The sequence below is a fragment of the Leptodactylus fuscus genome, chromosome 4 (genome assembly GCF_031893055.1).
Source record: "Leptodactylus fuscus isolate aLepFus1 chromosome 4, aLepFus1.hap2, whole genome shotgun sequence".
NCBI classification, from domain to species: Eukaryota; Metazoa; Chordata; class Amphibia; order Anura; family Leptodactylidae; genus Leptodactylus; species Leptodactylus fuscus.
The window spans coordinates 185,359,148-185,503,326 of NC_134268.1; the positions used below are offsets into that span (position 1 = coordinate 185,359,148).

General features: G+C 43.3%; 2 protein-coding genes across 3 annotated transcripts; one reads left to right on the forward strand and one right to left on the reverse strand.

Moving 5' to 3' along the window:
* The first annotated feature begins 9,378 nt into the window (after positions 1-9,378).
* LOC142200849 (solute carrier family 22 member 13-like) lies at positions 9,379-47,714 on the forward strand. The gene is made up of 9 exons (XM_075271493.1): positions 9,379-9,759; positions 19,272-19,375; positions 29,009-29,163; positions 30,542-30,710; positions 32,200-32,320; positions 34,513-34,607; positions 45,297-45,511; positions 46,772-46,880; positions 47,501-47,714. Exons 1-9 carry the CDS (start codon positions 9,379-9,381, stop codon positions 47,712-47,714), a joined length of 1,563 nt encoding a protein of 520 aa, XP_075127594.1.
* A 2,695-nt stretch (positions 47,715-50,409) lies between these two features.
* On the reverse strand, positions 50,410-71,569 carry XIRP1 (xin actin binding repeat containing 1). Of its 2 annotated transcripts, none has more exons than XM_075271481.1 (4): positions 71,482-71,569; positions 62,954-63,103; positions 61,070-61,119; positions 50,410-58,401 (listed from the first exon to the last, which is right to left on the reverse strand). In XM_075271481.1, the coding sequence occupies exon 4, from the start codon at positions 58,399-58,401 to the stop codon at positions 51,367-51,369; it is 7,035 nt and encodes a 2,344-aa protein (XP_075127582.1). In that variant the 5' UTR covers positions 61,070-61,119; positions 62,954-63,103; positions 71,482-71,569; the 3' UTR covers positions 50,410-51,366. The 2 variants fall into 2 exon arrangements, with proteins under 2 accessions (XP_075127582.1, XP_075127583.1); XM_075271482.1 differs by lacking the exon at positions 71,482-71,569 and adding an exon at positions 66,607-66,634.
* Positions 71,570-144,179: the final 72,610 nt, after the last annotated feature.

Consider the following 144,179-nt stretch of genomic DNA (forward strand, 5'->3'; position numbering starts at 1 on the left):
AATTAATGTTCACTATTTACATCGCACAGGATCTGTTTTATAGTTTCCGTGCAATGTTATTATGACCTGTACTAATACTATGTCTGCTATAAAACAGATACTGTGTGATATAAATGGTGAGGGGACCCCACACAGTACAATCTACCCCGCAGTGCCCCCGACACACAGTACAATCTGCCCCGCAATGGCCCCCACACAGTACAATCTGCCCCGCACTGTCCCCCACACACAGTACAATCTGCCCCGCAATGGCCCCCACACAGTACAATCTACCCCGCAGTGGCCCCCACACACAGTACAATCTGCCCCACAGTGGCCCCCACACAGTACAATGTGCCCTGCAGTGACCCTCACACACAGTACAATCTGCCCCGCAGTGGCCCCCACACACAGTACAATCTGCCTCGCAATGGCCCCCACACACAGTACAATCTGCCCTGCAGTGACCCCCACACACAGTCCAATCTGCCCCGCAGTGGCCCCCACACACAGTATAATCTGCCTCGCAGTGGCCCCCACACACAGTACAATCTGCCCTGCAATGGCCCCCACACACAGTACAATCTGCCCCGCAGTGGCCCACACACACAGTACAATCTGCCCCGCAGTGGCCCCCACACACAGTACAATCAGCCTTGCAGTGGCCCCCACACACATTATAATCTGGCCTGCAGTGGCCCCCACACACAGTACAATCTGTCCCGCAGTGGCCCCCACACACAGTACAATCTGCCTTGCAGTGCCCCCCCACACATTATAATCTGGCCTGCAGTGGCCCCCACACAAGATTATACCTGTATACTACATAGTATCCCCCTCCCACACAGCATGAAAGGTCCACAGTAGCCCCCTCCCACACAGCATAAAATGGTCCACAGTAGCCCCCGCCCACACAGCATGAAAGGTCCACCGTAGCCCCCTCCCACACAGCATAAAATGGTCCACAGTAGCCTCCTCCCACACAGCATGAAAGGTCCACAGTAGCCCCCTCCCACACAACATGAAAGTTCCACAGTAGCCCCCTCCCACACAACATGAAAGGTCCACAGTAGCCCCCTCCCACACAACATGAAAGTTCCACAGTAACCCCCCCCCCACACACAACATGAAAGGTCCACCGTAGCCCCCTCCCACACAACATGAAAGGTCCACAGTAGCCCCCTCCCACACAACATGAAAGTTCCACAGTAACCCCCACACACACAACATGAAAGGTCCACAGTAGCCCCCTCCCACACAACATGAAAGTTCCACAGTAACCCCCACACACACAACATGAAAGGTCCACAGTAGCCCCCTCCCCGGACAGTACACATACACAATATACTTACCTGAAGAGCTGCCGGGGTCCTCTCTTCTGTTCACTGCGCATGCTGATGACCTAAGTCATCACGCCCGTGCTGGTTCAGAGGTCACACTCTGTAGTCAGTGTAGGCTGCGTGGTACGCGGGGCCCACACTGAGCTACACTGACAGCTTTCAGCTGGATGTGCATTTGCACAACCAGCTGAAGGCAGCGATCGCTCACTAACGGGGAATCCTGCACCGGGCGACTGCACGCGTGCCAGCAGAGGGGGCTCTGCGTGCCCTCTCTGGCACGTGTGCCATAGGTTCGCCATCACTGGTCTAGACCAATGGGTTTTTCTCTGTTTTCTGTGATCTTTCTATTATTAGTTGTCTTGGTCCTTGGATACCTGTTGGGACTGACTGTAGGAAAATAGAGAAGAATAACAGAAAGACTAAAATACTTTTCTCCCATGTAGCGCAGCACAGGCTTACATCACGCACAAGTCATAGTATATTTGGTACATGTGATTTCATTTACAAGGAAGTAGTTTTTTTTTCCCCAAAAGAAGGACCTCCTAATGATTTGAGGTTCTCATTTGATATCTTTCAAAGCAAGACTCTTGTTTTATCTTATCACAAGCCATCAGCCTCACCCCTGTGAGTATACTCTTGCAGATTTATGATAAGATGTTTTTGGTATTGGTATACATCCCAGATAGGAGTGCAGGTGATAGCGCCCCCTGGGGTATGATGACATTTTTAAACAGTTTACCCAGGTCCACATCCTGATACATTGACAGCGGTAAGTGATGGGGTAAGATTTGGTGACTGCACCAGGCTTCGTACCCTGGCAAGAGCAAGATCTCCGTAGTCAAATCCTCCATCACAGCAGCCAGGAATACTGGAGCATTAGCACTGAAGTGTTTGCCATAATTCCCTTTCGTCAGAAAGCGATGAATACGGCCAACTGGAAACTTCAGGCCAGCTCTGGATGTTCCCCTCTCCCTGCTTATTCTGCTGCGTTCTCTCTGAGACATGTTCATAAGGAACAGAATGGCTACTATGCAAGACAATAACCAAGAATGAGGGGAATAGGTGGCGGGAGCTGCTATTTATACCCAGTGCTGCTGTCTGATTGGTGGAAATATGGGCGGGGCCCTTCTCTGATTGGTGGAGAGGCAAACCAGCTGACAGCTCATAATGGCTATTACCTCATAGGTGGTTCTATTTGTTTGTGGGCGGGGCCCTTTTCTGCTCGGTGGAGAGCCAGGCCAGCTGCTTTTCAGTTCACTGGCCATTAATGCTGCCCTCTGGTGGAAAGTCAAGAAAGAATAAGTATCATTATCATCATTTAAAACCTATTGCAAAGTTGCTTTATTTTTTAAAAAATTTGATACTCTAGTAAAGATTAAAAAGATTAACCGGTTAAGGACCGCTGGCCGTAAATTTACGGCCAGCAGTCCTGGTCTCTAAGACCAGCCGATTGTAAATTTACGGCCGGTCTTCAGAGACTCACTAGGCAGGGGGTGGGGCGGGGGGAGGGCAGGTATTAGGTGTTACTAACACCTAACCACCCCCTCAACAACATTCAGTCGGACTCAGTTCCGACTGAACGTTTTAACCCTTTCGATCGTGCCGTGAAACATCACGGCGCGATCGAAAGGGATCCGCCGCATATTGAAGCTGATCGGCACCCCCCGCGGCGAGATCGGGGGGTGCCGATGTCAGTAAAAGGTAGTCTGGGGTCTGGCCAGTGACCCCAGACTACCGGAGCCCCCACATACCTGGTTGATCCTGCCGACCGATGGAGGAAGTGAGCGATGTGTCTCACTTCCTCTACTGCTTGCAGGACACGAGCAGGCTCATGTCCTGCTCGTGTCCTGCAAGCTACTATACAAAATCAGTTGATGCTTTCATGAAAGCATCAACTGATTCAAGTGTCCTAAAGGGACACATGAAAAAGTTAAAAAAAAAAAGTTAAAAAAAAGTAGTGTATGAAAAAAGTAATAAAGTTATAAAGCCCAAAAATCCCTTTTTCTCTATACAAAATGAACTATATAAAAAAGTACTAAAAATTAATAAAAACAATGCATATTTGGTATCACCGCGTCCGTAACAACCTGTACAATAAAACTGAAATAATATTTAATGTATACGGTGTACATCTGAAAAAAAAAAAACGGAAAAAACCCGCCAGAAGTAGTGATTTTTCACCATATCACCTTACAAAATATGCTATAAAAAGTGATCAAAAAATCATATGCACCCCACAACAGTACCAATAAAAAGCGCAGGTTGTCCCGCAAAAAATAAGCCCTCAACCAACACTGTCAACCGAAAAATAAAAATGTTACGCCTCTCATAAGATGGCGATGCAAAAATCCCTGATTTATGTCCCCAAATGTGTTTTTGTTCTGCAGAATTAGTATCGCATAAAAAAATAGTATAAATGAGGTATCGCCGTAACCGTACCGACCCGCAGAATAAAGGTCACATGTTACTTTTACTGTGCGCTGCATGGCGAAAAATTTAAAGGGTACAACTCAATGCCAGGATTTTATTTTTTTTTAAATCCAGCAAGAAAGAGTTAATAAAATGTATTCAGTATGTTGTAGGCACCCAAAAATGGTGTCATTACAAAATATATCACATCCCGCAAACAACAAGCCCTTATATGGCCGCGTCACCAAAAGAATAAAGAAAATATAGCATCTACCAATGTGAAGACAAAAAAACCCAAAATCGCCAAATTATTAGAATACAACTGGCGGCGTCAGGAAGGGAATGTATAAGCTGTGTCAGTGTACTTCAGGAGACACCCCAGATTTACAGTTTACAAGGGAAAGATACCAGAAGTGACCCCCAAAATGAGCCCCAGAGTGACTCCCCCAATCATAGGAGCTACTGGGACATAGTAGGGAATTTGGTGTCTGCAATGTACTCCGCACCGCTTACACATTCCCTCTTCGCCATCCGCTGTGCAGTCATGTCCGGGATACTAATACTCACTACACCCCCTGAGAAATTCTTTGAGGGGTGCAGTTTTCAAAATGGGGTCACTCCTTTGGGGAATCCACTTTTCTGGTACCTTACAGGCTCTACAAACATGGCATGGCGTCCAGATACCAAACATCTGAATCTGTACTCCAAAAGCCTCATCGCGCTCCTTCCCTTCTGCGCCCTGCTGTGCGCCCAAACTGCAGTTTATGCCACATGTATGACACATGTATGACACTGGTGTACCCGGGATAACGGACGTAATGTCATATGTGGGTATAAACTGATATTAGGGCACAGCCGGACACAGAAGGGAAGAAGGGTTATTGGGTTTTTGGAGCGCAGATGGTTTGGTTTTTGGATGCCATGACACTTTTGCAGAGACCCTAAACTTGCCCCTACAAAATGGGGTTTACAGTTACCTCCAGGTCTCTCCAAAAGGAACATGGCCCCCAGAAAGTCCCTCTAAATCTGTACCCCAAAAGCTAAAAAGCGCAGTGCTCCTTCCCTTCTGAGCCCTCCTGTGTGCCCAAGCAGCAGTTTACACCCACATATATATATTTTTTGCCCCTCGGGATGGCCCCTTAATAGTTTTAGGAGTGCAGGTCTCTGACAACACAAAGTGGGTGCAATGTATGGGGCACCGAAATGGCATATTTCTTTCAAAATTTAAATTTTCATTTTGGACATTCATTTTTTGGAAGCATTTTAGGCACAAAATGATAATACCCCTTGATTCATTCCTTGACAGGTGTAGTTTCTAAAATGGGGTCACAATGGGGGGTTTCCATTGTATTGATACTTTAGGGGCTCAGCAAATGCGACATGGCACCTGAAAACTATTCCAGCCACATCTGCCCTCCAAAATCCAAATAGCTCTCTTTCCATTCTGAGCCCCACCATGTACCCATACAGCAGATTATGGCCACATATGGGGTATTGCCGTGTTCAGGAGAAATTTTGTAACAAACTGTGGGGGGCTTTTAATTCTTTAACTACTTGCAAAATTAAAAATATGGCGCTAAATGGACGATTCATTGGGAAAAAAAGTAAATTTTCATTTTTACATCCCAATGTTAATAAAATCTGTGAAACAGCTGTGAGGCCAAAATGCTCAGTATACCCCTAGATAAATTCTATGAGTGGTGTAGTTTCCAAAATGGGGTCACTTTTAGGGGGTTTCCACTGTATTGGTACTCTAGGGGCTCTGCAAATGAGACATGGCACCTAAAATTATTCCAGCAAAATCTGCCATCCAAAAGCCAAATAGCGCTCTTTCCATTCCAAGCCCCGCCATGTACCCATACAGCAGAATATGGCCACACATGGGGTATTGCCGTGTTCAGGAGAAATTGTGTAACAAACTGTGGGGGGCTTTTAGTCCTTTATCCCCTTGTGAAAATTAAAACTTTGGGGATAAAGTGACATTTTAGTAATTTTTCATTTACACATCCCAATGTTAGTAAAATCTGTGAAACAACTGTAGGGTCTAAATGCTGACTATACCCCTTGATGAATTCTGTGAGGGGTGTAGATTCTAAAATGGGGTCACTTTTGGGGGGTTTCCATTGTTTTGGTACTCTAGGGGCTCTGCAAATGAGGCATGGTGCCTGAAAATTATTCCAGCAAAATCTGCTGTTCACACACCCAGTGTCGCTCCTTCCCTTCCATGCACTGCTGTGTACCCAAAAATCAGTTTACGCCCACATGTGGGGTATTTCTGTGCACGGGAGAAATTGCATAACAAAATGTGAGATGCATTTTCTCCTTTAACCCTTTGTGAATGTGTTAATTTTAGGTCTAAATGAATGTATTAATGAAAAAAAATAAAATGTCTAAATTTCACTGCCATATTATTTTTATTCTTATGAAAAACTTAAAGGGTTAACAAACATCCCAAATGCTGTTTTGAATAATTTGAGGGGTGTAGTTTTGAAAATGGGGTGATTTATGGGGGTTTCTATTATACAGGCCTTTATAATTCCTTACAGAACTGAAGCGGTCCCTAAAAAATTGGTTTGGGGAATTTTCTTGCAAATCTAGAAAATCGCTGTTACACTTGTAAGCCTTGTAACGTCCAAAATAAATTAAAAGACAATCAAAAGATGATGCCGATATAAAGCAGAGATATGGGAGATAATATTTATTTATGTATTTGGGTGGTATGACTATCTGCCTGAAAAGCAGAGAATTTCACATTTTGAAAATTGCAATTTTTTCCAAATTTCCATCAAATTTCCTAGTTTTTTTTATAAATAAATACACAAATATTGATTAATATTTACCACTAACATGAAGTATAATGTGTTACGAAAAAAACAGTCTCAAAACCACTTGTGTAAGTTAAACCGTCTCAAAGTTATTGCCATTTAAAGTGACACATGTCAGTTTTGAAAAAAAAAGGCCTGGTCTTTAACATACTTTTGGGCCTGGTCCTTAACCGGTTAAATCTCTGAAGATTTACATAGTAAAATCAGGCCATTAAATCAAGCCTTCCTCATATAGGTCAGGGTTTGCTATAGTGTATCAGTGTAGACTATTATAGCAATACACATTGAAGAAGAAATTCTTCTTTAACCCTTTCACTGCCAAGGGTCTCTGGAAATGTTGCACCTCCAGTAGCCAGAGCAATTTTCACAGTTTTGAGATGGACAAATCAAACCTAAATGGCAACATTAAAAAAGCATCCAACCCCCGTACCTATATATTTTCTTAAAGTAGACACCTGCAGCATTGTCAGAATGCCATTTAGTACTGTATACGAACAGGCACCTTCATGCAATGTTGATTTAAAGTGACTCAGACTCCCAAAAACACGAATACAGAAGACAGGCAGGATTTTGCTGTTAATCACTAATATGTTAAAAATCTATACTGCACCTACCAAACTGTGACTGTGAAACCAAAATCTAACTTTTTTGAGATTGCACAGCATACCGTATATAAAAACACAATTTAATAGTTCATATATACAACCACCTTCATGCAGCGTTGCCGCAAACAGAGATTGCAAGCAAAAATTGCACAAAAATTCAAATTTGACACTAGTGCGGATTAAGCAATCCCTTTCTGCAAACAAAATGTACTTTCCAAAAAACGGCAAGATATGAGGAGTTCATACATACCACACATGTATATATTTACAGGGGCGGGTGTTAAAGAAACGCCAAAATTGCAGAAATGCGCCATCACATTTTGTGCAAATTAAATAGGACTTTACATAAAAATGTTATTTTCCATCCCCCTATAATAATTTTCGCAATCTATACGTTCATCTCTAGTGATAATCGTTATTGCTATTATTTTAGTGTGTAACGGACATCACTAGAGACGTATTTTACTGTAGAAAGCTCAGGTATAGACAGGACGGGCATTGGGTGAAATGTAAACTTTATTCACGACTTTGTGTATTTGTTGTGAAAGTGTTTGGTGCAACTTTTTTTGGCGCTGCGACCTAGACAATGGTAAACGTCTGGGTCACAGCGCCAATAGACTTCCTGGTTATGTTAAGTGGGTATTACATAAGAATACCCACTAGTAAAGCTCAGGGGGAATTGTATTGTACGTGCATGTGACAATCAGAGATCAAATGTATAATATGCTCTCTGATTGGCAGGATAAGGGTTAATAGGGACAGAAGAGTCCCTGCCACCCCCCCTCCTGGTGTCACATACAAGTAATGCAGAGTCAGATTATTTCTCTGTCCTTGGGCACGCAGCTGGGCTGCTCGTGTCCCCTTCCCTTTCCTGTTACATTTCGCAAATTGCTTGCTTAGACAGGAGGGGGAGACACTTTAGAGCCCTATATCTTTGAACTGCATGAACATATCTTGATGCTTTAAAATGCATTTTAAAGAGGAGAATCTAATCTTTAAAGTTATATAAAGAACTTGATGATAGATCTTATAGTTTTGGAACAATTGCGGAGGCAGCTGCCACAGGGCCCAGGACATTAGGGGGCCTGGTGACAGCCGCTACAGCTGCGTTTTTTTTTTTTTTTTTTAATAGGCCATTACAGGCCCTATTTACTTGCCGATCCTGGCTGGGCCGGGATCGGTAAGTGACACCGCGGGCCCCACAAATACTATCATTATACTCGGGGGTCTTTGCAGACCCCCGAGTATACTGATTGGAGGCCCGGGAGAGGTAAAGGAACGTAAAAAACAGTGTTACTTACCTCTCCACGATCCTGCCAGGCCTCCTTCCTACTTGTCTGATGTCACATGAACCCAGCCTGCTTCCCGGGTCATGTGATGTCCGACGTCATAGAAGAAGGTCGACAGCGGACAAGACAGCGTAGGAGCCGGGGGACAGGTAAGAAACAGTAATTTTTATGTTTTTATTCCCCCGGGTCTCCGATTATTATACTCTGGGGTCTGAAAAGAATTGTTTATGGGTGTCCACTATGTGCTATAATACTGTGTGCAGGGGCCACTATGGGGCATAATACTGTGTGCAGGGGACACTATGTGCTATAATACTGTGTGCAGGGACCACTATGGGGGATAATACTGTGTGTAGGGGCCACTATGGGCTATAATACTGTGTGCAGGGGCCACTATGGGCTATAATACTGTGTGCAGGGGCCACTATGGGCTATAATACTGTATACAGGGGCCACTAAGGGACATAATACTGTGTGCAGGACTTTCTAAGGGACATAATACTGTGTGCAGGGCTTTCTAAGGGACATAATAGAGTATGGAGGAGGGGGTCGGTTGAGGTCTTCGGCGTCGCTGTCGGTTGGGGGGGGGGGCCCATGTCCTGTGGATAAGGGATAAAAGTCTATAACAACATAACCCCATCAATTTACACCACGAAGATGTTCTATTACTGATTATTGATGACTTGTACCTATACATGGGGAGATCATAAACCAGTAAAAGTGATTATCTATAGAACGTAATGCTATACCGTATACAGGTAAACTAATAGAAGTGAATATTTGTAAACTGTAATGATACTCTGTATACAGGTAAATACAGTATGTACAAGCCATATAAATAGGAGACTTTGCCTTTTTACAGGTGTTTCTAGGATGCGGTTAACCATTAATTTCTACCTGCTTGTCCCGTGCGTTCATTACTTTGAATCAGATGACAATGACGGACTTTGGGGAAATCTTAAAACATGTTGGAGAATTTGGTCGCTTTCAGAAATGTTTGGTCTTCATGTTGAGTTTCCTTAGTTTTTTCAATGCCTTCCATATGTTTGGACAGGTGTTTATGGGAATCTCTGTGCCTCACCACTGCAATACCAACTGGATCCTAGAGAAAAACCCAAATCTTACTGAGGATGTGCAGCTGAATTTAACCATTCCACGCAATGAACATGGAGGCCACGAGCAATGCATTATGTACAGTCCAGTGGATTGGGATATAGAATCTATTCATATGTATGGCCTGAATGACACGGTGGTCTGTCAGGATGGTTGGGTGTACGACACATCACAGCAGAAGTCAACACTGGTCACTGAGGTCTGTAAATAAGTAATTAATTGATTAATGTTTATTAATGTCTAATCAATAATGCATTTTGCATCAATAATGACCAAGAAGGCACAACGCCTGTACAGACAACCTTTGTCACTGTGTTAGCTGTGACTGAAGTCTAACATCAAGGTGCAAAGCAACAGCTGAGACATTACAGTAATACAAATACACCATGTAAGGCCTCATGTACAGTACATGGTCGTGTGCATTGTCAACGTGCTAGATGTGGTTTTCACACTGACCCATTTATTTCTACGGCCACATGTGTATTTTCATGGTCCATTGAATGGGACAGTGTGCCTTGGGTGAAACTCAGGACAGGTCCTGTTCCTATCCCTTTTGCAGCCTGTGCTCACTGACATCAGTGAATGGGGCCGTGGAGACATGGGTGACACATGAATGTCATCCATGTACCATCTGTGCAGTTTAATCATGGCACAATGCAAAAGACAAAAGAGAATCTGACAGAACCTTCATAGTAAAAGAAGGCACTAAAACTTGTGCAAACATTAAGGTTAAGGCCCCACTTTGTGAGTTTTTTTTTTTTAATTCAAAGAATTTTTATTGTTTTTTTTTTCAATATGGGAGGGGGGTGAAGGGACATGGGGAGGGGGGAGGAGAGGGAGGGGGGTAAAGGGAAGGGTAAAACAAGGGTAAAACATGGGTAAAACAAGGTACATACAATAAAAGTAAATGCAAGCGATGCAGAGCAACCAAATGTAGCACTGAAATGTGCAATACAAATAGAAAACAGCGTTCAATTAGACCGCCAAAAAGAGGCAGAAGAATAACAGTGCGTAACTTATTACAAAACACGCATAATATCAGAAACATTCCTGTTGATTCAAAAAAAAAATGCAGTGGAGCAGAGTAGAAAGGAAAAGGGTTATAGGTGGGTAAGAGGCGGTCTGAAAAACAGAGAGACTGTAGACAATATAAGTCAGAGAGTGTCTTCAGTAGGGGTGTGTTCGCCTCCAATAGTTGTGCCATGAGCTCCAAACCTTTTCATATCGATCATGCGTTCTCCTCGCCCAGCTAAGCAATTCTTCGAGTCTTGCAATATCATGAACCGTGTTCTCCCAGAGACACAGAGGGGGGGCAACTGGTTGTAGCCAGTAGCGCGGGACTAACAGCTTCGCAGCTGCCAGTAGGCTCGTAACAAGTCTGTCTCTAGTCGGTTTATAGGTGTGATTCGGTCGCGCCAGGAACAGCACTTCAGGGGTTAGGTCAATAGCGGAGCTGGTGATTCCTTCTATCCGCTCGGCGATCGTGTCCCAGAAGGTTTTAATGACTGGACAGGTCTACCAGATGTGCAGATAAGTGCCATCTCGGGCTTTGCATCTCCAGCACTCTGAATCACTTCTTAAGCCGTGTCTAGCTAGCCACTCAGGCGTCCGGTACCACCTGGATAAGATTTTATAACTGTTCTCTTGCAGGCGGATGCACGTGGAAAAACCATGTGAATGATTTAGGGTATTGTCCACTTCATCTTGTGTGAGTTGAATTCCCAGGTCTTTCTCCCAGGAGGTGATATATGCAGGTTTATAGCTAGTCGGAGGGGTGACAAAGCGGTGCAATATGGAGGAGGTTTTCCCGGAGCATCCTTGTCTGTGATAACAGCATCTTTTCGAAAGGTGTCAGTTGGATTCTCAGATCAGATGAGTCATTTAGCTTGTTCAAGAAATAACGGACGTGCTCAGCATGCAAAAAAGACAATTTTGGAAAAGTTGGCGACTGTGAGAGGTCCAAATTCACCTTATTCTGGTCCATGTCCCACACATCTTGTAATCTCAATTGTCTAAAGGAAGACCACACTGAATCATACTTGCGCTGTCGCTCGCCCAAGGTGTCAGGTACTAAGGCGACCGGGAGCAACGGCGATGGGTTAGGCGCTAATTCCGGTCCGTAAGCTCGCCAGGTCTCGAGTGCACCTCGAAAGAGGGGGTTCTTGGCATCTGGATGTAGCGTTGTCTTGCGTGCCAACCACAAGTCCCTTAGTAGGGCAGAAGATAACTGGACGGTGCTGACCTTGATCGGAAATAAGAGGTGAGACCACCAGCTAAGCTGTATAGCCTGGTAGTAAAGATGTGTGTCGGGGAGCCCGATTCCACCCTGCGATCTGTGCTTGACCAAGAGAGACCACGGGAGTCTGGGTACTTTATGTCTCCAGATGAATTTTGTAAACATTGACCTTAATGAGGTAAAGAAGACCCTTGGGATATATATGGGTAACATAGCCAATTTATAGAGTATTTTGGGAATGAGGTACGTTTGAATAAGGCTCTTCCTACCGAACCAGGACAAAGGGAGATGCTGGTAGGAGTCCAAATCTTTCTGCAAGGATCCAAGCAGAGTATGGAAATTTCTATCGTATAGATCCTCAATCTTCTGTGTGAGGTGTATGCCCAGATATTTGATAGATGAAACAGCCCATTGGAATGGAGAATTCGTCTGTAGGGCAGTCACTCTCTGCCTATTTAAGGAGATGTTAAGGATCTCGGATTTCTCCAGATTTGCTTTATACCCGGAAACCTGACCATAATCCGTCAATATGACAGTGATCCGAGGGAGAGCAACTTCAGGATTGGTGATCACAAACAAAACATCGTCTGCAAAAGCGGTAGCAGAGGTGTGGACTTGTCCGGACTGCATGCCTTGAATCTCTGGATCTTGTCGGACTTTCTGTAGTAATGTCTCAAGTACAAGGACGAAGAGCGTGGGTGAGAGCAGGCATCCCTGTCTGGTCCCATTCCGGATTTGGAACGCCGTTGACAATGTACCATTGACCTTCACTCTGGCATAGGGTGCTGCATATAACGAAAAAATAGCTTCTACAAAAGGGGGAGGGAAGTTGAATCTTAAGAGAGTAGCCTTCATGAAGTCCCAAGAAACTCTATCGAATGCCTTCTCGGCGTCCACCCCTAACAAGACAAGTGGGAGATTATCCTTCCTAGCTTTGTGAATTAAAGATAACAAACGAGCCGAGTTATCCCGTCCCTCACGGCCTACCACAAAGCCTGATTGTTCCGGATCTACAATTTCGGGGATTAACAGCTTCATCCTGGTGGCGAGAAGTTTGGCCCAGATCTTCAGGTCTAAATTCAATAGAGAAATGGGTCTATAATTACTGCAGGAGGTCGGATCTCTTCCCTCTTTAGGGATGAGCGCGATGTGAGCCTCTAGGGTCTGGGTCGGTAGACGTCCACCTTGGAGTAGCTCATTGCACATTTTTGCAACTGGAGGTATCAAGGTCGAACGGAATTTCTTGTAATAGAGAAGGGGGAGGCCATCCGGGCCTGGGCTCTTCCCGGTCGGAAAGCTATCAAGCACATCCTTCAGCTCTTCGTGGGATATGGGGTCCATCAGAGATTCAGTCTTGTCAGGAGATAGCGTGGGCAGAGTAAGATCCTTTAGAAAGCTCTCAATCATCACTCCTCTGTCCGAACCATCAGTGTCTGTGTCAAGGGAGTCTAGGTTGTATAGACCAGAATAGTACTTCACAAATTCTTGTGCTATCTCCGAAGTATCGCTAGCTAGAGAACTAGTCCCAGTTCTAATGTTTGATACGAACGTCTTTTGTTTGGCTTTACGTATCAACGAGGACATGAGTCGACCCCCCTTATTGCCATGTGCGTAAAGTAATTGGCAAAAGTTCAAATGGTGTTTTGCTGCTCTCATATTAAGCCGATCTAAGAGTTCTTCCCTCAGTGTCGTAAGATCTCTCGGCGTGGCTTCAGCTTTAGTCCGTTTGTGCACCCTCTCAAGTCTCGCGATGTCACTGAGAATAGTGTCAAGTTCAGCCTGTTTCGACTTCTTCACTTTCGTTGCCAATGATATCAGAACTCCTCTAATGTAGGCTTTGTGCGCCTCCCAGACTACCGGAGAGGCGACATCAGGAGTAGTATTATATGCAAAGTAGTCCTTTAGATGTCGGTCTATGAAGTCTTGATTGTTCTGAGAGTCCAGTAAAGACTCGTTCAATCGCTACGACCACTGACCCTTCGGAACTTTTCGGAGTTGCACATTAAGCAAACGGGGGAGTGGTCAGAGACTGTGATGGAACCAATTTTTGCATGCGAGACTAGAGGTAAGAGTTCACGGGAAACAAATAAATAATCAAGCCGGTGGTATGTCCCAGCCGTGGGGGAATAGAAAGTAAAGTCTTTGCCCTTAGGGTTCAAGAATCTCCAAGAGTCGACAAGATGCAGGTCCTGAAGAGCTCTGTTGATCGCGCCTACCGATCTCTGGGATAGCAGTGCTTTGGGTGCAGAAGAATCAATCAAATGATTGAGGGCCACATTGAGATCCCCTCCCAGTATCAGATGGCCTTCAGCGAAAAGGCTTAGCGAGTTTAAGGTCTGGATGATCCAAGAGGTCTGATTCTTGTTGGGTGTATAGAGAGACGCCAAAGTATAAGGGACTGATGCAATATGACCCTTAACAAATATTGCGCGGCCATCTGGATCTGCAAGCATAGCTGCACATGTAAACGGTACATTGGTTCCTATGAAGATTGATACGCCTTTCGATGCCGAATTAGGGTGGGTGCTGTGGTAACTGGTTGGGTAGAATGTCCCTGGCAATTTCGGAATCTTCGAACCTTTGAAGTGGGTCTCTTGTATGAAGGCAATATCAGCTTTCCACTTGTGGAGAAGATGCATCACATGGTGTCTTTTGTTCGGAGTATTGAGTCCATTTGCATTTAGCGTCACAAGATGCAAGACGGCTTCTGATTCAGAGGACATTGCCAGTGTCGAAGACTGGAGCTCGGCACACCTAAAATAAGAGGAGAAAGAGTCCCAAGGAGGGGAGAAACAACTAAGAGTGGAATGGGTGGGGGGTGTGCAGAAAAGAGGAGGAGCAGAGACAAGAGAACAATAAACAATAATTATCCTCAAATCAATGCATCAATGAAGGGTATAACACTGCTCTAAGAATATACTTCTGTTGAAGCAATAGCAAATGACGACTAGAACTATTGCTATATAAGGGTCTATAACAGTCAAATATCAATTAGACAGTAGAAAGGCATCAATACAGTAACTACCAAGGTAGTAAAATACAAAAAACAAAACTGAGATGAAGACAAATAAAGGACGCTGTCACGCCCAAACTTCTCTTATATACTATGCACAAGAAATACAATTTGCGAACAAACCATAGTGGGATGACACATTAGAGCAATTGAAGTAGCAACCAATGGAGGGAAGAAAAACACTAGCTGATAATAAATTGTCTCAATAAACAGAAAAAATAGCTATAACGACTCAACGTCCATTGGAACATAAGCGGGGCAAGAATCTCTTCAGACATCTAGAACTATCCCACTAAAACACTTATCAGGTAAGATCTCTATGTTAGGGCAAGGAAAGAATTAACGATCTCCCTGTCTCGTATCCAGCCCACGGAGGAGCTGTTTCTTAGCTTTAGGTGACCGAAAACGCCCCGGAGTATGCAAAAGTCCGGACATGTTGGAGGTGGGTTCTGCAGTGGCAGGCTCTCCGGGCATTGGCAGCCAAGATGGAACAGAAACGGGGGGGATGCCCAGCGGTTCCCAGAGGTGATCCAAGTCTCTAGGGGTGAAGACATTAAACCGTCTCCCATTCTTTATTATCGACAAGCCAAAGGGAAACAACCATGCATATTGAATGTTATGAGACTTCAGAACTTCCAATAGTGGACGCATCGTACGCCTCTTCTGGAGGGTGGCTGGGGCTAGATCCTGGAATATTTGTATGTGTGCATTCTCGTAAATTAAATCTTTCTTATCTCGTGCTGCCTTCAGTATTGCAGACGTATGAGCAGAAGAAATGAGTCCACAAATTATATCTCTAGGGGGATCATTATCTCCAGGTCTCGGTCTGACCGCCCTATGCACTCTTTCGATCTCCACCCTCCCGGCCTCCTCCTCACCAAGCAGCGATTTAAAAATTTCACAAGAGATCTCTGGCAAAGACTCAGATGAGAACTTCTCCGGCAGACCACGGATGCGCACGTTTCAACGCCTATTCCTATTTTCTAAGTCTTCAAGCAAGAGATACGTCTTATTAAAGTGTTCTGAGTGAGAGTCTACTTTACTAGCTAAAGCGGAGGCGACTTTCTGGGATTTCACTTGTTTAGATTCCAGCGTGGCAACTCTTTTGCCCAGGGCCTTCATATCGGAGCGGAGTTCAGCTATTTCAGTAATGAGCGGGAGAAGGGCCTGAGACAGGGCTTCTTTCAAGAAGCCTTGGGTGATAACGGTAGAATCAGAGTCCACATTGGAAATGTCCTCATCAGAGTCAGGGGTGCAAGTTTCAAAAGTGCCACACTCTTCAGCCTGGGCCTTGTGTGCCGAGGCGGAGCGGTGTGAGCTTTGCTTTTTCAGGAATTTTTGCATGTCGGCCTGAGAGTTAGAATGCTTTTGCTGCGACTTAAAGTTTGGGGTTCTGTCCCTCCCTGTCCTGACCATATCCGTGCGTGTCAGCTTATTGGGCGTAAGACAGCGTCCACGTGAGGAATTCAAATAGACATGTTACTTAGGACCAGTGTCACGGGAAAGAAAATGAACAAATATACGTTGCAAACACGACCCCCTCAACTCGGATATACCAAAAAATAGAAAGGAAGATGTCCAGGAGAGGGTAGGGAAATGGACAGGCACTGAGACTTTGCAGCTGGAGGAGCTTCCCTGGTCTTTGCGTAGAGGCTCAACACTCCACTGCCTGTCTATTAACAAATACTTGGGCTAGGTAAAGGTCTCCAGTGAATGAGTAAGTCCGGGTAGGCAAGCACAAGATGGTGGGGGATAGCTGTAGCGTGTTTGTGGTGGAACTATGGTGGAACTATCTCCTCCTAACTACCAACAGTCCAGAACAAAATGAAAGCAATGGAGAGGGTCAGATGAGGAGTAGGCACAATGCAGAGGGAAGGTGGGAGGGATGGGGACCCAGGCAGCAAGAGGAGCCTCCCTGGTCTATGTGTAAAGGCTCTGCACTCTGCTTCCCGGGTACAGCGTGCTGATGGCTACAACTGTCTCTTAAAGATGGAGGGTAGGGAGAAGAAGAAGGGCGAGACCAGAGTACAAAGGAGAGAAGGGATGACCGCAGTCTGTGTACTTAGCTGATAGCAGCTGGTAATGGCGACGGTCCTCACAGTCTAGCCGCGGCTTCCACGATGTCTGTAGGCAGGAGCTGTTTGGTCCCTCCCTCCGCAATGCGATCGCAGTCGTCTCCGGCCGCTACTTCACCCGCCGGTCTCAGCCGCCCCAGCCGCGAGTCCGCTCCAGAAGTGCGCCACAATGAGGGAGACGTTGTCCAGAGCGGGCAGGACACTTCGGAACAGCAGAGGAGGAGAGGAGAGTGCCGACCGCCATCGTCAGCCGCAGCTCCCGGTCCGGGATCAGCGCCCTGTGCTTCCGGTGTAGGCCTCAAGATGGCGGGCGGCTCCAGCCAGCAAGGTAGGCCGCAGGTCCCAGAATGGAGTAGCGACTCCGAAATTCAGCAGGTAGCTCCAGAATCAGGTGCACGGAGACTGGGGGTAGTCCCTTGGAGCAAGGTCTTGAGAATGGTGGCTGTGTCGAGGCCGATGGAAAAAGATACAGGCCAGCGATGGCGGAGCTCAGCAAGAGCACGTCTGTTCGCCTCGGTAGGTAAGCCCCCACTTTGTGAGTTTTTCCCGCAGTGCTTTTCACAGAAAGTCCACAAAGTTTTCCTCTGCTGACTTTCTGCATCAATTATACCTAGACAGAAATGCTAGCATCTCCATAGGTGTCATTTAGTAGTGTGTGAGGGCAGATTCATACTATTGTTATTATAGACTACTGGTCCTATCCATCATAGGATGAGACCAATGAACTTTAATGGCAATTGAGTGACTGATGTAGAAGAAGCCCCATCCACCTGCATTCACTTTAATGTATATAAGATATGACAGAAGCCGTCTTCCATATTTATTTACTTTTCAGATGGAAGAAAAAATTGGACCTTCAGGACTTTTTGTTCCCTTTCATCATATTTTTACATGACAACAGACAAAAATGAGGGCAGGGCCGTTTTAACACATTGGAGGGCCCAGTGCAAAGGTTTCATACGTGCCCCCTCATCACCACCTGCCACAAGTGACCATCCAGACATTTTATATTATGATGTCCCTCTCCAGTTGCCCCCACAGTATGCATTGTCCTCCTTCAGTTGCCCCAGTTTCTTGTCCCCCTCTGTACATTTTTTACAACTGTACCTGCCCCCACAGTTTCTTGTCCCCCTCATGAGTACATAGTCCCTAGAGTATATATTGACCCTCCTATTACCTTCACTACAATGGATAACAAAATTAAAGAAAAAAAAACCCTATACTTACCTTTCATGGTTCCCCTGTTCTCTTCTGTCCCTGATCCATCTTGGAGTCTACAGGGAAAATCATGCACAAAGTAAGTGACGTTATGATATTGAGCATATTGCTTCCAAGACACTGGGAACAAAGACAGTGGTCCAATGGTGAAGCAGAAAGTGGATGGATGCAGATGAGTTGTAGTCGGACCTGCATTCGAAATGTAGGGTTGTCCCATGGGGGCCCATGCAGCCATAGGGCCTGGTACAAGTACACTGTTGGCTGTATGGTTAAAGCGGCACTGGATGCAGGAGGTTTCTTCTCCATCAGTCACTCTATTGTCATTAAAGGGGTATTCCCACGTTGCATACTCACCAATCTTCACTGCTGTAAAATCTTCTTTCTTCCTGGTTTCTTGGTGGGTGGGGTTTCACATGCAACCTGCCGTTTCGCTCCGCCCCCAAATTAGCATGTATCTCCGCCCACCCATATTGGACTATGAAGTACAGGCAGCAGCAGCTCTGCCATAATGAACACAATTATATTAGCTAGCCTGATAACTGGGAGAACAGAAGACAGTTCAGAAATGAAAGCAGCTCCTCTCCTCTATCTGATAGCAGGAAGCTAGGTCACGTGGTGTAGACACAGGAATAGCTAGAAACACAGGCTCGCTCCCGTGTACTTAGCCCCTCCTCCCTCCCCCCTGAGAGCAGCAGATACATCACTTGACTCATGAGCAGCTAAGTCAGGGATGTGGCCACAAAGAATTGAATAAAGTAAGATAGTGCACAAACAAAGCAGTTTTGCTGAAACAATGTATTTAGGAAAAGTCTTACATTCACATTAACAAGCAGTATAGATAGGATCCTTGTGATGGGACAACCCCTTTAATGTCTGTTGCTCTGATCCTATGATGGATGAGAACAAAGAACTATCATAACAGCCCCTTACTATCCTCCATATTACTGTGACCTGGGGAACCACATTGTTCCCTTCTGAAGACATTTTGAGGCTCAGGAAAGCAGTATTTGACTGACTAGCTGCCTCTCCGTGCCCTGCACATATCAGATAATTCATTATAAAGGTTTTTCACACTAACTTATATTAATATAGATAATACTAAAATATTTAATCATGCTTAGATATTATTACCACTGTAATAGCCATTTCTGCCTTTGCTTTGTTTCAAGTTTGACCTGGTATGTCTCAGAAGAGAACAGGTAGACATATGTCAGTCCATTTATATGCTTGGATTCCTCATCGGATCTGTTATTTTTGGTCCCTTAGGAGACAGGTAAGAAGGAATATTTAATAATTTATATGCATGAAATAGAAGGTTGGTCAAACTCAATTTCACAAGAGAAAATAGGCCACGAGACTGAACAAGTGTCTCGCAGGACATGTTACCACTAAATCATTAATGGGAATTTCTTAAGATATGGCCTGCTAGGGTTTCTGGTTTGGGAAACACTGGTCTAGACCAGAGCCGTAACTAGGAGTGGCAGGGCCCCGTGGTGAACTTTTGACATGGACCGACGCTGGCCCCTGCACACATTATTATGCCCCTTTATGGACACCCTACTCTAGGGGTTTTTTAGATATAGTTTTTGTATAATAATCGGAGACCGAGAGGGGATACAAACATAAAAAACACCGTTACTTACCTATCCCCAGCTCCGCTGCATTCCCTACTGATGGCGACCAACTTCAATGACGTCCGGGACGTCACGTGACCCAGGAGGCCTGTGTCACACGCATACGGACGCAGGCTCCGATCGTGTGACGTAAGAGACGTAACAGAAGTAGGCCCAAAGCCTACCTAGAGCCCGGAGAGGTAAGTAACACTGTGATTTATGATCCCTTACCTCTCCCGGGCCTCCGATCATTATACTCCGGGGTCTAACCCCCCCGAGTGTAATAATAGTGTTTGTGTTAATAGTGTCCACTTACCGGCCCCTGCCATGATTGGTAAGTAAATAGGGCCCGTTACCGGCTGGAGTAGCGGTAGAGGCTATCGCCGGGCCCCTAATGTCCTAGGCCCTGTGGCGGCCGCTACCACTGCTACCCCAGTAGTTACGCCCCTGGGCTTTAGATCGGGCCCCACGGGATGGAAATGTCACGATTTGACCGTGGCAGAGATGCCTCAGGAAAAATCGTAGTGTTTTATAGTCAGTGCAAAGAGGATGGGATTCTAGAGAATCCCATGTCCACTTTGCTGTAAATACTGCAGAGTGGACACACCGCGATTTCCCGTTGGGGCCTTAGCCTTATATAGTTTTACAATTTTACACATACATTAGATTTTAGAATTATTTGCGATAAAAGTTAAGTAACTGTGTAAATACATTGCATTAGTTATCTTTTACGCTAAGTCCACATCTGCGTTCAGACCATAATGGGGTCCGCCGGGTTTCCACCTGAACAGGGTGGAAAAATGCAGAGAGAAAAACGCTGCTTGCAGGACTTTTCTCTCCGCATTTTTAAAGCAGGCTGGGGAAAGGAATACTCCAGCGTAGACCCAGCACAGGTGTGAACACAGCCTTAGTGATAATAGTTATAGTCTACATTACATCTCAAATGCAGTCAAACTGATGGCCTTTCTGGACAACCTACTTCTTTTCATATCTTGACCACAGATTAACTTGGCTACCATTGTACAAGACATCGAAGATTGAGGAGCATTGATAAATTTTACCTTACTCCTGACAGGCCTAGCCATGTCACATACGTTGGTATTCTCAGACTTTGGTGGCGATCTTTTTCGCTGACTTATTTTGGGGTACAAATCATTAGAAACCCAGCAAATCTTTACATAATGAACCTTCACATCTTTATGAGGTCTCTTAAAGAGGACTTAGCCACATGGAATGGCTTCACACTCTCATGATTGGAATGAGCTAATCTTCTAAAGATGATCTTTTCCTTGATTACTTTACTTATTCAACGTTCTCCTTCTTGATCTACGGCCTCAGGCTATTATGACCCTTTGAGATCCTTCACATGGTAGGGCAAGAGACACGTGTGCGGTTCTCCAGCTCTTAGTGCGGCCTAGAATTACTGGGAAGATAAGCTTTCTGGATATCCGGTTATATAATCTAGTGGACAACTTGTGAATTATGTTAGACTGGTTTAAGACTAGAACGCATTGGAGACAGTGTCCTTTGGGCAACTGCGGTCAACTGCAATCTGAATATCTGATCCTGCAGGAGTCTCTAGTGTGTAAGGAAATGAAGAAGATTAGAGCGAACAAAGCGGGAGGACCTGATGGTATAAGCGCAAGAGTTCTTAAAATGTTCAGTGACCAGCTGTGTGGAATTATTACGCACATGTACAATATGAGTCTAAAGCTGGGAGTGGTACCTCAACTGTGGAAAACATCTTGCGTGGTACCAGTCCCAAATAAACCTAACCCGATGGGCTACAATGACTACCGACCAGTAGCACTGACATCTCACCTGATGAAGGTCCTAGAGAGACTGGTCCTGACACACCTACGCCCCCTAGTGAGCTCCGCTCTGGACCCCCTCCAGTTTTCCTATCGGCCGGGCATTGGGGTAGATGACGCCATCATCCACCTTCTTCATAGAGCTCTCTCTCACCTGGAGAAACCCGGGAACAGTGTGAGAATAATGTTCTTTGATTTCTCCAGTGCGTTCAACACCATTCAGCCAGGACTACTGAAGGAGAAGCTGAACCTTGGTGGTGTGGACCATCACCTGTCCAACTGAATACTAGACTACCTGACAAACCGCCCTCAGTATGTGAGAGCCCAAGACGGTGTGTCTGACACTGTGATCTGTAGTACGGGGGCACCACAAGGTACAGTTCTTGCCCTATTTCTCTTCACACTGTACACTGCTGACTTTAGGCACAACTCATCCAGCTGTTACTTACAGAAGTACTCCGATGACTCTGCTATAGTCGGCCTCATCACTGATGGTGACGATAGGGAATACAGAGACTTAAACTGGAATTTTGTTGAATTGTGCCAGCAGAACCAGCTCAGGATTAATGCTGGGAAGACCAAGGAGATCGTGGTGGACTTTAGTAAACGGAGAGGTGCTCCGACCCCGGTGGAGATCCAAGGAACATGTATTGAGATAGTCAGGACCTATAAGTACCTGGGTGTACTCCTCAACAATAAACTAGACTGGGCTGATCACCTGGAGGCGCTGCACAGAAAGGGCCACAGCAGACTCTACCTGCTCAGGAGGCTGAGTGTTAGGAGTATTTTGTGTCGTGGGTATTGGTGCACACCTTCTGACTTGCTCGCACGCACTGTTGGTAGGCAGCTTGATTTCCTGGTTCATTAGTCTGTCCTCCCATTTGCACCTGGGAGGAGTGGTCTCTACTCTGTATATAAACCCATGCCTCCCATGGTTCTGTGCTGAGTGTCGCTTTTACAGAGCTAGGCCTTAGCAGGAGGAGTAGGTGGTTATCTTGGATAGAGGAAGTTCCGTGGTTGGTTTTTGGGAGGCTTTGGGTGAACTAGCTGGTTTGTGTGTTTTCCCTTCTGTGTTCACCAATCCTCCCTCTGTGTATAATTGACTGTGTGAGTGAATTGCCTTATCCTTTGATTTCTACTCAGTTTCCCTGTGTTTGTTTCCTAGTGTACGGTTCCTTCCCATATTGGTTTGGGGAATTCCTTTCCTACATGTTTCCTGTGTGCTGCTTGTGTTGTTAGTCAGCGCACACCCTTGTCAGTCCCTGTCAGTAGCAGCTTCACTTGTTCGTTAGGGGTGACCCCCTTTAGTCTCCAGTCCCTAGAGATCTTATAGGGCATTCCTTCTCCCACTTCCCTCTAGGCCTACGGTGTCAGTGAGAGAGGAGCTGTCGGGGTCAGGTTTAGCCTGAGAACAGCCGACCTACACCTGTGAGGCAGGGACCGGGTTAGCTAGTGGGAGTAGTGCAGGGCGAGATTCCCTACTGCAATCCCTTAGCCCCGTTGCAGCTACCTGGACTGACATAACAGTACACTCAGCCGGTAAAAAAAAAAAAAAAAAAAAAAAAAAAAAAGGTTCGTTTGCATTATGACGGACCTGAAACAGTTGTACCAGGCGGTGCAGCAGATCTCCACTGAGATGGAGGGGATCAAGCTACGAATGGATGCCATCCAAGCTTCTGGCGTATCTCAAGTACAGCAGTTGGCTCAACACACAGCCTCTCAGGTGGAGGGCATACAGAGGCAGGTGAGTAGCGCCCCTGTGGGTCGGCCTCTGGAGCCAAAAGTCAGCTTACCTGAACCCTTCCGAGGTAAGAGGTCAGATTTTTTCTGATTTCAAAAGGACTGTCTTTTGTATTTCCGGCTACGGCCGTTTTCCTCCGGTTCTGAGGTACAGAGAGTTGGGATTATTATTACTTTATTGAGAGATGATCCCCTCATCTGGGCACATTCGTTACCAGCCGACTCAGCTTGCTTACTAACTGTAGAGGCGTTTTTCTCCACAATGGGGTTACTGTATGACGACCCAGACAGGGTACGCACGGCTGAGTATAACCTACGACGTGTGGTGCAAGGGGATCACGCTATAGAGAAATATTGCACAGAGTTTCGTAGGTGGGCAGCAGAAGTACACTGGAATGACCCCGCTCTACTTAGTCAGTTTGAGACAGGGCTCTCGGACCAGGTTAAAGATCATCTAGTTTCTCACCCTGTTCCTGGAGATCTAGATGAGGCCATGCAGCTGGCAATTAGAGTTGGACGGCGCCTCCGGGAGCGTGGAGACAAGAGTCCTGGGGGGGTTAGCCCTCCTCAATTCTCTGTTTTTGGAGAGGACCCGGGGGACCAACCCATGCAGATTGGGGCCACTGTGCGAAGTGCTAGACCCAAGAGTGAAGGGTCCCGCACAGTACGCTGTTTTGTGTGTGGAGGAATGGGACATTTAGCAAGGGTATGCCCCTCCAGAGAATGGTTCGCCAAGGAGGGTAATAACCCCAGGTCTATTGAGAGTAAGGGGAGAAAACCTACTAAGGAGGGAGGTGTGCATATTTCCTGTACTCAGACTGCCGGGTTGACCCTTGATGGATGGGTAAATGGGCAGAAGTGCCGGATTTTGGTTGATTGTGGTTCGGCAGTCAACCTTATTGACTCAGAGTTTTGCGAGCAACTAAGGGTGAGTCCTTTGGTCTTGAAGTCTCAGATACCGGTGTGGGCTATTGATAAGACCCCTCTACAGCAATCTGTCATCTCCAAACAGGTGGAGGGTCTGGAGTTTATTGTGGGTGGCCACAGGGAAGAGATTGACTTGTTCTTGTTGTCTAAATTACCAGCACAAGTAGTGTTGGGGTGGCCCTGGCTGAAGCAGCATAACCCTATTATCAACTGGGAGACCGAGACAGTAGTTTCTTGGGGGCAGGGGTGTAATGGTCGATGTCTGCCCATATCCGTGATGTCTTTGTCTATAGATAATTTGCCTCAAGAAATATGTGAGTTCAGGGAGGTCTTTGAGGAAAGGGCAGCCAAGACATTACCACCACATCGCACCTATGATTGCTCGATTAAATTTATACCAAATGCTGTGCTACCCAAGACAAGGTTGTACAATCTCACTATTCCGGAGAGGGAGGCGCTCAAAGAGTATATTGAGGGGAGTCTAGAGGTGGGGCATATTCGCCCATCTAAGTCCCCAGTAGCAGTGGGGTTTTTCTTTGTTAAGAAGAAAGATGGAGGGTTGCGCCCTTGTTTGGATTTTAGGGAGATTAATAAAATCACGGTGCGGAATCCCTATCCCATTCCGTTGATCTCGGATCTATTCAGCCAGATTACGGGAGCCCGCTGGTTTAGTAAAATAGATTTACGTGGGGCGTATAACTTGCTGAGAATCAAGAAGGGGGATGAGTGGAAAACAGCGTTTAACACACCCCTAGGACACTTTGAGAATCTTGTGATGCCTTTCGGTCTAACCAATGCGCCCGCGTTTTTTCAGAATTTTATTAATGATGTACTAAGTGCCGTCATAGGGAGGGGGGTTGTGGTCTATCTGGACGATATACTCATTTACACCCCGGATTTGGAGACTCATTGGGAGAGAGTGAGAGAGGTTTTAAATCTCCTGAGGGTTAACCAATTAAGTGCTAAGCTGGAGAAATGTGTGTTCGCGGTCAATAAATTATGTTTCCTTGGCTATATCCTATCGGACAAGGGGTTCGAGATGGATCCTGAGAAGGTCAGGGCAGTCTTGGAGTGGCCGCGACCTGAGAACCTAAAGGCGGTCCAACGGTTCTTGGGATTCTCCAACTATTATCGCCAGTTTATTAAGGGATTTTCTGAGGTTGTGAAACCCATCTCGGACTTGACTAAGAAGGGGGCTGACTGTGCTAAGTGGTCGCCAGAGGCGCTAGCCGCGTTTGAAGAATTGAAGAAGCGATTCTCCTCCGCTCCCATTTTGAGACAGCCGGATGAGAGGTTGGCCTTCCGAGTGGAGGTGGATGCCTCCTCGGTGGGGGTGGGTGCAGTACTTTCTCAGGAGTTCGAGGAGGGTACGCATCCCTGTGCCTTCTTTTCTAAGAAATTCTCTGCCTCTGAACGGAATTATGACATCGGAGATAGAGAACTACTGGCAATAAAACTAGCGTTCGAACATTGGCGTCATTTCCTGGAGGGGGCCAGAAGGCCAGTCCAGGTATTTACCGATCACAAGAATTTGGTTTATCTTGGGTCGGCGAAGAGATTAAATGCACGGCAGGCCAGATGGGCTCTATTTTTTGCGCGGTTCCATTTTACCGTGACTTATGTGCCGGGTTCAAAGAATGTTAAGGCTGATGCTTTATCCCGGTATATGTCGACTGAGGAGGAACGAGAGGCGCCGGCCACTATTCTTGGGGATGGAGTGGTGGTAGCAGTATTGGGCACGAAATTGGAGAAAGCCTTGATCGAAGCGCAACACGCTGCACCTTCCAAGATACCTAGAAACAAGCTGTTTGTCCCAACTACTCTCCGACAAAGTCTACTGAGGGAGTGTCACGAGTCGGTTCTTGCTGGTCACCCGGGGGTTTCAGAGACCATGAGATTGGTGTCTAGGAATTTTTGGTGGCCAGGGTGGAGTAAGGATGTCTTGCAGTTTGTTCAAAATTGTTCGGTCTGTGCAAGAGCCAAGGCGTCGCATACCCGTCCCCACGGTCTTCTACATCCGTTAGAACCTCCTAAGGCACCTTGGACTCATCTGTCTATGGATTTCATCACGGGCCTTCCAGTGTCTAAGGGTTTCACGGTCATTTGGGTAGTCGTTGACCGCTTCACGAAAATGTGCCATTTGATCCCGTTTTCCAGGCTGCCATGTGCCAAGACACTATCAGGGTCATTTATTAAAGAAATTGTAAGGTTGCATGGTCTTCCTGAGGAGATCGTTTCGGACAGGGGTCCGCAATTTGTGGCTAAATTCTGGCGGGCTTTTTGCAGCAGGTTGGGAGTTACACTGTCGTTTTCCTCCGGGTTTCACCCGGAGTCTAACGGGCAAACAGAGAGGAAGAATCAGGATGTGGAACAGTTTTTGAGGTGTTTTGTTCGAGAGAATCAGAATAATTGGGCTGACTTTCTTCCCCTGGCAGAATTTTCCTTAAACAACCATGATTCCAACGCCACAGGTACCACACCTTTTTTTTGCTCCGGTGGTAGACATCCTGTTTTCGGAGTATTTTCTTCCATTTCGTCCCCAGTTCCGGAGGAGGAGCTATTTTCTAAAAAGCTGCAAGGGGTATGGTCCCGGATCCGAGAGAATCTGGTGCGGGCGTCGCACCAGGCTAAGGTCCAGGCGGATAGGAAGAGAGGGGAGTTGCAGTTCTTCCCTGGTGAGATGGTTTGGTTGTCCGCCAAGAATATCAGGTTGAAGGTTCCTAGCAAGAAGCTGAGTCCCAGGTTTGTGGGTCCTTTTAAGATCATCAAGATGGTAAATGAAGTGGCGGCGCAGCTGCAACTACCTAAAAGGTGGAAGATAAACCGGGTGTTTCATGTCTCCTTGTTAAAGAAGGCCAAGAAGGGAACGTCTCCAGTTAAAGTTCCACCAGTTTCTGAGTCCGGGGAGTATGAGATATCCCGAGTTCTGGATAGCAAATATGTTCGGGGGAAGCTACGGTATCTGGTGGCATGGAAGGGATACGGTCCTGAAGATAATTCTTGGGTTCTGGAGTCGGATATGTCAGCCCCCAGACTCGTGGAGAAATTCCACAAGGAGTTCCCGAAGAAGGATGCTCCTAGAGAATCCGGAGTCTTCTCCTTGAGGGGAGGATCCTGTTAGGAGTATTTTGTGTCGTGGGTATTGGTGCACACCTTCTGACTTGCTCGCACGCACTGTTGGTAGGCAGCTTGATTTCCTGGTTCATTAGTCTGTCCTCCCATTTGCACCTGGGAGGAGTGGTCTCTACTCTGTATATAAACCCATGCCTCCCATGGTTCTGTGCTGAGTGTCGCTTTTACAGAGCTAGGCCTTAGCAGGAGGAGTAGGTGGTTATCTTGGATAGAGGAAGTTCCGTGGTTGGTTTTTGGGAGGCTTTGGGTGAACTAGCTGGTTTGTGTGTTTTCCCTTCTGTGTTCACCAATCCTCCCTCTGTGTATAATTGACTGTGTGAGTGAATTGCCTTATCCTTTGATTTCTACTCAGTTTCCCTGTGTTTGTTTCCTAGTGTACGGTTCCTTCCCATATTGGTTTGGGGAATTCCTTTCCTACATGTTTCCTGTGTGCTGCTTGTGTTGTTAGTCAGCGCACACCCTTGTCAGTCCCTGTCAGTAGCAGCTTCACTTGTTCGTTAGGGGTGACCCCCTTTAGTCTCCAGTCCCTAGAGATCTTATAGGGCATTCCTTCTCCCACTTCCCTCTAGGCCTACGGTGTCAGTGAGAGAGGAGCTGTCGGGGTCAGGTTTAGCCTGAGAACAGCCGACCTACACCTGTGAGGCAGGGACCGGGTTAGCTAGTGGGAGTAGTGCAGGGCGAGATTCCCTACTGCAATCCCTTAGCCCCGTTGCAGCTACCTGGACTGACATAACACTGAGGGCCTTCGGAGTCCAGGGGACACTTCTTATGGCCTTCTTCAACTCTGTGGTTGCCTCAGCCATCTTTTTCGGTGTGGCCTGCTGGGGAAGCAGTATATCAACCAGGGACAGAAATAGACTTGACAGGCTGATCAGGAGGGCCAGCTCTGTCCTGGGGAGCCCCTTGGACCCAGTACAGGTGGTGGGTGACAGAAGGATACTGTCTGTGGTGACCTCCATGCGGGAGAACAAATCCCACCCCATGTATGGGACCCTGATGGGACTTGGCAGCACTGTAAATGACCGTCTGCTTCATCCCAAGTGTGAGAAGGAGCGCTATCGCAGGTCCTTCCTTCCAACCGCGACCAGGCTGTATAATCTACATCAGACCAAACGAAGATCACTCCACACAGAGAACTAATGATTATGATGATGACCATGAGGTCTTCCTCTTTCTCTTCTGTTCCTTAGCTGCCATGGACTCCTAGTATATCTTCTCTTCTCAGCTTATGTGTGTCTACGTCTGTAATATATTACTCTGTATTATCCTGTACCTGTATTACTATGCTGCTGTAACATGCTGAAATTTCCCCAATGTGGGACTATTAAAGGATTATCTTATCTTATCTTATTTCTCTTCCTCCAATCACGGAGAGTTGAGTTAATGCCAATGAGCATGATATTTGTCTCATCTGACCACAGCACCTTCTCCCAATCACTCTCAGAATCATCCAGATTGGTCAGATGAGACAAAAATTGAGCTCTTTGGCATTAACTCAACTTTCTGTGTTTAGAGGAGGAGAAATGCTGCCTATGACCCAAAGAACACCGTCCCCACAGTCAAGCATGGAGGTGGAAACATTACGTTTCATGTATATGATATGTAAGTGAACAAATGTTTAGATCACTGATCTTAAATTTTACAAATTAAATATTTGCTCCTTTTTTTTTTTACTGTTTTAAGGCTTGGAAGGCGTCCGATTATATTAATCTCCGTCTCTATGACGTTCGCTTTTAGTCTTGGAGCTGCATTTGTTACACATTTTTATGTTTTTATTGTGCTGAGATGTATTGTGGGAATCGCTATGGCCGGCATCCTGATAAACAATCTGGTACTAGGTAATATATTATTAAGAATTTTAGACCCTTTTCAAATAAAGCATCCTATCCACACTTCTACACCATACTGTCCCTTCAGACCCAATTAAATACCTACTGAATGTATCTCTTAAGGACATGGGCAAATAGTTTCAGCATGTAATCCCCTCCACCCAGACTCTTATTGCTAGGCAATGGAAACAAACTTCACCCCTCAATTTCTATGACCTACTGGTCTGAATGAGAGACATACACATAATGGAGCACCTCTCAATAATTCCCTAGAACAGTTCCACTTGATTTAGGACCACTATGATACATATTGGTGGTATCTTAATGTATATTGCAATGATACTTGATTAGTGGGAATTCATGTCCTCATGCATATGTGGTTTTATATACTGATAGAAAGTTGACTTTCCCAGTATATGCCTCGGTGCTGGAGATATCAACGCTATTAATTTTTGGCACCAATATCTTCCCACTATCAGAAGGGCGTTTCTGACAGTCTAGGGCAGGGGTGCTCACACTTTTTGAGCATGTGAGCTACTTTAGAAACTGACCAAGGGATAAGATCTACTACCCACTTCTTGTGGGCTGGGGCCTGTAGGCGGGTTGGAGCGTGAGAGCAGGAGACAGCTCTCTGGTGTCTGCTTGTTCACAAAGCAGGCTGAGAATCATCTCCAGACACTGGCAGGCGGGGCCGCCGCAGCCCTGACTGTGAACGTGTGTAAGGCCCCGGCCTGCCAGTGTCCGGAGATGATTCTCAGCCTGCGCTGTCAACAAGCAGACACCGATCCCGCGATCGACCGGTAGATCGCGATCGACGTATTGGGCACTCCTGGTCTAGGGTCATTGCTGTGTTGAGAGGAATGCCCCCTTCCCCATTACTGTACTCTTCCATAGCCTTATTCCTTACCGCTCAGCTCAGATTAGTGAAAGAGTTGCAGGACAACATGAAATCTTTGGTCGTGCAATGGGAGTCGTGGTAGGAGACAACATAATTAACAACCGCCTCTATATACAGTAAAAAAGTTTGGACAAAGCCCAATTCACATAGTCTGTTAATATCCAGAATCCGGGGTCCTATTCCATTGCATGGATATCCACCCTTTAGCATCATACAAAGGAAAAAAGAGCCAAAAATTGGTTAAAACTTAACTTTTATTGTTCCCATACAAAAAATAGGCACATGGCTCAAAAATCAGAGGAGTACATCTCTTATCTAACGTGTTTGAGAACATTGTGTGCCTTACTCTTTACATTGTGTTCCTTGCTATGAGTAAGGAACACAATGTTCCGAAACGCGTGAGATAAACAGATGTACTCCTCTGATTTTTGAGCCATGTGCCTAATTTTGTATGGGAACAATAAATGTGTAAATATTCCTTTCTTTCAGTTGCTGAATGGGTGGGACCCTCACAACGTGCCCGTGCCACTATTATTGGCCATGTATGCTTTGCAGTGGGACTAATGGCGCTAGCTGGAGTTGGATACGCTATACGTAACTGGAGATTGCTACAAATTGCTTGTTCTGCACCAACAGCTTTATTGGTCTTATATTTTTGGTGAGTAAAACAGCATCTTGGAAATGTCAAAATGCTGAATATTAAGTTTAAGGACTAGGGAAATCTCTTTTAACAAATAAAAAACATAGCAGGGTAATGTCAAAAACGTAGTTATTCATTAGAGACTGTTGTGAAGATTGGTCTTGAAGGTCCTGAAGACTAAAGTATTTTTCGTATTTTTCGGACTATAAGACGCACTTTTTTCCCCCCAAATTTGGGGGGAAAAGAAGGGTGCGTCTTATAGTCCGAATGTGGCCGCCCAGCATCCGCTGTAATAGAGTGCCGGGGCCTGAGACATCGCTGCCCTGCCCTGCATGAAGCCAGCAGCGGGAGGAGTGATGCTGCTATTCCCGGCGGGGGGACAGAGGAGCGGAATGTCAGCATCGTTCCTGCCGCTGCTGGCTTCATGCAGGGCAGGAACAAACAAGCGATGTCTCAGGCTCCGGCACCTGTGCCGGCATCCATTCCTTGCCGGCATCCGCTTCTCTAGTACAGCAGATGCCGGGTCTGTATTGGCGGCCCCTTCTCCCCCAGGGCCGGTCCCCACCGGCCCCGTACCTGTAAAGTTGCAGGCCGGCTCCTGCGCAGCGATATCGCAGGAGCCGACCTGTTCGAGTGACAGCCGGGAGCCTAATGAAGGTCTGTGACCATCCGTAATACTAATATACAGAATGTCCCATAGATGGCAATACAGGGACTTGCAATCAAATGACTGCAGGTTCAAGTAAAAGAAAAAAAAAAAAAAAGCTTTAAAAATATATAATAAAAAAATGAAATAAAAGTTCTAAATCCCTCCTTTCCCTAGAATATATATAACAGTAGAAAATCATATGTCAAACACATACACATTAGGTATCCCTGTGTCCGAAAATGCCCGGTCTACTAAAAAAAAAAACACTCTATGCGTCCCCGTACAGCTGCAGGGTCACCTGTCAATGTGGCCTTGCAGCCGTTGCAAAACTACAGCTCCCATATATTAAATATTTTACCATTTTTTGCTTCAAAATTTTTTTTCCCTATTTTCCTCCTCTAAAACCGTGCGTCTTATAGTCCAGTGCGTCTTACAGTCCGAAAAATACGGTATATCTTCTGATCTAGATTTATATGCTCCCGTTCGTATTAGCTTCTATTGGATGGTGTACTATAAAGTCATGTAGGGTACAAACAACATTGCCCATTCAGGGACTATAGTATGAAGCTGCATCCATTCTAAATGTGCAGGCACAAGTGTGAGATCTTGTAGGCAAATGCCAGATACCAAAGGGCATCATGGCTAGTAGCATACCCTTCAGTTATCACAAACAATATACCTTATGTGACTACACAGGTTACATATTCCTAGAGTTTGTCCCTGAATTCTGCCCTTACAACAGTCTTTCCATCTTGAAGAAAACATGAAAGGTTCTTCTTGTCATCTATGTCTACTTTGCTTGGTTTGCCTAAAGTTTTCTTTAACCCGTGACACCAACTATGCTATAATATCACATAGGTTTCTTCCAGAATCTCCCCGGTGGCTTCTCACTAAAGGCAAAAATGAAAAAGCAAAAATTCTGCTCCAGAAAGCAGCACGCATGAACAAACGGGAGATATCTGACGATATACTGCAACAGGTAAGCATTCAATGTGGTGTACATGGACACCATGAGGCCGGATAGCAAAAGACAGAATTGGGGCCACCTTCAAGGAAGAAAATGCAGCGTAAAGAAGGACAGTAGTTGTAGAAATTTTCTCTGGATAATGGAAAACTCTCAGCAAGAATTACAACAATAATGTGCTGACCACTGAGTCCACTAGTCCATCTGACTTCATAGCCTCCCATGTTTGACTATATTCTGACCTACTGTCACTTTTTAATTTAAAGATTAATTATCTCCTTAATTTGGGTACATGTCTAGCAGAGATTGAGATGTTGTGAGAGGAACTTGTGGCCCCCTTTCTCCATGGGCCCCATAGCACTTGCCTGCCTTGCCCCAATGGTAGTTATATGCAAAAAGAGAAAGACATGGCCCACACATCCCAGTCTTATACATTGATCTAGTGCTTCTCAGCAAATTCTACAATACTGAGCATGAGGTTCTTAGTACAAATTGATCAAGGTGTATAAGCTAATATATACCCTATAATGGTTAAATACACAGAGCTTGATGAATGATTACATAACCAGACCCCAGTGAGGCACTAATAGCCACAGTGAATACCCCCTCCAGTGATGTACCATACCATCTGAGGAGAACGCCCGACGCGTGTTTCGTCCGAGAAGCTGGACTTTGTCCCTTGTATCATAGAGAAAACCTATCAAGGCTCAGTGGGATCCTTGAATATGGGGGCCACATTATCCTTCTTAGCCAGTAATGTCAACCTGCTTAGGCTTTTCCCTCTTCACAAACACTACAGGACTGGAAAACCAATTTAGCATCTTCCCTAGTACAACACTATAATAACTGGACACTCCTTCCAAGGGTAGGTGAGATGATTTGATATAAAATCATGGAGGAGGCAGAGGGTTAAAAGGTTGTCTTATTACAGAAATGTATTCCCTATACACAGGATAAGAATTAAGCTCTCTTGGAGACGTATGTCTGGTCAGTGTGTTGTCAAGAAGGTTTTTCCGACATTGTGTGCTACCCAAGCGCACCGATGCTGTTCATTCACGGCTTCCAGTTAGCGGTCATGTGCAGCCGGCTTTAGTGTAACATCACCGGGGCTACGACTCTTAGGTACCCCAATACCGTAACCTTGGCAGCCACATAGATGTAGACGGAGTGTCCTTCTCTTTCATTCACATAGAGTTTTCATTTTCAACAATGACACAATAGAACTAACCAGGTTCTCTCTGTAGGAGAAATAGCACAGAAAGGGGGGCACTACAAAGACAAAGACCAACTTCGGACTGCAGCCTGTACTAATGCTTTTATCTTGGTGGTGCTCTACAGTTGGAAACAGTGTAAATAAAGTCCAAGAAGAGTAGCAAAAAACCGGGCACTCACCACAAGAGCACTTGATAAAAACGATTCAGTCTTTATTTCAACATTCCATAAAAGTAGGGAGGAGTCATGCCCGAACAGAGGAACGTCTGAACGGAGGAACGCCTGAGCGGAGGAACGTCTGAACGGAGAAATGTCTGAACGGAGGAACGCCTGAACGGAGGAACGTCTGAACGGAGGAATGCCTGAACGGTCACTCGGGTCCATTCAGGCGTGCCTCCTCCCTACTTTTATGGAATGTTGAAATAAAGACTGAATCGTTTTTATCAAGCGCTCTTGTTGTGAGTGCCCGCTTTTTTGCTACTCTTTTTGGACTCTCTCTGGAGGAGACTCTGTCCCAGATTCCACTTAAAATTGGCAGAGGGTAAAGGAGGACTTTTATCTTCGCAGGTTCCAGTATAAAATCGGCAGAAACCCAGTGAACCCCATTATAATCTATGGGATGCGCGGGGTTCTGTGTGTAGCTGTTTTTAGACATTCGTCACTGTTTTTATTATTTATCTTTTATTAGATCGAATAAAAGCTTAGTTTATTGTGTCATTAGTAGAAAATGGGCAAATATTACCTATAGGCGATGGAGGGGGAAGGGGGGGAATGTATTAGTTGCCTATCCGCCACCTGTCAGGGCCCTTCTTTTGTATATATATCATTCCTATGGAGGAGGCATGGGTTATTTTAAGTCAGACCCCCAGTGATGTGAGACATATTCCCTATTTAAGTATCTGTAATGGGATAACCTCTTTAGTAAAATAATTGTAAAGGTTATTGATACGTATTACAGCAGATTTACAGTATTTTTACTGTTCTTATTTCTGAAGTTACAAGAAGAAAAACAGACTAAATCCGGCAACATGATAGATCTGTTTAGGATCCCAGATCTGAGAACAAAGACACTTATTATGTGTTTGGTATGGTAAGTTCCAATAGTAAAGTGCTAGATAAATTTTTAAAAAAAAAAAACCCTTGTAAATTGAAGTATACCCCCATAAACTACCCGAACTGTACTGGGTCTGATGGCATGGCAAGATGGGGTCAAAGTTGTTACATGATGGACACCAATGGCATCTGACAAATCCCATTGACTATTACAGGGTCTGTCAGATTTAGGTTATGAAGACAAATTTCCTGCATTTTACCCAATAGCACAGAGTCTCATGGCGGAAACCCCGAAAGATGTCAACACAACCAAAACTGTGGATATGCCGTAAATGTCAACCCTTAAAGTTGATATCTCATGGAGTCTATAGAGTAATACTTGTGAAAGCCAAAAAGTCCTTGTAATTCCCTGTCTTCTCAATAAGCAACTAAATATATCCATTAGAGATGAGCGAACAGTGTTCTATCGAACTCATGTTCGATCGGATATTAGGCTGTTCGGCATGTTCGAATCGAATCGAACACCGCGTGGTAAAGTGCGCCATTACTCGATTCCCCTCCCACCTTCCCTGGCGCCTTTTTTGTTCCAATAACAGCGCAGGGTAGGTGGGACAGGAACTACGACACCGGTGACGTTGAGAAAAGTAGGCAAAACCCATTGGCTGCCGAAAACATGTGACCTCTAATTTAAAAGAACAGCGCCGCCCAGGTTCGCGTCATTCTGAGCTTGCAATTCACCGAGGACGGAGGTTTCCGTCCAGCTAGCTAGGGCTTAGATTCTGGGTAGGCAGGGACAGGCTAGGATAGGAAGGAGAAGACAACCAACAGCTCTTATAAGAGCTAAATTCCAGGGAGAAGCTTGTCAGTGTAACGTGGCACTGACGGGCTCAATCGCCGCAACCCAGCTTTCCCAGGATCCTGAATGGAATACACTGTCAGTGTATTCCCGTATACCCGATATATACCCCCGATACCCGTTCCAACGGTGTGCCCCCCCACCTTCACCCCAGAAATACCCTGCAAGTCCCCTAGCAATAGAATTGGGGCTATATACACCCACTATTTTTGCTACTGCCATATAGTGCCAGTTTCTGACTGGTAATTCAAAGAATATATTGTGGTTACGTGCACCCACAATTTTTAATACTGGTATACAGTGCCATTGTCTGACTGGGAATTCAAAGAATATATTGGGGTTACGTGCACCCACAATTTTTACTACTGGTATACAGTGCCATTGTCTGACTGGGAATTCAAAGAATATATTGGGAATACAAATACCCTCATTTCTTGCTACTGCCATATAGTGCCAGTGTCTGACTGGGAATTCAAAGAATATATTGGGGTTACGTGCACCCACAATTTTTACTACTGGTATACAGTGCCATTGTCTGACTGGGAATTCAAAGAATATATTGGGGTTATAAATACCCTCATTTCTTGCTACTGCCATATAGTGCCAGTTTCTGACTGGTAATTCAAAGAATATATTGTGGTTACGTGCACCCACAATTTTTACTACTGGTATACAGTGCCATTGTCTGACTGGGAATTCAAAGAATATATTGGGAATACAAATACCCTCATTTCTTGCTACTGCCATATAGTGCCAGTGTCTGACTGGGAATTCAAAGAATATATTGGGGTTACGTGCACCCACAATTTTTACTACTGGTATACAGTGCCATTGTCTGACTGGGAATTCAAAGAATATATTGGGAATACAAATACCCTCATTTCTTGCTACTGCCATATAGTGCCAGTTTCTGACTGGTAATTCAAAGAATATATTGTGGTTACGTGCACCCACAATTTTTACTACTGGTATACAGTGCCATTGTCTGACTGGGAATTCAAAGAATATATTGGGAATACAAATACCCTCATTTCTTGCTACTGCCATATAGTGCCAGTGTCTGACTGGGAATTCAAAGAATATATTGGGGTTACGTGCACCCACAATTTTTACTACTGGTATACAGTGCCATTGTCTGACTGGGAATTCAAAGAATATATTGGGAATACAAATACCCTCATTTCTTGCTACTGCCATATAGTGCCAGTTTCTGACTGGTAATTCAAAGAATATATTGGGGTTACGTGCACCCACAATTTTTACTACTGGTATACAGTGCCATTGTCTGACTGGGAATTCAAAGAATATATTGGGAATACAAATACCCTCATTTCTTGCTACTGCCATATAGTGCCAGTTTCTGACTGGTAATTCAAAGAATATATTGTGGTTACGTGCACCCACAATTTTTACTACTGGTATACAGTGCCATTGTCTGACTGGGAATTCAAAGAATATATTGGGAATACAAATACCCTCATTTCTTGCTACTGCCATATAGTGCCAGTTTCTGACTGGTAATTCAAAGAATATATTGTGGTTACGTGCACCCACAATTTTTACTACTGGTATACAGTGCCATTGTCTGACTGGGAATTCAAAGAATATATTGGGAATACAAATACCCTCATTTCTTGCTACTGCCATATAGTGCCAGTGTCTGACTGGGAATTCAAAGAATATATTGGGGTTACGTGCACCCACAATTTTTACTACTGGTATACAGTGCCATTGTCTGACTGGGAATTCAAAGAATATATTGGGGTTATAAATACCCTCATTTCTTGCTACTGCCATATAGTGCCAGTTTCTGACTGGTAATTCAAAGAATATATTGTGGTTACGTGCACCCACAATTTTTACTACTGGTATACAGTGCCATTGTCTGACTGGGAATTCAAAGAATATATTGGGAATACAAATACCCTCATTTCTTGCTACTGCCATATAGTGCCAGTTTCTGACTGGTAATTCAAAGAATATATTGTGGTTACGTGCACCCACAATTTTTACTACTGGTATACAGTGCCATTGTCTGACTGGGAATTCAAAGAATATATTGGGAATACAAATACCCTCATTTCTTGCTACTGCCATATAGTGCCAGTGTCTGACTGGGAATTCAAAGAATATATTGGGGTTACGTGCACCCACAATTTTTACTACTGGTATACAGTGCCATTGTCTGACTGGGAATTCAAAGAATATATTGGGAATACAAATACCCTCATTTCTTGCTACTGCCATATAGTGCCAGTTTCTGACTGGTAATTCAAAGAATATATTGGGGTTACGTGCACCCACAATTTTTACTACTGGTATACAGTGCCATTGTCTGACTGGGAATTCAAAGAATATATTGGGGTTATAAATACCCTCATTTCTTGCTACTGCCATATAGTGCCAGTTTCTGACTGGTAATTCAAAGAATATATTGTGGTTACGTGCACCCACAATTTTTACTACTGGTATACAGTGCCATTGTCTGACTGGGAATTCAAAGAATATATTGGGAATACAAATACCCTCATTTCTTGCTACTGCCATATAGTGCCAGTGTCTGACTGGGAATTCAAAGAATATATTGGGGTTACGTGCACCCACAATTTTTACTACTGGTATACAGTGCCATTGTCTGACTGGGAATTCAAAGAATATATTGGGAATACAAATACCCTCATTTCTTGCTACTGCCATATAGTGCCAGTTTCTGACTGGTAATTCAAAGAATATATTGGGGTTACGTGCACCCACAATTTTTACTACTGGTATACAGTGCCAATTTCTAACTAGGAATTCAAAATGCGCAAGGCTCCCGGAAAGGGACGTGGACGAGGCCGTGGGCGAGGTCGGGGGAATGGTTCTGGGGAGCAAGGTAGCAGTGAAGCCACAGGGCGTCCCGTGCCTACTCCTGTGGGGCAGCAGGCATTGCGCCACTCCACAGTGCCAGGGTTGCTTGCCACATTAACTAAACTGCAGGGTACAAACCTTAGTAGGCCCGAGAACCAGGAACAGGTCTTGCAATGGCTGTCAGAGAACGCTTACAGCACATTGTCCAGCAGCCAGTCAGACTCTGCCTCCTCTCCTCCTATTACCCAACAGTCTTGTCTTCCTTCCTCCCAAAATTCCGAAGCTTTACAGAACAATAACCCAAACTGTCCCTGCTCCCCAGAGCTGTTCTCCGCTCCTTTCATTGTCCCTCAACCTGCCTCTCCACGTCACGATTCCATGAACCTAACAGAGGAGCATCTGTGTCCAGATGCTCAAACACTAGAGTCTCCTCCATCTCCGTTCGATTTGGTGGTGGATGACCAGCAACCCACCCTCATCGACGATGATGTGACGCAGTTGCCGTCAGGGCATCCAGTTGACCGGCGCATTGTGCGGGAGGAGGAGATGAGACAGGAGTTGGAAGAGGAAGTGGTGGATGATGAGGACACTGACCCGACCTGGACAGGGGGGATGTCAAGCGGGGAAAGTAGTGTGGATGTTGAGGCAGGTGCAGCACCAAAAAGGGTAGCTAGAGGCAGAGGCAGAGGTCAGCAGCTTAGGCGAAGCCAGGCCACACCCGGAATCTCCCAAGATGTTCCAGTTCGTACCCAGCCCCGAAAAACTCCCACCTCGAGGGCACGTTTCTCGAAGGTGTGGAGTTTTTTCAAGGAATGCGCCGAGGACAGATATAGTGTTGTCTGCACAATTTGCCTCTCGAAATTTATTAGGGGCTCTGAGAAGAGCAACCTGTCCACCACTTCAATGCGCCGTCATTTGGAATCCAAGCACTGGAATCAGTGGCAGGCAGCAACGGCAGGACAAAGGCCGCCTGCCGTTCACGCCACTGCCACTGCCTCTGCCACTGCCTCTGCCTCTGCCACTGCCACTGCTGACTGTGCTGGCGATGCACTCCAGAGGACGAGCCAGGACACCACTTCATCTGCCTCCGCCACTTTGTTGACTTCTACCTCATCCTCCCCTGGTCCTGTCTTATCTCCTTCTCCTGCACCATCAAAGGCACCATCAGGCGTTTCTTTACAACAACCCACCATCTCTCAGACATTGGAGCGGCGGCAGAAATACACTGCTAACCACCCACACGCGCAAGCCTTGAACGCCAACATCGCTAAACTGCTGGCCCAGGAGATGTTGGCGTTCCGGCTTGTTGAAACTCCCGCCTTCCTGGACCTGATGGCAACTGCGGCACCTCGCTATGCCGTCCCTAGCCGTCACTACTTCTCCCGGTGTGCCGTCCCCGCCTTGCACCAGCACGTGTCACTCAACATCAGGCGGGCCCTTAGTTCCGCGCTTTGCACAAAGGTCCACTTGACCACCGACGCGTGGACAAGTGCATGCGGACAGGGACGCTACATTTCACTGACGGCACACTGGGTGAATGTAGTTGAGGCTGGGACTGCTTCCCAAACTGGCCCGGTGTACCTCGTCTCCCCGCCTAACATTCCTGGCAGGGACACGAGAAGAACACCCCCCTCCTCCTCCTCCTCTACCGCCTCCTCCTCCGCCACCGCCTCCTCCTCCGCCACCGCCTCCTCCTCCGCTGTTAGATTGACCCCAGCTACGAGTTGGAAACGTTGCAGCACTGGCGTTGGTAGACGTCAGCAGGCTGTGCTGAAGCTGATCAGCTTGGGGGACAGACAGCACACTGCCTCCGAGGTGAGGGATGCCCTCCTCGATGAGACGGCAATATGGTTTGAGCCGCTGCACCTGGGCCCAGGCATGGTCGTTTGTGATAACGGCCGGAACCTGGTAGCAGCTCTGGAGCTTGCCGGACTCCAACATGTTCCATGCCTGGCCCACGTCTTCAACCTAGTGGTGCAACGTTTCCTAAAGAGCTACCCCAATGTTCCAGAGCTACTGGTGAAAGTGCGGCGCATGTGCGCCCACTTTCGCAAGTCGACAGTAGCCGCTGCTAGCTTAAAATCTCTCCAGCAACGCCTGCATGTGCCACAACACCGGCTTTTGTGCGACGTCCCCACACGCTGGAACTCAACGTTTCAGATGTTGAATAGAGTGGTTGAGCAGCAGAGACCTTTGATGGAATACCAGCTACAAAACCCTAGGGTGCCACAAAGTCAGCTGCCTCAGTTTCACATCCATGAGTGGCCATGGATGAGAGACCTTTGTGACATCCTACGGGTCTTTGAGGAGTCCACAAGGAGGGTGAGCTCTGAGGATGCGATGGTGAGCCTTACAATCCCGCTCTTGTGTGTTCTGAGAGAATCCCTGATTGACATCAGGGATAACTCAGATCACACAGAGGAGTTAGGGATAGCATCCGATCCGTCACAGCTGGAGAGTAGGTCCACACATCTGTCCGCTTCACTGCGTTTAATGGAGGAGGAGGAGGAGGAGGAGGAGGAAGAAGAGTTGTCCGATGATGTGATGGTGATACAGGAGGCTTCCGGGCAACTTCGAATCGTCCCATTGTTGCAGCGCGGATGGGTAGACATGGAGGATGAGGAGGAAATGGAGATTGAACTTTCCGGTGGGGCCAGAGGAGTCATGCCAACTAACACTGTGGCAGACATGGCTGAGTTCATGTTGGGGTGCTTTACAACCGACAAGCGTATTGTCAAAATCATGGAGGACAACCAGTACTGGATCTTTGCTATCCTTGACCCCCGGTATAAAAACAACATCTCGTCTTTTATTCCGGTAGAGGGGAGGGCCAATCGCATCAATGCTTGCCACAGGCAATTGGTGCAGAATATGATGGAGATGTTTCCAGCATGTGACGTTGGCGGCAGGGAGGGCAGTTCCTCCAGTAGGCAACCAAGTTCTCACCGGTCCACACAAACGAGGGGCACACTGTCTAAGGTCTGGGACACCTTGATGGCACCCCCTCGCCAAAGTGCCGCCACGGAGGGTCCTAGTGTCACCAGGCGTGAGAAGTATAGGCGCATGTTGCGGGAATACCTTTCCGACCACAGCCCTGTCCTCTCCGACCCCTCTGCGCCCTACACGTATTGGGTGTCGAAGTTGGACCTGTGGCTTGAACTTGCCCTATATGCCTTGGAGGTGCTGTCCTGTCCTGCCGCCAGCGTCCTATCTGAGAGGGTGTTCAGTGCAGCCGGTGGCATCATCACTGACAAGCGCACCCGTCTGTCAGCTGAGAGTGCCGACCGGCTCACTTTGATAAAAATGAACCACCACTGGGTAGAGCCGTCATTTTTGTGCCCACCTGTGTAAAGCACCCCAACATGAAACTCCATGTCTGTACTCAACCTCTCCAATTCCTCCGCATCCTCATACTCATCCACCATAAGCGTTGCACAATTCTGCTAATACTAGGCTCCCTCCACCCTGATTTCCCCCAACTCTGCTGGTTAGAGGCTCCCTCCACCCTGATTTCCACCAACTCTGCTGGTTAGAGGCTCCCTCCACCATGAATTTGCCCAAACTGGGCTGTTTAGAGGCTCCCTCCACCATGAATTGGTCCAAACTGGGGTTTTTAGAGGCTCCCTCCACCATTAATTGGTCCAAACTGGGCTGTTTAGCGGCTCCCTCCACCATTAATTGGTCCAAACTTGGCTGTTTAGAGGCTCCCTCCACCATTAATTGGTCCAAACTGGGCTGGTTAGAGGCTCCCTCCACCATTAATTGGTCCAAACTTGGCTGTTTAGAGGCTCCGGCTCCCTCCACCATTAATTGGTCCAAACTTGGCTGTTTAGAGGCTCCCTCCACCATTAATTGGTCCAAACTTGGCTGTTTAGAGGCTCCCTCCACCATGAATTGGTCCAAACTGGGCTGTTTAGCGGCTCCCTCCACCATTAATTGGTCCAAACTGGGCTGGTTAGAGGCTCCCTCCACCATTAATTGGTCCAAACTGGGCTGGTTAGAGGCTCCCTCCACCATGAATTGGTCCAAACTGGGGTTTTTAGAGGCTCCCTCCACCATGAATTGGTCCAAACTGGGCTGTTTAGCGGCTCCCTCCACCATTAATTGGTCCAAACTGGGCTGGTTAGAGGCTCCCTCCACCATGAATGTGCCCAAACTGGGCTGTTTAGAGGCTCCCTCCACCATTAATTGGTCCAAACTGGGCTGGTTAGAGGCTCCCTCCACCATGAATTGGTCCAAACTGGGCTGTTTAGCGGCTCCCTCCACCATTAATTGGTCCAAACTTGGCTGTTTAGAGGCTCCCTCCACCATTAATTGGTCCAAACTGGGCTGGTTAGAGGCTCCCTCCACCATGAATTGGTCCAAACTGGGTTTTTTAGAGGCTCCCTCCACCATGAATTTGTCCAAACTGGGGTTTTTAGAGGCTCCCTCCACCATGAATTGGTCCAAACTGGGCTGTTTAGCGGCTCCCTCCACCATTAATTGGTCCAAACTGGGCTGGTTAGAGGCTCCCTCCACCATGAATGTGCCCAAACTGGGCTGTTTAGAGGCTCCCTCCACCATGAATTTGCCCAAACTGGGCTGGTTAGAGGCTCCCTCCACCATGAATTGGTCCAAACTGGGGTTTTTAGAGGCTCCCTCCACCATGAATTGGTCCAAACTTGGCTGTTTAGAGGCTCCCTCCACCATTAATTGGTCCAAACTGGGCTGGTTAGAGGCTCCCTCCACCATGAATTTGCCCAAACTGGGCTGGTTAGAGGCTCCCTCCACCATGAATTTGCCCAAACTGGGCTGTTTAGAGGCTCCCTCCACCATGAATTGGTCCAAACTGGGCTGGTTAGAGGCTCCCTCCACCATGAATTTCCCAAAACTTGGCTGTTTAGAGGCTCCCTCCACCATTAATTGGTCCAAACTGGGCTGGTTAGAGGCTCCCTCCACCATGAATGTGCCCAAACTGGGCTGTTTAGAGGCTCCCTCCACCATGAATTTGCCCAAACTGGGCTGGTTAGAGGCTCCCTCCACCATGAATTGGTCCAAACTGGGCTGTTTAGCGGCTCCCTCCACCATTAATTGGTCCAAACTTGGCTGTTTAGAGGCTCCCTCCACCATTAATTGGTCCAAACTGGGCTGGTTAGAGGCTCCCTCCACCATGAATTGGTCCAAACTGGGTTTTTTAGAGGCTCCCTCCACCATGAATTGGTCCAAACTGGGGTTTTTAGAGGCTCCCTCCACCATGAATTGGTCCAAACTGGGCTGTTTAGCGGCTCCCTCCACCATTAATTGGTCCAAACTGGGCTGGTTAGAGGCTCCCTCCACCATGAATGTGCCCAAACTGGGCTGTTTAGAGGCTCCCTCCACCATGAATTTGCCCAAACTGGGCTGGTTAGAGGCTCCCTCCACCATGAATTGGTCCAAACTGGGGTTTTTAGAGGCTCCCTCCACCATGAATTGGTCCAAACTTGGCTGTTTAGAGGCTCCCTCCACCATTAATTGGTCCAAACTGGGCTGGTTAGAGGCTCCCTCCACCATGAATTTGCCCAAACTGGGCTGGTTAGAGGCTCCCTCCACCATGAATTTGCCCAAACTGGGCTGTTTAGAGGCTCCCTCCACCATGAATTGGTCCAAACTGGGCTGGTTAGAGGCTCCCTCCACCATGAATTTCCCAAAACTTGGCTGTTTAGAGGCTCCCTCCACCATTAATTGGTCCAAACTGGGCTGGTTAGAGGCTCCCTCCACCATGAATTTGCCCAAACTGGGCTGTTTAGAGGCTCCCTCCACCATGAATTGGTCCAAACTGGGTTTTTTAGAGGCTCCCTCCACCATGAATTGGTCCAAACTGGGCTGTTTAGAGGCTCCCTCCACCATGAATTTGCCCAAACTGGGCTGTTTAGAGGCTCCCTCCACCATGAATTGGTCCAAACTGGGCTGGTTAGAGGCTCCCTCCACCATGAATTTGCCCAAACTGGGCTGTTTAGAGGCTCCCTCCACCATGAATTGGTCCAAACTGGGTTTTTTAGAGGCTCCCTCCACCATGAATTGGTCCAAACTGGGCTGTTTAGAGGCTCCCTCCACCATGAATTTGCCCAAACTGGGCTGGTTAGAGGCTCCCTCCACCATTAATTGGTCCAAACTGGGCTGGTTAGAGGCTCCCTCCACCATGAATTTGCCCAAACTGGGCTGTTTAGAGGCTCCCTCCACCATGAATTTGCCCAAACTGGGCTGGTTAGAGGCTCCCTCCACCATGAATTGGTCCAAACTGGGTTTTTTAGAGGCTCCCTCCACCATGAATTTGCCCAAACTGGGCTGGTTAGAGGCTCCCTCCACCATGAATTGGTCCAAACTGGGTTTTTTAGAGGCTCCCTCCACCATGAATTTGCCCAAACTGGGCTGGTTAGAGGCTCCCTCCACCATGAATTGGTCCAAACTGGGTTTTTTAGAGGCTCCCTCCACCATGAATTTGCCCAAACTCTGCTGGTTAGAGGCTCAATCCACCCTGATTTTCAAAACAAATGTTGGTGCCAACCTCAACTTACTACAAGGGCCAAATTCACTGCTGGTGACAAGCTCTCCTCACTGCAAGTGCCAAATACACATGTTTCAAGGTGTTTTCCTACTGTCAGAGAGGTGGTATTGAGTGTGTAAAGTGTGTAGTTGTTAGGCTGTGATGTTGGGGTAATAGAGGGTCTTTGGTGTGTTAGATGCCCCCAGACATGCTTCCCCTGCTGTCCCAGTGTCATTCCAGAGGTGTTGGCATCATTTCCTGGGGTGTCATAGTGGACTTGGTGACCCTCCAGACACGGATTTGGGTTTCCCCCTTAACGAGTATCTGTTCCCCATAGACTATAATGGGGTTCGAAACCCGTTCGAACACACGAACATTGAGCGGCTGTTCGAATCGAATTTCGAACCTCGAACATTTTAGTGTTCGCTCATCTCTAATATCCATGTTTTTTTATTTTTATTTTATAAAAACAAGTATTGAAAGAAAAACATTTTTTGTGTTTACAAATCTGTTTCTAGGTTTATGAATGCTCTGGTGTATTATGGCCTAAGTCTGAAGGTGGGAAGTTTTGGGCTCGACATTTATCTTACTCAGCTCATATTTGGAGCAGTTGAAGTACCGGCTCGTATTGGCTCCATGTTCACAGTACAATTTTTTGGAAGAAGGTTGAGTCAATCATTATACCTATTACTGGGAGGAACTGCTTGCCTTATCATCACTGCAATACCAAAAAGTAAGCAAAGTATAGAATCATATCCTGATGTTATTTCATAAACGGATTTCTACCTAAGTATGTACCAGAATATATGAGTCAGGTTATAACTCAGAACAAAATATGGTTGGCTGCCATATTGGGATTTTTTTTTCTACTGTCCAGTCTCATAGAAAGGGTGACTGGGGGCTTATGTCATATGACATGGTAACAAAGCTAAGCAGTATTTTTGTAGGATTGTGGGGACATTTAGGGCCAAGGACAATCTTATTAAATTTTAAAATTTAATGTACACAAAAAATACAGTGTATACAGAAAAGATAAGTAACAAAAAGACATAAATACAAGCAAATAGTATATGATATCAAAGGGAATGTACATGGATGTTAAAAACAAAAAAAAAACCACCATGAATTACACCATACATGCCTTTGATGCTATATTTTTCCTTTGTTGAATATCAGAGTTTTGGCCTGACATGCTTCTGGGTCTTGACTGCACCCAAACAAAGCCATTTGACCTCTTGGTATGTAAATTGGCCATTAACTGAACTGTCACAATTCAATTAACTTCCTGGCTTAATGAATGGCCAGCATCATGTCCTGTGTATTGTGGATTGAGTTACAATAGAGAAGAACCAGACTCAGGCTCTTCCAGATATACCAGAACAACTACTATGAATGAAAACCATAACTAGACACATGACTCATAAGATAGATACAAGTACATAGTAGATGTAATTGTAAACTGTGAACTGCAGAATCCTGTACAGTGTGCAGAAAAGCTGAGTGCAGACATGTATAGGCTGGGAAGAGAAGCCAGCCCCTCCTCTCTCCATTCACTTTCCTACTTGCACCCATCTTGATCATGAAGGTAACTAAGGGCAAAACTTCATTAGTAACAGCAAGTGAATGGTAAATTAACTAGAAGACAGACACCTATTATTGGGGTTGACATCCATGACAGAAGGGTCTGGTGTTTTGTTGGCATTCTATCTCTTTCCATGATCCTTGGGCCAACTTTTTTCCTTCTGCTGTACTTACGAAGAGAGGAGTTACAGATTCTCAACACTCAGTAGCAAAAGGATGGCAGTCATAGTCTGTCTTTATATGTATTGCCTTGTCCATAGAGAAACCTTGTCGCATTGAGCTAATAATAATAACATTAATGTGAATACACCAGGTAAAGATATTTCTCCCAGATTAACTGGAAAATTAAGTTTATCTTGAGTGAACTCTCAATATAAATCCAATATATAACATTATACTCTGTTATTTTCAGACTTATCTATTGTGATCACAGTACTGGCAGTCATTGGAAAATTTGCTACGGCGTCTTCCTATTCAGTTTGTTATATATATGCAACTGAGTTATTCCCGACAGTCATCAGGTGAGTCTATAGGCAGACATGAATTCTGAAGTTTTAGGCTTCATGTACAAGATGGCGCTTCACAGATTCTTAATATCAATATATAATATATACAAAAATCACTGCATGCTACATTACATGGAGTATTATGAAGATCTTCTTCTTGAAACCTTTCTACTCAATGGAACCTCATTGGAGGCTTCATACAATGTTACATGGAGTGCCAATGGCAACATTGTACAAGCCAATAACAGTACACAGTCTATGAATACCATAATGTCTTGTGTTTGGACCCTTGGGTTTTAATTCAACTGGGCTCTTCGTTTCACGATGGTCTAACACTGCACAGAGTGAGGCAATAAATCAATCCACAGTTACCTCCTCCCTTTTCCCCTTACCATAGAGTTCTACATGTGGTCTGACTACAGATACAGACTCTATGTAAACAAGTAGACTGAATGAACATAAGGAGCAGAAGAGCAGCTTAATAAGTGGAGATGGAAATAAACTTCCTTAATAAGATACATTGCACATTTTCTTATAGTTACATGCACTATTCATTTATGAAATGCTGTTTTATAATGGGAGCTAAGCTTTAAGTTTACAGGTATGATGTATTGGATGCTTTTTCTACATTTCAGGCAGAATGGCGTAGGACTCTGCTCTATGACAGCCCGAGTAGCTGGGATCATAGCTCCACTCATTGGTCTTCTGGAAAAATATCACCCGGCTATACCAATGGCCATTTATGGAAGTGGCCCCATTATCGGAGGTCTTCTTTGCTACTTCTTACCAGAGACAAAAGGCATGGATCTTCAGGATCATACAGTTGAAACCGCTGATATTCCAAGGTAAGGCAATGTCTCTTATGGGTTTAAATGATTTTAACTATATTAAAAATCAGTTTTGATGGACCTTAAATATGGACCCTTTGACTTGTATTGAGTTTCTCATGCCAAAATACATAATACATGTCCTATTTATTGTTGGATGTTCTCCGCTGTGTATTAAAAACTAACATATAAATACACCCCTAGACCTTCATTGTTTGGAAAAAGGCTGTGTGGTGGCTGTAAAAAAACAACGGCCATTACATGGCTTCTTTTCAATGTTGTGTTCATGAGTAGAGATGAGCGAACACTCTTCGGATCAGCTGTTCCGAACAGCACGCTCCCATAGAAAAGAATGGAAGCAGCTGGCACGGCGACCGGCCGCCGGCAAAGTGTACGTGCCAGGTGCTTCCATTCATTTCTATGGGAGCATGCTGTTCGGACCGGCTGATCCAAACAGTGTTCGCTCATCTCTATTCATGAGGCCTAAGGCTTTGGTCATTTAGCACAGATGCGCTCTTTTTAGGTTTTCTGACTATGCAAAAATAATTAGATTCTTATTTCCTAATTTTCTTATTTTCATCAATGTAAGAAAATGTTTTCCTTTAATTCAAACAGTTTGCCAAAGGACGGCGTGTCGAGCGATTCACAGACACTACCTAGAGAAATGGATGGAAAGAGCACCCGGTTATAAAGGACAAGTATCTCCTGATAGTTAGATTGTGAGAAGTATTATTTCATCTACTGATTCTTGTTCAATAAACTCACTCCTAAAACAATGGAGGAAGATATAAAAAGATCCTTATAAGTATATCCTATACAAATGCCCACTCCATGGTGTTAAATGACAAGTTCAGCTCAGCCACACTTGGAGGACATTTGTGAAGAATCAAAAAGACTACATGAACCTTATATACTGCCTACGTGGAATTAAACAATATGTGAAGCTTGTGAAGACCTCTTGTCTGTTCAGTCCAGATTGGTTCTTATACAACTACTGTGTATCAGCAGATTTAGCTGTTTTTAGTAGGACATGGATGTTTACTCTATTCATAATGCAGTATGTTGAATGGGGTCTAATGTTGGGATTATGGCTCCGGAGAGGTCCATAGCCATTCAGATAAAGAGGCGTCAACACTGTATGATGTGTATTGATGTAATAGTGAGGTGGAAGAATGAATCCTCACACTCGAATGGCCATATATGATTGTAAATAAGGCCAGCCAAGAAGGGTTACATTATGAAAGAATAGACATCATTGTGAGATACCCAATATATACACATACACACGTGGACAAAATTGTTGTTCCCCTCATTTAATGAAAGAAAAACCCACAATGGTCACAGAAATAACTTGAATCTGACAAAAGTAATAATAAATAAAAATTCTATGAAAATGAACAAATGAAACAAATGAAAATCAGACATTGCTTTTCGCTTCAACAGAATTAAAAAATAAATAAATAAAACTCATGAAACAGACCTGGAGAGAAATGATGGTTCAGTAACTTAATATTTTTTTGCACAACCTTTTCAGGCAATCGCTGCAATCACACGATTCCTGTAACTGTCAATGAGACTTCTGCACCTCCCAGCAGGTATTTTGGCCCCTCCTCATGTGCAAACTGCTCCGGTTATCTCAGGTTTGAAGGGTGCCTTTTCCAGACGACAAGTTTCAGCTCCTTCCAAAGGTGCTCAATAGGATTTAGGTCAGGGCTCATAGAAGGCCACTTCAGAATAGTCCAGTGTTTTCCTCTTAGCCACTCTTCTGTGTTTTTAGCTGTGTGTTTCGGTTGAAAGGCCCATGACCTATGACAGATACCAAGCTTTCTGACACTGGGCAGCACATTTCTCTCTAGAATCCCTTGATAGTCTTGTGATTTCATTGTACCCTGCACAGATTCAAGACACCCTGTGCCAGATGCAGCAAAGCAGCCCCGGACATAACAGAGCCTCCTCCATGTGTCACAGTAGGGACATTTTTCTGTCTGTGAACATAGAGCTGATGTGCCTTGCCAAAAAGTTCGCTTTTTGTCTCATCTGTCCATAGGACATTCTCTCAGAAGCTTTGTGGCTTGTCTACAATTTCTATTTATTACTACTTTTGTCAGATTCAAGTTATTTCTGTGACCATTGTGAGTTTTTCTTTCATTAAATGAGGGGTACCAAAATTTTTGTTCATGTGTGTATATATATGATGAATAGCTAAATTCTATTTTTGTAATTTAAAGTTTTATTGTTGTAGTGGAAAATGAGTATTTTTTTTTTTATCCTAGTGGGAGATTGTGTAAATATGTGGTACCCTTAAATTGGTTATAAACCTAAATCCCAATACCTTGCAGATGTGATTCTACAGTTTCCGAATATGCATCTGTTATACCACTTTGGAGTCCCATTTTTATGTAAATTGTTGTTTTAGTCATATGCAAATGAGAGGAAAAGTGTTTGCCCAGAAAGCTAGAGCTAATCCCAGACAAACTACAATACCACCCCGAACATTTGTTCCCTCATTTTCATAGGAATACAATGGTGATTTACATGAAAATGGGGCATCAAGGCTGAATAACAGAGAAATATTTATATACTTATATACAATATACCATATACACTAACTCTTTTATATTCACTCTGGTTGGGCAGAAACACAAAAACATGTTTAATGCAAATACAATTTTTATTATGCAACATGAAAAACAAAGGACTTGTCACAGACAGTGGTGTATAAGATTTATAAAAGAACTTCATGAGAAAAGAATTGCTATACAAAGGTTTCTATAAATGCCAAATTTATGCATAAACTCTAAAAAAAACAATTTTATAAATAATAAATTAGGATCTCCAGTTTAGACTCTGAAATCTAATGATGTTAAGAAAAGCATATGAAATCTATTCGCTATGGAAGATTTAACAAAGAACGATAATCCTTGTCGTATAGAGAATTGTCTTCAAGATTTATTAGTTATTTATAAGACACCATTATATGCTCTGACCAAGTTCTATGGGCAAATTCCAACAAATGTACAATCTGGATGTTGGGAGGCCATAAATATTTGGCTAGCGGTATCCAATATATAAAATTTAGGTTGCACAAAAAACAAAATCCATAGACAATGGCCCATCTTGCTAAAGTTGAAGAAAATAAGGAGCCATAATACAAAAAGTGTGAGTAACCTAGCCGTAAAAGATAAAAATTGTCTCAACTTGCCAATCTCGGTGGGAGTTGCCAATGATCTCATGTGTATAAATGGCCTCCTGACAGTCCGTCAAACTTCAAAGGATTCCACCATGGGTGATATAGATATCCACTGCCAGAGGGACTCTTCCCTATTGTAATGTACAAGTGTAAGTGGTCAAGCAAGCATGTTTGTGGTGGAGGCCAGTTTCATACCATATACAAAATTGAACATCCCACCCTAAAGTCCCACTTTCTGCTTAGTTATTGGGACCATAATAGGTAAATTGTAACTTCAGGAAATTCTTTTTATTCATTCACTTGTGCTTTTTCCAAGAGGAATATAATAACAAAGCTCCGACCAAGAAACATTCATGGAATAGTACGTTGAGAAGAACTGGGATGCATTTTTGCTATTATCTTTGCACTTTGAGATTAAAATGAACCATGGTCTATATCATGGTTCCTGATATAGTCAACTGACAGAGGACCACAATTTATGAATTCATTTCTGAGCTGGTTTTGAGTTACCAAAAGTGACGAAGACCACACCAGTCTCGTTGCCTTTGTTACTGGAGTTGTCTACTGATGAGGTTACATGTCTTCGAAGCCGAGGAGAAGCAGTCACCTCATAGCGAGGAGGAGAAGATACAAACTCAAACGTTGAAGAACTGTGAGTATCTGACTGTTTTGTAACTGTTGTAGATGTCTTAGACCTTATGATTTTGTTGCCAAACTGATCAGATTCTTCATATTTTTCTGTAACTATTGTTGTTCCAATTACTTTGGGACCTTCTGCCCCAGTTTTCAATTCTAAGACGCTTTTTTGCCTCTGTGAATTGGGACTTGATGGTGAGTTGGTATTTTGTTCATGAACTGGTGGAATGCCGAGTGATCCAGATGACGATGGTTGTCCTTTGTCACAGACACTCCACTGATGAAAAGGATCTAAGCACTCTAGAGAGTTTATCTCATGTTGGTCATGTTTGTGCATGTCTTGGGACATGCTTCCGTTTTGGTTTGAAGTTACAGCTGACGATAGAGAACTATTGATCTGCTGGGAGGTCTTTCTTGCAGCAGACTCTATGGTAATGAAAGATGGAGATGTAGGAGAAAGTCGACTGGAGACACTAGTAGTTACCTCCAGTTCTGATTTCTTATTCTCTATTTTGGTTTGTGGTGAAGGTTCTATATCTTTTTGATCAAAAAGTTGTGTTGGTTTTTCATATTTTGCCTTACTAGAAACAATACTAATTTTTCTAATGTTGTTTGAAGTATTGGCAGATGACCCTAAAGATTCTCGGAAAAGACTTGAAAGACTTGAAATGTCCGAATCTGATTTTAAGTTGGAAACAGCATAAAGTGCTTTCTTAACAGTTTCTTCAATGTCTAAAATTTTGGCCAAGGTCTGCTCCTTTAAATGTTTGATTTCAGTACTTGCCCTTTCAAGGTCCTCAAAGGCAAGTTCTACTGAAGACACACTTTCAGAATCTTCTCTTTGCATCTCAAATCTTTCATCTTTCTGAGTGTCCTCTTGCTTAGGAAGAGGGGAAGCTTTTTCTTTTGAGGATATCACCCAATCTGGAACAGTCTCAAATAAACCTTTCATGGACTTTACATCAACACTATTTCTATTTTCTTCTAACTCTTCGACCTTTTTCAAAATCTTCTCCAACTCATCCTGTTTTCTCAAATTTTCAAAAATATCTGTTGCTGTCTTAATATTGTCCTTCATTATTTCATCCATATGAATTGATAATCGTTGGCGTCTTGCATCCTCTGATTCCTTGGATCGTTTGACCCTCATGACTACATTCTTATTGGCATGGCTAGCATTGGTATTTGATTGTTTCCTATCCACAGCGGTCAAATTTACTTTTTCACCTTTTATATTTTCAGGCAGTTTCTGTATATTTGTGTCTTGTTCCAAAACTGGTCTTGTATGGGATGTTAGCTTAGTGTCTGAAGACGCACTGTATTCATTTGATATGTCTTCTTTGTATTGGTCAGATTGGATCACTCTTTCTTCCTGATGGGTCTGATTTTTACTGGAAATTTCATGGTTTTGGTTGCACAAGTTGTGTTCTTTTTGAAGAATCATCTCCTTCTCCGATTCAGGATGTATGTTTGTAGACAGACGTATGGAAGCACTTGGGACATTAGTTGGCGATTGGACTTGCATTGTCGTATTGTCTGGTTCTGTTATAGCTTTAAAGCTACATTCATTCAATGGTGTTGAAGGGTTCGAAGCTGGAGGTGATGGTGTAGTTACGGAAGGCTTGTTTTTGTGTCTTGGGGGCGGACGTACTCCTGGTGTCAAATGTTTTGGTTTTGGTGGTATGGCTGGCTTTTTTCTTTGTCCCATTTGGCTAGTTTGGGAGGTATTAGTCTTTTCGTCTCCTATATTTCTACAAGCAGTGGAATCTTGAGTATTTGGCACAGGTTTGTTCACCTTTTCAGAGCCATCTTTTGTTGCTTCTATATTACATGGGTTGATAACTTGGCACTTTTCTTGTTCGGTCACAGGAGCTGGAGAAGGAGGAGAATTATTATCAGATGGTTGCATTGACTTTGCCATAGCCTGATCTTTCATGTGCTGTACATCAGAATTCCTTTTACCTGCAGCATAAGACTGCCCTGCGTTTCTGTATATCATAGCTGCTTTAAAGTCACCCTTTGATACATTAACATTAGACTTTTGAAGAGATTCAAGGGTGGATGTTAAATTACCTTTTACAACTTCTTCCTTTTCTATTTCTCTCTGCTCTTTTGAAGCATTCTGCAATGCTCTGATGGCTGCCTTTACATCTCCCCTGACAATATCTTGATCCCTTTCTTCTTGTTCTATTTGTGCCATATAGTCACAATCACTAAAGGGATTTACATATTGCTTTGCTTGTTTGGGGGGCTCAGCATCGTCTTTAATGTTGCTAGTTTCTGCTCTAGTATTTTCTTTATTCTCACATGAAGTTTTCTCCTCCTCAGAAACACTGACCTTTTTGGTGGACGAAGTCTGAAGACTTGCATAGGATGTTCTTGTATCTTTAACCGTGGTCACAACACTTGCGGTTTGCTTTACTGTTGCATGTTCTTGGTGTAATGCTGCTTGAACTGGTTGGGTTATAGCTCTTTTTGCTTCCTTGTTGGTAACTTGGATTTCTTGAGCATCGCTCTGTATCTTGCATTGCACCTGTTTTTGGATGGTTCTAGCTTCAGCCGTCGCCTGTCTTAGATCCAGCATTGCAGCTTGTAGATCGGTGCTAGAGGTGCTATTGTTTTGTAACGTGTTGGCGTTGGAACCTACAAGACAAACCTTTTTGTCCATTGTGGAGACATTTTGTTCTCCAGATGTTTGCTTGCTGTTTGTGCTTTTCTGTGCCGTGGTATTACTTTCTGCTGTATTGCTCAGACAGATGTTCCTTTTTTCTATTTTGCATCCAGATGAAGCTTTCTGAGCATCTTTGTCTTTCATCGTTCCATCTCCGGTGCATTCTATCACGGCCTTATGAGGTTGTACAGGGTGGAACACTGGTGTAGATGTAACAAACACACATCCTGACCCTGCTTTGCTTTGATCAGTTGACTGGTTACATTGCTGAGCATTGACCTCTTGCTGCACAGATTCATTCTGAGAACATGCGAGAGCATCTAATTCTGATTCCGCCTGAAGACTTTTCAAGTATCCAAGATCACCTTTCTCAATGCAGCTTGTAAACAACTGGACATTTCCTTTCTCTGTTTGATCCCGAGTCACTGAGTTTCTTGACTTGTTTTCTTGACTGCATGAAAGGAGATTCCCAATTGTAGACTTGACATTTCCTTTCAGAATATCCCCTTGAGCCATATTAAATTTACAGTATAATGATAAAGAATAGATGATAATTTTTACCGAGCCACTTTCTGACTCCTCCATGATGATACCAGTTTTGGTAGATGCATCTTCATTGAGCAATATTTTAAGGGCTTTGGCTACATCGTCTGTGACATTTTCTGCCTCCTGTTTAATTGACTGGACTGGATTCAGAAGATTCAATTTGGTTGCAATGATTTGTCTGCTGTTGTTTTCCTCTACTAATAGACCATGAGCTTCTACATCAGTTCTGTGGAGCAGCTGTAATAGTATCCTTTGTAGGTTTCCTCCAAGAATTTCTTCCTTTTGTATATCAGTTGATGTCTGTGTTGATAACTGATATTTTATCATCTTCACATATCCACCATTATTGTTTTCAATGACAATTCCTTTATGTTGAATTATATTATGGGAAAGGAAGGCATCAAGCGTGTCTTTTACATTTATTTCTTTCTGTTCAGTGCTCGTTGAGTATTTATGGTCAAATTCATCTAGCGGTGTTCTCTCAAACAACCAGGTCGTACTCTTCACATTGGCTTTGGGAATTCCTTCTGTAGATTGAGGAGCTTCTGTGTTTTCAGTGTCTTTCAAGCTGTCTAAGGGTTGTGACTCAAATAACCACGTGCATCGCTTAACATCACCTTTTTGGTTGTCTTCTCTTTGTACTTTGATGATACCACAATGTTCTTGATCTTCTCCTTTTAAGCAATCGATAGGTTGGTTTTCAAAGAGCCATGTAGAAGTCCTAACATTTCCCTTCTGTACGTCGCTGACACTAACCAATCTAACATACTTCTTCTGGTTGACTTGTTGGGTTTCAAACAATTGCTTATTTAATCGGACATCGCCCTTCTGTACATCTTCAACTGTTCTAGTCGTTCGCTTTTCAGACTCGGTTATGGAATCCAATGGCTCAGTCTCAAATCTCCATCGGGCAGCCTTGACACAACCTTTTTCAATATCTTCCTGTGTCACTGCCCTAATGACAAAAACTTCATCATCCTTATTGATCATATCAAGAGGTTTTGTTTCAAACAGCCATTTTGCACCCCTCACATCCCCCTTTTGAATTTCTTCTTTCTTCACAGATGTGACCTCATGGTATCTCCCTCCTTTATCCTGAATTGCATATAATGGCTTGGTTTCAAAGAGCATAGTACAAGACTTTACATCTCCAGAAACAGCTTCTTGAATTTTGTTTATCTCTTTCTCATCAGAATCCTCGTGGATCTGATCTAAAGAATACGTTTCAAAGATAAATTTTTTTCCTCCAACATCTCCACCTGCTATATCTTTTTCAGGAGGTAATTCTTGAATTCCATCTTCTTGAATTGTCATAGAGTCTATTGGGCAATTTTCAAAAAGCCAAGTGAATTTATTTACTGAGCCAGCAGGTATATTTCCTTCTACAGGGATGTCTGTCCTTTGTAACGGGGCATACTCATTTGGCTTTGACTCAAAAATTTCCTTCACCCTGGACACTTCACCTGACTGGATTTCAACCCGACTAGAATAACGTATCATTTTTTTCTGTTCTCTTGAAGAAGAAAGACTGTCTAAAGGTTCAGTCTCAAATAGATGTTTGGTTGTTTTTACATTAACACCTTCTGATTTTTCTGGAGAAACAATGCAAACTTTTATATATCGCTCTTCGGAATCCTTGATGGAATCAAGTGGTTGAGTTTCAAACATCCAAGTGTATGATTTAACATCACCTTGAACGGGAAGTTCCTTCTCCTGCTTTTTCTCTGCTTTATCATACAACACGTCAATTGGTTGGGTCTCAAAGAGCCATCGACATTTAGTAACATCACCTTTTTGTAAGACGTCTTTCTGGGATGGGTTCTCTTCGTCTTTAACATTCTTATCGGGATGAATGACATCAACAGGTTGTGTTTCAAACATCCATTTGGCTGTTCTCACATCACCCGACATAATTTCTTGCTTTGTGATCCCTTTAATGATATCTACCTTTTGGATACTTTCATTAAATTGATCCAATGGTTTTGTTTCAAACATCCACTTGTAATTTTTAACGTCACCACTTATTACTTGTTCCCGACTGACAGATGTGACTTCATGGTAATTGCCCAAGCTATCTTCTATGGCATAAAGTGGCGTGCTTTCAAACAAAGCTTGATTTGCTTTCACATTTCCCAACTTAATTTCATCTTGGCTGGAGACTTGAACACTTTTTCGGTTTCTTTCATGTGGAAGTGTTTCGAATAGGTTTTTGAAGGACTTCACATCTCCCTTTATGATTTCTTCTGTGCCAGTTACATATTGTTCCATGGATTCATCCTCTTTGCTGGTAATTTTATCTAGAGAACATGTCTCAAAGACATGTTTCCTTTGTTGAACATCTCCTCGTTCCTCATTCAGTAGCTCCACCTTTTTTAGTTGTCCTACTTCTAAGCTGCCTTTCAGTGTTTCCATTGGTTGTGTTTCAAAGAGCCACAAGGTGGACTTCACATCTCCAGGCAAAATTTCTTCTGTGGCTGCAAATTTACTGTCGGTGTTATCATTTATGGAGTCAAAAGTTTGTTTTTCAAAGATATTGCACTGCTTGCTCACATTTACTCCTTGAACGTCATCTACAGAGGGTTGAAACACTCCTTCTTCTATGTTCTCCTTTATCGTGTCTAAGGGTTGAGTTTCGAATATCCATTTAGTCGCATTTACACCTCCTTTTGCTATCTCTTCCAATGAAATTCCTCTAATAATCTGAACTTTAGATGTATCCTTATGAATGGTGTCCAAAGGTTGAGTTTCAAATAGCCATCTGGCTGTTTTTACATCATTGCTCTCTGTTTCTTCTCTACAGATAGATTTTATCTCATGAACATTTCCAGTTTTATCTCGAATAGCACATAATGGCTCAGTCTGAAAATATTTGATAGTTTTATTCACATCTCCTTTAAGTTCTTGTATTTCAGATTTAAGCTGAAGAATGTTATTTTCTTCTACAGAGTTGCACCGGCCAACTTCATCTAGTGATTGAGTCTCGAAAAGAATCTTGGTTCCTTTAACATCACCTTTTTCAATTGGGTCTTTTAGAACTGCTTGCTGGACATCAACATCTTCAGGATAGATTTTATTTAAAGAGTCAAGTGGTTGTGTTTCGAATAACCACAAAGCAGTCTTGACGTCTCCCTTTGTCTGATCTTCTCTATGTTCTGCAGATGATAACATGTCACCACTATTAAATTTTTGACCTTGAAATTTCAAAGAAGTATTTTTGACATTACCACCAAGTACAGCTTCTTCTTCAGTCAATTTTCGGTTACCCTGGTGTTCTCCAATGGTATCTAAATTCCAATTTTCAAAGATCCAACGCATGGACTGTACCTCTCCAGGCAAAACTGTATCTAGGCTGACGGAAGCCTGTTGGCTTGGCTCATCAGTGCTTAACAGTTCTGAAATGTCTCTGGACACAGCATGCTCCAAGTTCTTTCTTAGCTCTGGATGCATATGGCGGTAAAGTCTTTTTAGTTCATTTACTTGTCTCTGCTCATAGAACTTGGAAAATGACTCTTTTGGTGGTGGCGGAGGCATAAAACATTGCTCTGGTACTCCAGTTACTGTAACGGAAGGTTGGACTGTGTCAGGAGGAGGTGGTAAAGGTAGTTCAGCTTCATGTTTCTTCTCAGTAATACCATCCTTTGATATCTTCTTGGTGTTATCTGCCATCTTAAGAAGTAAATAAGAGTATGAAATTCATGCAAAGATATGAATATAATTTTCTATTTTTTTTCTTTTACCAGATTGAAGTAATCCTCCGCACAAAAGTAAAATGTCCACCTATAACCCAAAGTGGAATCCACACCAGCTCCAGAGGCTTAATTTCCAAATTGTTGTTGCAGGGACTCCCCTTCCCACCAAACATAACCATATTTAACCATATTTAAATTTGCTCAACTTTAAAGATTTCCTCTAGGCATCTTAGTGATGAAATATTTTGTCTTGGTTAATTGCCAATGGGTTCAACCATGAATGCGGCAACTTTCTATGGTCTGGCAGTGGTCAGGAACTCAGCCATGATTTCCTTATTGTGGTCAAGTTGTCTTCTTGTGCGAGTATTGTCCCGCATGAGAAGATGAACTGTCCACAAGGAGATCATGACTGGGTTTCATAGTCATATGTATTATAGTTATATCCATTGGTAACCTACAAAGACAAAAGAGTGTCACCACTGAGATGGTTACAGAAAATCTTTCAAACTTTGCAAATTTTTTTAAATTATTTATATTTGCAAAAATGTTTACTTTGAATATAGTTATGTTTATGGGGAAAACGCCTTTAATCTGGAGGCCCGTGAGGGGTTTCCTCAGGTTGCTTTTGTTGTCTGACTTCATGTTTAGGTCCCAGAAAATAGAAGACAACAGAAGCTTAGATGTGCCATGACAGCTGGCGCCTTTTACTTGAGCACTTTAGAAGGCTGCAGGGATACAATAAGACCCCAGGGGATCTCCACATCAAATTGGATTAGGTATATGTAACTTTGGTTGACTCGGGGTCATGTAGGAGTTTTAGCTTTTGTTTGGAGGGTCACTTTAAAGGGATTTTCCAGACTAAAAATATTCATGACTATCCTAAGAAGAAGTGATCAATGTCAAATGAGTGAGGTTTTGACTCATGACACCACCATTGATGTACATAGAATTGAGCAGGAGGCAGATAGCTCCATTCTCTGTGTAGTGGCCAGACCAGGTTACTGCAGATAAGCTCACTAACTTGAATGGGAGTTAAGTGGCAGTGACTTAGCTCAACCACTATATAGATCAGAGCTGTCTGCTTCCTGCTCCGTTCTGTGTATATTAGCTATTGACAACAGCTTATTGATGGGGGTGCCCAGTGTCAGACCTTCACCGATAACTTATCCTTAGAATATTTTTAGATGAGAAAACCCCTTTTAATAATATAGGTAAGACAAGTAGGTTAATTCATAATATCCTATAGAAATATAAAATGAAAGCACTAGGAAGAAAAATAACATTGGTTATTCATATTACGAGTGTTATCCCACAGGCTTGCTACAAATGCAACTCAAACAAGGAAACAGTAAGTAAATAAGTATTATATATTTTTATATTACAGTCAAGACAATGAGATGGAAGTCCTCACACAACTAATTAGATAGGAAAATAGAAACATTGTATATGTTAGAATAAAACAGAATAGACAGGTCCTTAGACAGGACCTTTCACCACCTCAACCAACTACCAACAGCAACTCATTGTAGCTTTCAACTTTACTGAGTTCAGCCCAGTTGGAATTGTTTTCTCTAGCACCCACTGTTCCCGAGCAAATGTTTCTGTTGGTTTCAGAACTGTTAGTCTCCCACTGTCAGATGGGCGGTCCTGAAGCAGTGCGACAGGGACCTCCCACTTGACAGTAGAGAGCATAACTGTGCTGAAAACTAACAGCAATGATTTCTCTGGAACAGTGGGGGCTAGAGACAAAATTGCAACTGTGCCAGAATCAGTTGAGCGGAGTCTATTGAACGATGCAAAGAGTTGGTTGAGTTGATAAAAGCTCCTCTTTAAGGGGATCAAGAGAAATCATGCTTTCTGACTACAGCTGCTGCTAAAGGGGACATGGTTGTAACAGATTAGGCGGATGTCCATGTTAGGGTCTCTTCACACTGAGTTTTTTGGCAGTGGATTTTGATGCTGAATCTGTAGCAGAATCTAGTAGCAGAAAAAAGAAGCGAGATGACTCTTTGGGCCTAATCCAGAGCGGAATGCCGCAACGGGATGCTGGTGCACTGCATTGGCATCCCGTTTCGGCTAGCCACGCCTAAAGTTGCAAATTCCGCTGTGTGAACATACCCTTAAGGTGCACATTCATTTTAAGCATCGGACTAAAGATTATTTTTAATATAGGTTAGATTTACTATGTCTGTATTAGCCAAAAATCCAGTGGACTAAAATTCTCCAAATTGCCTATTGCATATGCCTCTTAATATAGTTGCATCTTTAAATAGTCCATGGATCAGAAGATCAAACCTATGCCCTCTAAAGCAGCCTATATAACAGTGAACTATAGTGACCATAGCTTGCCCTGTTTCCTCCCAACAAGCACAAATCTAATTTTTGGAAAAAACATGAGCATCAAAAAATAGAATTGGATTGAATTTCTTTGTGCAAAATAAAGCTTGGGCTAAAATCTGCGACTTTTTGGCGCTGATATATTCACCTACTATTGTACTTCACTGTACTATTGTTTCTTGATTTGAAGCATTTCTTCCAGTGAACAAAGTCTACCATTTGGGATCTAAACTTATTTCTCATTTTGGTACTTGGTTACATCAGAGAAGAATATGATCTGAAATTGAAAAATGAAAAGTGAATCTTACCTTTTTGTGTATATCGGGTTGACGTCTCTTTTCTGACTTCTATTCAGCGCCTGTGAACACAGAAGTATTAACTAATAGGGGATTTTGATTCCTTAGGTTAAGAGGTCACTGATATGAATATAAATGTGCTAGCACTAGCAAATCCTATAGGTGGAACTCCTTTCTCTACTTATAGACAAACCTTTCAGTTTGAAGGGTGCAACAGTGGCAGGCACAGTGTCTGGCTAGTCAAGTAGACTATCAATGCCTTACATATCAATGAGATTTCTTTATGTGATTGGTGATTGTCCAACATTGGCACCCCCACAGATCAGCTGCTTGACAAAGCTGCAGAATTCAGGTAAGCACTATGGCCTCTTCACTGAATATCAAAAACATCACCATACATTGTGTAAGAGCTGTGCCTGCTATTCCAGATTGCCCCCCTTCATTTCAATGGGTCTGAGCTGATGTTGTACCATTATGACCAATGAATGTGACATCATCAGAAGAGGAAAAAGGCAGCCCCTCCACTTGTGTGCCCCACAAGATGTTGTCAGGGGCAGCACTTTTCCTACTTCAGGCTGGGGCACCACGGGGCATAAATGCCTTGACAAAACCACATCATTTTACAGTCCCATAAGTCTACAGTGTAGCAAATTCTATTCTCACACTGCAGAAAATGTATGTGCAGCGGAAATGTTGTGATTTCCAAAACTGTTGCGTTTTTGGAAATTGCAGCAGGTCAGTTATACCTACGGAAATGCTGATGGTTTCCCTATAGATATAACTGAAGCAGAAAGTCCACATAGGAAAACTCTATGGACTTTCTTTGAAATGCACTGCGGGAAAAACCACAATGTGTTTCCAATGTCTTTCCTTAATAGCTCTTTACTTTGTGTTACTGACCTCTGACCTTTGGATTTCAGGATTTTTGTTATTTTTCTATCCTCTCATCTTGTCCCTTGGAGCTTTTATAGATGAATGCTTCCTACCAACTATTCTAAGGGCTCGTTCACATCTGCGCCCAGTCTCCGTTCTGCAGGTTTACGTTTCCTGCACAAAACAGGCAGGAGATGGAAAGCTGCAGGACTCTTTCATAACTATTCATTTGAATGGGGTTGAAAGCTGTCCGGCCGTGAGCGGCGGTGAGCGTTTTATGCACTCCGCTGCGAAACCGTTTTTTTTTTAAAATCGGACACAGAGTCAGATATGCAGTACTCTGTGTCCGGTTTTAAAAAAATGGTTCCACGGCGGAGAGCATAAAACGCTCACTGGCACACACGGCTGGACCCGCTCTGACAGCTTTCCGTCTTCTGCTGAGAACGGAGACCCGAACGCTAGTGTGAACCTAGCGTAACTTTGATAATCTTCACCTCTTAATCTGGTGCCGCGTTTCCTGCAGTTTCTTAAATTTGCCAATGTCTAGAGGTAAGGGCTCCAACCACCTGCAAGTGCAGGAGCTCATCCTCAGGTATAATACAACAACTATGTGAACGTCTCAGTTTAGAGGTACAAACGTGTCCTTCATGGATGAAGTTTATGTGGGCTACAAGTACAAGCTACGGAACGTGGATGCATATAATACAATAATAAATGTATTTTATGCAGATATTAATATAAAATAATAAGATACTATCATGAAAACATTTAGAGGGCTTACCATTGGAGCTAGTGCTGTAGCAGCAGAATATGTTTACAGTATGTGACTGAGGGTAAGCGAGCACCATGGATTGGATGGGTAAAAATCTTTAATCCTGAGATCATCTATTGTCTAAGGATAACCTACACATACATACATGACCCTGACTATACGGCATCCTCTATGTCTTCTCATTGGTGGATGAGAATAGTAATAGATAAAAATATATCATGAAGCAGGAATTTTGAGAATGTGATACGTACTGCTCTGTATTCCTGGTATTGTCTGCCGCAGGCTGCAGCTGTCTTCACAATGTGTAGTTCCCTCACGGAGGGTAAGATCTACTTGTCCTTGATGAAACTTTCCAGTGACGTTCTGTATTCTTCGGGTATATCAATTACAGCTTTTTTCATCTGAAATGAGACATTCACATTGATTATTAGAAATAGCATATGAGGCATAACTTGGATATACAGTAGTACATTATACATTATGTACAATCTGTCACTTGTTTTTGCTTGGCCACTTTAGTCCTTAAAAGGAACCTTTAAGGTTGATTTGGGACACAACACCACCCACAGGGCCTTATAGACTAGGGGGTTTAATGTCCCAAATTGCCCAATTTTAAAACCATCCGTACCTGCAATTCACAAATAAGTTCAATGAGATTCATCAGACTCATCTCTGGTGAACTCCGGCACCTGCGCAGTTCTTCATTGCTTTGGGCATCTTACATTTATTGTTAGAAATTATCCCCAGACAACTAGGGATTTTATAAGAAATACTATCACCATCTCCCGAGGCGCTCTATGTAAAAATATATGATGTATTACACGTGGAAAAGTGGCGATGTGTATTAAACACTTACGTTATTTGTAGTCTCTGACATGGGAACCAACAAATTGGAAGTCCTGTTATTAAATTGTATTTACCTCTTTTGTGGTTTGGGAAAAAAAACATGTTTTTTTTTTGCTGTTTTTTCAGATTATGCTATGGGGCCCTGTGACTTCTAGCTATATCCATGCATATCCATCTATTGCTAGCTGAAGGAGAATGTTCCTTCTTATACTAGGCCTACTCCTAAAGAAGAGCGAGGGCTTCCCTATTTCAATAGCTGTTCTTAAAGGGGTGGTCCAGGATTGGAAACATGGCAGCTTTCTTATTTTCAGGAAGTGACATACTCGCACAGGTATAGAAAGCTCAGTTATAGGTTGGTGTCCTACTAAGGCTGGTCTTACACGACCGTAATTTAAGACTGCAAATGGTCCGCAATGGAGGGTTTTCAATTGCGGACCATTTGCAGACACATTATACTCAATGCGGCCTCTTACACCACCGGATATTTTATCCGTGGTGTGCCGGGCCGCAACCGAGGTCCGCGCTTTTTAGAACATGTCTGTAATGGCCACAATTCACGGCACTGCACGGACTCGCCCATAGAACTCTAAGGGGGACTGTGGCAGTTTACAGGCATCTGCGGAGTCTATGTTGATGATCAGCAACTAGTGTTGCTGATCAGCAGCATGAAGACCGTAAAAGCATTACGGTCATGTAAGACCAGCCTAAGTTGTTCCATCTACCTACTAACTGTCCCTTTGTCTGCCTGTGACATGCTGGACAAAAGTAGATATTAAGAATGCTCATGTATCATTTGTTTTCCATGGACTAAAAAGTGGATCAAGATGGTCAAAAGTACCTTAATGTCTTAGCCTTAGAGGCCACTATTTTATTACCCAGAGACTGCTGTCTTTCCATCCATTCCACATGGAGATGACAGCTAAGGCAGAGTCAAACATCAGTTTTAGAACTTTGTACAACTATAACACTACTATATATACTCTTCTAGACGTATGTGCTAAAATATAACTTTGTAAGAACAGCCCCCACCTTTTCCAAAATCTGTTCCAATTGTTAATTGTTACTTAATTGGTTTGTCTCATTGTGTTATTGTTGGGCAGTCTTTCTTTGTCTTTCTTTTGGCTTATCAGCTTGTCTTACACACATTCCAACTGGAAAATACATTTACAAAGTCTCCTTATCACTATTCACAAGATAAGGATGCCTAAAATAAGTACCATGTGTCTTTAAAATATTCTAAATATGCATTACCCCGGCCAGGATAGCTACAGGAAGCTCTAAAAAACCAAATTAACTCAAGTGAATTGTAATGAACTGGACATCTGCTCCTTTACTACGGCCTTAAAATACTAATCTCCCTACATGGACTGTGCTATTGTCCGGCCAAATATGCCTGCATTCAATAACATGGACCACAGACACTAAAAGAGAGGGCTCACACTGAAATGTGAATTACGGAGCCAATCGAGCCTGCAGGAATGTAGTTACTGATGTCCAATGATGTCTACACATCTGCTGGTACGTGTAGACTATTAGATCAGCACTTGGCAATGCCCTTGTACATCACTGGCATTAGAAGTTTACATTAGATCTGGGCAACATCTGCACAGAGTGTCAGAAGAACATAAAAACCTTTACACACAAGGCTCAAAAAACATAAAAAACATGGCTATGTGTCTGAGCTAAAGATATTTATTTGGGCGTTGCAATATGGGTGGTATAGGAAGTAAAGGGAAAAATATGTTAGAATTTATAGAAGAGTATTTAATTATTCCGCTGTGTTCACATCTGTATCAGAGGACAAAATAGCAAAACAGGTCTGTGTTATATTGTTAGGTAAAATATCAGACTCTCAAACACCTAGTGGAGCCCATTAAAGTAAAAAAAATGTGTATAAATAATAATAATAATAATAATAATAATAATAATTAATTAATAACAACAACAACAACAATAATAATAATCATCATCATCATCTAGGCTCTGTACTTGTAAAATGGTACATGGTTGAACAATCTGAATCTTAATATACAAATAAAATGATAGATAGATGAATACTATAAATATATAGATACAATAGAGAGAGATACAGTGCAAAAAGAAGAGCAGTGCCAAACAAAATAAAAGGCTGGGTGCTGGTCCCACAGTCCAGAGCCAATGGCTGTATGACAAAATCCTACAAAACAGACAGTACTCCAATATCAGAAAAAAAGGGACTTATTAGCCCCCAGTGTAACGTTGCATTTAAGACATAAATGTTGCACAGGGCCATTAAAAGCCCCTTTGTTTTTGTGATATTGAGTACTGTACTGATAGATAGATAGATAGATAGATAGATAGATAGATAGATAGATAGATAGAGAATACATTCATCTATGCTGCTGTAACACACTGAATTTCCCCATGATGGGACTATTATAGGATTATCTTATCTTATCTAATGTTTTTCTGGAAAAAAAAATTAAAACTTGAGTGGATTGTTTGCTTAAAATATAATTATTGTCTTTTTAAAAAATCATTTCTTTCTTTCTTTCTTTCTTTCTTTCTTTCTTTCTTTCTTTCTTTCTTTCTTTCTTTCTTTCTTTCTTTCTTTCTTTCTTTCTTTCTTTCTTTCCTTCTCTCTCTCCTTCCTTCCTTCCTTCCTTCCTTCCTTCCTTCCTTCCTTCCTTCCTTCCTCTCTCTTTTCCTTATCTCTGTCTTTGCAGTTACATAGTGTTACCATGAGATAAGTCTTCAGTAAACCCCCACGAGATCCCACAATGATCTGCGTCAGGCGACAAACTCAAAACTTGTACAATGAACAACATTGTCAGTATATTGCTTAATATTATTAAAAGCTGTGATATGTGAAAGAGATGTGATATTTAGTGATACATTAATCTGCTAGATTGTCATCCTAGGTGTTGTGGCTCAGTCTGTAACCTCGGATAGTAAGTGCAGAGGATCAGGTCGGACGGATCTGATAGACTAGGTGAATTGTACCGTGATGAAAGATTTTCCCTATAGTTCCCCCTGTACAATGCAATGTTAAATATTCATGTGAAAGACATCCACCCACCTGTTCAGATCCATCATAGTCTTGTGTTTTTGTAGAGAGACTAAGAACACCATCGGTTGTGCCCTGCCTGTGTCTATAGAGCAAACTGCAGACTCAGCACCAGCCCATCCAGACTGGGCAACTAGAACCTGTCTGCAGTCAGCTCCTGTAATCCCCATCTCAGTCACTGCACACAATGCCGCCTGCCAACTCCATGTTATTGTTCCTTGTGACTTCAGGCTGAACATGCTCGCTTCACTCATGGATTCACAAGGAAACATTCGGTTTATTGTATTATTACACCAGCAGGTTAAGGGAGGTCCACAAGGGACAGATATGCAACAGATTTCCAAAACACAGAATTGTGGTCAGAAAATCCATCGCCTATTACATTGTAGCTCCAAAGTGGAAGAGATTTTATGAAAACTCTTCTATATACTGTGGAAAAATTCTGCAAGAAATCTGCAGAGGGGTGTGGATTTCAAATCTGTCAAATTATATTATAAATGTTCATTGTAGGTTTTAAAACACAATGTAAAACTTCTTTAACCATCTTTAAACCTCTTGACTTTATACGTCCAGGCGGTCCACTCTTGATCCTGTTAAGCAGTTTTGAGAGCCCCCCTGAAGTAGACAGTTCACTAACACCCCTTCCCACCCAATGAGTTTATGTGTATACAACTATGGCTCCTCCCTGACCCGATGGTCATGTGATCCACCGAGGACCAGGAACTGTAAGACCCAGATAAGCCCTACAGTTCATTTTAGGAGACTGAATTCCTGCTGTTACTGGGGCTAAAAGTATCTGCCATGGTTATACATGGAAATATTTTGGCATGGACAGGGCGCATTCTGACTTTGGATCCCAAAAACTTACTGACCTAAACTGATTATCCAATAGCAATGAATCAAATGTTTGTGTGAATCTGGCATTGTATACCAAGAATACATGAGCGTATCTATAAGATGCCATAATAAACCTGGTATGCCTATAGGTGGTACTAAGGCTTGGTACACATCTGCGCCCAGTCTCCGTATGGGAGGAAACCGAATGGAAACCACGCGGACCCCATTATAGTCTACGGGGTCCACGGGTTTCCTAAGGTAACCACTTTTTTATGTGGATTAGGTTTCCATTCGGGGGGAAGGGGGGGGGGGGGTCTCCAAGCGGATACTAGCGCGCAGATGTAAACCTAGCCTAATCTGTATACTTTTTCCCAAAGAGCCTTGCCTGTACGGTCCTCTACACCAGCTGGACCTCCATTCTCAGAGACCCTTCAGAGACATTCTAGTTAACAATTCCCATTTCCCAATACTATGGGCTGCCTTTACATGTATGATTTCTCTTATGTAGGATGTTTTACTGTTCACAACAAATCCAGTATGTTCTGACATGATATGTAAAATGTTACACATTTATAAAAATCTCATTTTTTTAACAACAAAAAACATAAAAGTATCTGTGTGATTTTCAGAGCCAGAGATGAGAGAATTCCACCATTGGCTCTGTGTAATAAATAGACACAGGCCGGTTACATCGTCCCTGACACTGAATGAAAACCTCTGCTCTGACAATGGGCTGGTAATCTCTGGCGCCTCTGATTTGCCTTGTCTTGTGGAATTCTCATAGATGACTAGGCACTCATAATAGACGGATGAGAGGCCAGTGTGACTGTCTAATCTATCTGACTATATATGTGACAGCCATTGACGGCAGGTCCGATTCATGGATACAGTATCTATTATGTGGTTACTTGTGTAATTCTGATGTCTGTTACAGATGTAACAAATAATCTATATCAGACCTGTGACAGATGTATACTAGAAAGTTAAATATAATACATGTGATGGCCCTTATTCGCTAATGAACTTGCTACTATGATGACCAAAGCACCTAACAACTAGAAATATGTCACTCCTTCCCAGGACAACTGTTGTCTATGTCTGATCACAGTAAAATAGATCAAGCTATGTTGTATTTTGGTCTAAAAAGAATTATGTCTGACCCCGGAATGTGGTGAAGTATTCTAGGAACAGTATTGTGGTGCAGTCTCGTGCAGCTGTCCCTAGGCACCAGGATATAGACCCTTCTACCAGCAGGCAGCTGTCTCTAGATGGTCTCCTGGTCTCCTCTTCTTCACGGAAACATCTCAGGCATGTTAAAAAGAGCTTTATTTCATGGCTCCCAGTGCTGTATTTACAGCACCCCTGACCACTTCAGATTAATACTTTCCCCCAGTCGCCTGGTGTGAAATATAAAATAGCTAGAGATGACCTGAAATATATCCTATGAGGATAGCAAAGGCCTGAAGTGTCCAGAAGCATCTTAGATATTTGTAAATGGGACTTAGTGTAAGATATATTAGTTGAGCTGTGAAAATAAAATAGGAAAAATATATGTACTGCAAAGGCAGACTTGTAAAGTGAAGGGTGTCAACATGCCATACAGCACTATACAAGTCTATTTATCTAATCTATCTATCTATCTATCTATCTATCTATCTATCTATCTATCTATCTATCTATCATCTATCTATATATTCTATCTATCTATCTATCTATCTATCTATGTATTATCTATCTATCTATCTATCTAGCTATCTATCTATCTATCTATGTATTATCTATCTATCTATCTATCTATCTATCTAGCTATCTATCAATCATCTATCTCACTCTCTATCTAAAAAAAACAGAAATAGGCGCCACCAAACATTGAGAGATGAAATCCTCAAGTTGCACAACAGTATATCAATCTCCTTATTGGATGCAGCAAAATAAAAAAAAATTGTCCATCAGCATCTTGATCCTTGATGGAATGTTTCATTGGAGCCAAAAAACACCATGTCTCGGCCCACACTTTATCACATTTGATGGGCCGATACGTAGTGTTTTCTGGCTCCAATAAAACATTCCATCAAGGATCAAGATGCTTGCAGGCAAGTATTTTTTTCTATCTATCTATCTATCTATCTATCTATCTATCTATCTATCTATTTACCTATCTATTATACTTTGTAGTCTTTCCAATGTTTTATACTAGTTTAGGGGATAGGCCTCAATATCCAATACATGTGTCATACTAAAATGTTTATTGTAGTAATTAGGAGGGCAAATTGGAATTGCAAAAATTTTAGTACATACAATATGTAAATTGCACTTTACTTTACGTGGGTCACAAAAATCTGCATTAAACATGCGCTATTTCCCTCTTTCTGTACCCCACTCCCCACTTTTTATGAAAGTGGGCAGAGACCAAGGTAGACTGGGACAGGGATGCCCCAGTTGGGACATTTGTTGGGACAGCCCAACAAATTTACTATAACTCACGCCAGAAAACTGTAGTGAGTAATATAGGAAATGTACACTAGTTCCTGGCACCAATTTCCATTCCCATGAAATTGTTAAGCGTCCAGAGTCTCTGATAACCCGGTGCCGTTATCGCTAGTCGGGGACTTCTTTAAGATTGGCATACAGAAAACCATTCTTAATAAAGTCCCCGATTGACTACAATTCCATTTTAATCCCGAACACTGGGGGGAATTTATCCTGCTCTGAACTCCATGATTTTGACAATAAAAAGGCACAAACTAAGGATTTGCAACTTTTTGAACTCATTTGTGCAAAAAATTGTGACCTTTTGCATTTTTAAACCACTCATTGCACTTTTGAAATGTGGGTGTGAAGGTGGTCAAGGTCTGTCCGTCTAGGTGTTTGTACACCAGATTTATCAATTGAAACTTTTCAAAAAGTCCCAAAAGTTGTCTCAATCTCAGTCTGGTGGGTGGGTGGTGTAAGAAGTAGAGTAACATCACAGGACAGAAGTGTTAGGCTGGGTTCACAGGTTTTTTGGACTGGATTTTGAGCGGTAGGCCGCCTCAGAATCCGGTAAAAAAAACAGCTAGTCGCAACTTGATGCCAGTGCAGTGTGTACACTGCACCAGCATCCAGTCGCGGCATGCCGCTCCAGATTAGTCCCAAATGAATGGGCCTAGTCGGGAGGGAGTGTTGCACTGAGGACTCTACAGCAGATTCCACCACGGAATCCGCGGCAAGAAAGGTCATGTCGCTTATTTTTTTCCATGAGCGGGAAAAAGGAACCCATTGAATTCAATGGAAGGTGGTTTTTTGAGCCAGAGTCTGACTCGGATTATGTGTCAAAATCCGGCACAAAACACCCCGTGTGAACCCAGACTTAGACTTATAGATGTGCTAAGTTTATCAAACATCTTGGAAAATTTGATAAATTTGGAGTAAATTACAACAGCACAATTTTCAGCAAAACTGACTGTCAAAACTTTCCACATAATAAATCTCCACCACTGGCTATAAAAGCAAATTGGGAAAAAATACATAGAAACAAAACGATGAATCAACTAAGTTATCAGCTATCAAGTACTTTGAAGCCATTCAAAGGGGTAACACGAAACTCCTGGCCCTGTATCAAAAATGTATTGTTTATGGTACTGGTTTCCTCATACTGGGAATAGCCACCCTCCAAGGCTCCTGGGATACGGATGAGATTGTAGATTTGCACTGCCCCCCAAACCATAGTGCTCCTCCCTTCCATAAGTTCCATCATAAACTGAAGCATTTTATTATACAAGTGCTAGATTTTGGGAGTTTTTTTGGACTGTTCTTTTTCAGTTCAACATGGAGAAATTTTAAATTCTATTTTTGAAAAACAGCATAAAACTATTGACCTAAAGGTAAAATCTGAACTCAATCTGACAATAGTACAAAACAGTAGCGTAGTATATATTCTCTAATTCAGAAGGTGAGTTGCTGTAGACACGACTACTAGTGCTAATGGTGGCATTTTAGACGTTACACTATAAATTAACACAATATAATAACATACAATTCAGCAAAGGAGAATATTTTGCATTAACTTACATGTACAGATGTTCCAGTTTGTGAGTAGAAAGTCCCCAAATGAGTTGCTGAGTTTCCCTGTGTCCCAGGCAGGACCTGCGTCCCTCTGTGTCTGGCTGTAGCAAGTGGCAGCTGTTTTTATCAGGGAGCTGAGCTATGTTGGGACTATGAATCTACCGGTCTATTTTTAGGGAATGGCAAGTGCTACTCTATTCATTTGAGTCAACCATTACGGTGCTGTAACTATAGGAGCCCGAAACGTCACATTTAGAAATTGCAGTTAGTCTATTAGGCCTTGGACTGAGTCATTGTCAAACACCTTGGAGAATGAAATCACTCTTCTGAGGCTCTTCTGCTGGGAACGCAATGTAAGGGCTTGGAAGACTCCAAAAAGTGCCAAAGTTGGGTGTCTAGACATGTGTAGTCATACTCTGTTTTTAAGATACAATATTTAGAATCTGATTTTGGCATTTTATGAGATAGTAATGGGGGATTATTAAAATATTTCATTTTGGAGGTTCCAGATTTGGAGGTGACTTATTTCACTTGAGAACAAAGAATTGGGCATGTTGGAATCCAACAAACCCAACTCTTCTTTTCCCCAACATCTTCCATCAGTGTGAAAATTGGGTCACCCTGATGGACCTACTGAAATTGGTGGTTTGCCTAATATTCTATATAAATTATATAAAATTTTTTGCCAAATTTTTATAGTTTCAAGATTGTAAAAAAGCAAAAACTTTTCAGTGTGCTTACTACATGGATTTTTTTGTTCCAGCATGTCTAATCCCATTCGATACCTGCTTTCTCTTATATGTGATGTAGTGTCTTCTATACAGATGGAACTGTCCATGGAAACTGACCATGGTAGCCAACTTAGTCAATTGTCTTGATGTCACTATTGATAACAAGAAATCATGGAACTTCTGGCTGTAGTTAGATGACATATTGTTAGTATGGATGACACCATCAAATACAGGAGAAAGCAGAGTATATTGCAAAGTATTGGTATTTTGCTGTTTTTAAGCCACGATATTTAGGGTCTGTTCACCATCTTCCTCCTGTACATGTTCGCAGCAATTCTCCTGAAGTTGTTCAACTAATCTGCAGTATAAGATTAGAAATGGCACTTGGCACAGTCTGAACGAGATTCTATCTTATTAAACAGAAAAATGTGTGAGTGGAGTCATACCAGTTCATTATTAATAGTATTGATGTCTGGATTAGAAATGAGCGAACAGTGAAATATTCGAGATTCGATATTCGTTTTGAGTAGAGCCTCAATATTCGACTACTCGATCGAATATCGAATCCCATTACAGTCTATGGGAAAAAATGCTCATTTCAGGGGAAACCACTATTGGACTAAAGGAGAGTCACCAAGTCCACGAATAGCAGGAGGAGAGTGTTTAGGAGGAGCGCTGTGCAGTTAAAGCGCATGGACCCTATTATAGTCTATGGGGTCTGTGCACTTTAACTGCACAGCGCTTGCAGTTGTGCTGATAAAAAGTAAGCTCCCTCGTAACTGCAAGCTGCCAGCTCTCCCGACTAGCAAAGACAAGCCTGCGGTAAATCAACGCTGGTTCTGCAGCAGGCTTGTCCTTGATAGTCGGCAGAGAGCTGGCAGCTTGCTGTTACGAGGGAGCTGACTTTTTTATCATAGGAATGCATTGACCAGCGTTGATTGGCCAGTGTACAGCATTCGGCCAATCAACGCTGGTTCTGCTGGAGGCTCGTCTGTGAGGAGGTGGAGTCTAAAATTGGACCACAATAGAGACTGCTGTGGTCCGATCTTAGACTCTGCCCCCTCACAGACGAGCCTCTGGCAGAACCAGCGTTGATTGTCCGAATGCTGTACACTGGCCAATCAACTCTGGTCAATTCATTCGTATGAGAAAAAGTCAGCTCCCTCGTAACAGCAAGCTGCCAGCTCTCCTGACTAGCAAGGACGAGCCTGCTGCAGAACCAGCGTTGATTGGCCAAATGCTATACATTGTATAGCATTCGGCCAATCAACGCTGGCTCTGAATCGAATATTTACTGCAAATAGCTAGTAGTATTCGATCGAATACGAATATTTCAAATACCGTAGTATTCGATCGAATACCTACTTGCTCATATCTAGTCTGGATATTTTATAAATCTGATTAATAATGTAGATTTGGTTCTCACTATGTAGAGGGCCAGGTTAATCTTTTGCTAAGGTTTATAGTTAGAATCCTGACCACTCCTAGCATTGTTATCTGCCTCTCAGAGAAAGAAAAAATTACTTTTATATAATTTTATTATTGTGACTGTACAATGTCTACCAATAAGTATTTGGACTCCTGTGGTAGAATAGAAAAACACCATTTCTTCATATCCAATAGTTGGTAGATCCCAGCAGATGCTTCCTTACGGATGGTATTGATGGACACAATACTCCCGGATACCTGGTGAAACTCCTGGTGTATGTGAGCCATCGGTTGGGTGCGGTTTCTCTGGCCAGCACTCATTGGTCTCTAGTATCTCCCAGTTTCAGGGGTCTGCCGACTCGGGGCACATTCCGAGAATCACCTTTACCTTCCACTTTGTAATCACATAGGCCACTGTAGATTTTGGGTAATTTAGTTTGCTTGCTATGTCCCTTAAGGATCAACCATTTCTGTGGTACCCCATAATATAACTGCTGTGAGGAGGAACAGGTGGCTGTCCCTTGGATAAATAAAAGTTGAAAATCCTCAGCCATGAAAATGAAGCACTTACAAGACTATTTACTACAGTGTTATGTCCATCCATCTTTCCTGCTGTGAATACTACTGGTAAGTATCTGTGTCCCACCTGCCATTGGACACTGGACACCAACTAAGTAACAAGAGGCTAAAACAACATTTCTTTTATGAGATGCTTAAAATAAAGCACCGCATGCAAATCTAATACAACTTTCTTTAACACTTGCTTGAGGCTGTTGGACTCGTGCACCATGTCCTTCCAAAGCTATGGCATTACTATAACTTGAATAAACCCATTTATTGGCCTGTCCTTACAAAGGGCAGTTACATAGTTAGAACATGTTGTATTTCACCAACTTCCTCCTCTTTTTTTTCTCTGCTTAAGTTAAAGTGGTTACCAGGCTTACTATATTGACGACCTCACCTAAAGAATGGTTACTATTATGAGATCTGTGGTGTATTGACACCTGCCACCCCTATAGACTAGCTATTCTCAGCAGCTGAAACACAGAGAATGGGGCAGGAAGCAGACAGCACTGTTCTCTTTGTAGTGGCTCAACTGAGTCACTGCACCTTAGGTCCCATTAAAATGAATTGAAGCTGATCTGCAGTATCTGGACTGGCCACTACACAGAAGCACTGTCTGCTTCTTGCTCTATTCTCTGTATACTGAGAATAGATGACCACTGGAGCCATTGGGTATCAGAACACCACAAATTTGGTATTGATGACCTATCCTTAGGAAAACTGGGACAGATTTACTCATGAAAATGTGTCAGAATCCTAGCAAGGTTTTCTCCAAAACTGGTGTCCATACTGGTGAACTTATCTTGCACCACATCTATTAGTTGTTGTAGACATGTTTTATGCCTTATCTGACAAGGGGATATGGCTTTCAGAAATGGACATGGCTTAGTAGGAATGGAAAAGGATTTAATATGCAACATCATTTGCCAAAAATGCACTAAAATTTTTAACATATTTATTGTAAGCTAAACGAACAAATCAGTGGTGTAAAGTTAGACAAAGGTGTCTAAAGATGAGCCAGATTTGTAGTCTCAGGTTACCCCATCTAACTATTAGATAGCAATATTAAATCTGCCCCATTGTTTCTGGAGGAAAGCCGCCATGTATTGTTAATCTCAGAGAACACCTTTAATAACATTTGGTATTAGTAAGGCTGATAACTGTCCATTTTATGATATGTGACAGCTTTTTATTAGGCCGTCCCTTTAATATGGTTTTAAAGCAGAAAGGGAACTTGAGTTGGAGTAGTATTAGCACAAGGCAATAATTCCTAAGTATGGATTAAGGGATGAAATAGGAATTTTAAGTGCAGTATTGGCAGGGAAGGATCTGGCCTTTGTGCCCTTCGTGTCACTGTCTCTTCCCTTGTTATTTTTCCACTATTTAATCATAATGACTTAATGAGTTTCCGAGGATGCAGATAACGCAGATCACGACCTCCTGGCAGAATTTCAAGGCACCCCTGGGTATCCGAGGACCCCTGTTGGGAATTGCTGAACTACTGTAGATTCCCACTGCCAAGGATGTTTATTATACCCCATGTTTTCTCCAGTGGAATCAGATTTACCACAGTTACTAAGAGGCCGAGACCGCTCCCATGTGCCAGAATGGACATCTATGCCAGTCAGGAACTAATAACTGTTCTGTAATAATGTGTTAATGGGTAGCATGGTAGTTCTGTGGTTTGCACTGTTGCCTTCCCGTTCTGGAGTCTTAGTTTTGAGTCCAGCCAAGGGAAATAATGAATATTCTCCCATGTTTGCGTGAGTTATCTCCCACACTACCAAGACATACTGGTTCGGAACTTAGATTGTGAGCCCTATATGGGACAGTGACTGACAATGTCTTTAAAGTGTTGTAGTATATGTTGGCGCTATATAAGTAAGACAAACTAATATTTGTTATGATGTGAGTTATACTAAATTTGTTGGGCCACCCAGAAGATATAGTAAATCCTCCCCACTGGACATCTACATTTAGAGTAACAAAACTATTTAGACATAAGTATTCGCTAGAGATGGGCACACCGACTTGCTCAGAGCCAGGTTGGAGCCGTATATTCAAAATTGTTAGATTTTTTTTTTTTACGAAACCGAACAAATGGAGATGTGTGATTTGTCTCATGTCAACTAAAATGGCTGTCGCATTATACTCTGGTGTCTCTTCAGATCCCAGACTATAAGAAGTAGAGGCCCAGGGTAGGGTGACAAAAATAAAAAAAAATCATACTCACATTCCCTTATCTCTTTTGGGGTTCCTCGCGCTCTCCTGTTAACATCATGCACCCAATGACTAACGCCGAGGCCTGTTATTGAGCCACCAACAGTCACATGGGCACACAACATCATGACATTCAGCATGCCCATGTCACCATTAAGGCCCAATTACAGGCCTCAGCAGTGACCCCAGGAACATGATGTCACCAAGAAGGTTGAGAGAGAACACTGGACATCATGAGGAGGCCCAAAAGAGGTAAAAGAAGGTGAGTATGATTTTTTTTTTTTATTTACACCTCCCCTAGGCCTACACCTATTATACTCTGGGGTCTGAAGAGAAATCAAAGTGTAATAATGTCACTTTCACTTTACATAAGTTTGGCAGTGTTTACATTAGAGAGCTAGATATTGGATAGATAGGTTCCTAGCAGCCCCGACAGTTTTCTACACTATGTTTTATAGATATATAGTCCTAGGAGCCCTGACAGTGTTCTACACTATGCTTTATAGATAGGCTCCTAGGAGCCCTGACAGTGTTATACACTATGTTTTATAGATAGGTTCCTAGGAGTCCTGACAGTGTTCAACACTTTGTTTTATAGATAGTGTTGGGGACATTAAATTGTCCTCGTAAAAGTATGTTGCAGAGTTCCAAATTAATAATTAATTAACAGGCCTAGATGGGCTACCACCCATTGGGCCTGGAGAAGCCACACGCACACACATAGTGTATCAAGTGAGTTCTGATTTATTATAAGAAAAAGGTAGTTTAAATACATTACAGACAAAGAGCTGGCTTGGCTATTCTAATCAGGTACAACACGATTGGTTATAGAGATATAAGACAAGCCTGGCACATGACTATTGGCTGAGGTCTGCATATCATTATTACACTCCAACCTGGGATGACTTTTCTCATGACATGAAAAAGAATCTAAGATATTTATGTGTAAGCCAACATCATACACTAGTTCTAGATGTATATCACAGAAAGAGAGATAATGATCACGTACTGGTCCGCTCCGGCCTTGGGGCTAACGACCAAACAGGTTATTTGAACCGGTTTCTACACCCACTCTCAAAGATGACCACAAATAGATAAGGAGTTATAACCCAACCATTAACATTCCACACGCCTTATCCCCTAAAGGGGTCTCTTAGACTCTAAACAGACATCCTTATGAAGCTTAGAACAGAAAATGCTTATAAAATGGCTGACAGAATACAAGATGGAAGATGTGATCCTAACAGTTCCCCCATTTTGAGATAATTGGATACAGGAATTCATATTTAGGTACTTCAGTGACTTAACATCTACTGCTGGACCTTTCCAGATTCCCCTCATATGTTCCTGTATTCCAAATTAATCTCAATCATAGTTCTGGCCTGTTATTTTCAGTCTGCTTTGTATTTTTCAAACACATAAACATAAGATTATACATTCACTTGCGTATACTATGTATCATTACTTCCTGTTGTGTTATGAAAACAGCTATATAACATGACTGAGGCTAATATGGGGCTATGAGGACATATCCTACAGTCTGACACATTCAGATCTTCGTTCAAGATCATATGATGTTTAAAGAAAAAAAAAACTTATTGTCCCACTCATTGTCAAATGTTCTATGCAGGCTTATCGCCAGAATAATCTATAACAGTAACATCTGGAGAATCTTCATCGCTGTGTGTAGAGACTTCTTTGCAATGTGAAGCATGGATACAATTAGGCTTTCCGTCAAGTTTCATAGAAGTATTAGTAGTTAGCAGCACTTGGAGCGAATCATCAAATCTTGGTTCAAGAGGATTTCTCACGTGTCATCAATCTCTTGGTTCAAATGAATAGGTCCCATCCACTTAACTTAAAATCTGAGAGGGAGGAGAAAACTCAAAACTATACATTAGTCAGATGTTTTTGCCAAGACATCACATAGTCAGTCAGTACACCATAATACAACTCTAACCTAGGGGCTGACCCAAAAAAAAGTTTGCTATGGGCTAAAACCAATTCTTCTATCAGGAAGATACCTTACAGAAGATACAAATACAAGTGACACTCTACATCTTTCAATAGCCGTCTACCTGCAGCCCACTTGTGATGGCTTTTTTCACCAGATATGCCCCAGGCCATCCTGAAGAGAAATCACTATACACACAAGCACGTACTTATACCGTCTCATCTTTAGTAGTTACTAAAGTTATAGTTATAGCATATAGTTATCCTGCAATCCCTGGAGCAGGTACAAGGGCTCTGGGCATGGCTCAAAGACACTTTTCATTTACGACATGCCATGCAGGCTCACATATATCTGTCAGTAGTGATACTAAATCCTGCAGCCGCCCATCCTCCGCTCACCAGGTCACACATGGCTACTTCTACTCAAAGAAACTTTTCACTTTTTATGAACTCTGCTCAATCCGAAATACATACATTATTTTATTCATTATCTCACCTGTGAAATGTGTCCCTCTATCAGACTCTATCATCTCAGGTATCCCCAATCTACACACAAGCTCAGATATCAATTTCTTGGCAGTTACCTGTGTCGTTGCTCGGCTGATCCAACCTGAGAACAAATACACAGACCAACACATTTGTACGTTCAGATTCAGGCAATTGTATGTAATGGATACAGGGATTCTGGTGTGCATGCAATGTGTCTTAACTACCTGCCCTGGATTGTGTAGAGCACCTATGTGACATGCTTTTACGTGATTCCCTGCAGCCCTTCCAAAAGCTGAGGCAAACTATAGTTTACCCACTAATGACTCCATGGCATTTCAAGAGGCATGCACCTTACCGTGGGCCAAACCAGCCATTTGGGGGTACACTGATTTATCCCCCATTTTCACATTCCTTCACATTTTCTGGCACCAGCCTTTGTCCATTTCTCAATTTCCTCACCAGTCACCTTAGAGTACAGCCCCTTGGGGTCTGCTAGGTCAATGTCTCACCTGGTTGAGACCCTTCCATGGCAGTAGTGCCGCTGCTTACTCAGCCTTTCTATTTCCAATACTCTCAGGGTCTCTTCCCTTTGTGTGAGCTCTGACTTTTACAATTGCCAACTGCTTAGGGAGCAATATGGCCATATCTCAACTGACTTACTAAGTTTCCATTCTTAATTGGTTTGCCCTGTGCCATCAGGAAGTTCCTGGACCTCCATATTGGACCATAACCATGTGCAATGCCATACGCATACCTGGAGTCAGTGTAAATGTTTGCTGTGCTATCAGGCTTCTATAAGGTCAGCATCTTATACTGACATGTGTGGTGGAAGGGCTTCTTATACTATGGTGTCAATTCAATTTCTTCATCTGCTCCCTGTGGAGACTAAAAATGTAACAATATAAACATGAACAAACAGAGCATGTACATGTAACACATATGGGCCCATTCATATACATACATGCAAACTTCACACTGGAGCTCCACACACACACATCCATTAAATCATAAAGATTATGATAAATTATTTTCCTACAAATAATCACAGGGTTAGTTATAATTCCTGCACAGCTGAATATTGAGGAAAAATAAACAAACATGTCATTAGTTGGCTTCGACTTCTTATCAATGTGTATATCACTGAAAAATAAACATAATAATGATTATCTAAAATTTATGCCATTAATCCAATTCTAAAGACATTAAATATGATTTAAACAGCCAATACTGATACCAACATTACATATTAATATCTTTGTGCAGTTTTTGAATATGTCTATGGCAAACCCCTCTCTTCTAATTACCACAGATGTTCAGAACCTTTTAAACTATATTTGAGGTTTTGCCTTAAGGACCAACTGCCAGAATTTTAACATTTTTCTTTCTGAGATTCCAATCAAAGTTTTTACCACTGTTACACAAGGTTTAAAAATCAAATACTGGCATTTCTAAAAACAGCTTAAATTATACAGTTACAAATTGTTAAACCATATATTCATAATTCTCCATACATTATACCAATGGTGTTACAATGTTACAATTAGAGATGAGCGAACACTAAAATGTTCGAGGTTCGAAATTCGATTCGAACAGCCGCTCACTGTTCGAGTGTTCGAATGGGTTTCGAACCCCATTATAGTCTATGGGGAACATAAACTCGTTAAGGGGGAAACCCAAATTCGTGTCTGGAGGGTCACCAAGTCCACTATGACACCCCAGGAAATGATACCAACACCCTGGAATGACACTGGGACAGCAGGGGAAGCATGTCTGGGGGCATAAAAGTCACTTTATTTCATGGAAATCCCTGTCAGTTTGCGATTTTCGCAAGCTAACTTTTCCCCATAGAAATGCATTGGCCAGTGCTGATTGGCCAGAGTACGGAACTCGACCAATCAGCGCTGGCTCTGCTGGAGGAGGCGGAGTCTAAGATAGCTCCACACCAGTCTCCATTCAGGTCCGACCTTAGACTCCGCCTCCTCCGGCAGAGCCAGCGCTGATTGGCCGAAGGCTGGCCAATGCATTCCTATGCGAATGCAGACTTAGCAGTGCTGAGTCAGTTTTGCTCAACTACACATCTGATGCACACTCGGCACTGCTACATCAGATGTAGCAATCTGATGTAGCAGAGCCGAGGGTGCACTAGAACCCCTGTGCAAACTCAGTTCACGCTAATAGAATGCATTGGCCAGCGCTGATTGGCCAATGCATTCTATTAGCCCGATGAAGTAGAGCTGAATGTGTGTGCTAAGCACACTCATTCAGCACTGCTTCATCACGCCAATACAATGCATTAGCCAGTGCTGATTGGCCAGAGTACGGAATTCGGCCAATCAGCGCTGGCCAATGCATTCTATTAGCCCGATGAAGTAGAGCTGAATGTGTGTGCTAAGCACACACATTCAGCACTGCTTCATCACGCCAATACAATGCATTAGCCAGTGCTGATTGGCCAGAGTACGGAATTCGGCCAATCAGCGCTGGCTCTGCTGGAGGAGGCGGAGTCTAAGGTCGGACCTGAATGGAGACTGGTGTGGAGCGATCTTAGACTCCGCCTCCTCCAGCAGAGCCAGCGCTGATTGGCCGAATTCCGTACTCTGGCCAATCAGCGCTGGCCAATGCATTCTATTAGCTTGATGAAGCAGAGTGTGCACAAGGGTTCAAGCGCACCCTCGGCTCTGATGTAGCAGAGCTGAGGCTGCACAAGGGTTCAAGCGCACCCTCGGCTCTGATGTAGGAGAGCCGAGGGTGCACTTGAACCCTTGTGCACCCTCAGCTCTGCTACATCAGAGCCGAGGGTGCGCTTGAACCCTTGTGCACACTCTGCTTCATCAAGCTAATAGAATGCATTGGCCAGCGCTGATTGGCCAATGTATTCTATTAGCCTGATGAAGTAGAGCTGAATGTGTGTGCTAAGCACACACATTCAGCTCTACTTCATCGGGCTAATAGAATGCATTGGCCAGCGCTGATTGGCCAGAGTACGGAACTCGACCAATCAGCGCTGGCTCTGCTGGAGGAGGCGGAGTCTAAGATCGCTCCACACCAGTCTCCATTCAGGTCCGACCTTAGACTCCGCCTCCTCCAGCAGAGCCAGCGCTGATTGGCCGAATTCCGTACTCTGGCCAATCAGCACTGGCTAATGCATTGTATTGGCGTGATGAATCAGTGCTGAATGTGTGTGCTTAGCACACACATTCAGCTCTACTTCATCGGGCTAATAGAATGCATTGGCCAATCAGCGCTGGCCAATGCATTCTATTAGCGTGAACTGAGTTTGCACAGGGGTTCTAGTGCACCCTCGGCTCTGCTACATCAGATTGCTACATCTGATGTAGCAGTGCCGAGTGTGCATCAGATGTGTAGTTGAGCAAAACTGACTCAGCACTGCTAAGTCTGCATTCGCATAGGAATGCATTGGCCAGCCTTCGGCCAATCAGCGCTGGCTCTGCCGGAGGAGGCGGAGTCTAAGGTCGGACCTGAATGGAGACTGGTGTGGAGCGATCTTAGACTCCGCCTCCTCCAGCAGAGCCAGCGCTGATTGGTCGAGTTCCGTACTCTGGCCAATCAGCGCTGGCCAATGCATTCTATTAGCCCGATGAAGTAGAGCTGAATGTGTGTGCTTAGCACACACATTCAGCTCTACTTCATCAGGCTAATAGAATACATTGGCCAATCAGCGCTGGCCAATGCATTCTATTAGCTTGATGAAGCAGAGTGTGCACAAGGGTTCAAGCGCACCCTCGGCTCTGATGTAGCAGAGCTGAGGGTGCACAAGGGTTCAAGTGCACCCTCGGCTCTCCTACATCAGAGCCGAGGGTGCGCTTGAACCCTTGTGCAGCCTCGGCTCTCCTACATCAGAGCCGAGGGTGCGCTTGAACCCTTGTGCACACTCTGCTTCATCAAGCTAATAGAATGCATTGGCCAGCACTGATTGGCCAGAGTACGGAATTCGGCCAATCAGCGCTGGCCAATGCATCCCTATGGGAAAAAGTTTATCTCACAAAAATCACAATTACACACCCGATAGAGCCCCAAAAAGTTATTTTTAATAACATTCCCCCCTAAATAAAGGTTATCCCTAGCTATCCCTGCCTGTACAGCTATCCCTGTCTCATAGTCACAAAGTTCACATTCTCATATGACCCGGATTTGAAATCCACTATTCGTCTAAAATGGAGGTCACCTGATTTCGGCAGCCAATGACTTTTTCCAATTTTTTTCAATGCCCCCGGTGTCGTAGTTCCTGTCCCACCTCCCCTGCGCTGTTATTGGTGCAAAAAAGGCGCCAGGGAAGGTGGGAGGGGAATCGAATTTTGGCGCACTTTACCACGTGGTGTTCGATTCGATTCGAACATGGCGAACACCCTGATATCCGATCGAACATGTGTTCGATAGAACACTGTTCGCTCATCTCTAGTTACAATCTCACTTATAGCTGACAACTTAGCCACCTGCTGTCTCCCCTTCCCCCTTCTTGCTGACTCCTACCAAGCCTGTATAACATGATACCTCTGCTGTGGATATACAGAGGACAATAGGAGGTGGGGGAGGGGCCTGACACTCATTGTGAATTTATCTGGTACCTGGGAAAGCTGGGTGGATTCCTCCTTAGTTAGTACAGAAACATGAAATGACTCAGACAATGAGACAGCCAGCATATAAAATTCATCAGTGGTAATAGCTGATGTTTCCACTTGTACCTCCCCACTAAGATCAAATTTCATATTTGCACCAAACACCGTTAACACCTCAGTACCATTAAGAGATGTTGGCACATCGTCACTAACAAGCAATTTGGTGACAACATTTTGCCCTCTAAATTTCACATTGAGTGGCACTGTTTATTTTAAAATGATTCTTTTTCCTCCTAATCCAACACAAGATTGAGATTTATCAGTCCTCAGCTCATAAGGTATGTGGCATCCTTTAACAACAGAAATGGCAGCCCCTGTATCCACTAAGAAGGGAATTTCTTCCCCCAATACCTCCACTTTTATGTATTATTGCCACACCTTCTTCTGATGTTTTTGCAGGGAGGACTGGTACAGGGTTGCCAACTCCTCATTGAGGGGTGTTGGCACATTGGTCAGTGCCCTGAGCTGGGGGTTTCTAGCTTTTAAAGATCTACAGTCTTTTATAAAATGGCCTGGCTTCCTACAGTGATAACACTTGTAATTGTGTTTTTGTTTGCCTCCTTGTCTGTTGCGAGTTCTCTGGCCAGAATTTTTATTATTGAAGGCAAGCAATACCTTTTTCTCCTTCTCAGACCTGTGATCTAACTCAAGGCCCTTGGCAGCTTGTAATAAGGCAGGGGCTTCACTATGCCGCCATTTTGATTTACAGGCTCTTTCCTGACCACATGTCCATCCATCAGGATTACCTGGAGCAGATGGTGCAGAGTTTTGCTCATAGGGAGATGGGTTTTTCTCAGGGGGGGCATAATACATGACTCCCTCATGTTCCTTATTTCTATACCCCTCCCTTTCTATTTCCCTGCTTACCTGCGTCCAACTTTTCAACATTTTTACTTAATTTTTGATCCTGAACCCAGCCTCTATGGATGGAGTCAATTCCTTGCCAATGACTACTATTCAGAAGTCCAGTACAACAACAATTTGCTACAGCTGTTCACCACGGCTCTACTCTCTCTCTTCTACTATCTCTTGGGTTGATTTCCATACTGGCTGACTCTGCACTTCTCCCATTTTGTTCTGCGTGCTTTATTTCTGCCTTTTTCACTATCCTCTCTTTCACAAGATACAACACAATATATATATATATTGTATCTGACTCGAAAGTGATTTTTCAAGGTCAGTTAGATTTCTGCCTTTTTCACTGCCCTTTCTTTCACAAGATACACCTGTATCTGACTCGAAAGTGACTATTCAAGGTCAGATGAGGGATCACTAAGTCCCTTTGTCACGTGACTACTTACTTTCTACAGAACACAAAATGAATACAATGAATGCACAACCACAACAGATCAGCTAACAATTTCAGCCCAAGTTCCTATCTAGCAACACCCATACAACATACTGCTCTTAGGTTCTTTGCAAAAAACTTGAGATATCTATATAAGGAACATATGTGTTTACCTCACACTCGTACAGGAGTACAAGAAGTCCTTAGGAACACAGATCAGATTGGTAAGAAAAAAAGTTCTTACCTGCAGCGCTGACTTTTGTTGGATCTGTGGTCCCAGGAACTTCTGTAATCACTGGTCGTCCGGGGGATCAGTAAACCGTCTCCTTATTTCTCAAGCCGCACGTTGGAAGCGCCAATTTGTTGGGGACATTAAATTGTCCTCGTAAAAGTATGTTGCAGAGTTCCAAATTAATAATTAATTAACAGGCCTAGATGGGCTACCACCCATTGGGCCTGGAGAAGCCATACGCACACACATAGTGTATCAAGTGAGTTCTGATTTATTATAAGAAAAAGGTAGTTTAAATACATTACAGACAAAGAGCTGGCTTGGCTATTCTAATCAGGTACAACACGATTGGTTATAGAGATATAAGACAAGCCTGGCACATGACTATTGGCTGAGGTCTGCATATCATTATTACACTCCAACCTGGGATGACTTTTCTCATGACATGAAAAAGAATCTAAGATATTTATGTGTAAGCCAACATCATACACTAGTTCTAGATGTATATCACAGAAAGAGAGATAATGATCACGTACTGGTCCGCTCCGGCCTTGGGGCTAACGACCAAACAGGTTATTTGAACCGGTTTCTACACCCACTCTCAAAGATGACCACAAATAGATAAGGAGTTATAACCCAACCATTAACATTCCACACGCCTTATCCCCTAAAGGGGTCTCTTAGACTCTAAACAGACATCCTTATGAAGCTTAGAACAGAAAATGCTTATAAAATGGCTGACAGAATACAAGATGGAAGATGTGATCCTAACAATAGGTTCCTAGGAGCCCTGACAGTGTTCTACACTATGTTCTATAGATAGGTTCCTAGCAGCCCTGACAGTGTTATACACTATGTTTTATAGATAGTGTTAGGGGACATTAAAGTGTCCTCATAAGAGTATGTTGCAGAGTTCCAAATTAGATAATTAATTAACAGGCCTAGATGGACTGCAGCCATCTCTCTTTTAAGCCTGGAGAACTGATTAAAGACACAAGATGGTAGTGTATCAAAAGAGTTCTGATTTTATTATAAGAAAAAGGTAGTTTAAATACATTACAGACAAAGAGCTGGCTTGGCTTATTCTAATTAGTATAAAATGATTGGTCATAGAGATACAAGATAAGCCTGGCACATGACTATTGGCTGAGGCCTGATATAATCCGCATCTCATTATAGCTTTCCACACTGGGATGGACTTTCCCATGAAACAAAGAAGGATTCAAAAATACTTATGTGTGAGCTAACATCCCAGACTATGTCTATATGTATATATCATGGCAAAAGAGATAAGATGACATGTTGCAACTTAATTAACAATTAGCTACATAGATTCTGTCTATACAAACTCTAAGTGACCTTCATAAACCATAAAATATGACAAAGTGCCCAGATACCATAAGATTAATACTTTTGTTGGTTATGTGTCCATACATCATGTAAAGGAGGTAAGAGATATACAAAGTCAGCTGCATCTTCTCAAAATGAGGCCCTTGAGAGATAATGATTAGCAACCTCTGCATTAACGTTCATTATCACATTCCTTAAAGTCTAACAAAGGGCCTCCTTGACTTAAGCAGAAAAATCAGTTTATATGTGAAAGAGCACAAGATGGCTGCCAAAATACAAAGATGGAGGACTTAACTCTAACAATAGGTTCCTAGGAACCCTGACAGTGTTCTATATTATGTTTTAAAGGGGCTCTATCATTGGGAAAAGTCATTTTTAACTAATCACACCTTTGCATAGCCTTTACAAAGTCTATTCCACACCTACCTTTAGTATGTAGATTGCTTCAGTGATTTCTGAATAAGTTCGTTTTTATTAATATGCTAATTAGACTGGTGCACGATGCATCGTGCACCCCCTTTGCTATTGTTTCCTATGGTGTATACAGCACAGGCATGACTCAGCTTCCTGTTTGCACACACATAGGAGATAATAGCAGAGACGAGTGCTGCTGGGAACTTCCTGAGCTGGCTGTAAGCTCATTAGCATATGAATAAAAATGGACTTATTCGGAAACCACTGAGGAAATCTACACACTAAAGGTAGGTGTGGAATAGCATTTCTAGAGCCTATGCAAGGATGTGATTAGTTAAAAATGACTTTTCCTAGTGATAGAGCCCCTTTAAGAGAGTTCTAAACTATGTTTTAAGCTAATTTATGGTGTGGTTTATACTGAACTTGTTCGACCTGCAACAAATCTTGGACCTGAACCCAAAATGAAGTAAATCCCAGTAAATTGTATAGAATATTAAATGGTACGGTTACAAAAGTACAATTTGTCCAGCAAACATAAAGCCCTCATATGGCTCTGTGAAGTAATAAATGAAAGTAAAAAAATAAATGCCTGCGGCAGAAAGGGGTTAAATTAAAAACTCTTGAGGCAGAAAAAAGTAAAGTGGGTGTCCTCTGTCTCACCAGACCAAATTCCAAGTATCCTGACACTTTACACTTGTTTTCATAAGCCATACCGTACTGGCTTTTCTGTATATGGCCAGCAGAGGGAAGCATAGTCTCAGAACAGCGCAGGCGAATTTGCTGTTAGTGGAGGAAGGAGGGGCGTGAATGTTGTCTGTTCTGTGGTGCGTAGACAGTCCGCTGTTTATTTCTGCAATGTATGGCACACTCACCACTGTTTGACTAGGGAAATATAGTGAAAATAAAGTATGTTATCACTTTACTTGGTAATGGTATCACTCTATGGTCACAAAGAAGAATTTGAAGAGAATTGGAATGGAATCTGATTTTTAAAACTGTAATTCCAGGGGAAGAAGTGGACCTTTGTAGAATTTGTAAAGCATCAGATTCTGCCTCAAAATTAGCTATACGTTCCATTTCAAAACACCCTGCTGCTGGTTTTTCCCATTGAAATAAGTGGAAAGCAGATTACACACATTAATATCAACTCCCAAAATCTCCTTGAAATTCTGTAATTGTATTTTTTCTGCTTGACCAAGTTCCTCCCTATGAACATGCCGTAGTTATTGCATAGGGTGGCAATTGCATAACTATGTGGACACATTTTGTAAAAAAAGTTGTGACATTTGGTCTTTTTACTCCTTGCATGCCATTTTTCAGAAAAGTGGGGCTTAGTGGGTCAGTGTGTGGCATTACATGGTACACGGAGAGCAGAAGATGCCCCTAATTTTTTAAGAGGCATGTAATACACAAGATGGTGGAAGCCACCCCTTCCTAAAGAAAGGCTTTAGATGGATGATTTTCCCATGTTCTTACACATGACTGCCCCAGGGATATGGATAAATATACATTTTTGATAAATCTATGTCAAACTAATCAATCTAATCTATAAATATACAATTTTGATCAATCCCCTGTCATGGTGGTTTATTGGTTGGGTTTAGTCGCCTAGTTTCGGCTGGGTGGATATGAATTTTGCGGTTCGGCTTCGCTTCTCTATGTTATTATTGGTTATTGGCTATAATAATAATAAATTTTATTTATATAGCGCCAACATATTCCGCAGCGCTGTACAATTTGTAGGGTTCAAATACAGACAGAAAGATACATTACAAAGAAAGTCATTTCACATAATGGGACTGAGGGCCCTGCTCGCAAGAGCTTACAATCTATTTACTATAGTTTATGTTTTGGTCATGAGATTCTGTTACCTTGTACATAAGTATAGTCCTATCTGCAGTCAGTAAGTTATAAAGCAGGAAGAACTAAGCGGATTATTACATTGTTATAAATGCTACGCAGGTTATTGTGGAGAGATTTATTTTCTTGCAGATTCCCTTTAAATACATAAAAGCACCATGTAGGGTAAACCACTCATTCTCATAGTACAATGACGCAGTATATACTCCAGTGATCACATGACTGACGTATTGCTCCTCCAAGATATATGTGACCACACAGTCACATCTGAGTCACAGTGGGGAAATACTCTGACCTACCATTCTAAATAAGTCTCATGTTCCTTGGCTACAAATACAGAACATGAATTGATTCTATATTTAGAAGGAGCCTTGAAGATGAAGCACGATTGTGTCAGGGAGTATTGCGTGACTGTACAGATAGTGACATTGATAATGACCTGAAAAAAAGAGAAAAAAACAAACAAACCTGCTATAGAAATCAAAGTATGTGTGTATAAAATATAACAAAATGTATGCTTATATCTATGGAAGTAGCAAGAAGAATCACAAGCAGACGCGCGTGCAAAAAGACGCACGTTACACGAACAAGCCATTGAACTCAATAGTGAACTACATTTTACACGTGTAGTTTTACACGTGTAAAATGGACAGACTACACGGAGTGTAAACTCCGTGTGAAGGGGCCCTCAGGAGGATATCTGTTTGTTCAGGTAACTATTACTGTGCAGAATTATTAGGCAACTTCATAAAAACCAAATATATACCCATCTCACTTGTTTATTTTCACCAGGTAAACCAATATAACAACACAAAATTTAGAGATAAACATTTCTGACATTCAAAAACAAAACAAAAATCAGTGACCAATATAGCCACCTTTCTTTACGATGACACTCAAAAGCCTTCCATCCATAGATTGTGTCAGTTGCTTGATCTGTCTACGATCTACATTGCATGCACCAGCCACCACAGCCCCCAGACGCTGTTCCGAGAGGTGGACTGTTTTCCCTCCCTGTAGATCTCATATTTTATGAGGGACCATGGGTTCTCTATGGGGTTCAGATCAGGTGAACAAGGGGGCCATGTCGTTATTTTTCCTTCTTTTAGACCTTTACTGGCCAGCTACGCTGTGGAGTATTTGGATGTATGTGATGGAGCATTGTCCTGTATGAAAATCATGTATTTCTTGAACGATACCGACTTCTTCCTGTACTACTGCTTGAAGAAACCCAACCCAAAAAGTTCCACAAGTTCATCTTTGATGAAACCAGCCCATGCCAGTACCCCACTTACACCTTGCTGGCGTCTGAGTCGGAGTGGAGCTCTCTTCCCTTTACTGATCCAGCCTTGGGCCCATCCATCTGGCCCATCAAGAGTCGCTCTCATTTCATCAGTCCATAAAACCTTAGAAAAATAAGTCTTAAGATATTTCTTGGCTGAGTCTTGACGTTTTATCTTATGTTTCTTGTTCAAAGGTGGTCGTTTTTCAGTCTTGCTTATCTTGGCCATGTCCCTGAGTATCGCATACCTTGTGCTTTTTGATACTCCAGTAACGTTGAAGCTCTGAAATATGGCAAAACTGGTGGCAAATGGCATCTTGGCAGCTTCATGCTTGATTTTCCTCAATTCATGGACAGTTATTTTGCACCTTTATTTTTTAACAACACGCTTCTTGCAACCCTGTTGGCTATTTGCCATGAAACGCTTGATTGTTTGGTGATCATGCTTCAAAAGTTTTGCAATTTCAAGACTGCTGCATCCCTCTGCAAGACATCACACAATTTTTGACTTTTAAGGGCCTGTCAAATTTCTCTTTGGACTCATTTTGCCAAAGGAAAGGAAGTTGCCTAATAATTAAGCACACCTTATATAGGGTGTTGATGTCATTAGACCACACCCCTCCTTATTACAGAGATGCAAATCACCTGATTTACATACTTGGTAGTTGGCTTTCAAGCCTATACAGCTTGTAGTAGGACAACATGTATAACAAGGATAATGTGATCAAAATACTAATTTGCCTAAAAATTCTGCACACAGTGTATGTCCAGGCACCATCCACATGTTAATGGACACGACTGGTGATGGCTCATACAGTTTTATGTTTGTGTAATGACAGTCACCTCTATTACAGAATTGTCTGACCTCTGTATAAGCAATACCGCCCCTGCTACCTCTTGTGTCATCCCCTCTACCTCATAGATTGTAAGCTCTTGTGAGCAGGGCCCTCAGTCCCATTGTGTGAAGTGACTATTTCTTTGTAATGTACCTTTTTTTTCCCCTCTGTATTTGAACCCTACTAATTGTACAGTGCTGCAGAATATGTTGGTGCTAAATAATAATAATGATAATAATAATAATAATAATAATAATAATAATAATAATAAAAAATCAGGCTTTTTTGTGTGTTTAAACATGCCCAATCCTTTTTGTTCTTAAAGGGGTTTTCCGGGCAGAGTTTTTTTTTTTAAATAAAAGTGTGTTAGTGCTAGTGATGGGTTAATAAATACACCCATATACTTTTAGCAGTGTTTGGAGTGATTTCTGGGTGACTCTGGGTTGCTGATGCATTCTCTGCCTTTGTTTACTTGGTGTTAACTTCCTGTGTAGCTTCTACACTAGTTCCCTCTCACTCACCCCTCTGCTCTCTCACTCCTACACTTCCCACTCCCTGTCTCACTAACCTAGTGATTCCGCCCATTATTAGCCACTCCCGGCCTCCCCCGTCCCCCTATCTAACCTATTGCATCCACTACTAACAGACTGGAAGAGGGGAGGAGCCGTTCTCGGACACAGGAAGGCTTGGTAAGTATTGATGGGGAAAGGAAGGTGGAGGAGAATGGATGACATTCTGTTTCGGAAGCAGTGAAATGGAACATCACCATCAGGGATATGGGTAATTATAATTTTTTTTAAATTGTAGTAAATTAAAAGTTAGGTGGGGGAGGGAGTTTAGTTTAGGGGTTAATTTTTATTTTATCCTGGATAACCCCTTTAACGGGGTGAAGTTTAGTCCATCCCCCCATTGGCTAAGTGAATGTGTATATGAGGCAGAAAGGATAGCTGTCAGTCAGATGAGTATATGAATGCCAGCTTTATACAGTTCATGTTGCTTGTGAACAGATTATTCCTCTCTCCCCATTCAGAACACATGCACACTCAGTTTTAGTTCTCACTGGTGAGGGGCAATTACTCTATAACGGCTGTCTGTGGATGAGTCTCTATTCCTTTTAAAAGAGATATTTTAGTTTGGCTTCACAGTTTCTTAGAAAACCAGACATTGATCTATACGGATCTACCTCTATAGGTGGCTCTAGAGCAGGTTTTCTTCTTTCTATCAAGGAGAACGTTACTTACATATTCCTTTCCTAAAAGTCCTAGTAGAGCATGCAAAGTCTGTAAGACTCTACACACACAGGGTGACCCTAAGGAGGCACAGTACCCTTTCTGACCCCTTTGAGTTTTTTATTCCTTTAATCCTTCTGATTAGAATAAACTAAATTATAATAATCAATTGTAACAAGGATGGTGAACCAACATAAGCACCCCCAGCTAGGGTGGGAAGGACACAAGGAAAAGACAAGGCACCGAACAGTAGGGGACAGGAAGTGGCTTAACGAGCTTAATCTATTCTTCAATAGATTCGACTCCAAGCAAATGCTCCCTCCACCAGCATGTCAGCCAACCGCCCTCCCCTCACACACCAAGACCCAACCCCCACCGACCTGCGGTCAACTGCAATCTGACTATCTGATCCTGCAGGAGTCTCAGGTGTGTAAGGAAATGAAGAATATTAGAGCGAACAAAGCGGGGGGACCTGATGGTATAAGCGCAAGAGTTCTTAAAATGTGCAGTGACCAGCTGTGTGGTATTATAACGCACATGTACAATATGAGCCTGAAGCTGGGGGTGGTACCTCAACTGTGGAAAACATCTTGCGTGCTACCAGTCCCAAAGAAACCCAACCCGATGGGCTACAATGACTACCGACCTGTAGCACTGACATTACACCTAATGAAGGTCCTAGAGAGACTGGTCCTGACACACCTACGCCCCCTAGTGAGCTCCGCTCTGGACCCCCTCCAGTTTGCCTACCGGCCAGGCATTGGGGTAGATGATGCCATCATCCACCTTCTTCACAGAGCTCTCTCTCACCTGGAGAAACCCGGGAACACTGTGAGAATAATGTTCTTTGATTTCTCCAGTGCGTTCAACACCATTCAGCCAGGGCTACTGAGGGAGAAGCTGAACTTTGGTGGTGTGGACCATCACCTGTCCAACTGGATCCTAGACTACCTGACCACCCGCCCTCAGTATGTGAGAGCCCAGGACTGTGTGTCTGACACTGTGATCTGTAGTACGGGGGCACCTCAAGGTACAGTTCTTGCCCCATTCCTCTTCACACTGTACACTGCTGACTTCAGGCACAACTCATCCAGCTGTTACTTACAGAAGTACTCCGATGACTCTGCTATAGTCGGCCTTATCACTGATGGCGATGATAGGGAATACAGAGACTTAAACCGGGATTTTGTTGAATGGTGCCAGCAGAACCAGCTCAGGATTAATGCTGGGAAGACCAAGGAGATGGTGGTGGACTTTAGTAAACGGAGAGGTGCTCCGACCCCGGTGGAGATCCAAGGAACATGTATTGAGATAGTCAGGACCTATAAGTACCTGGGCGTGCTCCTCAATAATAAACTAGACTGGGCTGATCACCTGGAGGCGCTGCACAGAAAGGGCCACAGCAGACTCTACCTGCTCAGGAGGCTGAGGGCCTTCGGAGTCCGGGGGACACTTCTTAGGGCCTTCTTCAACTCTGTGGTTGCCTCAGCCATCTTTTTCGGTGTGGCCTGCTGGGGAAGCAGTATATCAACCAGGGACAGAAATAGACTTGACAGGCTGATCAGGAGGGCCAGCTCTGTCCTGGGGAGCCCCTTGGACCCAGTACAGGTGGTGGGTGACAGAAGGATACTGTCTGTGGTGACCTCCATGCGGGAGAACAAATCCCACCCCATGTATGGGACCCTGATGGGACTTGGCAGCACTGTAAGCGACCGTCTGCTTCACCCCAAGTGTGAGAAGGAGCGCTATCGCAGGTCCTTCCTTCCAACCGCGACCAGGCTGTATAATCTACATCAGACCAAACGAAGAGCTCTCCGCACAGAGAACTAATGATTATGAGGATGACCATGAGGTCTTCCTCTTTCTCTTCTGTTTTTCCTTAGCTGCCATGGACTCCTAGTATATCTTCTCTTCTCAGCTTATCTGTGTCTACGTCTGTAACATATTACTCTGTATTATCCTGTATCTGTATTACTATGCTGCTGTAACACGCTGAAATTTCCCCAAGGTGGGACTATTAAAGGATTATCTTATCTTATCTTATCTTAGTGATCCCACATATAGAGCACTATTCTTGTCATTATAGCTCCATCTAGTGGTTAAATTAAATACATACATGATGAGACGTAAGGAGAGATGTATATGGAAATTACATTATCCTTGCCGACAATCTTAAATCACTGTTGTAAGGATTAGAGATGAGCGAACACCGTTCGATCGAGTAGCTATTCGATTGAATATCAGTACGTTCGAGGTATTCGATTCCAATCGAATACCAGGCTACTCCTACTACTCCCATCCTCTGGATGGCCTCTAAGAGATGGCGGCATTAGCAGCTGTTTTATGTTGAATGTTTTTTCCGCTTTCCTAGTGTATGCAGGTGAATTCTCAGCTCTCCCATCCACTCATATGCACTCAGGAGTCTCATGTTCCACCATTATTTGTTTTATAATAATTTCTTCCCCCCTCAAGGCACCATAATGGGTAATCTATAACAGTAGATAGATGACATGTAACCCATTATTGTGCAGTCTCTTCTACTATATGTTTCAACCATCTCTAGTGCAGATTCTGGTATTAAAGCACAGTGAAATCATTAACCAATGACCCTGCCTGCCCCACAGGTCACCTACATCCTGATGTGCGTACTGATAAAAGCTATAGACTTATGCATCAGAGAAGGGGGCATGCTACTATTACCAGCTTTAGTAAGGAGAATCCAGATTACAATCCAAGTGTACCAACTGCTAGCTCAGCTACTACTGACCATGGGAAAATTGTAAGAATCCTGTATTTTACTAATCTACCAGTAGTGGCCGCTATTTCTCTCACTAAAATATTGTTGCATCTCCACTCCTCACCACTGGAGGCTGCAGTGTTCATTTTAGGAATTGCCTTGAGATGAGATGACCGATCAGTACCAGTGTGAAGCCTTCTTGTAATGTCAGAATCAGCCACTAGTTGTAGATTAGCAAAATACAGGATTCTGTCATCAGATTAGGAACCTATATTTCTCTGTTTTTATCCAGGTCACCAATCTATCACAACCATCGGTTTTAACTCTGCAAAACTTCTGACAGATGCTTCTTTAAAAGTATGTAGCGTATATGCAGAACATCTGGAGCATTGTATCAGAGAGCCAGTGCTATGATTACTGTTCTGATAGGCTTCACAGTGGCTCAGGGTTTAGCACCATTGCCTTGTAATCCTGTGGTCACGGATCATGTGATCAAATCTGACCAAGGGAATCATTTACATGGAGCTTTTATGTCCTCCCCATGAGTGTGTTGGATTTGCCCCATTAGGCTAAGGACTAGTACACACGGGGCTAGTGACCGCGTATTTTTGGTCCTGATTTTGATGTGGGAAGCCGCGTCAGAATAGGACCAAAATGCGCCTGCCGTGACTGTCACAGGTTCCGACAGTCGCGGTTTCCCACTCTGGAGTAGGCCCAAATGAATGGGCCTAGTCTGGAGGGTGCTGTCGTGACATGGACGCTGAATCAGCCGCGGAATCTGCCTGAAGAAAGGGCAGCTCGCTTCTTTTTTCCGTGAGCGGGAACAAACTGCTCACAGAAAAAAGAACGCTAGCCATCTACATAGACCTCTATTGCGAGGGGGCGGATTTTGAGGTGAATTCGGCGTCAAAATCCGCCCCCTCTTGCCCCATGTGAACGATCCCTAAGGTTTCAGTTACACCTTTGTTGGGTGACCGTTTGGGGACTCCGTACCTGTATGTGGAAAGAAAAGTCCTGCAAGCGTGACATTTCTCTCTGCATTATTGGGCTGGAAACTGGGTGGAAACACAGTGGACCCCATTATAACTTATGGAGTTAGCAGGTTACCATGGGTTAGGGCGGGTTCACACCTGTGCCCGGTCTCTGCTTTAGGCAATCCGGCGGGTTTCCGTCTTCTGCCCTGAGAAACTAGACAGGAGACGGAAACCCGGCAGTCATGGCAGTCTGCCCAACGAAACTGTTTTTTTATCCAGACACAAAGTCAGACATGCAGGACTTTGTGTCCAGTTAAAAAAAACTGTTTCGCCGCGGACAGGCAGAAGACGCACATGGACAGACACTTTGCAAACCCATTCAAGTGAATGGGTGTGAAAACTGACCGCCGGGTTTCCGTCTCCTGTCCAGTTTCTCGGGCAGAGGACGGCAACCCGCAAAGCGGAGACCGGGCACTGGTGTGAACCCACCCTAACTGATTTTAAAGCGGATTGGGTTTCTGTATTTCGGATCCCCAAGCAGACACGAACAACAGAAACCCCAATGATATTGTGAACCAAGTGTAATAATAATGATAAGTTAGTTTGGCATTTCCATTGTGTCTGATATAATCTGTACAGCACTGTGGAATATATTGGTGCTATCCATACATGAATAATAATAATATTAATAATAATATATCAGAAATTTCAGCCTATTTAAATAAAAAAATAACCTAATATAATAATGATCTTTGGTGGTCTGTATCATCTAAAACCAGTAAAAGGAGCAATTTTACTGAATTTCCATCATGTTGTGTTACATTGACGTCATGTACAATGTGTTTTTCTAATACAGGATTTGTACTTGCTGTTGAACAGGATTAAATGAAGCTCCTGACTCTCCTTTTAATGCTGTTGGAGATAAGTCATTTAAAGCACATGGAAGCAGATGAGCCAATTATTGCCGTTGCCTAACCTCTATATACAAGAGCTCATACATAAAAGATTTCGGCTGCTAGTTCATCTGTCACCTTCTTCTGAGCACCTCGTCTATCATCCCTATGAAAATGTACCATTAGCTTTCCACAGTCATCCAGCCCTTTTGTTTATGACAATCTCAGGAAAGCGTTAACCCTTCTCTGACCGTGGAGCGCGAGAAATGCCGAGCTTATTGTGGATATATGACAATAGATTATCATATACAGATTGATATTACATTGTACGGAGAGAAATCTGCCAAGTTGCGCCAATTTGTTATTAATATTTAATAGCGATCACATGTTTTCTGGCTTCTGTACAACAAATAGTAGAATAATTGTCCGTCTGTGCCATCTGATTATCCTAATGGAAAGCGGGAAGATATTATATTCCTGGGAAAGCAAAATGAAGATAATTCTATCCATATCTATCTATCTATTTATCTATCTATCTATCTATCTATCTATCTATCTCCTATCTATCTATCTATCTATCTATCTACTATCTTTCATATCTATCTATCTCCTATCTATCTATCTATCTCCTATCTATCTATCTATCTATCTATCTATCTATCTATCTATCATCTATCTATCTATCTATCTATCTATCTATCTGTTATCTATCTATCTATCTATCTATCTATCTATCTATCTATCATCTATCTATCTATCTATCACCTATCTATCTTTCATATCTATCTCCTATCTATCTATCTATCTATCTATCTATCTATCTATCTATCTATCTATCATCTATCTATCTATCTGTTATCTATCTATCTATCATCTATCTATCTATCTATCTATCTATCTATCTTTCATATCTATCTCCTATCTATCTATCTATCTCCTATCTATCTATCTATCTATCTATCTATCTATCGATCGATCGATCGATCAATCAATCATCTATCTATCTATCTATCTGTTATCTATCTATCTATCACCTATCTATCTACTATCTTTCATATCTATCTATCTATCTATCTATCTATCTATCTATCTATCTCCTATCTATCTATCTATCTCCTATCTATCTATCTAATTATCTATCTATCTATCTATCTATCACCTATCTATCTACTATCTTTCATATCTATCTATCTATCTCCTATCTATCTATCTATCTATCTATCTATCTATCTATCTATCTATCTATCATCTATCTATCAATCTATCTATCTCCTATCTATCTATCTATCTATCTATCTATCTATCTATCTATCTATCTATCATCTATCTATCTATCTATCTATCTATTATCTATCTATCTATTATCTATCTATATATCTATCTATCATCTATCTATCTATCTATCTATCTATCAATTTTTTTTTATGTTGCAAATTTTGCTGGGCTTTTTTTTGGCCAAAGCTAAGAGTGACTGCAAAAGGAATGGGAAATGTATAGGAAGTTCTTATATTTCTACCTTTTGCTCAATCCACTTCTGGCATTGACTCAAGAAAACAAAAAAAAAAGTGCAACATAAAAAAGCTGCGTTTCTGCAAGGTGGGGCCTAACAGTGACTGTTCAGGCTGCAAATGGGTCAATTGAGGAACAATGTGGTGATACAGGACAGAATGCAAGCGACAGTGGGATGTATTGGGGAGCAGATATTATAACAGGTGGTTACAGAGGAAACATACATGGGGCCAAACCCAGAACCCCTCCATACTCTCCAGTTATTCCTGTCCTTAGTGTCACCATAGATAGAAAATGACTTAGTGGCGTGAGTACATGTCACGAGCGATTGTATCACTTTAAAGGGGTATTCCCACGTCGCATACTCACCAGTCTTCACTGCTGTAAAATCTTCTTTCTTCCTGGTTTCTTGCATCATTTGGTGGGCGGGGTTTCACATGCAACCTGCCGTTTAGCTCCGCCCCCAAATTAGCATGTAGCTCCACCCACCCATATTGGACTATGAAGTACAGGCAGCAGCAACTCAATTCTGTGTTACATACAGACACTGCCTGTCTCTGCCATAATGAACACAATTGAATTAGCTAGCCTGATAACTGGGAGAACAGAAGAAATGAAAGCAGCTCCTCTCCCCTATCTGAGAGCAGGAAGCTAGGTCATGTGGTGTAGACACAGGAATAGCTAGATACACAGGCTCGCTCCCTGCAATTAGCCCCTCCTCCCTCCCCCCTGAGAGCAGCAGATACATCACTTGACTCATGAGCAGCTAAGTCAGGGCTGTGGCCACAAAAAATTGAATAAAGTAAGATAGTGGACAAACAAAGCAGTTCTGCTGAAGCAATGTATTTAGGAAAAGTCTTACATCCACATTAACAAGCAGTATAGATAGGATCCTTGTGATGGGACAACCCCTTTAAGTAAGTAAAAGTTGTTTTCTACACACTCACACTTCTAACTATGTGTGATAAAGGAAAGGTGCACAAGAAAGAGGCCCTATCTATTTTAGAGATTCCTTTTTGGTGCCTTTTTAACCAATATATTAGATACTTAATACTTAAATAGCCATTTATTCATAGGTTAGCATTGCTCTATTAAGGCTGAGTTCACACTGCGCTTTTTAAATTAAGAACAGCACGATTGTACTCTTTTACCTTGCAGTAATGCTTGGCACATGTTACTATGTATTTCATTCAGAGCTAGTGGCCATTAACTTGAAAACCTCTATTCCCTTGCCATAGTCTCTGAAATGCAGCGTAAAATGTGCCCCCCCCATTACTACAATTAAAAAAAAAACATGCAGGTCTAAATTCCAAAATCAGTGGCCCAGATTTATTATGCCTCTTTACTATGCCTTGTAGTCGGTTTTATGGCATACAAAGCATAAAAAGTTGCAAGTTTTGCACAAGTAGGATTTATGCCCCCAATATTGTGACTTTTTTTTAAAAAAAATTTCCACACCAGCCTTTCCACTTTCGTTAAAAAGGGGGTGAAGCAAGGGAGGTCACGGGGTGGGGACCCCTTTATAGCACCACAGGCTTTACATATAGTGTGTCCATCCCTGGTATTGGAGGTGGCAGCACAAGCACAGTAATGGATTCGGATAGGCTGCATGGTGCAATATTGGGTTAGCATTAGGTTACAATGTATTGAGCTATTGGGAACAGGGGTGTACAGCGGCTGTCAAAGGGCCCAGGACATTAGGGGGCCCGGCGTGACCCTGATGGGTTTTTTTTTAATAGTCTATTACCTGCTGGAGTAACCCCTAATGTTCGCCATGGGGCCCAGCCATTGCTAGTTACATCACTCATTGAGAACAACTGTAGTCAGCAGCAAAGTGCGGTCCCTATTTTTTACTTATTAGCCCATGATCACTTGCTTGCCCTGATGGTATCCCTGTTAGCCCATAATGAATTTTCAGACAAAACTAGAGGGAATTTATTGACACTCTGAAATTACCTGCGGCCCATTCTGATGATAACCTGACACCAAGGAACTTCTTCTAGGTCCATCCCTTCTCCGGGACTTGTCACATTGATAATGACTGAATGAAGTCCTCTGGAGTGTGCCCTTCCCAGTCTTCTTGGGCACATATCCAGCATGTTATACGCTTCTAATTGAGTTCCCATTGATACGTGCTGCAGCATCTAATAAATAATGCGGTGAAATGCCGTCAGAGCTGTCAGCTACACAGACATATGTTCACCTTTATGTGGTGTGAAATGTGCCCTAAATCTTTAGAATTAATTACTCCTCACCAATGAACCATAGACTGCAGACATTTCAGTTTTACTCCAGAAATATGTTACTGACAAGTGGAGTCTACGGTGTGATCAATGCTCTAGAGAGACACCAGCCAGGGCTACGCTAATAATAGTGACGTCATCGTGTAGGATTGTAAAGGTATAAATCACCCAGCAGTGATGTCATCCTTGTAAAAATCATTTACCAGTGATGTCATATGAATTGTTTTTATAATTGTATTCACCAAAGGAATATATGTTATGACCTATACTTTACTGATCAGATACACTTTCTTATTTCCTATTCTGTTTTCTTATTTCTTTCATGTTATATACTTGACTATAGGGGCAGCCATCTAATGATTGAAGTCCCATAGACTTCACTTATACACCAGAGCCCATAAGGCGATTCTGTATGGCACTATATTACAGAAACATACCCAAGGATCAATGTATACAATGTAGCAGGGCACAGTCACACTGTATTAGATCAGAAGCATATCGAGGAATCTATAAGAGACATGTTATGTTCAACTCGCAGCTTATACAGAGCCTCACTAAATCTATGTGCATCAGCCCTTACCATAATCTGCTTCATCTTTCAAAGGGGTTGGGGGTCGGAAGACCAGGATTAGATTTTTTTTTTACCTCCCATGAATAGTCTATGTAGTTTCCCACTTAAAAATTGCAGGATGGAAAATAACTAGTTAACTGATAAATGGTGGGGATATTGTAACTCCTTGGGGGGAGACCACCTTGTAGGTGTGTGGAGTCTTACAAAGCCGTTTTCGCTCCACTGTGGGGGATCATGGGAAGAATATGCAGATGTGTTTCCCAACATGTATATAGGGAAACTGTGCCTCTGTATGCTGCCCTCTATGAGAAGCTCCCTTGAACATCATGCCGACTTTCCAACAAGCCTTTTCTGCAATGATGCCAAGTCAGTTCTCTCTAGATTGTGCTGATGAGATCCAATCAGATCGAAACAGCGCTGTCCATAGCTGGGATACTGACTTGGCAAAATCCTGCATCATTGCAGCAAAGGCGTTGGAAAGTCAGCTTGATGTTCAAGGGAGCTTCCCATAGAGGGCAGCAAACAGAGGCATGGTTTCCCTATTTACATCTTGGAAAACAAATTTGCATATTCTTCCCATGATCCCCCCACAGTGGAACAAAAACAGCTTTGTAAGACTCCACACACCTACAAGGTGGTCTCTCCCGAAGGAGTGACAATATCCCCATAATCTGGTCTAGAAGACTCTCACCTCTGCCAAGTCAGTTCTCTCTAGGCTGTGCTGATGAGATCCAATCAGATCGAAACAGCGCTGTCCACAGCTGGGATACTGACTTGGAAAAATCCTGCATCATTGTAGCAAAGGCTTGTTGGAAAGTTGGCATGATGTTCAAGGGAGCTTCCCATAGGGGGCATCATACAGAGGCAGTGTTTCCCTATTTACATATTAGGAAACACATTTGCATATTCTTCCCATGTTAAATGGTGGACAATGAGCTAAAGGAATTTTCCAGGCTTAATAAATTGATGACCTATACTTGGAGACTCCATTGTAGTGTCCGCATAAAATCCACTTACAATTTGAGTTTGAAAGAACAGACCCCATTACAGTCCATAGACTCCCCCGGCTCTGTTCATGTCCACAATTTTATTAGTCGTCTTTCCTTTATTCTGATTCTGTGACGGACCAGAACAATGGACACTTGGCTCTAGTGTAAACCTAACATCAGCCCATTTACTTGAATGGGAATGAGCTGCGAACAGCCATGTAACTGATGAACGTGACGTCACCTGGCCTGTGTGGTGGAAGTGAGACTTAGCGAGCATTGTTTCTCCTCATCAATTAACTAATCCGAATTAATGGTTACAAAGCCTTTTGTGGGTTGATCAGCCGAATGGTTATCATCTCCCCTAGGATGGTGCAGTCCCTTTATACAGGGCACTTGAAATAAAATGACACAGACATCCTCCATTGGATGCAATACAAAACTTCAAAGTGTTTTAATTCCAGGATACACGTTTCAGATACATAATGCTGCTGATATTCTCTTTTTCTTGGTGCGAGTAGCATCCTCTTATGTCACCTGTCACCTACTGTCCATGGTCAGGTATCTGCGCTTAGCTCGCCTTGTGGACCAGGCTAGTTTGCGGGATACTACAGTACAATTATCAGTACAATTTCTGGGCACACACAGTCCATCTCATCTCGTATGAGGGTATAAGACGTCACGTTCCACTACAAGGTTGTGAATCCATTAACGTGTGCAACATAAAAGTCCATGACAGGGCGACTTGTCAATGGTAACCAAAAGCCATCATGACAAAACCGGATGTAATCGGGAACTCAATGTATCGCACCGTCTGTATTATATATATAGTCAGTTATTGTCAGAAGCCATCAGAAGGTTTTTGGACTTGTTCATAATCTCTACATATGATATATATTTGTGTAATATTGAGAATCTTCCCTTCCATCACTTGGAAACAATATAAATGATATGAGAAATCTCTGTATATATTGTACATGAACATTTCCAAGAATCTGGTATTGTGAACACTTGATATCTTTACCGTCGGATATATATATATATATATATATATATATATATATATATATATTCATAATTCATCACTATGTTTTATATTTAGAACAGACAAAGAGGCAATAGAAGGGCTATTTACTAAAAATAACCCCTAAGTCTTTGAGGTTTCCTATCTAGATCAGTGCATGGACCTCAGATACAAGCTGCCTGTGTATTAGCACATTGAAATGACGGCTCTATTTTCTGCTTTGCTTGTTTCATCTTTAAGCTTCGAAATACTTTTAGCCATTAGTGAGTCACTGGATATTGAATGACTCGAATGCATTTAGTGATTCGCCTTCAAGTGGACAAGTCTCTAAAAAAAGGAAGTGCGAACGAATGGCCAGCAGAGGGCGCCAGTGACATACAGTACAATGCTGAGACAACAGCTGGTGACTTAGAAGTTTTTCTTACACACAGGACTATTTAACCCTACACCTGAATATTGCCTTAGGGGCTTATTCACACATTTGTTTTTCACTGAGAGCGCATTGACCTATTATTTTTATGGAACTTTTTTGTCCATCGATTAACAAGAATCAGACGTTTTTTAGAATCCCTGTATTTTGTACTGTGTTAAATCTGTGAAAAACACAGCACACAGTGGCATAGCATCCGTATAGTAAATTTGGTTCACATACCATATGTATACAGTAACTGGTGCTATCTCTTTGTAGTAAACTTGGTTCTGTTACCGTATCTATGTATAAAGATTGGTTCTGTTACCGTATCTATTAGAGATGAGAGAACAGTAAAATGTTCGAGGTTCGATATTCGTTTCGAGTAGCCCCTCAATATTCGACTACTCGAATCGAATATTGAACCCTATTATAGTCTATGGGGGGAAAATGCTCGTTTCAGGGGTAGACAACGTTCGATCAAATTATACTTACCAAGTCCATGAGTGAGGGTCGGGCTGGATCCTCCGAGCAGTCTTCTGTGTGCAGCATCGCCACGGCGTCTTCCGGCTCTTCATTCACTCTGCCAGGCATTGGGCCTGGGCAGAGCCGACTGCGCATGCCCGCACTACAAGCGGAAATGCGCAGTCGGCTCTGCCCAGGCCTGATGCCTGGCAGAGTGAATTCAGAGCCGGAAGACGCCGCGGGGAAGCTGCACGGAGAAGACTTCTAAAGGTAGGAGAAGAACCAGCGTTGATTGGCCGACTGTATAGCATTCGGCCAATCAATGCTGGTTCTGCATCGAACTTTTACATTCGAATAGCGAGTGGTACTCGATTGAGTACGAGTATTTCGAATACCATAGTATTCGATCGAATACCTACTCGATCGAGTACTACTCGCTCATCTCTAGTATCTATGTATAAAGATTGGTTCTGTTACCGTATTTATGTATAAAGATTGAAGGAATGAACGTCACACTAAGGTTGTGCTGAACAAATTGCTTATTTATTCACATAAGGAGGTAGAGTAAAACGTTTTTCGGTATAAAAATACCTTCTTCAGACGCTTAACAGAGGATGTGAGTAGTATGAGCTGACAGTCATCAAGCAAGCAATGAGGTAAGTATCAGCTTGAACTCCGCTAGTTTCCATGCAGGGTCCGCTGTATATATGCATAGGCGCTCTTTTCCCTTGGTGTGCTTGCCATCGCTTCAATATAGAGGCGTCACTCATACTGTCTCACACATTTTGCATATATACAGCGGACCCTGCATGGAAACCAGTGGAGTTCAAGCTGATACCTACCTCATTGCTTGCTTGATGTAGGTTTATCTTTGGCTTCTCCTGATCTTCCTGAATTCCGTCTTTACATTTTGATTCTGATTGTTGCTGCTGGACTGCTGGGATTGTGTTTTGGTAGTCTCTGTGCTGCGGTGAACTTCTAGGGGGATATAAGGTAAAGAGGCGAAGATTTGGAAAGATTTATCGATAGTTACATTCTAGAAGGATTTGGTAAAGGAAAATGTGAAGATGGAGGGGATGAGATCAACCTGAATGACATAGAGAAGGTCCTAACAACCTGGCAGGATCATCACCCACTGCCCCATAAAGCAGAATACCACACCCCAAAAAATTATTCCAAAAGAAAAGATCAGAGGAAACAAGAAAAATCCCAAGGAGGGAAGAAAATGCAACAAGAAACACAACACGATGAACACCAACAGGATCCTGCCAAACACAACCCCAGAGAGCACCAGAAACAGTACCAGGGGTACCAAATACCACAATCCTCAGGCAAACAGGGGCACCATGGCTATAACCAAAACTGCCGATGGCACAACCAGAAATAATCACCAAGTGAGAATGATCTGCAGAGACATGCCAAATACACACAGAGCCTGAACATTAAGGACGCTTCAGTTTGCACAGTCCGTATCCCCCAGAAGAGTCAGCCACCTGCTCGCTAATATCCCCCTAGAAATTCACCGCAGCACAGAGATTACTGAAAGACAATCCCAACAGACTGGCAGCAATGAATCAGAAGCAAAATGTAAAGTCAGTAGAGATCGGGAGAGGCCGAAGATAAACCAACTCCAATCTTCAAAGGCCAGCTGAGGAGACTGTTCAAAATCCCCTTAAAATCTGAAGTGAACGCTGAGAATTTGTGATTGATTGTTTGATACAATAGAAGCACATGTCACTGACTACAATGTACTGTAACCTGCTCTAACAGTATTGGGATGTGACAGACACCTATCACTCAGCCTCCTATCTCTTCAATTAATGAAACAAACTCAGTATATTAATCCTTAAAGCACGCACACTGTATTATCTGTGTATTGTTTCCTATCTATCTCCTTCTAAGACCCTATCACTCTAATCTCTCCCGAAAAATGGAAACCTCTATCAGTTTGGGCTTTTTATAATACCCATCCTCAGCACCAGTTTTTTATCACGTTATCAGTGACCTTAGACCTCTAATCTCTCACTATTGGCCATCCTCAGCCATGAGGCCAGCCTGCACAGCACTATGGGTGAGCCCAACTGGTCTCTGAGGTCATGTAATCCATCTCTCCATACTTATCACATGCCAGATGCCATTTGGTTGGTTTGTATAAAATCAAACTGCAAAATGTTTGGATTCTATCAAATCCAAATCCAAACATTTAAAATAAAATTGTAACTAACTCCAACATCACAAACTGGTTCGCTCTTGTATCTATGTAGTAAGTGTGAGTCTTTTATCTTTGTAGTACACTTGGTTTTGGTATTCTATATCTATATAGTAAGCATGGTTCTGTTACTGTATCTATGTAGTAAGCATGGTTCTGCTACTGTATCTATGTAGTAAGCATGGTTCTGCTACTGTATCTATGTAGTAAGCATGGTTCTGTTACTGTATCTATGTAGTAAGCATGGTTCTGCTACTGTATCTATGTAGTAAGCATGGTTCTGCTACTGTATCTATGTAGTAAGCATGGTTCTGCTACTGTATCTATGTAGTAAGCATGGTTCTGCTACTGTATCTATGTAGTAAGCATGATTCTATTACTGTATCTATGTAATAAGCATGGTTCTGCTACTCTATCTATGTAGTAAGCATGATTCTATTACTGTATCTATGTAATAAGCATGGTTCTGCTACTCTATCTATGTAGTAAGCATGATTCTATTACTGTATCTATGTAGTAAGCATGGTTCTGTTACTGTATCTATGTAGTGAGCATGGTCCTGGTACTGTATCTATGTAGTAAGCATGGTTCTGTTACTGTATCTATGTAGTAAGCATGGTTCTGTTACTGTATCTATGTAGTGAGCATGGTCCTGGTACTGTATCTATGTAGTAAGCATGGTTCTGTTACTGTATCTATGTAGTAAGCATGGTTCTGATACTGTATATATATATATAATAAGCATGTTTCTGTTACTGTATCTATGTAGCAAGCATGGTTCTGTTACTGTATCTATGTAGTAAGCATGGTTCTGTTACTCTATGTAGTAAGCATGGTTCTGCTACTGTATATATGTAATAAGCATGGTTCTGTTACTGGATCTATGTAGTAAGCATGTTTTTTTTTTACTGTGTCTATGTAGTAAGCATGGTTCTGGTACTGTATCTATATAGTAACTTTAGTTCGGGTGTTGTATCTATTTAGTATGCCTGGTTTAGTATGCCTGGTTTCAGTACCATATCTATAGAGTATCAATGTAGTATCAATGGAAATCTTCAAGCGGAATCTGGATAAACATATAGCTGGGATGATTTAGGAAAACCTGCACTCGCAGGGGGTTGGACCCAATGGCCCTTGAGGTCCCTTCCAACTCTACCATAAAAAAAAAAAAAAAAAAAAAAAAAGGTTCTGGTATAGTCATGTAGTATCTTTGGTTCCGTAACTATGTAATAAGCTTGGTTCTGTTATCATAGATATGTGAGACCTTTCTAAAAATGAAATATACATTTTTGACAAGGTAGTTGAGTAATTTTGTGGATATCTTAATGTTGTGAGGCGTTCAGAAGATACATTTTGTCAATGTGCATCCTGGCGTCAGTCTCCATCATTGGTTAGGACACAGCTCACTATGGATTGACTGCTGAGGCCAATTTGAGAAAGTTTGAGAAGCCTGATCTGAAGGAATAATCTGTGTGTCAGCCTGTAAGAATAATCTGCTCTTATGTTTTTTATATACCTTAGCATCTGTCATACATAATTCTCTTCTTTCTATCTCTCCATCCTCTAGGCAGTGCTCAGCTTATTATATACTTGATACTATTAAATATGCATTCTGTCCTAAGTATTGTACGGTGTGTTTTATTGTATGACATTATGACAGTCAGACAAATAGCAGCTCTGTTGCCAATGTATAATACTGTCAGGCTGCTCCACGTGGAATGTTGCTTGTTTTGACTAGCGCCCATTTATTATCAGCAGATGCTGTGTACGAGGAGCGACGCTTTCTTCACTGTTCTTTCAACTTTCGCGCTGGATACGTCTCATGCATGGAAACTGTTTACAAAGTCAGAGTGGGTGGCTGCCCCCATGGAGCGTGTTCAGTTGTTAAACAACTGTGGACGGGTTATTTACTTACAGCATTGTCGGGAGAGCCGAAATGTTAGACCCCTCGAATAATATACAGGACCAGGAGTGTCTGTTATTATACAAAGCAGCTGTTGGGATCATAGAATATCTACAACCAGCTTATCATTCCTTATGGAAGACTATACTCCGACCCTATAGGCTGATGCTGCTCCTTGAAGAGCTGAAGTCATTTCTTGGGCTATGACCAAGGCACCATCTGCTTGGAGTTGTGTTTGGGATGTGTTCAGATTTCTTTGTGCTGATGGTTTTATTGATTCCTCAAGGGGTGAGCAATCCCTTTCTAGTACTTACCTTCCCTGAGAAACCCCTGGAGCAGCCAAAACTATAAATGAATGGAATCAGGTCTGTGGAGCAATCCAGGGTGGAAGATGTCCTTTGCTGTGGCTTTCTTATTTGTCTTATCTATCTCACCTATCAGAGGTCGCTGGTAAGGAACACGTGATGTACAGAAGTGATGTCACTAGTCCCTCTCCCTATGTAGCCAGGACAATCCCTCTAATCCCTCTCAAACTCGCGGCCCTTGGGACAATAGTTTGCGGCCCCCGTGCAGCTCCCTGCATATCCTGCTATGTCTCTTTAGTGTTTTACTTACCAAACTTTCCTCCGATCACCCCCCGCTCTTATAACAGTGATACAAGCGATGGGTGATCGGTGGAAAGCTTGCACTACTGTAAATGAAGGACCTGCATGTGACATCAGACGTCACGTGACTAGGGAGGCGTATCTTAGTGTGCCAGCCGGAAGATGAAGGGATGTTCCGTCTAAAGGTACTGAGAGGGGAGGGAAATGTGAGATGCAGGGTGGAGAGTGTGTGTGTGTTTCTGTCTATGTGTGTCTGTCTGTGCAAGTCTGTGTGTCTCTCAGTAACCTAGGGCCACAGATGGAAGGGGAACATGAAACTGGGGGCAGAGATGAGGGGGGCATGAAAATGGGGGCAGATGGAGGGGGGACATAAAATGGGGCAGATGAAGGGAGATATGAAACTGGGGGAGAAATGGTGGGGGTAGATGAAGGGGGGCACTTAAACTGGGGACAACTGGAGGGACCATTAAACCGTGGAGGTAGCTGGAGGGGGACCTGTCTGCCTCTAGTTGCCCCTAGTTTATTGTCACCAACCAGCTACCCCTACGGTTTAATGTCTGCTTATAGCTGCCCGAGTTTAATGTCCCCTTCTAATTGCCCCCAGTTTAATGTCCCACTTCAGCTGCCATTAATTTATTGCCCCCCTCCAACTACCCCCACTGTTTAATGTCACCCTCCAGCTGCCCCAGTTTCATGTCCCCTCTAGTTTCCCCCAGTTTAAACTGGGGCACCAGGAGAGGGACTTAATACTGTGAGACAGTTGGAAGGGGACATTATAATGTGGGGATATTTAATGTACGGGTGACTGTAGGAGGATTATACTGTGTGGGGGCACATGAAAAATGAATGAGAATGGGCAGAATCAATATAAAAGTGGGCAGAGCTAAATTTGCTGTGGCGCGCATAGCTTGTGGAAAACCTGATGCGGCCCAGCCTCACCCAGACTCTACCTCCAGCGGCCCCCGGGTAAATTGAGTTTGAGACCCCTGTTCTAAGCCCATAAGCCTGAAAATGGCCATCAAAAAATTGTAAACCTTGAATTTCCTTTTTTAGTGGTTTGCCAAAATTTGGTATAAATGGTGTTTTTAAGCTGGGGTTTTTGTTTTTTTTGTGGTGGGGTATGGCAGAGATTGGGCCTTCACCCCCATCAGCTTTATGATCACTTATGTCACTTTTCTGATAAATAATGCTTAAAGCATAACTAAACTTTTGGACAACTTTAAATTTTTTGGCAGTATTTAGAACTTTATTAACAAATTTTGTCTCCTTTCTGTGAAATCCTGCATTTTTCACTCTTCCCCTTGTTTCGTTATTGAGAGCTGTTCCTGCCTGAACGTTACTGTGTATGAAGTACAGGCTGTGTAAGATGGAGAGAAAGTGAGGATAGGGAAAGGTCACTTCAAACTGTTATATCTTGGATATTAGCATGTGTCATATGATCAAGAGCTATGTACAAAATACTGGTCTTGATAAATCCCCCCTATTGTATAGACAAATTCAGAGTCCTATGCTGATCATCAATGTCAGATCAATGAGAATCTGACACATAGCACCCCCAATGATCAGCTGTTCTCAGCAGCTGATACAGAGAATGGTACAGGAAGCAGACAGCTCTGTTCTCTATATAGTGGACAAACCAGGTACTGCAGACCACATCCCCTTCATTTGAATGGCAGCTAAGCTGCAGTAACTCTGTTCAGCCACTACACAGAGAACAGAGCTGTCTGCTTCCTGCTCAATTCTCTGTATATCAGCTGCTGCCTGGGGTGCCAGGTGTTAGACCCCCACTAATCTGATATTTATGACATTATCCTTAGAATAGCTCATCAATATTTTTTTAGTAAACCCCCCATATTCTCTCTCAATAGAAGACCTAGCTTCAGTGTATGTCATGCCAAAGGTTTTTACTTATTTCCTGACAAGTTCCATCCCTCTAAGGACCACAAGTCAATATCCACTATCTTGCTCATTTAAAGGTCTCTTTATCCTGCATAAAGTAAGAATATATTGAACAGATATCTTTTAATGTATTAATTTTAATGTACATGAATTGATGCAGCATTTGTCAGTCCACCCCCCTCTATAACTTTATGTTCTAATATGGGGTTGGTCTGCCAAAATGTTGCACTGGTGTGCACCAAGACGTTCTTTTACATCAGTGTCATCTAGTAGATTTATACTACAGTGATCAGCTTTAGTAATCCCTATGGGACTCTGACTATTGAGGTTCTGAACCTTTTGCTTATAATCCTGTCCTAAAGTTCATAGACATAAACTTTCTAAACACGCTTGTTCTGTGCATTGTTTCTTTATGTTGTATGTGGTGTAATATTCATGGCCGTAGGTAAAGCTGCTCGGAATCACTTCCATACGCAGGTGTTTACAAACATCTGTCACTTTCAGTCACATCTGTCTCAGTTTCTCTCTGAGTATAATACGTCTTTCCGCGTATTCATTTCCTAGTATCAGTTTCCTTTCTAGAACAATGAAGTCAAAACTTGACCACAATCTGCTTCAATAATGTAAGATAGCATCAGCTAGAGATGTACAATGTATAATGTAAGTTACAATATGTCTTAATGTGCAAACTGTTATAGAAACAATAACAGGATATTATTAAAGAGTAATGTAGGTTCTCTTTGATATAGATCAGTATGGTGGCCGATATCTGGAAAATATAAGGAGTTGCCCTTTACCCATAGAAGTTCAGTTCCAGAATGAAAGATTTGGCACAATCGAATGGATGTTGAGCAAGAAAGATTTTGCTTTTAATTTTTAAGTTGTCCAATAAATCAAACTTAATCAGAATGGAGATGAAGTTGATGGGAAGAACGGAAGACTTGAAAACTCGAAAACAAATAAGGTTAGGTTCACATCTACGTCAGAGTGTCTGTAGGACACCCAATGGACACCCGCTGGACCCCATTATAGTCTATGGGATCTGCAGGGGTTTGCGGGTAACCACTGTTTTAGAAGACGGTATAGAAACACTGGGGTAATGGAACTGGGGTAAAACTAAAAATGAAATGTGCTCATAATGACGACCTACTATTTGGAATAAGACCCCAAACTGATATTTCCTACTGGTGAGTAGAGATGAGCGAGTGTATTCGATTGAATACCTCCCCTGCATAGAGACACATGTTAAAAAAAAAAGCGCCAGGGAAGGTGGGAGGGCAATCGAATATTTACGGCGTGGTATTCGACTGAGTACACCAATAACTATGCAAAGGGACTAATTTGATCGAATACTACTATTCCATCAAATACTACTCGCTCATCTCTACTGGTGAGTTGTCCAAAGGATAGGTCCTTAGTATGTGATCTGTTGTGCTCTCACACCCAGTCTCAGCACAGATCAGCCTCTCCAGCAGCCGCCAAGCACCAGAAGCTGTTAGTGGATGGGGAGTGTCTGTGCACTGCTCATATACAAGTAATAGGACCAGCACAGCAGCCCCGTCCACTGTATAGTGGTGGTTCCTGGGAATTGCAGCACCGCTCCTATTACTTGAATAGAAGAAGTGCTGCACGCATTCCTTATCCACTAGCAGTTTCCAGAACCCAGAGAATGCAAACCCAGACCTGTGCAGGATCTGGGCGTTGAACCCTCATAGACCATATACTGATGACCTATCCTGTAGACTGGGAGTTTCATTGCTTTACCTTTACTGTAGGACAAGTTGAACAGAGATGACTTCCATTTAGCAATCCAGGCATAGTCATATACTGATCCTGCAGCATCTTATATACTGTACATGGTAACTACATGACTTTTCATGGGGTCTGCAGTATTCTTCTTGGGTGAACACTTAGTGGCTAACTCTTGTTAACTAGTGATCTTGATCCTACTGTTTGGACCACTCTCTAAAATGCAAGCCCAGCCTATTTGAAAGAGAGACCAATTCATCTGAGCTGGAACCAGTTGTATAGCAGTGCAGTAGACTCATTGTAGTAATGGCCAAAGCAGATTGGAACATGGAACAAACAAAACAACAATTATACTCACTTAGGAAAAGGCCAGACTGAATTATACTCACTTAGGAAAAGGCCAGACTGCATGTGACGTATAGACTTTTAATGACTTCCTTAGCAGACAGTTGTGTCCAGAGGCAAGTGAAGGATTACCTTTTGCTCTGTTTCAGGAAAGTGAGGTCAAAAACAAGTTAAGAATGCAGAGTATGCCAATTACTTGCAAGTGCATCTTAGAAAACATGGCTGAATGGAGAACAACTGCAAGCCTTATGTGACAAGATTATGTGACAAGTGGATACCTGACTATGTCCACCAATTACCTTCATAGAAGGTAAGACGTGCACACATATAGCAGGACTACACAGCAACTCGGAGTCAAATACCAGCCATGCAAAAATCAAAGTTCATTGTTGTCTCAGTGCAGCGAGTCTGGAAGTCTTATTTTTGATGTTCACCCATCATTGCACACCACCTCCTCACCACGCCCTCTCTCTGTAGGTGTCCCCCACGGCTCTGTCCTAGGACCCCTCCTGTTCTCCATCTACACCCTTGGCCTGGGCCAACTCATAGAATCTCATGGTTTCCAGTACCATTGCTATGCCGATGACACCCAAATATACCTCTCTGGACTAGACATTACATCTCTGCTGGCCAGAGTTCCAGATTGTTTAGCAGCCGTAGCCTCCTTCCTCTCCTCCCGCTTTCTTAAACTCAATATGGAGGAAACGAAGTTCATCATCTTCGCCCCACCCCGTATGGCCCCTCCACCTGACCCATCTATCAAAGTCAACAGAACAACACTTACCCCTGTCTTGGGGTAACCCTGGATCTCGACCTATCCTTCAAGTCACACGTTCAAACCCTCAACACTTCCTGCCGCCTCCAACTAAAGAACATCCACCGAATTCTCTCCTTCCTGAAACAACCAAGACGCTTGTCCAGGCTCTCATAATCTCCCACCTAGACTACTGCAACACCCTTCTCCATGGACTCCCAGCTAACACCCTCGCCCCCCTCCAGTCCACCTTAAACTATGCTGCTTGCTTAATTCACTTCTCCCCCCAATCTTCATCGGCTGCTCCCCTCTGCCATTCCCTCCACTGGCTATCTATAGCCCAGCGAATTGAGTTCAAGCTACTAACGCTAACATACAAAGCCATCCACAACCTGTCCCCTCCATATATCTCTGACCTAATCTCCCGCTACCTGCCCGCACGTAACCTCAGATCCTCCAATGACCTCCTACTCCGCTCTGCTCTCATCCACTCCTCACACAACTGTCTCCAAGATTTCTCCTGTGCATCCCCAATACTCTGGAACTCCTTACCAAGACACATAAGACTGACCCCCTCCCCCACAATCACAGGCTTCAAGAAGGCCCTGAAGACTCACCTATTCAGGAAGGCCTACAACCTCCAATAACACTATCACCACACTGCCATCTGTACAGTCTCCCCCTCTCCTTCTATCCCTCGCGGAAAGGGCCCTCTACCCCACTGTGCCAGCCGATCACTGTTAGTATTATATCTACCTGTATATTCTGTGTATTGTATGTAACCCCCAAATGTAAAGCACCATGGAATTAATGGTGCTATATAAATAAACAATAATAATAATAATAATAATAATAATAATAATAATGATATCTCAAATTTGCTATGATTTTGGACATAGCCTAAGTGTCTACCGACCTGGGACCTGTTGCACATATCCAGTTGAGTATCTGTACACTGCATTGAGAACCATTGGACTAGAACAACAAAAATGTCTAAAGAATGGCATTAAATAGGGTTTATCTTGAGGCATTACATAATGGATGGCTTTTTGGGTACAATATAATCAATTAATAGACTTGGTGTCCAACTATGATGATCCAAAGATTTTTGACTCCCACGGTCTCTGTGAGACTCTGTACTATAACATTTATCAAATTATTCTGCCGTGACAATATGTTTTAAGGCTGAGGTCCTCCCATTAATATTTCATACTATGGTATCTCAGGACTGTTTGAATGAAATACTCAAAGGGCTATATTTCTTTTGAGTCTGGTGCTGACAGGACCTGACTGTGGCAAAATCCTTTATTCACAAATTCTACACACATAAAGGCCTTGTCACTCTGATCTACAACTAAAACATTTCGCTTTGTTAAAGACACCAAAAAATTACACAACGAAACCAAAAATACGTGTCATTTAAAAAATTTCAAAGATTCTGTAAGTTGGTTTATCGGGAAATGAGGTGAGAATGTGCTCAAGGCGGCCTTTGATGGAGTGCCAGATGAAAATGCTTTAGTTAAGCTGCTGAAGCTCAGGGAAGAAAAAAAGTGGATCAAGATGAGCCGAGTGTGGTTTTATTTTTTTGATGTGATAGGTTACGTCTCCTGGAGATGACCTTCCGATTGACTGATAATAAAACACATGAAAGACCAAAAGAAAACCACATTAGTAAGCAAATAAAACAAAATGAGACATTTATACTGCAAATAATATACACTTAGCCAATAATAAACTGCTCCTTAAAGAGAATCCGGCGCCATCTTTTCGCCCTGTAGGTAAATATATATATAGACAATGGCGTTACCTCTTTTTATTTGATAAATTATTTGATAGTGAAATTATTGTTCAGAAGTAGGGTTGAGCGATCGGGATCGGAAAAGATCGGATTCTAATCAGCTATCGAGTAAATTTCACAATTGCAAATTCCATTCCTGATCTTTTCCGGCGGGATCGAGGTCGGAGGTTATCTCAAGATCGGCTCATCCCTATTCATGTATATATCATTAATAGGGTTGAGAGATTGGGATTGGGAAAGATCGGATCCTGATCGGTGATCAAGCAAATTTCGCTATCGGCTGGAAAATGATCGGAAATCGGATTTTAAAATCGATCCTGAAATCTCAAGATCAGCTCAAACCTATTCAGAAGGCAAAACTAACCAGCAGGGAAAGTGTTAAAATAAAGATAAATAGTGATACTCCCCATCTCCATTTGTGGCATTGCAGTGATGATGTTGGGGCGCTCTATGTGACCACTGCGCCAGCTACATTTGTCAAGTTAAATGTTGTCACATCTGTGTATGTAACACCAAGTGATTATGAACTCTACTGGGACTGGCACTAATGGTTTTTTCAAGCCCCCCCACTCAAATAATGAGCTGTGGGTACCCCTACAATGACTTTATTGACCCCATCCCACATAACCGTTTCTTAGAGGAGGTCATGTGCCATGGTTGTTACTCCATCACTGAGGAGGGTTAGACATTGCAGCAATGACACACCCGACTAGCCCACATCAGACCATGTATTGGCTGCGGTGGCCACACCGGGGGGGATCCATTGATATAATCGTTGGGCCTACAGAAGGAAAGCAGGAATTGGGACTTGGAAGGACAAAAATAATGTTATAGTCCAATGCTTAATAGATCCTTACAATATTACATTAGGTTGACACTAGCATTCCCCTTCCATTGTTCGGGTCCATTGGGGGACACAAACAATGGAGAGGCGGCCCACGAAAAGCTTAAATCATATAACTGTACATTACCTGGGTCATGCAACCAGTTTACATCTAATGACATTCTTGTGATATAAGGAATTACTTTATATTTTTAATAAATCAGTCCCTCCTTGTATTCTTTGTCTTATTCTGTACATATGTACGAGGACGTAGCTGACATATCCAGTATGTGAATGGACTAGAACATATTTTCACGAGCTCTGTATTGATATCTCTATTATTTTCATTGGCTGCTTCCTTTGTATTCACTTGTTATTTTCCCAGTTTTTGGATCAGATCACATTTTATTATATTTTTATCAAGTGTACGGGGAGCCATAAAATCATCTGCATATACAGATTTGATATACGTTTGTGTTTTTAACTAAAATATACTATGGAGAATTCAGTCTGTTGCTAAGGCAAAGAGTCAGAGAAAGCTCAGAGCAGCGATTGGAAATCTGGGAGGACAGGTAAGGACATGAGGAGAGAGAAAGCCTGAGGACTATATGAGGACAATACAAGTCCATTGTGCATAAAGGAAAACAGGGTTCCCATCAGGTGAGGTATTATGTGCTACAGCGGATCACGCTGTCTTATCTTACAGAGACACATCAATTCTATTAGCCAAAATGGTATAAAAATGTGGAGTTTTGCTAATAAGAGTGATCAAAGAATATATTGGACTCCCATATCATGAGGGGAACTCTACCTCCAACTACCCCTGCCCGGTCAGAAGACATCAGCACCGATGTACTGTATAAACTATAGGATAGGAATAGGTGGTGATGATCCATGCCATCACATCGGGCAAAAAGTTTGTCATTTCCTAAAGACGGAAATCACAATATCTGATGGTCCTCCCGACTCAGATGAGTTGATGAGTACAATTATGAAGCAGGGTGTTGGGGACAACTGGAGAAGTACCTTATACTGAGAAGGCAGCTGGAGAGGAATTTTATACTGTGGAGGCAACTGGAGAGGGACACTAAATCCTGGGGGCAACTTGAGAGGGATTTTATATACTGGGGGCAGCTGGAGGGGACATTAAACTGTTGGGACAACTGGAGAGGGACACTAAACCCTGGGGGCAACTTGATAGGGATTTTATATTGTGGGGGCAGCTGGAGGGGGCATTAAACTGTTGGGACAACTGGAGAGGGACACTAAACTCTGGGGGCAACTCGAGGGGGATTTTATATTGTGGGGGCAGCTGGAGGGAAACATTAAACTGTTGGGACAACTGGAGGGGGACATTAAACTCTAGGGGCAACTTGAGGAGGATTTTATATTGTGGAGCAGCTCGAGGGGGACATTAGACTGTTGGGACAACTGGAGGGGGACACTAAACTCTGGGAGAAACTCGAGGAGGATTTTATACTGTGGGGGCAGCTTGAGGGGGACATTAAACTGTTGGGACAACTGGAGGGGGACACTAAACTCTGGGGGCAACTCAAGGGAGATCTTATATTGCAGGGGCAGCTAGAGGGATACATTAAACTGTTGGGACAACTGGAGGGGGACATTAAACTCTGGGAGCAACTCGAGGGAGATTTGATATTGTGGGGGCAGCTAGAGGGAAACATTGAACTGTTGGGACAACTGGAGGGGGACACTAAACTCTGAGGGCAACTCGAGGGAGATCTTATATTGTGGGGGTAGCTGGAGGGACAACTGGAGGGGACTTTATGCTGTTTGAGGTGGACATTAAACTGTGGGGGAAGCTGGACAGGGGCATCATACTGTGAGGACAGCTGGGGGTGACAATATACTGTGCGAGCATACTGTATCAGGTCCACTGTAGGGGAATTATACTGTGTGGGGGCACAAAGAAAAATGGATGGGAATTGGTAGAGTCAAAGTGGTAGTAGGTAGGGTCAAATTCACCATGGCCCACATAGTGCACCTAACATTGCATCCCTCTTTAAGTCCTTTGAATGTTAGAAGCTATATATACGGACACTTTTTTCAGCCAAACCTTTGACACCCCTCGGGAACAAAGCATTGGACATAATAAATAGAGATGAGCGAACAGTGTTCTATCGAACTCATGTTCGATCGGATATTAGGCTGTTCGGCATGTTCGAATCGAATCGAACACCGCGTGGTAAAGTGCGCCATTACTCGATTCCCCTCCCACCTTCCCTGGCGCCTTTTTTGCTCCAATAACAGCGCAGGGTAGGTGGGACAGGAACTACGACACCGGTGACGTTGAGAAAAGTAGGCAAAACCCATTGGCTGCCGAAAACATGTGACCTCTAATTTAAAAGAACAGCGCCGCCCAGGTTCGCGTCATTCTGAGCTTGCAATTCACCGAGGACGGAGGTTTCCGTCCAGCTAGCTAGGGCTTAGATTCTGGGTAGGCAGGGACAGGCTAGGATAGGAAGGAGAAGACAACCACAACAGCTCTTGTAAGAGCTAAATTCCAGGGAGAAGCTTGTCAGTGTAACGTGGCACTGACGGGCTCAATCGCCGCAACCCAGCTTTCCCAGGATCCTGAATGGAATACACTGTCAGTGTATTCCCGTATACCCGATATATACCCCCGATACCCGTTCCAACGGTGTGCCCCCCCACCTTCACCCCAGAAATACCCTGCAAGTCCCCTAGCAATAGAATTGGGGCTATATACACCCACTATTTTTGCTACTGCCATATAGTGCCATTGTCTCACTGGGAATTCAAAGAATATATTGGGCTTACATATAACTTCAATTCCAGGGAGAAGCTTGTCAGTGTAACGTGGCACTGACGGGCTCAATCGCCGCAACCCAGCTTTCCCAGGATCCTGAATGGAACACACTGACAGTGTATTCCCGTATACCCCATATATACACCCCAAATCACCGTTCCAACGGTGTGCCCCCCCACCTTCACCTCAGAAATACCCTGCAAGTCCCCTAGCAATAGAATTGGGGCTATATACACCCACAATTTTTGCTACTGGTATATAGTGCCATTGTCTGACTGGGAATTCAAAGAATATATTGGGGTTACGTGCACCCACAATTTTTGCTACTGCTATACAGTGCCATTGTCTCACTGGGAATTCAAAGAATATATTGGGGTTATGTGCACCCACAATTTTTACTACTGGTATACAGTGCCATTGTCTCACTGGGAATTCAAAGAATATATGGGGGTTACGTGCACCCACAATTTTTGCTACTGCTATACAGTGCCATTGTCTCACTGGGAATTCAAAGAATATATTGGGGTTACGTGCACCCACAATTTTTACTACTGGTATACAGTGCCATTGTCTGACTGGGAATTCAAAGAATATATTGGGGTTACGTGCACCCACAATTTTTGCTACTGCTATACAGTGCCATTGTCTCACTGGGAATTCAAAGAATATATTGGGGTTATGTGCACCCACAATTTTTACTACTGGTATACAGTGCCATTGTCTGACTGGGAATTCAAAGAATATATGGGGATTACGTGCACCCACAATTTTTGCTACTGCTATACAGTGCCATTGTCTCACTGGGAATTCAAAGAATATATTGGGGTTACGTGCACCCACAATTTTTACTACTGGTATACAGTGCCATTGTCTGACTGGGAATTCAAAGAATATATTGGGGTTACGTGCACCCACAATTTTTGCTACTGCTATACAGTGCCATTGTCTCACTGGGAATTCAAAGATTATATTGGGGTTATGTGCACCCACAATTTTTGCTACTGCTATATAGTGCCAGTTTATGACTGGTAATTCAAAGAATATATTGGGGTTACGTGCACCCACAATTTTTGCTACTGGTATATAGTGCCATTGTCTGACTGGGAATTCAAAGAATATATGGGGGTTACGTGCACCCACAATTTTTGCTACTGCTATACAGTGCCATTGTCTCACTGGGAATTCAAAGAATATATTGGGGTTATGTGCACCCACAATTTTTACTACTGGTATACAGTGCCATTGTCTCACTGGGAATTCAAAGAATATATGGGGGTTACGTGCACCCACAATTTTTGCTACTGCTATACAGTGCCATTGTCTCACTGGGAATTCAAAGAATATATTGGGGTTATGTGCACCCACAATTTTTACTACTGGTATACAGTGCCATTGTCTCACTGGGAATTCAAAGAATATATGGGGGTTAAGTGCACCCACAATTTTTGCTACTGCTATACAGTGCCATTGTCTCACTGGGAATTCAAAGAATATATTGGGGTTATGTGCACCCACAATTTTTACTACTGGTATACAGTGCCATTGTCTCACTGGGAATTCAAAGAATATATGGGGGTTACATGCACCCACAATTTTTGCTACTGCTATACAGTGCCATTGTCTCACTGGGAATTCAAAGAATATATTGGGGTTACGTGCACCCACAATTTTTACTACTGCTATACAGTGCCATTGTCTGACTGGGAATTCAAAGAATATATTGGGGTTATGTGCACCCACAATTTTTACTACTGGTATACAGTGCCATTGTCTGACTGGGAATTCAAAGAATATATGGGGGTTACGTGCACCCACAATTTTTGCTACTGCTATACAGTGCCATTGTCTCACTGGGAATTCAAAGAATATATTGGGGTTACGTGCACCCACAATTTTTACTACTGGTATACAGTGCCATTGTCTGACTGGGAATTCAAAGAATATATTGGGGTTACGTGCACCCACAATTTTTGCTACTGCTATACAGTGCCATTGTCTCACTGGGAATTCAAAGATTATATTGGGGTTATGTGCACCCACAATTTTTACTACTGGTATACAGTGCCATTGTCTAACTGGGAATTCAAAGAATATATGGGGGTTACGTGCACCCACAATTTTTGCTACTGCTATACAGTGCCATTGTCTCACTGGGAATTCAAAGAATATATTGGGGTTACGTGCACCCACAATTTTTACTACTGGTATACAGTGCCATTGTCTGACTGGGAATTCAAAGAATATATTGGGGTTACGTGCACCCACAATTTTTGCTACTGCTATACAGTGCCATTGTCTCACTGGGAATTCAAAGAATATATTGGGGTTACGTGCACCCACAATTTTTACTACTGGTATACAGTGCCATTGTCTGACTGGGAATTCAAAGAATATATTGGGGTTACGTGCACCCACAATTTTTGCTACTGCTATACAGTGCCATTGTCTCACTGGGAATTCAAAGATTATATTGGGGTTATGTGCACCCACAATTTTTACTACTGGTATACAGTGCCATTGTCTAACTGGGAATTCAAAGAATATATGGGGGTTACGTGCACCCACAATTTTTGCTACTACTATACAGTGCCATTGTCTCACTGGGAATTCAAAGAATATATTGGGGTTACGTGCACCCACAATTTTTACTACTGGTATACAGTGCCATTGTCTGACTGGGAATTCAAAGAATATATTGGGGTTACGTGCACCCACAATTTTTGCTACTGCTATACAGTGCCATTGTCTCACTGGGAATTCAAAGATTATATTGGGGTTATGTGCACCCACAATTTTTACTACTGGTATACAGTGCCATTGTCTAACTGGGAATTCAAAGAATATATGGGGGTTATGTGCACCCACAATTTTTACTACTGGTATACAGTGCCATTGTCTGACTGGGAATTCAAAGAATATATTGGGGTTACGTGCACCCACAATTTTTACTACTGGTATACAGTGCCATTGTCTGACTGGGAATTAAAAGAATATATGGGGGTTACGTGCACCCACAATTTTTGCTACTGCTATACAGTGCCATTGTCTCACTGGGAATTCAAAGAATATATTGGGGTTATGTGCACCCACAATTTTTACTACTGGTATACAGTGCCATTGTCTGACTGGGAATTCAAAGAATATATGGGGGTTACGTGCACCCACAATTTTTGCTACTGCTATACAGTGCCATTGTCTCACTGGGAATTCAAAGAATATATTGGGGTTACGTGCACCCACAATTTTTACTACTGGTATACAGTGCCATTGTCTGACTGGGAATTCAAAGAATATATTGGGGTTACGTGCACCCACAATTTTTGCTACTGCTATACAGTGCCATTGTCTCACTGGGAATTCAAAGATTATATTGGGGTTATGTGCACCCACAATTTTTGCTACTGCTATATAGTGCCAGTTTATGACTGGTAATTCAAAGAATATATTGGGGTTACGTGCACCCACAATTTTTACTACTGGTATACAGTGCCATTGTCTGACTGGGAATTCAAAGAATATATTGGGGTTACGTGCACCCACAATTTTTACTACTGGTATACAGTGCCATTGTCTGACTGGGAATTCAAAGAATATATTGGGGTTATGTGCACCCACAATTTTTGCTACTGCTATACAGTGCCATTGTCTCACTGGGAATTCAAAGATTATATTGGGGTTATGTGCACCCACAATTTTTACTACTGGTATACAGTGCCATTGTCTAACTGGGAATTCAAAGAATATATGGGGGTTATGTGCACCCACAATTTTTACTACTGGTATACAGTGCCATTGTCTGACTGGGAATTCAAAGAATATATTGGGGTTACGTGCACCCACAATTTTTACTACTGGTATACAGTGCCATTGTCTGACTGGGAATTAAAAGAATATATGGGGGTTACGTGCACCCACAATTTTTGCTACTGCTATACAGTGCCATTGTCTCACTGGGAATTCAAAGAATATATTGGGGTTATGTGCACCCACAATTTTTACTACTGGTATACAGTGCCATTGTCTGACTGGGAATTCAAAGAATATATGGGGGTTACGTGCACCCACAATTTTTGCTACTGCTATACAGTGCCATTGTCTCACTGGGAATTCAAAGAATATATTGGGGTTACGTGCACCCACAATTTTTACTACTGGTATACAGTGCCATTGTCTGACTGGGAATTCAAAGAATATATTGGGGTTACGTGCACCCACAATTTTTGCTACTGCTATACAGTGCCATTGTCTCACTGGGAATTCAAAGATTATATTGGGGTTATGTGCACCCACAATTTTTGCTACTGCTATATAGTGCCAGTTTATGACTGGTAATTCAAAGAATATATTGGGGTTACGTGCACCCACAATTTTTGCTACTGGTATATAGTGCCATTGTCTGACTGGGAATTCAAAGAATATATGGGGGTTACGTGCACCCACAATTTTTGCTACTGCTATACAGTGCCATTGTCTCACTGGGAATTCAAAGAATATATTGGGGTTATGTGCACCCACAATTTTTACTACTGGTATACAGTGCCATTGTCTCACTGGGAATTCAAAGAATATATGGGGGTTATGTGCACCCACAATTTTTACTACTGGTATACAGTGCCATTGTCTAACTGGGAATTCAAAGAATATATTGGGGTTACAAATACCCTCATTTCTTGCTACTGCCATATAGTGCCAGTTTCTGACTGGTAATTCAAAGAATATATTGGGGTTACGTGCACCCACAATTTTTGCTACTGGTAGATAGTGCCATTGTCTCACTGGGAATTCCACAAATAATTTGGGGATTCATTCACCCTACATCTCAGGCTCTTGCCATATTCACCCAGGTTGTCAGTGCTGCACCAGCTCGTTCCCACACAGCTCGGCCCGAAAAACACGTTACCTATATAGAGGATTTGGACAATGAAGACAACATGTTCTAAATCTAATGTCTGCACCTTCTCCAGAATTAAAATAAAGGCAGCGTTTAACTTTCAAATAGCACTGCACAAAGGAAGAGCTTATCAGCTTGTCTCATGACATGCTACTGAAAAGTGTCATTTGTGTATCTTAATGTAAATATAGTTGTATAAGCTTTTTGGGTTTTAGGCACTGCCAAGTTATTTATTACCACCCGCTCCCTTATAATGATGATGACGCCAAAGTCACTGTGGGTGTTCAGAGCTCACAGCTTTGGGTGACATTTTTCTTGCTCTCTGTCGGTACCAGCTGTCTTTTTGGATACCGTAAAGTTATGTTGACTTTATTAACAGCTATAGAAGCTTTAGCCAGGTTGTGACGGTGTGTAACCCTAACAACACTAAGTGGGATACACATTAATAGTCAGTCTATGTACGCTAAACGTATCACTGAAGTAATTTTTTTTCCCTCTCCCCTAATATAAGAAAGGAACAGACATTAGACCTAGACCGGGGTTCGAGGCTTGTAAAAATCCAGTATTATTTGTTCTTCATGATGTGAAATATGTGTTGAAAAGCAACCCAAGATGAAGTCAGCCATGTGTGCCAGTGTGTTACTTGGCATGCCTTTGCTGGCCCCAACTGTAAGGGTCACTCTCCATTTCCTCCATTTTCCACTCCCCTTCACACCATTTGTGGTGAAGCAATGGGATGCACTGAAGTGCACCCTCTAGCCTCGTGTGGGATAGGGACATCAGATGCCACTCCAACCCCCTCGTCTTCCTCCGCCAGCCAACGGTGCGAAGATGAGAGGAGTGTGCTCTGAATGTTTTCTGCCTAGCAGAGGCTAGTTCTCACTTACGAAAATGGCCCCACTTTGACCTGTATATCAGGCACAATGGTGTAGGTTTCAAAGAAACATGGCACCAACAAGTTGGAAAACGTGGGCCATGCGTGGACCGTGTTTGAGTCTGGCAAGCTCCAGATCTGCTACCAGGTTCCAGCCATTATCACAGGCGCAAAAATGCCAGGCCCCAGGTGTAGCAGGGAAAAAAAAATGCCATCTCAGCCAGGATGGCATCCCTGACCTCGGAGGCACTGTGCTGTCTGTCCCCCAAGCTGATCAGTTTCAGCACGGCCTGCTGACATCTCCCCATGCCAGTGTTACAGTGTTTTCCGCTAGTAGCTGGGGTGGAGGTTGCAGCTTCGTAGAGTTTCAGTCTACTCCTGCCATGAATTTTGGCCTGGGAGAGGAGATAGGCCACCCCAGTTTGCACCCGGGGAACAGACTCCACCACATTCACCCTGCCTGTCATTAAAGATAAGCACTGCAGCATCCCTGACCACAGGCGCTTGTCCATGTGTCGGTGGTCAAGTGGACCTTGCAGCAAAGCGCAGAGCTCTGGGCCTGACTGATGTTATGGGACACATGCAGGCGCAAGGCAGAGACAGCACACCAAGAGAAGTAGTAACGGCTAGGCCCAGCATAGGGAGGTGCCCCAGCTGCCATCTGCTGACAGAAGGCCTGGGTCTCCAGAAGCATAAACAAACACCAACATCTCCAGGGCCAGCAGTTTATCGATGAGGCTGTTAAAGGCTTGGGCATGGGGGTGGGTTGTGTTGTACTTCTGCCTGCAATGAAAAGCTTGGGAAATGTGGAGTGGCTGGGAAGAGGCGCATGATGGTGCAGGCCAAAAGGGCGCATGAGGGTGAACTCCCCAATGTGTCAGAGATAGGTGTGTAGGTGTCCTTGCATCATATACTTGCACCATATTTGGCTTTGGAAGTTAATTTTGTGCCAAAAAGTGGTTAAGACAGCGATCCCTCAGCTACTCCCGTTACACTGTCTATTGAAGTTACCATCTGTGGAAGTGGACCACCATTTCTAAGATCCCAAAGGAAGCAGGCAAGAGATGTGCAGTTCAGAAAAAAAGATGAGAAAATAAGTGTAGGCTGTAGAGCACAGAGGGATCGGAGAGGACAGAGCAGGTGTCGGCCAGGTATTCCCACAACATGCGCCTATACTTGTCCCTCCTGGTGACACTAGGCCCCTGAGTGGCAGTAATTTGTCCAGGGGGGCCATTAACGTGTTCCAGACCTAGGAATAAGTCTTCCAACAGGGTAGAGTTTTGCATGCCTTTGCTTCTACCCACTGTTTTTGCTGCTTAGCTTCCCTCCACATCTACACTGCTTTCACCCCTAAACATCACCCCAGTTTATGCCTTTGCTTCTACCCTTTTTTTTTGTTGAATTAGCTTCCCTCCACATCTACACTGCTTTAGCCCCTAAACATCACCCCAGTTTATGCCTTTGCTTCTACCCTTTTTTTTTGTTGAATTAGCTTCCCTCCACATCTACACTGCTTTAGCCCCTAAACATCACCCCAGTTTATGCCTTTGCTTCTACCCAGGTTTTTTGTTGATTTAGCTTCCCTCTACATCTACACTGCTTTAGCCCCTAGACATCACCCCTGTCCATGTGGGGTCGGTGGCCTCGTCATCCACCAACTCCTCTTCCAATTGCGCACTGCCCCCTTACTGCAAACCGCACATGACCACAGCTTGCCTTGATGGCAACTGTGTCTCATGATCCCCACTTAGGTCCAGACAAGTCGGTGGCGGGTCCAAAACCCCAAAATTGGAAGGAAATGGCAGATGCTGCAGTATTTCTAACACCTGTTCCTGGTGCTCGGGCCTGGTCTGTGTTGTACCCTGCACCCTGCTTAACGCAGCTGCCATATCCGAAGTTGTGCTGAGCGCATGCTAATGTTTCGTGTCCAGTGCAATGGATGGGATGGGATTTCACATAAGTCTGCCACCCATGGCCACTCATGGTTGAGCAACTGAGGGAGTTGACTTTGACGAACCCGAGGGTTTTGGAGTTGGAACTACATCAAAGGTCTGTGCTGCTCACACACTCTGCTCAACACATGATATGTTTAGTGCCAGCAGTGTGGAGACGTCGCACAACAGCCGTTGTTCCAGCAGGTACAGGCGTTGTAGGAGTGCATAGAGGCTAGCAGCGGCAACTATAGACTTTAAAAACTATCCGCACAAGCGCCACACTTTCACCAGTAGCTCAGGAACATTGGGGTACCTTTTTCAAAAGATTAGCAGCAATGAGTTAAAAACGTGGCCCAGGCATGGAATATGTTGCAGGCTGCCAAGCTACAGAGCCAATCCCAGGTTACGGCCATTATCACACATGACAACATGCCTAGGCCCAGGTGCAGTGGCAAAAACCACATTGCCGTCTCATCGAGGATGGCATGACTCACTTTGTAGGCAGTGTGCTGTCTGGCCCCCAAGCTGATGAGCTTCAGCACGGCCCGCTGACGTCTCCCCACACCAGTGTTGCAGCGTTTCCAGCTCGTAGCTGGGGTCAATTTAACAGCGGAGGAGGGTGGTGTTTCAGCCCTCCTCCCAGGAATGTTGTGTGGGGAGACAAGTCAGGCCACCACATTTTGCGACCCGGTCCACGCCTCAACTACATTCAACCACTGTGCCCAAATTGAAAGGTAGCGTCCCTGTCCGCATGCACTTGTCCATTCGTAACTGGTCACATGGAACTTTAGGGCTAAGCGCTGAATTTAGGGACCGCCTCATGTTTGGGGGAAAGTGCTGGTGTGGACGGCACAGTGCGGTGGCGCAGTAGACACTCTGCCCAAAAAGGGCAGAGTGTCCCCCAGCCGGGATTCCAACATCTCCTGGGCCAGATTTCTTGAGATGAGGCCGTTGAAGCCTTGGGCATGTGGGTGGGTTGCGCTGTACTTTAGCATGAAATGAAAGGCTTGGGAGATGGGGAGTTGCTGGGAAGAGGCGCATGATGGCGCGGGCAAAAGGAGAAATGGCAGGAAAAGGTGAGGATAAGGGTGAACTCCCCAAAGTGTCAGAGGCAGATGTGGAGGTGTCCTGGCTGCTGGTCTGGACTGCAGCGCCAGCCCTGTCAACAGTGGGAGAGGCAGTGGCCGCCAGGCCAAACGACGATTATCCTGCGCTTGCTCTCACCCACTGAGCCCAGGGCTTGCCTTCCAAATGATGGCACCCGCAAGAGGTGGTGAGATTCCTCTCCGCAGATCTCCAAACCATCTTGGACTTGCAAATTGCACTAAATTTGTCATGTAACTGACATGTATACGATGAGTCTATCCATTGTCTGTTCATTTTGGTGATAGTCAGCCTGTCAGCTGACAGACAGCTGTGCTTGTCAGTGATGATGCCACCGGCTGCTTGTACCCCCAGTTTTTGCTGCTTAGCTTGCCTCCACATCCACACTGCTTTTGCCCCTACACATCACCCCTATCCATGCCTGTGCCTCTAGCCATAAGTCTGCCACCCATGGAAACTCATGGTGCAGAAAGTGAGGGAGCTGACTCTGAGGAACCCTTGGGTTTTGTAGCTGGTACTCCATCAAAGGTCTCTGCTGCTCACACACCCTGCTGAACATACGGTATCTAGGGTTAGAGCGTGTGGTGACCTCGCACAACAGTAGGTGCTTCAGGCAGATGTAGGCCTTTCTGGAGTGTATTGCGGCTAGCTCCAGGTACTGTAGACTTGGGAAAGTGGGTGTCCAAGTGCCGCACTTTCACCCTTAGCTCAGGTAATTTGGGGTATGTTTTTAAAAATCATTGCACCACTACATTGAACACGTGGGCCAGGCATGGAACGTGTTGGAGGCTGGCAAGCTCCAGAGCCCTCCAACAAGACAAAAAAGCCTGGCCCCAGGGGCAGCGGGGATAAACAAATTGCCATCTCATCCAGGATGGCATCCCTGACCTCAGAGGCAGTGTGCTGTCCGTCTCCCAAGCTGATGAGCTTCAGCCCAGCCTGCTGACGTCTCCCCACACCAGTGTTGCAGCGTTTTCAGCTCGTAGCTGGGGTCAATCTAACAGCGGAGGAGGAGGAGGGTGGTGTTTCAGCCCTCCTCCCAGGAATGTTTTGTGGGGAGACAAGTCAGGAAAATTCTTGAAACGGGAGAGTTTTGCATCTTTGCCCTTGCTGCCTATGGACATCCCTTTGCCTCTAGCCACCATTTTCCCTGCTTTGCTTGCCTCCACATCCACACTGCTTTTGCCCCTAGACATCACCCCAGTCCATGCCTTAGCTTGTACCCCCAGTTTTTCCTGCTTAGCTTGCCTCCACATCCACACTGCTTTTGTCCCTAGACATCACCCCAGTCCATGCCTTAGCTTGTACCCCCAGTTTTTCCTGCTTAGCTTGCCTCCACATCCACACTGCTTTTGCCCCTAGACATCATCCCTATCCATGCCTCTGCCCCTAGCCATAACTCTGCCACCCCTGGAAACTCATGGTGCAGAAACTTTGGTTGCTGACTTTGAGGAACCCTTGGGTTTTGTAGATGGAACTCCATCAAAGGTCTGTGCAGCTCACACACCCTGCTCAAGATATGGTATTGTAGGGTTTCAGCGTGTGTGAATGACGGACAACAGCCTGTGTTTGGACAGATGTAGGCCTTGCTAGAGTGTTTTTAGGCTAGCAGCGACTCCTGTGCACTTGCAAAAGTGGGCGCACAAGCGCCGCATTTTCAACAGTAGCTTTGGTACATTTGGGTATGTTTTTAAAAAACTTTGCACCACTAGGTTAGACGTGGGCCAAACATGGAACGTGTTGGAGGCTGGCAAGCTCCAGAGCCGCTACCAGGTTCCAGCCATTATCACAGGCGTAAAAATGCCAGGCCCCAGGTGTAGCAGGGAAAAAAAAATGCCATCTCAGCCAGGATGGCATCCCTGACCTCGGAGGCACTGTGCTGTCTGTCCCCCAAGCTGATGAGCTTCAGCACCGCCTGCTGACGTCTCCCCACACCAGTGTTTTAGCGTTTGCCGCTAGTAGCTGTGGTGGAGGTTGCAGCGTCGTAGGGTTTCAGTCTACTCCTGCCATGAATTTTGGCCAGGGAGAGGAGATAGGCCACCCCAGTTTGCACCCGGGGAACAGACTCCACCACATTCACCCTGCCTGTCATTAAAGATAAGCACTGCAGCATCCCTGACCACAGGCGCTTGTCCATGTGTCGGTGGTCAAGTGGACCTTGCAGCAAAGCGCGGAACTAAGGGCCCACCTGATGTTGAGTGACACGTGCTGGTGCAAGGCGGGGACGCCACACCGGGAGAAGTTGAGACGGCTAGGGACGGCATAGTGAGGTGCCACAGTTGCCATCAGGTCCGGGAAGGCGGGAGTTTCAACAAGCCGGAACGCCAACCTCTCCTGGGCCAGCAGTTTAGCGATGTTGGCGTTCTAGGCTTGCGTGGGTGGGTGGTTAGCGGTGTATTTCTGCCGGCGCTCCAATGTCTGAGAGATGGTGGGTTGTTGTAAAGAAGCGCCTGATGGTGCCTTTGATGGTGCAGGAGAAGGAGATAAGACAGAAACAGGGGAGGATGAGGGAGAAGTCAACAAAGTGGTGGAGGCAGATGAAGTGATGTCCTGGCTCGTCCTCTGGAGTGCATCGCCAGCACTGTGAGCAGAGGCAGTGGCATGAACGGCGGGCGACGTTTGTCCTGCCGTTGCTGCCTGCCACTGATTCCATTGCTTGGATTCCAAATGACGGTGCATTGAAGTGGTGGACAGGTTGCTCTTCTCAGGGCCCCTACTCGATTTCGAGAGGCAAATTGTGTAGACGACACTATATCTGTCCTCGGCGCATTCCTTGAAAAAACTCTACACCTTCAAGAAACGTGCCCTCGATGGGGGAGTTTTTCTGGGCTGGGTACAAAAGGGAACATCTTCGGACATTCCGGGTCTGGCCTGGCTTCGGCAAAGCAGCTGACCTCTGCCTCTGGACATGTCTCTGCCTCTAGCTACCCTTTTTGGTGCTGCACCTGCCTCAACATCCACACTACTTTCCCAGCTTGACATCTGCCTTGTCCAGGTGGGGTCGGTGTCCTCGTCGTCCACCACCTCCTCTTCCAACTCCTGTCTCGCCTCCTCCTCCTGCACAATGCGCATGTCAACTGACTGCCCTGACAGCAACTGCGTCTCATCGTCGTCGATGAGGGTGGGTTGCTGGTCATCCGCCACCAAATCGACCGGAGATGGAATGGAGGAGACTCTAGTGTTTGAGCATCTGGACACAGATACTCGTCTGTTAGGTCCGTGGAATCGCGAAATGGAGGGGCAGGTTGCGGTACAGTCAAAGGAAGGGAGAACAGCTCTGGGGAGCAGGGACAGTTGGGGTTATTGTTCTGGGAAGATTGGGAATTTTGGGTGGAAGGAGGACAAGACTGTTGGGTAAGAGGAGGTAGAGGCTGCCTGGCTGGTGGACAATGTGCTTTAAGCGTTATCCGACAGCCATTGCAAGACCTGTTCCTGGTTCTCGGGCCTACTAATCTTTGTACCATTCAGCCTAGTTAATGTGGAACTTTTGTGCAAAGCGCAGAACTTAAGGCCCGCCTGATGTTAAGGGACACACGCTGGTACAAGGCTCAACTCACCCTAAGTGCCAAAAACACTGCTGGTGCAAGGCTCTACTCATGCCAAGGGCCTCAATCTCTGCTGGTAGCTCAGCTTAAGGTCCTGTAACTTTGTTTGGAAGGGCTCATGTTAAGGGCTAGAAAAGTGAATTTTGGAAGGTCTTACCACATCACACACACACACACACACACACACACACACACACACACACACACACACACTCAAAATGACAGTTAAGGGTGAGGGCTTTTGGAATTCCCATTGCCTATTCCATTTGTGGTTGTCATGGGGAACGTGATTTAAAGGGGTGGTTGTTACTGTTTGTTGAGCTTAAATTGGGGTTTGTGTCCATCCATTTGGGGAGTAAAGAAGGTTTCCAGGTATTTTCCCACTTTGATAGAGGTTTTTTTGAATGTGGAAAGTGTGTAGTTGTTAGGCAGTGATGTTGGGGTAATAGAGGGTCTTTGGTGTGTTAGATGCCCCCAGACATGCTTCCCCTGCTGTCCCAGTGTCATTCCAGAGATGTTGGCATCATTTCCTGGGGTGTCATAGTGGACTTGGTGACCCTCCAGACACGGATTTGGGTTTCCCCCTTAACGAGTATCTGTTCCCCATAGACTATAATGGGGTTCGAAACCCGTTCGAACACACGAACATTGAGCGGCTGTTCGAATCGAATTTCGAACCTCGAACATTTTAGTGTTCGCTCATCTCTAATAATAAATTCAACATGCCCGATCCTAAAGTCAGGTGAGAGTTGGGAGGCAGCCATATACATAAGATAATCGAAGGGTCGCACCAAATTTTAAGGTTCAGCTGATATTTTTCTTGTATATATCGGACTCAATATTAGCTATATATATATATATATATATATATATATATATATATATGTATGTATATTACCATATTAATATATCTTTAAGGGACCATCTATATATTCTAATTTTATGTTTCCATCACAAACATGTGATTATGTCATGACTCTATAAGTTAGCGGCACCGTAATACCAAATCGTTTGGGGAATATAAAATATCACAGAATTCACTTTTCTTCCAGACTCAGTTATTTCATTATATTTGTGATGGAATTTCAAGAGTTCCTCTGAGATTCTTCTCTAAAATAACCTTGGTAACAAGCCTAGTCTTTGATATTTAGCTGCAGGACATGAAGTACTCGAAGCCTGCTCAGGTGTCTATAGTGAAATTAATTATGTGTTAGAGATGATATAGCTGATTGCATTTTCCCGCAGAGCGATGCATGCTTCAGGTTTAGACGACACATTTTATGGCTCCCGAATGAATAATGGCTTATTAGTTAAAATCATAAAATATTACAGTTTAAGAAAGAGATGATTGAAGAGCCTTTATTGGTGCCAGCAGGGTACAGATGAAATATGTAGGACTGAAGATAGGAGACGCAGATATAGTCGTACGGCTCTTCGAATAATTTAAGATGCGCTACAATATTGATCAAATTGGAGCTTTTAGAATATGTTCGCTTCAATTGCCTTCATATGCGAAAATCATCATTTGGAATTTGTTACACTAGGAAGTGTTTTTGTTCGATATGTCATTATTCATGTTATATTTGATCTTTTTCTTAAGCCTATTTGCATACCATAACAAGCGGCTGACTAAGAATTGGTTCATAGCAATTACCTTTTATGAGTGCAAAAATATACAAAGAGAGCCAAAATAATGAATGAGTTCCTGCATATGACTTCTTCATCCAACCGCAATGTCTAGTTATCCTGCCACTCGAAAACGTTACAAGCTGGAGCTGCCAGATTGAGTTGCATATGGCAAAGTTCCTTGACTAAAAGGGTTACTGAAATTTTAAAGAAAAATTCCCTTCCTGTTCAGACTCATATGGGCAGATGCAGGCACCAGATTTGTGCCAAAAATGTAGCCTTTTTTATCCTTTTTTACAAATCACGGCTAGGGTTGACTGATCGGGATCGAGAAAGATCGAATCCAGATCGGCGATTGAGCAAATTTCCCTAAAATCTCAAGATCGGCTCAACCCTACTCAATAAACATAAAATAACTAGGGTTGAGCGATCGGGAAAGATCGGATCCTGATCGGTGATCGAGATCGGCTGGAAAATGATTGAAAATCGGATTTTAAACACAATCCTGAATTCTCAAGTTCAGCTCAACCCTAATCATGGCACGTTGGAAAAAGTGGACAAAGTGGGAGTCAGGCACATGTGGCAGGATCTTTGGGGGCTGACTCATTTAAGGTTATTCATATCAATGTTCTGTAATAAGTAGCATCCAAGATCTAGTCCAATTCCCTCCTGGTGTGGATTTCAGTTTCTGGTACACACTCTTTGCAAGATGCCCTGCATCAATGAAGAGGTGCACCCTATTAATTTTGGCACATCTTACCCCAGGTGACTGCATTAAAACCAGCATACAAAATGCCAGTCTTAACTCTTTCCCGCCGCGGGCATTTTTCGTTTTCTGTTTTTTACTCCCCCCCCCCTTCCAAAGCCCATAACGAAAAAACAGCGATTTGGCATTTTTGACTTTTTTTCCCCACTACGGCGTTTACCATACAGGAAAAATATTTTTATAGATTTGTAGAGCGGGCGTTTTTTGGACAAAGGGATACCTAACGTGTATGTGTTTCACAGCATTTAAGTACTTTTATATGTATTCTATGGAAAGCGGGGTGATTTGAATTTTTTATACTTTTTAATTTTTTTAATTTTTTTTTTACTTTTTTTAAAAATTTTGTTTTGTGTTTATTAGACCCCCTAGGGGTCTGATCACTAATGCAATGCATTACAATGCTAATGCATTGCAAAAAACGTCATTTCTATTGCAGGCTACATATAGTGGGGTTTTCTTTGTTTAATGGAAGAGTATCAACAATATTGTCCATGAGTGTATATTCTTGGACCTAAAGGGGTTGCCCAACTTTTTAAAGGATTAATAGGGCTGCTGATGGGACCAAATAACATAACAAACCATTACCCACCTCACCCTGGTCATCTGTTTCTAGTGGTGGCATCTCCAGACCATGGTCATGTGATAATTCATTATTCTGTACAATAATCATGGACAATAATCTGTCCATGGTCATGTGACAAACACCCAGGTGCACATTTTGTTAGTCACAGCACAGTAATCAGACATCTGACTGGTAATGAACTGTGCACCTGTGTGTCCACATGACCATGGACTGTATATCACATGACCATGGACTGTATATCACATGACCATGGACTGTATATCACATGACCATGGACTGTATATCACATGACCATGGACTGATTTTTATTCACTGGAGGTAAACAAAGAATGACAGCAGAGATCCAGATAACAATCAGGAATAGACTTAAGAAGTATATTACAAAATTGTATAACTTTTCATAATATAAGCAACAACATTTATTTGCTAAAACTGGACAACCCCTTTAAGCTTTTGTAAAGTTGATTTGGATTCCAGTTATAATATTGTAATTTATAAAACATATTTCTATTCCTTCTAGAAGAATAATATGCATAGTAGTGAGATACACCACAAGTATATTGTATGATGGTAATAACAATTACTACAAGAGATTCACCAAGTATAACAAGTGTAGAATACAGCTACGAGAACTCAATTGGAGCTGTCTCATAAGGATGTAAGGTGGAGGAGCCAATAGTCATGCCAGGTGGAAAAACTCATATAAAACGGAGATGTTACAGCTCTTTCAGATCTTCCATCCAGACGTCCGCTGATACTAGTCCCGCTGTCTGAACATGTGGTGCATTTTAGGAGCTGAGTCTGTTGTTTCCAATGGCTGCTGCTGTTGCCTGAGAACCAGTTGTCTGAGTGTTGAGTATAAACCCTGGGAGGACTGAGCTATTGCTGTGCACTACGGGACCATCATTCTCATGCTGAATGAGGGGTTCTGTTCTTGTTGTGGGGCTGCTGATGTTGATCCTGGCTGTTTCCTACTGTAAAGCAATTGCAGTTAACCTGCGCTGTGCTGAACATCATCCACCTTAGTTAATGCTGGTTACAATGTACACGTGTGCATAGAGTGAATTTATGGGCTATGACACAGTATATTCAATTAGCAAGGATCTAATAGTGCTGGGTCAATTGGAGTAAGTGGAGGTTTGACTAGCCTGGTGTAACACTTAGCTGTGCAGCACCCCAATGGACACTGCTAACAATGTGGACTATGTCATTTGTATTTGCTGCGTTCTTATATTCTCTGTATATAGTTTGTACTGTATATTAACTGTTATGTTATTCATTTATGGACCGTTCCCCCAGGGATGGATGAGTACAGAGTCAATGGTTTAGCCCAACCAGCACATCACTGGATAGTAGGAGGACACCAGGAGCCTTTAACCAGTGTCCATGGATTCTGGGAGTCTTCACTGAGCTTCCAAACTAAGAAGACGTGAGTGTAGAACCCAAAGATACCTGTGCTGCAGCCCTAAGACAGGGAGAAGTCCAGAGAGAGAGAGAGAGACAGAGAGACAGAGAGAGAGAGACAGAGATTTTTAGTACCGACTTACAGATAAACCATCACCAGCCTCACCTCACGTTCACAGTGGTATTTTTGGGTAAGATCTATACCTCCATTTCTTGTTTGGTCTTCTGAGTAATTACTTGCAAATAACATCAAAGGTTCTTTTAAATTCTACCTGGCTCAGGAAGGTCGAAGACCTTTAGGAAGTGCTCAGGGGTACACCAACACCACCATCAGCTACCTTGCAGGGCCTCTCAGCTGTGCACCAGCCCAGGAGGTTAGTGACAACTGCTTCTTTAACCAACTATTATTCCTATTTCGCATATTTCCTCATATGGGTTACTGAAGTTGATGTATTCATAATGGTGCATTATCAAGGCACATGAACTTCATAAAGTTGGTTAAAGTTGGTCAAACACTGGATGCTGTTTGTCTTTCTACAACCTCAAGTAAAGATTGTGTGTTACCCTGTTCGGACAACCTCTTATGTCCTGAGTCTTCGTTTTACATGACCATCATGGACACTAAAACCTCCTTCAGACTCTGGAAGTCTGTGAAAAACTAGAATGTTCCCCAGGAGAACCAGAACTACCATCATCAGGTACCCTGCACGCCCCCTTAGCACTGCACCAGCCCAGGAGGTAAGCTGGAGGAATTGTTTGAGTTTATAACCACCATGATTGTTGCTGGTCATGGCCTCCCTCAATGGATTTCTGCATTATTACAGTCTGCTTCAGGATGGTGCTAAAATGAGGGCACAAATTTCTATAAAAAAGTAAGGGCAAGTTCACATCTGCACCCGGTCTCCGCTTTAGCCAATCCAGCGGGTTTCTGTCTTCTACCCCGAGAAACTGGACAGGGAACGGAAACCCAGTGGCCAGTTTTCTAACCCATTCACTAGAATGGGTTTGCAAAGTGACCTCTCATGTGCATCTTCTGCCTGTCTCCAGCGAAACCGTTTTTGTTAGTGGGACACAAAGTCGGACATGTACGATTTGTGTCCGGTTAAAAAAAACGGTTTAGCCGCGGACAGGCTGAAGACGCACACGAGTGGTCACTTTGCAAACCTATTCTGGTATAGTGTATTAGGGTTTCCGTCCCCTGTCCAGTTTCTTGGGGTAGAAGATGGAAACCCCCTGGGTTGGCTAAAGCGTAGACTGGAGTGCAGATGTGAACCTGCCCTAAGTGAACTAACAGGTTGCATAAACTTAGTCTAGACAGTCAATGATACTGTTAGTTTTGAGATGTAAATGTTGACTGAAATCTAGGCCAGATATGAGCTATGAGCTGGCATAGATTTCTGCGGAGGTGCATGGCGGGTGCGGGATGGACCTGATTGATGATGTCATGAATCTAGCAACTCCTCTGTCATCACAGGTATCATCAATAACAATATATAATATGCTGTTCTCGATGAGTCCACCTCAATATATCTTAACTAAATATTACTAACTACTTATCCACAATGGAGCGATGGGAAAAGTTTGCTTTCTGAAGTTTAGGTTTTAATTATGATCATGTTTTCTGAAACTAATTATATTGATGTTGGAGTACAACTACGACATGATGTAGGTGGTCGCGTCCTGCCACAGTGAAATGAAGTTTGGATTTGTTATCTCCCGCTTTGGATTAAATTAGACCCTTCTTAAAATGTTGATGTACTAAAATAAAATTGACAATTCACAGCAAAACAATGACTCAGCTGGAGGCCTATTATCACCTCCTCAGAGCGAGCGGGATAATTATATAAAATGCATAGTTCAGCGAAGGACATATACAAGTCATGTGGAAAAGCAGAAACCGTTCAGTTCAATCTAGGACAAGTCGTGGAGAAAGAGATGTGACAAACATGCTTCACTACATCGCTGTGCCCAACAATTGCATGAGCTGGATGTTAAATAAGTGCCGCAGCTTCACATTATGGTGTTGGGGATTCTTTGTATTTCAATATCACAAATTTAGAACCTGCTCAAATCATACATTGGAACTTTTTGGGTCCCAATGCAATATCTATAGCAGGGCCCCATCTGTTACATGCCTCTCACTAAACCCCTCACCTTGCTCATATATATATATATATATATATATATGGATTGTGGCTTGTATTGCACATCAATCTACCTGAAATCTACCCCCTTAGATTTCAGTGGGAATCTATGTTGGGGTTGTAGAATTTCTATGGATGAAATCTAAGCAGTGGCCATCACTCAAAGATACCACACAATAAACAAGGCAGGCAGGGCCACTTGCACCAGGCCCTATGGTAACAGGGGCCCTTTTGGGACAGCCCTGCATTTAGAGTGCTGCCCCGGGCAGTGGGTCTGAGTTGTGCCAACTACAGCTCATGTGCATTCTTTGGGTTTTCTCTGGGCATAGATGAGTTGAAGACAATTCGGCCCCTTGGGAGCAGTAGGTGTGATGTTGTAGATTTACATGTAGGTGTGATCTGGTGATGTCACTTACATTACATTGCACCTGTTACTCCCGGAAGTCTCCAGGAGTAGAGAGAGAATAGAACTGAAGAACAGGGGAAGGTGAGTATTAGTGTTTTTTTTTCTTTGATCCATTATATTGGGGGATAATACAGGGGACAACCTTTGTGGTCAGCCATGCCCCTTTTCCACCGATTTCCTGAGACTGTTACCAGTTATATAAAACCATATGCAGATCTGTGGACTATTAAACTGCAAATCCATGGAAGAAATATCTTGCTTAGGCTTGGACTTCTGCTTTGGATACCTTGTCAGTTGTTCTATATCAAAAGTGCATCCTATGAACATAGGTTTATGCTGCCTTGTCAGGCTCACTTGATGTATGTCCTGTAGGTAGTGGTGTATGTGAAGATAAGCTAAGATAATCCTTTAATAGTCCCACAGTTGGGAAATTTCAGCATGTTGTTACAGCAGCATAGTAATACAGATACAGGATAATACACAGTAATATATTACGGAAGTAGATACACATATGCTGAGAAGAGAAAATACACTAGGAGTCCATAGCAGCTAAGGAACAGAAGAAGAGAGAAGGAAGACTTCATAATCATAATCATTAGTTTTCTGTCCGGAGTGATCTTCGCTTGGTCTGATGTAGATTATACAGCCTGGTCGCGGTTGGAAGGAAGGACTTGCGATAGCGCTCCTTCTCACACTTGGGGTGAAGCAGACGGTCACTTACAGTGCTGCCAAGTCCCATCAAGGTCCCATACATGGGGTGGGATTTGTTCTCTTGCATGGAGCTCACCACGGATAGTATCCTTCTGTCACCCACCACCTGTACTGGGTCCAGAGGGCTCCCCAGGACAGAGCTGGCCCTCCTGATCAGCCTGTCAAGTCTATTTCTGTCCCTGGTTGATATACTGCTCCCCCAGCAGGCCACACCGAAAAAGATGGCTGAAGCAACCACAGAGTTGAAGAAGGCCCTAAGAAGTGGCCCCTGGACTCCGAAGGCCCTCAGCCTCCTGAGCAGGTAGAGTCTGCTGTGGCCCTTTCTGTGCAGCACCTCCAGGTGATCAGCCCAGTCTAGTTTATTATTGAGGAGCACATCCAGATACTTACAAATCCTGACTATCTCAATACATGTCCCTTGGATTACCACCGGGGTCGGAGCACTTCTCTGTTTACTAAAGTCCACCACCATCTCCTTGGTCTTCCCAGCATTAATCCTGAGGTTGTTCTGCTGGCACCATTCAACAAAATCCCGGTTTAAGTCTCTGTATTCCCTATCGTTGCCATCAGTGATAAGGCCTACTATAGCAGAGTCATCGGACACTCCCAATATATATGGACTAAAGTGTCAACTTGACTGCAGTTTCTCCAGTAGTTTTGTGAATGTCTTGGGAACAATTTAGCAAGCTTAAAGGGGGTATAATACCAGCAATAAAAGAGTTTGTAACATGATGCATGATGTACTAGATAAAGTTATTTTATAAGCCAACAGCCATTTATGAAGAGGAAAAGAGATATTTCAATCCATTTCTGTAATACGAGGGCGCTTTGTGGTTTTTGTAGAAAGGGATACAGAGGAATAGAAGGTGCTAATATCTTTAAATATTTTATTATTTCCTTTGCAAATGCAGATACTTGATGGGGCAGCACGGGGTTCAGTTTCCATTATCTCAATTGGGAGCCGAGTTGCAAAAATTTGTACAAATCTGATTTATGAATGTTATGAATGTTAAACCTGGTAGATAAATCTCAGGATCAACGTAGGTCATTCCTATCAAACAGGTCATCTACAAAACATTGACCCTGCTCTATCCAAGACATATAAATCGGAATGCAAACATTCCAGAGCTTGAATATTTAGGAAGGTCGGCTCTTTATGCTCTTATATGCAAATTCATTTCATACAAGTAGGGTGGTTTGTGTTGTAGGTAACATATTAAACACAGTCGAGTTGCTGAAGGATCTGGTAAAAAGTAGTGAATTTGGGTTCTTAAGCAGCAGTTTCTGTATTCAGACAGGTTTTATCTAGGGAATAGTTTCCACCAAACTTTTTCTTGATCTAAAATAGCAGCTTTATGATAAAGATATGGATTGCACTGACCTAGACCTTCTACACTTTTTGGTCATGTCATAGTATTAAAAGTAATGCAGGGGTGTTTATTAAAGTGGTTTTCCAGGCAAAAAATAAATTTTTAAAAAGGTCTGTTCTTGTCTGTATCTTTAGCAGTTTTTTGAGTGATTTCTGGGTGTCTCTGGGAACTCCTGGCATATTCTGCATTTGTTTTTTTTTTGGTAGCTTCCTGTTCTGTTTTCCTACAACTACCATAATGCCTTGCGCTTCACTCTGAGCTGACTCCCTCCCTCCCCCTCCCTCTCTCACTCCCTTTCCCTCCCTGTTTCCTTGGCTAGCCCACCCAATACTAGCTCTTCCTAACTAACTCATCCCTCCCACATCTCATCATGCTTACCTGTCTTCCAGGCAGTATCTTACCGGTAGACAAGAAGAGGAGGTGCTGGCTGCCCAGAACATGTGATGTGCTTTGTCCAGAAGATCTGGACCGGAAGACAGGTAAGTATGATGAATGGGAGGGTGGAGAGGGTTAGGATTGGTGACATTCCATTTCCAGAAATGGGAAATGGAACATCACTGGAAAATTGGAAAATGTGTGGTGAAATGACTTAGAAGGTAGGCGGGGGCAGGGTGGGTAGCTTAGATTAGAAAGATCATTTTATCTCAGACAACTCCTTTAATCCAAAATTTATTTTAGAGTATTACTGTTGAAAAATATGTTTGGGAATAGAAATAGCAATTTGTAAATGACACAGCTTTTGCATTATTGTGTATTCAATTCTGTTTGTGGAGATGAAAAAGGTACTTAGGGCAGCAGGTCTCCAGGAGTATGGGTCCCATTCATTAAGAGATGGCAGCAAGGGGTCTAGGTGAAGATGAATATATTAAAGGGAGTCTGTCAACACAAAATTTAGATATGAACTAATCACAGTACCTTGCAGAGCTGTCAGCACAGTTTGCAATGATATATTTCTTATTAAGGACCACTACTGCAGTCTTGTAACCCTATGCAAATGAGCAGAGAATGGCGTTAGGGGCATGGCTTTCCATCAATGGGCTTCACTATCTGCTGCTGCTAACTGCTGCTGAGCTCCGTCCCTGCTAGTTGACTGACATCTCTCTCCTGTGTATCAGCATGCAGTACTAATAGCCTATTGCTCTACACTGTCATTAGTTTATATCTCAATTTTGTGCTGACAAACTCTCTTTTAGTTCTTTCAATTGCTTTCCAGTCTTATATAGGTAAAATTGCACAACAAAGAAGAGCTGAATAAGCAGACAGTTATCACAATTGTATGGCCAGCCCTACTGTTTTTTTCCCCATAGGTTATGGAGTAGAGATGAGCGAGTACTGTTCGGATCAGCCGATCCGAACAGCACGCTCCATAGAAATGAATGGATGCACCTGGTACTTCCGCTTTGACGGCGGCCGGCCGCTTAACCCCCCGCGTGCCAGCTACGTCCATTCATTTCTATGCGAGCGTGCTGTTTGGGTCGGCTGATCCGAACAGTACTCGCTCATCTCTATTATGGAGTTGTATCTGATAACAAGCTTTTTGACTGTTTCCTATGACAATCAGACTTGAAAAGCCAAAATGATGTCTATAGAAATTATGTTCACTGTGGCCAGAGTTTCAGCTGAACAAATAAAATAAAAAATAAAAAAAACATGTCAAGGGTTAAAATCACCAATATATACTTAGAATAATGGCGCGGTCCACTTCTGGGCGCACCAACATCGAGGAGACGCATGCACAATGATGTGGAATGATAGGTTAGTTGTGCATGCGCACTAAACCAAGGAAGAATTCTTATCGGGTACCAAGTAACTGAAACTTACGATGGTTCCCCTGAAGTGGCAAGTGCTGTCAAAAAGCATCCTAATATGTGATACTAAGCAGGGGATCACAGCAGGAAAAATAAATGAGACTGTGGCTGAAAAAAACAAAATTTCAGGAAATATAGTTATGGGTGTATTTCAGCAAACCCCCAATTAGGGGAAGGATGTAAAACAAAGAGAAATGCATAGATGTTGACGGCATCAATAACTAGAACCAACAGGACATACAGAAACAAAAACTTTCAATTGCTGTCCGTTTCTTTAAAACATGGGATGTGAGTAAGGTGTCAGTCAATCTTCATTATATAGTCAGTGTCTGGGGTTGCTTGGTGGGTGGCATAGACACAAAAGTCCAGATTCTTTAGTCCAAAAACAAAGGTAGAGCCAGTTCAGTCATTCAGGACACAGCTCCAAAAATATGACCTCTTTCTTCAGCCAAGCTCTGCCACAGTGTTGCTGCTGGAGCTGGCTTCTTAAGAGAGGAGACTCTCTGCAGCTGAGTCACTGCTGGAACATCCCCAAAGTGTGGACTGGAGGAGGGGTGGAATGACGAGTCCCACTACCAACCTACCTGTCATTCCTAAAAATCCAGCCCAATACTGAGGATTTACCAAAATGCTCAGCAGAAGAAAGTTGTCTGCTGAGAACAAACATCCTGGAGTTCTCTCATCTCACCCACCTGAGTAGTCTGGGTGAGATGCACACCCCCTCCATTACCTGACCAGCCATCGGCTTACAATATGTATATATATATATATATATATATATATATATATATATATATATATATATAGCTGCACCAGTTTCATGTTCTCTCTAGTTTCCCCCAGTTTAAACTGGGGCACTAGGAGAGGAACATAATACTGTGGGGGAGTTGGAAGGGAACATTATGATGTGGGGACATATAATGTATGGGGGACTGTAGGAGGATTATACTATGTGGGGGCACATGAAAAAAATGAATGAAAATGGGCGGGGTTAACGTAAAAGTGGGCAGAGCTAAATTTGCACATTTTGTCCCTCTTTCTGTTCTTCAAAAGTTAGGAGGTATGCGCACCCATAGTGGGTAGTAGATCATTTTGACTTGGTCATTTTATAAGTAGCTCGCATGCTGAAAACGTGTGAGCACCCTTGCACTACACAGTACATGGAGCCATATGCTTCCAACTCCATACACTGTGCAGTGAAAAACTAATCGGTGCGGGTACTGACCTCAAATTCTAAGGATAGGATATTCATTTATAGTCTTGGATAACCCCTTTCACTAAGTATTTACATGAGTTATTCGCAATGTGTACCCACCAACTCTATACTAGCATAAATGAAGAACATGTAGATCCCATGTCAAATCCTATTAAAACTGACATATGTTCTGTGCACCGCATGTTTTAGACCTTGCTTAAGAACCAGGATGGGCTTAGTGGGAAAAATATGACTTAAAATGTGGCAACATGTGCCTAACAATGTTCCAAAATTTGGCACAAAGCAGCTGCCCATAAGTGTCTGAAGATGCCGCAGAATGATCCTCGAGCGGGCAACACTGTAATAAATTTGGCTCATCTTTAGACTCCCTTGTCTTGTATTAGACAATATTAATAAATCTGCCCCACGGTGTTTGACTTCTATGGATGGTATAGAATAAATCTCATGAAATTATTCATGTTTCAACAAGAGATACGCTATTAAATTTCTTACATATTCTATTCTCTATGGAGTGACTGGGAACACAATTCCTTGTCCATTGAGGTATTCACCCCTGAAAGCCCGAGGCTGTTCTGTGAACTCATGAACCGCCAGAAAATTGTACCTGACATAGTTTAGATACGTGAAGCTGACACAACTATCAATCACTCAGAGGATATGCTCCAGATGCTGCCTGCAATATTATTCTAGCTATAATAGGCCAGGTAGATTTATACATTTCTTACCACTGCCGCTATGGTGAAGGTTGCCAAAAGGAATTGAAAATAGCTTTCGGCTCCCAAACAAAATAAAATGTAAAAAAAAAAACCACGTCCGGAGGGAGAGACGGGAAGCGAAGTTTTGGCAGGGATTCCACCCACCTGAGGACACCTGCAGCTCTTAAAATCAGGAATATAATGAACTGTATTCAAGCAGGCAAAACCTGGAGACATTTGTGAAATACTAATCATTTGGCACAGAAAATACTCTACGTGTAAATGTTTAAGAGGGTGTTAAATAGTGTTCCTAGTAATTGCTGCCTAATAGATCCGCCTCGTCTACAATCAACCCATAGAAGTATCTTTCATTCCAGAAAGGGTTCAATATCATCCACTGACACAATGATGTCATCATGATGAAGTC

Bases quoted from the DNA above. Each gene is read 5' to 3' on its own strand.
- XIRP1 (XM_075271481.1), bottom strand. From the start codon at position 58,401: ATGGCAGATAACACCAAGAAGATATCAAAGGATGGTATTACTGAGAAG.
- LOC142200849 (XM_075271493.1), top strand. From the start codon at position 9,379: ATGACAATGACGGACTTTGGGGAAATCTTAAAACATGTTGGAGAATTT. The intron at 32,321-34,512 runs GTAAGCATTCAA...TTATTTCTGAAG, and splicing joins CTGACGATATACTGCAACAG to TTACAAGAAGAAAAACAGAC. The intron at 34,608-45,296 runs GTAAGTTCCAAT...ATCTGTTTCTAG, and splicing joins CTTATTATGTGTTTGGTATG to GTTTATGAATGCTCTGGTGT.